At 54.2% G+C, this 142916-nt stretch overlaps 1 protein-coding gene across 6 annotated transcripts; it reads right to left on the minus strand.

The window, feature by feature from the left end:
* Window positions 1–6225: 6225 nt before the first annotated feature.
* On the minus strand, window positions 6226–92401 carry AGPAT3 (1-acylglycerol-3-phosphate O-acyltransferase 3). 6 transcript variants are annotated; one of them, XM_028126441.2, is made up of 9 exons: window positions 92312–92401; window positions 28390–28616; window positions 21862–22031; window positions 20133–20294; window positions 19032–19185; window positions 17826–17928; window positions 15106–15181; window positions 10937–11135; window positions 6226–10326 (listed from the first exon to the last, which is right to left on the minus strand). In XM_028126441.2, exons 2-9 carry the CDS (start codon window positions 28565–28567, stop codon window positions 10238–10240), a joined length of 1131 nt encoding a protein of 376 aa, XP_027982242.1. In that variant the 5' UTR covers window positions 28568–28616; window positions 92312–92401; the 3' UTR covers window positions 6226–10237. The 6 variants fall into 6 exon arrangements, with proteins under 6 accessions (XP_027982242.1, XP_087879847.1, XP_087879849.1 ...); XM_088023721.1 differs by lacking the exon at window positions 92312–92401 and adding an exon at window positions 75722–75808; XM_088023723.1 differs by lacking the exon at window positions 92312–92401 and adding an exon at window positions 72669–72769.
* Between the last annotated feature and the right edge of the window lie 50515 nt (window positions 92402–142916).

A 142916-nucleotide genomic window follows, 5' to 3' on the forward strand; every position in this document is an offset into this window, starting at 1 on the left:
CAACTTACATAGAGGCAAATGTTAATTGGACTTACCGCGATGATCATTTCACAGTATATACAAATATCGAATCATTATGCCGTACACCTGGGACTAATACAATGTTATATGTCAATTATACCTCAAAAAAAATAAAATTTAAAAATTAAGAAAAGCGAATGCTTATGAATTACTAAGAAAAAGGCCACTACTACAGTGGGAAATAGAGGGAAGCCCCAACAGCCCGCACGCACCTGTCACCCGCCTGGCCCCCAGAGCGGTCAGGGAGGCGCGGGCTGAGGCCGCACCTGCACTCAGCTCGGGCATGGGAACAGCGCGCCCGTTTGGGGAAACGAAGGTAGATCTGGGAGGCCAGGGCCTCACTTCCTCCATGCGGTCGGCCCACCCCCACACGGAGCCCAGAGCACTTTGGACGTAACATTCACGGCCGCATGGCACAGGGCAGCAGGCTTCCAGCAGGAACATGGATGGACTCTGCCTCAGTCACACAAAGAGACTTGTACAGCAGCAAAGATCATCTGCAGCTCCCTGCGTGAGTCCCACACCGACCCCGGCTCAGCCACAGGCGGTGGGACAACCCGTCCGTGTGACTCCGTGTGTCCCGGGACCCGCACCTGGGGGACGCACAGAGGCTGCGCGGCGCCAGGCCGACCGGGGAAACTGTGGCGTCGGGGTTTCCTCCTGGGTTGCGGTGACACCGAGTCCATGCCCGGAGGTGCCCAGGACAGCGCGGGGCCAGCGGCGTCACCACGAGAGCATTCGCTGTCACTGCTGTTCAGGGATAAACAGACCCGCGGGAGGGAGGGTTGGGCATGACACACGGCGGGGCAGGACGCATGAGCCCGCAGTGGCTTTGGGGACGGGCACCTGGTGTTCGTCTCACTATTCTTGACGTCTTTGTGACTGTTCCAAATACCGGAGTATGTGGTTGCTTAGTTGGTGGTGCTTCGTTTTCACTTTTTTCTTCTGAAGGTGCCTCTTGGGGCTTCTTTCCAAATCCACCCCCTGTTGCCCCCACCCCAGCCCAGGCCACTGGTCTTTAGAGCAACAGAACTGTCCCCCGTGGGGGGACAGCCCAGGTTGAGGGTTCTACCCGGGGACTTGGGTTTCACTGTGACATATTCCCCGCCCTCCACCGTGCCGTGACCTTCCTAAGTCCGTTCCAGCAGCTTCTGTGCAGGTCACCTTCCCTCGGGGCTCGGGTCCCCCGGAGGCTGCGTCCCCAGCTCTGTGCCTTGCTTGTGGACCACAGCATGGGGCACTCAGCAGGACCCCGGAGGTGGAGAGGCCTGGGCCTCGTCCCCCAGCCCCTCGCTGCCGGCCGGTGAGAACTTTCGGAAGGCTCTCGGGCATCAGGGCCAGACCCTGCGCTGACACGCGGCCAGACACGAGCTCAAGGCTTTTGTGTCCGGGATGAGCCCAGCTCCTCCTAAAATGCTCAGGGCTGCACGGAGTATGTACCGTTTGTGCCAGCCAAACCTGGGACAGGCCGGGGGGCCCACGAGCCCCTCTCAGAACAGCTCCCGAGAAAGCTGTGTGATGAGGAAAACAATTGTCTTTCCGACTTGCTGCCTGGGCATTTCACAGATGATAAGCCGCTCACACCCCGAGCCTGGACATTCAGATAAGGACTGGAGCTTAGGAGCCTCCCCGCACTTCCTGCTTTGCTTTGCCCAGGCGCGTCTTAAAGTGACCACTCAGGGGCGCCTGGGTGGCTCGGGTGAGCGTCTGCGTCTGTTTCAGCTCAGGTCACGATCTCAGGGTCGTTGGGCTCCGTGCTCAGCGGGGAGCCTGCTTGAGATTCTCTCTCTCCCTCTGCACCTCCCCCTGCTCTCTCTCTTCTCTCCCTCTCTCTCTAAAATGAATAAATGAATCTTTAACAATAAAATAAAATGACCACTCAGAGTTGAGTCCGTGGAAAGTTAGTGACCTCCACCCCAACCACCTGGTAAGAGGTACCCGTACCATCTGTCTACCTCCTGCCCGCTCGTGACCCGGGACCAAGGACAGCCCTTCCTTGGCTCACCAAGTGTCTTCGACGGGGATCTGTAAGGAAGAAACCTGTGACTCTACTTCTGTCCTGGGGCCGGACTGAAACCGCTGGTCAAACCGGCAGCCCGTGGGTCTCCTGTCCCCGAAGGCTGCTGAGGTCCGGGTCTGTGCCCCTCCTTCAGCTGGTCATAATTCAAAATACCAGCTCCAGCTGCACAACACACCTTGCGATTCTAAATCCTTCTCTGCACTTTGAGACACCCATCGTCCGCCGCCCAGAACCGGCCCCTCGAGGACCCGGGAGCGGCCGTGCCACACACACTCGGGGCTCCGCTCTCCCTCCCAGCCCCCAGCCCCGCTGGGAGGTCAGGGCCGGACCCCGCGGGCGCCTTGCTCCGAGTGCACCACGGCCTCTGTCCTAGGGGCCCGGGAGTTTCTTTCCCCTCCAGGGAGGCGCCAGGTGGCCAACCCAGGTGACCTGGCCGCACGGGCCCCCCACCCCGGCACACACACCGCCCTCTGAGCCTCTCCTCTGCACACCCGGCCCCGGAGAGTCTCCCGCGTCTGTCCCAAGGAAGCGGGGCTCGGGTCACGCTGGGGCCCCTCCCTCCTTGCAACAGCTCTCCAGAACCAGCTCAGTCTTTGCCGCCTCAGCCCCTGGCCAGCTCTGTTGCCCCCCGACAGTGGCCAGGGCTGGCTGCTCCCTGCCCCCGCCCATCTGCAGAGGCCCCCGCCTGCCCTGTCCCGTGGGGAGTCCCTGGGGAGACTCTTTCCTGCTGGGAGGGAGCTGGAAACGCAGCCTGGCTGGGGTGCCTGTCACACGGCCAACTCCCCCTGCTCGTCTGCGTGCTTGGGGTGCACGGGACGATGACCGGCTAGGCCGTGTGGCCTTGGCAGATGCTGGGCACGCAGGACCGGGACCTGTGTGGACCTCAGGACCTTGATGGATGACACCCGCGGTCCATCTCCCACCCTTCGATTCCCACAACCCGAGACAGGAACATCCCGGGAGAGAGACAGCCCCCCGGCAGCTCTGATGTGCTCTGAGGAAGGGGCGGCTGTCCACCCTCAGACTGTTTGCACTCAGGGTGGGTGCAGGGGGGCGGCCGGTTCCGCTCTCCTGTCTTCCCTCCGTGAGAGAGGCCCTTTGGAATTCTCCCAGGCTGAGACCAAGCCGCGATCTGTTTATGCGGTTGTAACAGAGGAAGGCCCTGGAAAAGGTGTTTCCACAAGTCTGAGCAGAGGGTGCCTGGGTGGCTCAGGTCATGATCTCGGGGTCCCCGAGGATGGAGCCCCACATCGGGCCTCAGCAGGGAGTCTGCTTGTCTCTCCCTCATGGTGGGAGTCCTTTACCAGGACGTTGTGTGCATGTGAGAACAGTCTGTGGGGCCATTAGGTGCCAGGAGGCTCTCCGGTCCTGCACAGTGGTTGAGAGCCTGGTGTGGGCGAGGCGCACTCGAGCTCTGCGGCTCCCGGGAGTCCTAACAAGTCTCTGGGCCCTGACACGCGGGCTCCTGTCCCTCCAGGAGGGAAGGAGAATCCCACCCTCAGGATGCCTCCCGAGGGGACCTTAGATCTTGCAGTGGCTTTGCAAACAGGCTGGAGCCAGCTGTCCTCTCCCCCGACCCCAGTCTTGGTTTAAGATCACGTAGCATTTGCTTGTGTCCAAGGACACCCCCCAGGCCCCTGCACACACCTGTTGGCTCGGAGCGCTCTGGGACCTCAGTGAGCCCCTCCTGTGCTCTCCTAGCGCCTCCCCTCCCGTACTCAGCACGTGGGAAAGGGGGTCAGGGCTGGGACAGCACTGAGCTTGCTGCTCCGGGATGTGGAGCAGTCATCCCTGGGCACAGACTTACACACCCTGTTCTACAAGACACACCCCTCGGGAAGGCAGTTTGCAGGCCTTACTGGACCCCACTGGTGTGATCTTAGGGGGTCGGGCCCCGCTCCGGGCAGTGGGGGGGAAATCCCTTCAACCACCTGCCAGATTCTCCCTGGGGCAGAGCTGAAAACGCCATGCCCCTAACCCCCATACGTCACACCTTCCAGGGAGTGGGCGGAGCTGGAGCCTGCAGCTGGTGACATCACCCGCTGCCTCTGAGACACCACAGGACAACTCGGAGTTCTGCACTGAGTTTTTAGCCCCTGGGGAGCGCTTTTGTCAAGAGGAGCTTTTCTTTCCGGAAATTCCACGGCTGTGGGGGTCGCCTGGACAATTCAGCGGTCTCGGGCATTACATGAAACATGAGGAAACATGAAAATAAGGATGATTTCCAGAGCATAAAGTTGTGATTTCCTACCACTTCCTAATGGGATTCTCTTATACGAGCACCCCCTGCTTTCCCCTTACAGTTTGGGGGGTGTGTATTTGTGTGCGTACATGTGTGTACACTGTGTTCACGTGCACGTGGCGGTGCCCACACGCATACGCACATGTGCATGCGCTGACACACGTGTGCGCACGTGCACGCCCCCACACACCTCTTACATCAGGTGGCCAGGGGCTGGTGCCGACATTCGGGGTCTGCCCCGCAGAGCCAAAGCAGAGGTGGGGCGCGGCCAGCATGGCAGGTGGGCCTCATGATGAAGGATGGCCCGCCTCCCGGGTACCCCAGATGTGCACAAAACTCCAGGTGAGGAGTCCGGGGCGCCTTCCACAGCCGCCTGTCTTTGCCAGTGGATAGTCATGCTCCAACAGGACCCAGCACACGAGCAGAGCAGAGCTGCGTGCCTAGGGGACGAGGGTCTGGCCCAACCCTGCCATCTCCAAACACCAAGTGGTATGCGGCCCTTCGGTGTTGTCTCCTGGGAAAAGAGCACCCCGTTTCCCCGACCCCACATCTGTGTGTGCGTCTGTGTGCTGGCACATGTGTGTTCTGAGGACTGATGTTTCTTATTGTTTAGAGGCTTATTTATTATTTTAGAGAGAGAGAGAGAGAGAGAGAGCGCGCGCGCGTGTGTGAGCGTGGGAGGCGGGAGGGGCGCCGAGAGAGAGAATCTCCAGCAGACACCGCACCCAGCGCGGAGCCCGACGTGGGGCTCGATCCCACGACCCTGAGATCGTGACCTCGGCCGAAAGCAAGTCGGATGCTTAACCGACGGAGCCACCCAGGTGCCCCTCAGAGACTAATAGTTTGTAAAATGAGTCTAGATGTGGGGCTTTCGGGAGAGCCCATCTGAACCTGGTCTCAGGTGGCCTGAGCGGAGCGTGGACGTGGCCCCGTCCCCACCGCCACAGCCACGTCGGGGCAGGGCAGGAAAGCACATCACCAGGGGCTGCTGCCCGAGCACAGGTCACACCACGACTCTTTCAGCTCGATTTATTTTCACAAGACAGACAAATGAGAACCTGGAATAGCTCTTGGTTCTAACAAGAGTTCTTTTCTTTATAAAGAAGAAAAATTGTTCCTCGATTTTCTCCACAGAATGAATTTGTTGTTACAAAAAAATAGTTTTTGATATATACATGCCTACTTTGGAAAACCTTTTTGTCCTTGATGGCTTTTAAGACCCATGTTTAGGCAGAGGGTCACTGAGCACTTTGTGCCCCAGCTGATTCTCTCCTTTGCCCTCGCCAGATGGTCACTCTCCTTTCCGATTTCCCCTTTTCCTAAAGCATCTTACATGAAATGGAGAAGCGTGGGAAGCACACCCAGCAGGACGGCCCCAGCTAGAGCGGCCCCCCGCGGGGGCGGTCAGTGCGGGTGGGTGGCCCGGGCGTCCGCCGCCTCCCCAGGGGGACCCGCGCACACCGGAGACAACGTTTATGGATGTCTCCTCCCTCTCTGTGACAGCAGCAATGTTGAGAGGCACACGTGGCGCCTGCAGCATTTTATCTAGAAAGTACCACCACTCGGGCAGGCTCACACACGCCCACGTACAGTGAGGTCCACAGAGCGTGGCAAACGCGGCCGGTTGTTTGGGACGCAGGCTGGTAAAATCTCAGGTAGCTTGCCCATCCCCACCCCACCCCCACAGGCTCCCATTGGCCAAAAATACCGCTATCCTCGACTACATAAAGCTCGTGAGTAGCAAAACTTGTAAAAATGAAGTGTACAAAAGGAAACATCCATATAATACATTTGCACCCTGTATAGAATTCATCACTTTGAAACTGGCCAACAGTCAGATAGGACCAATCATCAGTAATAGAAAAGAACCCCGACGTCTGTCGCACGCACCGAGTCGGGGGTTTGCGTGGTTTTCCAGAGAGAGAGAGATGCTCATTTACAGTTACAGTACTTGTGGGCGGTCTTTATGGTTAAGAAGCCAGTGGAATTTCCCGGCATTTAGGCGAGTCACATTTGATTGTCACAACGTACAAATCTTACAGGTCTGAGACAATAAATACAAGCAGATCAGATGCATTTCTTCATGGCATCAAGTAGCTCAGGTTTAATTTAACACGGCTTAGTGCATTTCAGGGCCTCATTCACAGTTCGACGTCTGTCCCATCACTTTTGCAACAGAAAGTTAAGAAACGGAAAAGTTTATGAGAAAAGAAAACTCCAGGTGGACGTGTCATTACAGAGCATAAAAATGTTAAGCAATTCAATTGTCTTTGAAAAGAATATCCAGCTGCTGACAGGGCTGACTGGTGCCCGCTCCTCTGGCCAACTCCTGGGTCCCCTAAAAGTGGTCTTGTCCTTTACGTACCCGAGCAGCTTATGGGAATGCCACCAATTTCATGGAATTGGACCGCGGCAAATGCTCGTGGTAAAACTGAGTTCACATGTGTCCACCCCTCAGCCAAGCAGAACGCGGTGTGACATCTTCTGCCCCCGGCCCGTCCCTGCGCCGGGGTGTCCCGGCCCTGACAGACGAGGATGCGGACCCCGAACGTCCGGTGCGCCCCGGCTGCCCCACGGCCCAGGCGCTCACCGAGGCTCTCGCTCTCCTGCAGGAGCTCACTCGCTAGAGAAAGGGGCAGGCACCTGGGCCGCGGACGTACTGTGTCCAGAGAGGAAGCGGGTGGGCACGCCAGGCCCACCGTTGTCACCTTAAGCCTGGTTACACTGCGGAAGGGTTAGAAGCCACATGACACCATGGGACTCGGAGCGCCACGTGCTAGGGAGAGCATGCAGGTATCGGTGAGAACTTGGAAGCGTCAGCTTATGCACAAGGCTGAACAGTTCGGCCGAAAATCAGCGGGCTGGAAAGACTGTGCGGCTTGTCCTGTAAGCGTCTCAGCAGAGACAAAGCAACATGCAGAGAGGGACTTATCCTTCACCCCAAGTCTGACCCCAGCAGTGGCCGCGTGGGCAAGGACAGCCTGGAGACTGCTCTCGAACTGCATATTCCACTCTGCTCAGCTCAGCTGTGATGCTCGGTAACTAAACGAGTGGAAGAAAAGGTTCTTACGCCTTGGGGCACAGAGGGGGGGCAGAGGGACAGACAGGGGGAGATTCAAGATGGACCAGCGACCGTACCTGCGTTGTCGACGACCAAGTGTTGCTTACATGGTTGTTTTATGTTGCTATTTAGTGGTTTGTATATTCAGAACTCATCTCTTCGACTAGACTCTCTGCCTCTTGGGGACAGGGACTGTAGGGACACCTCAGGGAGGGCCATGCTGCCACCAAGCCCTGGGTGGCCAGGGCCACTTCCTCCTTTGGATTAATCGCAAACGAGGACACGCTTTCTTTCTGACTAGCTAGGCCCTTCCCCAGCGCCTCCTGGCCCCCATGCAGCGGGGATGGTCACTTACACTCTGCTATCAGGGTCCCCAGGTGCCGGTAGCTGCCACGGGCACCTTAGAAGCCCCTGGAACTCCCCAGAGCGGGGGTGAACAAGCTGGGGTCCTCTCCGCAGCTGGACACATGGGTAGTGACCACGACCCGAACTGCACTCGCTGGGCAGGGCCGAGGCGCGTGCGTGGAAGGTGCCCGAGAGCCGGGCGTGGGTCTGAGCCGGGGGAGGAGCCACCAGCGGCCCCCAGGCTCCGAGCTCAGCCTGTGGGGTGCCCGCGGGGGACGCCCAGGGCCCGGGGCCTGAGTGCACCCCAACCGCGGCCAGCCCGCACAGTCCAAGCATTCGGCCTTAACTTGGACATGACGTCAGCAACAGAGGAAGCTCAGTTGTAGGGTATAAAGAGAAAAGCGCTATTCTGATTTATTTTCCAAAATTAAAGGAGTTCCCCTCTTCCTTTTCCTTCTGAAGTGGATGAAAAGCAACTCCATTCCCCTCCAAAAACAAACAAAAACCCCCAAACATTCATGGTGTAGATTTTATTGCTCTCAAGGTCTTGGCATCAAGTGCACAAGCTCATCTGTTAGATCGGAAGGGAATCACTGAGATTTAAAACCTGCGCTGGCCTGGGTCTCCGTGCGAACGGGAGTCCGCGCGGCTCGCTCAGCAACTCCAGGCGGACTCCCCTGGCGCACAGGGGTCCCCAGGCTCCGGGCAACGAGAGCTAGGAGTTAACAGGTGGAAGATCTAAACTGTGTCTTGTTTAGTTAGTAGGTGAGGCGTCTGCGCGGCGGTGCCCCGCGGCTGCTCCACAACATCCCAGGTGCTAGTGAGTTAGTGACACACAGAGACGGGGACAGGGAAGCAGCGCGCCAGGTGAAGGGAAAGAACCTAAGGCAGCGCCTCCCTGCAGCGCGGGGTCTGAGCTGCGAGGGGGGGGGGGGGCGGTCCTGCCTCAGCCCTGCAGCCTCGCGGGGCTGTGCTCCGCCACGCCCTGCCCCACGGCGACCGCACAGAATCCAGCAGTGTCCTCCTAAAGAGCGTGTGCGGTCTCGAGAAATCCTCCCAGCACACAGACCGAGGGCTGATGCATAGTTATTTGTCCAGTTTAGTTTCTATTGTTCCCATCCCTCTTGCCTCCACCTCCTCTCCTAGAAAATTCAGCCTGCCTCTCTTCGGAATGCTGATTACAGGGTACCAGAGCTAACACCTGCTAGTTTTCCTTCCCTGGCTAAACAGGGCGAGGGGAGTGTGACTTGCAAACAACACGCCTGAGGTTTAGGAAGGAAGTACAATGCAGGCGGGGCGTGCAGCGGGATGCTTGAGCTGAGGCCCAGGAGCTGGCTGCTGGGGGGCCCCCCATGCCCCTCCCTCCACCAGCCCAGCAACCCCAGCCCCACACCTCCATCTGCGGAACACGCAGCTCCCCTGGGCTGTGGGCCCAAGTCAGGTCACGGGGAGACACCCCATGGTGGGGGGAGCAGGGGGGAGCAGGGGGGAGCAGTGCCCCCATGCCCCCGGGGTGACACCTGTCACACAGGGGCAGGCCACCCCCGGGGCCCCGGCACCTGCTTGGGAAAGGGAGGCTGGCGGAGTCGGGGGAGGCTCACCACCTCTACTTTGCATCAGGGAGCAGAAGCCATCAATAGACCAACTGTAAAAATGAAACCTCTAGAAGCCAACGACCTCCAAGTGAACAGTCTCCAACCACCTCCAGAAGCAAGGTTTGGTGGTGACATACTTTTAAACGAGCATCCAAGAGTCCTGTGGGCTGCACGGCAGCCCTCTCCTGGCACCGGGGGCAGGGGTGCAGCCCCGTGGAGGCCGCAGGGAGAAAGAGGGACAGGGGGCTTCAGGTACCGGGTGAAGGGGCCCCTTCACTATAAAAACAGATGTAAGGTACTTACACACGGGGTTAGGGGGGAAACGGGCAAGCCGTGGTCTGACAGTGAAACGGGGCTACCCATCCATCCGACACTCGGCGTGTGCTTGTCCCCCCAAGGACGCCCTGTGCGCCCACCCCACCGGCCGGAGCGAAGGGGCGGTGCTGGGCAGGACAGGTGGGCACTTTGGGGGCCTGGGACCTGCAAGTCCTCCATCCCAGAAGAGCAGGGGAAGGTTTGCTGGGGGGAGGGGAGGAGGCGAAGGGCCAGGGTGCGTTCCCAAAATAACCGATAAAAACAAAAATGGGATCTAAGTTTAAGAAGAGAAAGCATCACAGGCTCCCTCGGGCAGGCAGAGTTCTCTCAAGATGACATCGGGGCGGGACCCGTGACCCCAGGAGTGGCCACCCCCCGCCCCCGCACACACGTGCCCCCCGCGCCCAGCTCCGTGGTGGACTCTCACCCCCCCGTGCAGGGGTGCAGCCGGAGTCTTCGTCTGTGGGCCTCCGACGGCTTCACTCTTGGCTCAAGGTTTACTGGTCAATATTAGTCACCAGTTAGTACGAAAAATAGTTTCTAAGGGTCTTTTGTTCCGATCTCTGTGTGTTGTTCTGTTTTTAATGAGTTAATTGGATACCACCGTCAGGTTATGTATGTGCAATCACAGCCAGTGATTATTCCTTTTTCTTAAATTCTTGGTTTCCGTAGCTAGAGCCTTTTTCTATTTCAGTTACTCCTATTAGTCGGCGGACTCCAAAGGAAGCTTTAAAATAGGAAAAAGGCAAGGTTAGACTGGTCGCTTAGCCATCCAGTTGGAAAAACTGATATTGGGGGGGGGTCCCGACCTTTTGCCTCTGACCCCCCCCCCATGGGGACGGCAGGCCAGCCCTCTCCCCGCTCCCCCCGCCCCACAGGGGCCAGCCTGTCTGGGGGGCTCCGGGGGTGGGAGCAGGAGGTGGCCATGGGCCTGGTGGGGCTGCCGCGCCCTGCGAGGTGTCTGGGGCAGGCTGGGCGTCCGTCCGTCTGCGAAGGTTCCGGGGGAGTCCCGAGAGCCCAGGACTGTGTGCGGGGGCTGTCGAGTAATGCCCATGTCCTCAGAGGCCCTCAGACCGCCACCATGTAGACACGGGCCCGCCCAGCTGCAGCACACAATGCTGATGCCCTGAGAGCCGGCGGCCGGTCAGTTTGTAGGGAGACGGCCCCGGGACGTGGCTGCGGCCCACACGACCCTACGGCTTAGTGGACAGAGGCCGGAAAGACTCCAGGGGGAGCCTGCTCCCTACAGGCCGGCCACCTCGACGGCCCCCGGGCCGGGCGCCGTGGCTGGAGCACGGAAGGCCCCCAGCTCGAGCTGTGTTATTCGCATGCGTTACCTGCCCCGACGAACCCCAGGAACGTCAGGATCAGGAGAGGCGAGCCACTTGCAAAGACACCCAAGACGCAACTGAAGAGAGGAGACAGGAGGACCGTGGCCCAGCAGACGAAGTTCAGGAGCGTCCACGGCCGTCGGCGGGGTTTGAACTGCTGCCCCGGAAACACGCCCTTCTGGTTGTACATCTCCTGCAAGGCGTCCTGAAAGAGGGAGAACAAGCGGCTTTAGATGCTCTTCTCCCGCGAGGGCCGAGCGCTGACGATGGAAACGACTCCACCCGTCCACGTTCCCATCAGTGAAGCAACTACCCTGTGTGCGATGGGCTGGGGACGGCAGGAGCCTCGTGGAAGCTCAAAGAAAGCCGGGCTCAGGCAGGCACGGCCGCCCCCAGGCCTGGCGTGTTGGCGGGGGCCCCCGCGGCCTCCAGCTACCTCCTGAGGGTGGGCTGGTGGGGCAGCGGCCCGGGCGCCAGTCTTGCCGCCGTCTGCACCTGCTACATTGCCCATGGAAAGCGACCTCGGCTCCCCTTCCTCTGTCTCCGGAGGCTAAGGAGCAGGTGAGGGCAGGGAGACGAGCTGCCAGAGCATTTCGCCGGTGGAAAAGGTGCACACGCACGCACACCTCATGAGAGCCGTGCCTGGGGCCGGGCCGCCTCCTGTCACCGCATCCCTTCCTGTGGGCACCACTTGCTTCCCGGGGGCCTCTCCGGGAGCCCCTCACCCCAGCCCACTGCCTCGACATGCCGCTGGCTCGGCCCCACGTCTACACCCGGGAGTGGTGGCAGGATCCTGCTCGCAGGTGTTGGGGAGGGTCAGGGAGGTGAGCTCAGCTCGCCCATGGTCCTGAGGACCCGCCACAGTGCGTTCGGGGGCCGTGGCTTCTTCCAGATGGCAGCTCCATGCCTTTCTGAACTGGGACCCAGGCCAGGAAGCGTAGCTGGTATGCACACACGCGTGTAGCGTGTGTGTACCTCGCGTGTCGGGGAAGCAGCGCTCACCCGAGGCACACGGGGGCACTCGGACTCGTTCACGGACAGGAGATGCTTGGCCTGGGCCGGCTGAGGCCATCCCATGGGGCTGGCTCTCAGAGCTCACGTTCTCTCCTTCTCCCGACTCCTCGCCTGACCCACCTCCTCCTTCCCCTTGCCAGCCTCTGCTGGGAACCGCAGAGAGGGTCTCACCACCACCGCCTGCAGACCCCCCAACCGCATCCACCGTGTCCCCTCCCTGAAGCCTGGCAGGCACTCGGCCACCGTGGCCCAGACACGAACGGCCAGGAAGGAAGAGCGCTGGATTCAGGACCCTGTCCCATGTCCCGCACCGCCCCACTGCCCGCCGTTCAGACCATGCAGCGAGTGTGCAGCAGGAGTGAGGGCAAGAGGCCAGGAGGCCCGGGACGCCACCCCCCCGCCCCCCAGCACCTGCCAGTCAGCTCCCACATCTGCGGAACGGGAAAACCGCAAGGCACAAGCTCTGTGGTCTGGTTCCAGGTTACGACTGGAGTTAACTGGTAAATAACCAAAGGCGGGAGCTGTCAATGCCTCTCGGAAGCTGTCTGTTGCATCAGGATCAAAGCGCCGAGGCTGGTCACTGCAGGGTCTGCATCTGGCCTGGCAGGGGCCATCCGGACCCTCTACTCACGAGGGGCATCTCACGCTCAGCTGCGGGATGCAAACTTGGCGGTCTCTTTGAGACACAACTCAGAACAATTCCGCGAAGTGAACAAGTCCGTGCACGGCCTGCATGCCACGCCGCCTTCTGCACGGAGCCTGATGCGTGTTTGCACATTATGTCCCCACGATCTGGTTCTGCTGATGATATGCAGTTTGTTCATTGTGACTGAATCATCGCAAGTGAACACACACAATGTCCTATTTCCCAATAACGCGCTGTTACATTACTTTTCCTCTTGTGTTGAACAATACTGTTGCTCACAAATGTCTATTGTGTAAGAGTTTTAAACTCTCACGTGTTGCCCTGGATTCCGAGACGGATTCTCCTTTGCAACCTAGTGTGTTCAAGATCCATCTGCCTTTCTATCTACTTGACCACATACGCTGCATTTCTTCTTCACGTAGGCTTTATTTTTCTTCCAGAGAGAGTTATATTCTTGGAAATCATACATTTTACCGAAGTTTTCAAATGTATGAGCATAGAGTTAGTGATGCTATACTCATATTACTCTCCTCTGCTCTTGGTTGGCTTACCTTCTCATTACCATCAACGCTATCACTCTTCTAACGGGTCACTCTTGCCGGCTTTCTATTTTATTAGTACTTTTTTTAAAGCATTTGGTACAGCTGATTCACTCTTTTGTAGCTTTGCTTTCTGTTAAAATGATTTATGCTATTTTTATTATTTTATTTGTTCTGTTCTCTCTGGGTTTACTCTATTTTTAGTATGTGTATGCACGTACAATGTATGCGTATGTCGGTGCGCGTGTGTGCGAGATAGGGGGATAAAATGTGTGTTAAGACATTTAGAAGAGATCCTGACACATAGTAAGATGTGTCTAATGCCAACTTCACGATCATTCCCTCGAAGGAAGTATGTCTTTTCTCTCCGGTTATTCTAAGATCTTCTCGTTGTCTTTTGTGTTCTGCAATTTCATTGATAAGTTGTGGGGGGGGGGGTTGGATGTCTCTTTATTTACCCTGCCCCAGACTTGTGTTTCTTGAACCTGATGAATTCCAGAAGCTCTACAGTTGTCATCTGTGACACCTGCTCTTCACCACTCTTGTCTCTTTCTGGACCTGCCAGTAGTTACATATTGGACCTCTGGGTCTAGCCTCTATGTCTTCTAAAAACTTATAAAAATTTCCTTTTATGTTTGCACTTCCTCTGTGCTACCTCTGAGTAATTTCTTCTCAATCTTCCAGTTTACTCTCTCTTCAGCTGTATCAAATCTGCTATTTAATCTATTAATTACAATTTTACTGTCAATACCTAGATTTTTGCTGCCTATAAATTCTACTTGGTTTTTCTCAAATCTGTGTTTTTTCTGTCAGTATTGCTCTTTTGTTTTCAGTTCCTTCTTTGTGCTCAACCACTTCAAACATACTGATTTTAGTCTCTGTTGATCCACTGGCTAAAGTGTTTGGAGAATTTGCCTCTTCTATTCTGTGTCTGTCTGTGAGCCCTGCGCTCGCGGTCTGGTTACGCGCTCATCTCCAGTAGGATTTTACCTGTGTTCCCCCGGCCCTGCACATGCTTCTCTCAGGAACTCTGGAATGGTTTGCCTGGAACCACTTGTTGTGTTGATATTTTGGCTTTGTTCTCCCTGAACAATATTGTTAGGATAAATTCAAACCCCAAGTCCCTCTGAGGGCCGACCTGTGATTATGAGTTATCAGGGAGACCTTGTTGAGACCAAGAGGAGAAAGGTGAGTGTCAAAGTCATTTCCCTGTGCTGGCAGGTATGTTTCTTTCAGTTCATCGTGCGAGGTGAGTTCCTACCTGGAATGAGGTCAAAACCCTCTCTTCTGTTTCCAGGTAGATATTAAAACTCAAGACTCCAGGGTAAGGGGACCAGCAAATGCCACTTGGAGAAGTGTGGCATTCCCGGTTCATAGGCTCATGACCTGCTTTTCAGCTCCAATTTCTTCTCTGACCCTTATTTTCTTAAAAGCTCACCAGTGCCTTTAAAAGGATATTTGTTGTATGTGGAAAGGATCTTGTCATTCTCTAAGCCCCCCGCAATGCTGAAGATGAAGATATTGTGTCCTGTATGTTTGCATATCTACAACAAGCTGGTGGCACATTTGGACGGTGTGCTGTGGGGGAATGGAGAAGGAATGGTGTGCTTGGCCTACGGATCTCTTCCTGTCACCTAGACTGTGTCTCTTCTATAAATCACACACACACACACACACGATACGTGTAGGCTGTGGATCTATCAGTTTTTACACGAAAAGATGAACCAAATGTGGTAAAATGTGATCAGCCACGGTTGTATAAGCACCATGCCATCCTTTATACTTTTCTCTAGTGTGTTGATTTCTCACAAGTTAAGAAAAATTGAAGACACTGGAAGGAAGGCAGAAAGTGTTTGAGAGCCGCATGGGAATCCCGTCTCCAGAAATCCACACGCATGCCCCGCCTGCCCCGTGTGCCGCCCCTCAGAATCCTCTTCCCGAGACCCCCAGGGGAGGGGAGAGCCGTGTGCCTTTACCTTCTCCTGGTAAAGTTTATGAAGCCACTGAGCCGCTTCCTTCTCATCCAGTGGGATCTCTTCCAGAGGAAATCTCCTGTTTGGGTAAGGAGATTGAAAGCACAGTGGCTTACCCGTGGGATGACATCTAACAGGGGAGTAGTCGCTGCGCGGTGGTGGGGGGGACTCGCCGGCCCCACCTTCTCTGGTCGGGCCTCACTCTCAAGTTCTAAAACCACACATACATCCAAGGCATTCAGCAGGAGCACAGAGGAGCCAGCACCTGGGGCCCCGTGGGACGGCGGGGGCCACGGAGGGAGGGCAGGGAGGTGTGTTCTTCTCCAAGGCACAGCCAACACTTTTCACGGGTGTGGGGGGGGGCAGGCTCATGGGCAGTTTAATGGAACAGACCATGCCCCCGTCTCCACTGAGAAGGGTGTGCATTTGTGAGCTCCAGCAGGAGTCTTGGTCTTTCCTAATAGTCCATTCTTCAGAAATAATCAAAACTGAGAGTGTCTTCCATTAGGCAAAGAGGATTATGTATTTCACAAAGGAAATCTATTTGGTCCAAATATGAAAAGCAATAGAGATTCAGAACTTTAATCTTAACTCACAAATAGCTGACTTCGGTGACACTTGCTTATGACCTTAATCACCAGCGGGATCACCCGCCCAGGAGCGCAGGAGTCTTGAGCGCAGGGCAAGAGGGCGCCCCACGGCAGCCGCAGTACCCGGGGCCGCCAGCAGGGGGCGCCGGGGACACGCCGGAGCAGGAATGACCCGGCGGGGGTCTCCGCGTTTGGCTGCCCGCCGGGCGGGCCAGAGTGAAAGGAGCCTGCCAAAATCTCCGTGTTTGAACTTATCCTAGCCGTACTGTCTCCAAAAGTGGAGAGCTGTGCTTTATGTGGGTTATAACCTGTCGATCTTCACCGTATTTGAAATGAAAACGGACACGGGAGCGCGGCTGGTTCATGCAGCCTCTGGGAACTGCTCTGTACTCACAGGGAGCGAAGGAGACGGGGAACCCCTCGTAAACAAAAATGCTCTAACTCTGTGGACCCCAAGAGGTCTTGGGAACCGGGGTGCCACCGGTAAGGAGACAAAGTTCAGAAGGGGTGTGCCCTGAGGGACGACGGCCTCCTCCCCTGGTTTTGGGTCTATATCCTGTAGTAGATCACCACACCCAGGTTCTAGTGTAGGTCTGCTATATGCAGTATGAAAAGTATAAAATGAGAATTTAAAAGGACGATAAAAAACAAATAAAAATATGAGCATCTATCTCCCGGAGTGGACTGAAGCCCCTTTAAGGATGCTGGCCCCAAGTGCCGGATGAACGCAGGGAGCCTCAGGCCACCCCCACTGGGTGCCCCTGGCCTTGCCCCCAGCGCAACCGCACCAGGAGGGAACAGGAAAGGAACTCAAAAGAGGAAAGCTCCATCGGCCCACGAGACCTTTGTCTTGTTTGATTATAAGCATGTTTTGGACTCTCTGGAATATTGCTTTCCTTCAAAATACCCAAAAGGTAAGTATCACAAAATAGCACACTGAAGCTTTTAGACGTTCTAAGAACTTGTCTGTTAAAATAAGATTAGGTAAAGTATAATTCCAGGCTTTCTGCAACAAAGGGGACAATGAACAGAGTAAGGCACAGGTCTTCTCCTGCAAGGGGTGACTGTCCGCGAGGAGGGGCAGTGCAACCCGGTGGGGTAGCCATGAGCACTGGCCTGGAGCTGGACCAGGAGGACTCGCCCGGCTCTGCCACCTCCCGGCTGGGACCTGGGGCGGCTGAGACCAAGCCCGGGGCCACCCCGACCGCCCAGGGGCCAGCAAGGGTGAGGACGGGCCCCGAGCCCACCGCTGCTGTCACTGCCCTGGATCGCAGCACGTGTTCTGGTCAGAGCCATAGCCAGGGCTGGAGGCCACCAGGACCACCAGGGCCCCAGATAAGCCACCCGGTCCCCACTGGTTCCTGAGATCTAAGGGCAAAGACCCGGGGCTCTCTCCCCATCCCAGGAGGGAATAAGAGAATCTACACCTCCTCTGAGCCAATCCACTGCAAACTTCGGGAGGAGAAAGCCCCCTGGCTTATTCTTTACATTCACAAAATTATTCGTGGGGGGAGGGGGGGAACCGGGCGGGTGTGGTTGCTGTTTTAGATGTGCTCAGGATTGACATGGAGAGGCCCTCCGAGCGCCCTGGGGGCCAGTCTGACCGGGGTGGACACTCAGTGCTGGCTGGTGAGACAGGCAGCGGCGCTAACAGGGCCCGTGATTTGTGCACACACCAGGGAAGGTCCTGCCTTCCTGCACATTCGAAGGAACCAGGAGGGGCGGGGCTGCCAAGTTCAACTGGGATGATCCAGGCAAGAGGAGGGCCTGGAGGGCCTGCCTACAGTTAGGCTTGGAGCTGGGGTCAAAGTCAAAACCCCCTTTTATTAAGAACGCCAGATGCCCTGGGCTGGGACAGCTCACCCTTCTGCCTATGGGAATCCTGGTCACTGTCCAAGCCGAAGCTCAGCCCCTTTTAAAAAGCCTCTGTGTCCCTCCAGCAGGAGAGGTTGCTCCTGTCTTCAGAGCATCCAGAAGGGTCTGCCTTCACCCCACACCCACTCCTTCACCTTGTAGGACAGCGAGTGCTTCTCAGGTCTGGCCCCACATCTGCAGTTCCGGGGAGCAGGCTGCCTCCACTGGGCACCCAGGGGCCCAGTGCCAGGGGCTGGGGTCGTGGGGAGGGGTGCTCACCTCACACACATGTCTGCCTCGTACTTCTTCCCATAGAGGATTCCCAGCAAAGACGGGTTCTTGTTGCCACGGAAATTCAGCGTGACGTCATAGACGGCTGCGACTGCAGGGAGCAGTGGGGGTGAGACCTGGGCAGGCACCTGCGTCGGCACCCACGCTCGCACCCGCACCCGGCTCGGCCCTGCACCCACATCTGACCCAGCCCTGCACCTGCATCCAACTCAGCCCCACACCCCACTCAGCCCCACACCGGCACCCGGCTCATCCCTGCCCCCGGCTCAGCCCCGCACCCGGCTCAGCCCCACACCGGCATCCCGCTCAGCCCTGCACCCGGCTCGGCCCCACACCGGCACCCGGCTCGGCCCCGCATCCAGCTCAGCCCCACACCGGCACCCGGCTCGGCCCCGCACCCGGCTCGGCCCTGCACCCGGCTCGGCCCCGCACCCGGCTCGGCCCCACACCGGCACCTGGCTCATCCCTGCACCCAGCTCAGCCTCACACTGGCATCCCACTCAGCCCTGCACCCGGCTCGGCCCCACACCGGCACCCAGCTCGGCCCCGCACCCAGCTCGGCCCCACACCGGCACCCGGCTCAGCCCTGCACCCAGCTCAGCCCCACACCGGCACCCGGCTCGGCCCCGCACCCGGCTCGGCCCCACACCGGCACCTGGCTCATCCCTGCACCCGGCTCAGCCCTGCACCCAGCTCAGCCTCACACTGGCATCCCGCTCAGCCCTGCACCCAGCTCAGCCCCACACTGGCATCCTGCTCAGCCCTGCACCCGGCTCGGCCCCACACCGGCACCCGGCTCGGCCCCGCACCTGGCCTGGCCCTGCAGGCTCCTCGCACGTGGGTGATGCACGTTACTGACCATTTGCGTTCAGATTTATGGTCTGGTTGTTTTCTGTCTGTACTCCCTGTTCTTTGTCCCTGTCTTTGACCTTGCCTCCTTTGGGACTCATTAGATATATGTATTTTTTCCTTCATAAGGTTTTCAGTTACATAACCTTTTCATTATTTATTCATCATTTATTCATCATTATCTGAAACGCTATAGGAGCGGCTCAGACACGGTGCGTCCGCCTACTGGCTCTCCCTTTCTGTCCTGCTGGCCCGCATTTTACATGCCATTCACTTATGTAGTTCTGGACAAATCACTTTCGTGTCTTGCTGCATGCAGAGCCCCGAGAGAGAGCGGCCCCTTACCTGTCCCTCGGAGGCACTGGACCGCCGTGGTGAAGCCCTTGGTACGGGGCAGCAGGTGGTACTTGAGGACGGGCAGCCCCTTGGAGATGGCCACCTCCATGCTGACGCGGTGCTTCTTCTCTGTGAAGCGCGTGCCCTCACAGTACAGGAGGAACTAGGGCACAAGGGGGGCCAGGGGTTACCCCAGGCAACGGGCTCCAACGTTCCCCCGCACAGAGCGTGTGCTGCTGATTTGGAGCCATGACAGAACACTCTAGTGACAAGTGAGGTGGCCTGTACAATGTGATTGGATTTAGGGCTGCAATCCACAGTCCAGCCACACAGAGCCCCTCAGAGACCAGCAAACAGCACGGCACTGATTCGCAAAGAATGCCAAAGACAACCTCCCAGAAAGAACTGGAACAGGAAGGTGTCCCCAGGCAGCAGCCTTCCGACCAGTGAGTGGAAAATCGGAAGTCTATTATCCATTTGCCTCAACATGAGGATTAGAAATGCAACTAAGTAGCCAGTTCTCAAAGAAACACTTCCAGAGACCAGATTAGAAACAGAAACGATGTTCAAACTGACCGATGGCCACTACTTCCGATGGCTGGCCCATCAGACTCATGGAAGGGGCTGGAAAAATAGGAGGAAGCCCCCCGCCCCGCCCCAGGGGCCTGAGGGGTAGATGTTCTTAAGAACAGGCTAAATCTTCTCTGAAGTACAAATTGATCCCCAGAACCACAGGGTTCCTGGGGTCTGCTGTGCAGTCTGGCTCCCCGGAAGCTACTCCCTGCAGAGGAGGCCCCCCGAGGGGCTGGGCAGGTGCTCTCAGGGTGTCTCCATCGCACAGCTGAGCCAGGGATGCAGGAAGGGGGCTCATTTCCTCTCCAGGCCCCCGCAGCAGGGCTCTGGGTCTGCACTGGGGCAGGTAGAAGCAGGTGGCCTGGGAGGGGCCCCCCAGCCTGCAAGCTCAGGGGGTGAGGGCCCTGGCTCTGCTGTGAAGTTGCCCCCTGGTGCGGGTTCTCGGCGGCCACAGCTAATCATGTAGTCGGGGCGGGGTGGGGGTGGGCGCGGTCAGGAGACCTAAAGGCACGCGGACTGAAGCCACAGGGCACTCACCCACATGTACTCGGGGTAGTCGGACAGGCGCTCCAGCCCCCCGATGACGGTGTCACGGTCCTCCTCCCACTTCCGCTTGCAGAACACGATCTCCAGGAAGTACCACGTCCAGCCGATGAGGGGCACATAAAGCAGCTCCCGCTTTGCGAGGACTTTGGAACTCTGGAGGGAGGGGGCAGGTGGTGAGGGTCAACACCCCCACAGGCGCCCCTGGGACTGGCTTGGTGCTTGGTGACTTTGCCACCAATGAGGAGGCCCTGCTCTGAGCGTGGCCGCTGGTTTCCACACGACCCCAAGGGGGCAGGCGTGCTGTCCTACAGACAAGGAAACTGAGGCACAGGCTGGTGGAGGGAGGGGTGCCCGCTCTAGACACCAGGCCCTGGGCTGCCTGAGGGTGACCTGGGATGGCCAAGTATGGCTACTTTCACTGTAGACTCTGCTCGGCCTGCCTCAGGGGGCCCTTGACGTTTCCCTGAGGCAGCTCAGCTGGCCAAGGGAGCTCTGTGGGGACTCTGGATAAGTACGGGTTCATGGGAGGCAATGCAATAAACCTGAGCTCAAGACAAGCCCTGGAGAGCTGAGGGCGGACCTGACCTCAGACTCTGGGCTCAGAGGGTCCAGGGGCTACCCTGGAAGAGAAGGAAAACCCAGACCCCATGCCACTCACTCCCAGCACCTCCCCGGTGACCCTGCACTGCTCACATCCAGCACCTCCCTGGGACCCCACACTGCTCACCCCCAGCACCTCCCTGGGGCCCTGAATTGCTCACCCTCAACACCTCCCCAGGACCCTGCACTGCTCACCCCCAGCACCTCCCCGGGACCCCCCTGTTACTCACCCCCAGCATCTCCCCCGGACCCCCATGTGGCTCACCCCAGCACCTCCCTGGGACCCTGCATTGCTCACCCTCAACACCTCCCCGGGACCCCACACTGCTCATCCCCAGCACCCCCTGGGATCCTACATTGCTCACCTCCAGCACCTTCCCAGAACCTCCATGTGGCTCACCCCCAGCACCTCCCTGGGACCCTGCACTGCTCACCCTCAACACCTCCCCGGGACCCCACACTGCTCACATCCAGCACCTCCCTGGGACCCTGCACTGCTCACATCCAGCACCTCCCCGGGGCCCCGTGTGGCTCACCCCCAGCACCTCCCCGGGGACCCTGCACTGCTCACCCCCAGCACCTCCCTGGGACCCCACACTGCTCACCCCCAGCACCTCCCCGGGACCCTGCACTGCTCACCCCCAGCACCTCCCTGGGACCCTGCACTGCTCACCCCCAGCACCTCCCCGGGACCCCGCACTGCTCACATCCAGCACCTCCCTGGGGCCCTGACTTGCTCACCCTCAACACCTCCCCGGGACCCCCCTGTTACTCACCCCCAGCATCTCCCCCGGACCCCCATGTGGCTCACCCCCAGCACCTTCTTGGGACCCCACACTGCTCATCCCCAGCACCCCCTGGGATCCTACATTGCTCACCTCCAGCACTTTCCCAGAACCCCCATGTGGCTCACCCCCAACACCTCCCCAGAACCCTACATTACTCACCCCCAGTACCTCCCTGGGACCCCCGTGTGGCTCACCCCCAGCACCTTCCCAGAACCCCTGTGTGGCTCACCTCCAACACCTCCCTGGAACTCTGCTTTGCTCACCCCCAGCACCTCCCCAGGACCCTGTGTTGCTCAGCCCCAGCACCTCCCTGGGACCCCCATGTGGCTTACCCCCAGCACACCAAACCGCTCACACATGGTCCACCCACAGAGGAAATCAATTTCAAAGTTGTGGTTGAGGATGATGACCACGTGCTCCTTGCCGAAACGGTCCACCGTAGCCTGGTCAGTGAACAGCGTGCACTCCGTACAGGACCACCACTCCAGCAGCATGACCAACTCTGCAGACACGGGGGAGCGGCATCAGCAGGTGCAGGAGGCTGGGCTTGGATACGGGACCCCTGCTGCAGGAGGTGCCGGCCAAGCCCGTGCTCAGGGGACTTCTACAGAATGTTCATCCAGGTGGGACTTCCAGCTAGAAATGAGTTTCGATGGTTTAGGTTTCATAAGTTTAATTTTCCAAAATTGCAATGACCTTTCCTAAGCAAAAGTCAGGGAAAAGACAAATGGAAAGCAGAAGTGGAAGAAAACCGTAATCTTAGGGTGGACGTCTTTATGTCCTTTACGATTCCCACAGGTGCTGTAATTTGAGGGACGATCACATTTTAGCCACAGAATGGGGGCACAGGGGGTGGGTGCATGCACACAGCCAGCCCCAGGGCCACCGTGGTTGGCAGTGTGGCTATGCCCACCAAGGCCAGGCGTCCTAAGAAAGGTGACCCCACAGACCAAGAAGTACGACTTTCGGGCTCAGGATCACCACAGGACAGCCCCATTGTTTTTGTGCTCAACACCAGCCCCTCCATCTTCTGATGGGACTGGCCGTTGGGGATAGAGGCCAGGGCTTGGAGAGCAGGCTCCACGCCTGACTGCCTGGGCCTCAGTTTCCCCATTTACAGAGAGGAGAAAATAGTGGCTTCCTTACAAGGCCCCTGGAGGACTCCACAGGCCACAACTCATGACATTAACACCCAAGAACCAGACGACTGGGGCTGGTCCCTCCTTCCTGATGGGCACCCCCACCAGCCCGGGCCAAGGTGGGGGCTGCATAAGCTCTGCCCCCCATGTGCTGCTGATCACGCAGCCTCTGGGGTCCCACCTTCCTTCTCTGTAAGGTGGGAGCTGGACAGAAGGTCTGCCCCTCAGATGATACCTGGACACTCACCAGCCACAGTCCCTGCCACCCGGGGGACAACCCGAGGCAGTGTCAGCAGAAAAGGCCACCTGTCAGAGGCAAACTCGGCAGCAATGACCCTGCTAGCTCTGGCCACTTCTAGCCCTCATTCACAAGCCTGGAGAAAGGCGCAGGCATGGAAGACAAATGATCTGAACAGACTTTTCTCCGGTATTTACAGGTGGCCCACAAGCACACGAGATAATGCTCAGTATCACCAGCCATCAGGATGCACCCAAACCGCAGTGAGACACCCCTTCCCGCTCCTCGGGATGGCTGTCACCAGACACTGACGGGAGAGACAGGAGCCCCGCCCAGTGCCGTGCACATGCTGGGCAATTTCTCGGTAACTGGTGTCCACACGGAGCTAGGGGACAACCACGCGATTCCATCCCAGGGATCTGCCCAAGAGCCACAAAAACAGGTGTCCATGCAAACATCTGTGCACGGATGCTCACAGCAGCCGAACAGCAGAAACCAGCCAAATGCCCACCGAACCATGGCCCACTACATAACCACTGTCCCGCCACACCGTGTCACGTGACCCAGCTGCAACCTGGGCGAGCCTGGAAAACAGTGAGTCCGTCTTGAAGGACCGACCTGTAGGGGTTGTATGCGATGTCCAGAACGGGCAAACCCACAGACAGGAAGCAGCTGACTGACTGCAGGGATGGGGGATGGGCAGCGACTGTGAGTGCCTATGGGGTTTCTTTCTGGGGTAAATACACCGGGACCACTGGGCTGTATGGACCGTATAAAGGGTGGATTTTGTTTCGGTAAAGCTGTTGAAAAGAAAAGGAAGGAAAGCAGAGGCCAGGAGGCCGGCCGCTTGCACATCTGGAAGTGTCCCCTGCTGATGGGGGGGGGCCAGCCGCCCCCCCACCCCGGGGAGACACAGCCCAGAGCTGCCCGCTCCCTGCCTCTCTCTGGCTCTTGTTTATCGGATGGCAGCAGCCCTGGCAGGGCCTGTGCAAAGTCCCAGGGGTGAGCTGGTTCACGAGGGACTATGGTGGAGACTGTTGCTTCTAAAGCGATTTGCTGGGGAATGGGGGGGTGTTTTTTCCATTATCCTAGTAAGAACACTTGAGACGCGCCCTCCTAACACACCTCCAGTGCACAATCCAGCACCGTTACCATGGGGCACAGGGCTGGATGGCGCACCGCATCACCAACCCTATGCCCCTCCAGGGTGCGGCCGATTTCAGGTCCCTCTTGGAAGCGGAATGGGGCAGTACATGTCCTCCTGGGACCGGCTCACCTCACTTCGCATGATGTCCTACAGTTTCATCCGTGTTGCCCCCTGTGGCAGGAGTCCCCGTGCAAAGGCTGAATAATTTCCCACTGCATGTAGGACCGCATTTTCTCTATCCGTTCATCCATCGCTGGACACGTGTTCAGACTGTGGGCTTGTGGGACCGACGCTGCCGCAGACATGGGCAAGTTCTGCTTTCTTATCCTTTGTTCGAGAGGAGCCAATACGGCCTCAGCTCCTGACTCAGAGCTGCCAAGGGCGGGAGTGCAGCGTGCTGCTGAGCCACATGCTGGCTCGGGGGGGGGGCCCCTCCCCAGCTGTGTGGCCTCACCTGCGAGAGAGACGGCACAGCCCCCTCCCCGCAGGTGCTCCGGAGTGGGGCCGCTTTGCGGTCAACGTCCATGAACGCTGGCCCTCCCAGCCATCCCTGTGTTCCAGAGGCGCCCAGAGACCACAGACGGAGGGCCGGATGGACAGGCACCCCAAACCCCCTACAGACGTTCTGTGAGGACGAGCCACGGCCCGTCCCGGAGAGCGGCTCTGTCGGAGCGTCACCAGGCTGCTCTTCCCTGCCCGCCAGTCGGCAGCCGAGGGAACAGCGGGCCGGGGGTGCCTGCCCGTCTCATCTGGAGACCAGCAGCCTCTCTGTCCATGGAGCGTGGAGCCGCCATGCAGCTGCCAGCCCGCTGTCCGTGCCTGCGACCCCCGCCCCGCGGGGGCGCACTCTGGAGGAGTCTGGCTGGTGGGCTCCTGGGCCCAGCACTCATTTTTCGGTGTGATTTCCTTCATTCAGAATGAGCAAGCTCTCTCTTTCAGCCACTCGCTGCGCATTGCTGTTCTCAAACTCCCTGCACTGACTCGATGGGGATAGAGTGGCTGCTGGGAGGGAGGCGATTTTCTCTTTTCCAGCTGGGAAGGCTGGGCGTGGCCAGGTCAGCGGGAGCCGGGGGCCAGACGAGGATCACGCTGGGAATGCACTCAGGGCGGCTAGCGGGAGGGCACCAGGCATCACAGGGTGAGAGCAGGGTTCGCGTCCAGCCAGACGTTGGACAGTGGCTCAGGGTCATTAAAACAGTGATGTGACTGCAGCCCTCCCCGCGTGCCCCTGCAATCTGGGGGAGCCTTCCACTCAGTCCTCATCGGAGGGGGATGCCTGTGGAACACCCCTGCTTCAGCGGGTCCCTCGGGGGCTCCCACAGCCTCGCACTCAGCCACAGAAGGCCGGCGCCCCTCACAGGCGTCTGGGCTGCGCCCCGCACGAGGGGCTCACTCCCAGTCTGCTTCCGGCCGGCCGGGAGACAGGTTCTGTTCTCAGGCTTTCCTCCTCTTTGTCGTCTTTGTTACAAAAACGCATTTGTCTTTGCTTTTTTAACCCATCTTCTGCTAAGAGTTCTCAAGTTAGTCTGATGTCTGTTTCCCACCCCACCTTTTGTTAGCAAAGTCTGACGTCAGAGGCCGCTGTCCTCCTGGCAAATACCAGAAGAAGTAGCCCAGTGGGACTGGAACTCTCCCCCAACGTCCCCTCCCTCCCCCTCCCACACCCCCCACGCACACAGCCCTCCCGACCCCCACCCCTGCTTCTGCCCTGCCTGGTTCTGGTTCAGCCTCACACACCGGGCATGGTCATGACTTAACAGGATTGCTCAGATGTACCTACTCACCAATTTCTCTGACTGCCCTCTTTCCAGCACCTCAGACCCTGCTTTATGATAGCTTTTGTTCTTCCTAAAGAACTTCTCCGACGGGAATGTCAGGTGCGTATCGTGGGCCGTGCGTGCCGCCACTCTTGGCTGGCATCAGACTGTTCTAGCTCACCCTCGTTTGAAAGACTGCCATCGGTCCGTCTGTCCATTCCTGCCAGCACTTGGGCTTTCCCTTCTGGGTATTTCTGCACCTGCTCTCTGTCTCCGCTGTGTGTGACCTCCTGGGGCATGTCTGAGCGTGCCTGTTGGTTTATTTTCCCTGCTGGGAACACGCTGTCCTCGTGGAGTCACAGCACCACGTCTTTGTCCACCAGGAGGATTCTGTCCCAGCACCGCCTCTGCCGCGTCCCCTCCACAGATCCGGCTTCTCGCCCCGTCCTCCTTCCAGCCCGTGTCACCCTCCCCTCCCGGGTCTCTGCCGCACACTTGCATCCGCTGAGTCTGGTCTCCCGTGAGCTGGGTCCAACGTGACATCACATTCACCAGCTAACAGTTCACTCTAACAATACTCGACAATTACAATTTTCATTTATGGACGTTCTATCTGATTCTTTTTGTCACTGTTTGGTAGTGTTTTGTCTAAATCTGCCGGATGTTTCTTGTCCTCCGACTACGAGTTCATATTTGCTTTGTCTTGACCTGTGAGATTCTTCGAGCCTAAAGGCTCGAAGGAGGTATTTCCCCCAGATCTGCTGATCCCAAAGGGCGTTGCTAACCAGCTCCAACCCAGCCACGGCTCCGGGTCCAGTTAAATCCGGTCCCCCCACCCTGCAGCTGGTCCAGCTGGGGCCCCTGGAAGGCAAACTGGAGGCTCGGTGCCAGCACCCCGCTCTCTGCTGAGGGGATGGGGCAGTGGTGAGAGGTCCCCTTTACGTACTGTGCCCCCAGCCACGTACTAATAAGCCGGCCTTATCCAGGACCGAGCCGTTCGGGAGTGTTTTAACCTTATAATCCTGCTGCGGGTGGAGTCACAATTTAGTTTTTATTAATTAGTATTTGCCCTTTTGGTGTGTATTCCTCTCACCCAATTATACTCATGAGCAGCTCATTGGATGTTTCACACGATAGGATTTTTAACTCTCCCTCCCCCCACCCCCACAAAAATCTTTTATCTAAAAGAGAAACCAGACCCTGGGAACCGAAGCTGTTAAGCGTGTAAGGCAAGCTAAATCTACGGGCCAGCTCGCCGGTCTCGGCCAAGGCTGCGGAAGTCGCGGGCCTCCGGGCCTGCTTGGCTGTCATCCCACCCCTGCTCCCGAGCTGGGAGGCTAATGGAGACTCACCGTTTCCCAAAGGATATAAAATGGGTATTGTTTTCTCTTTACTATAAAAGAAACATGATCTTAAGCTAAAAAACGTAAACAGCACAAAGTCAGACATATACATAAATAAATGCAAATAGTGAAAAGGAAAAAAATAAAAACCAAACAAGCACTAAATAAGTAAAAGTAAAACACAAAGTAAAAAGTAGAAGCCCCTCGTTCCTCCAGTCCCTGGGTATTCGGTTTCCTGGGGCCCCGGGGGACCCTCCAGGCACGACCAGCGCGCACACGCGCACACACGGCACACGCCGTCCTCAAAGAGACAGCAGGGCGCCCTGTACTTTGTTGTGCACCTTCCTCTTTCATTTAGAAATGTATTTTGCAGATGGCTCTGCGTCAGTAGGGAGCCGCCCTCACTGGTCAGGGCTGCGGGCGTCTGCGGCGCACTCACCGTACTCGTGCCCCACTGAGGGGGCACTACGGTGGCTGCCGGCCTGTGCTGATGTCAAAGTGGTAAAAGGAGAAGGTCTGTACCGACGGCGCTCCTGCAGGGAGCTCTCAGGCATGTTCGTATCTTGTGGGGTAACGGCCGGCAAGGACGGCTGTTGCAGGCGTCCCGCGATGCGCCCGGCGCCCCACACGCCGCATCACGGGCGTCCAGCCCTGGCAACCGTGGGCTTTGCTGTGGGGCTCCGCGTCTCTGTCCACCCAGCAGGTGGGGACTGATTTTACACGCCCACGCAGGTGCATGTCGGCCACAGACACACACGTCTACACATGTACGTCAGATCAAAAGCGGGAAAGGGTCCTTGTCCTTGACAGATGGGTGCTCGCACGCCCCAGAGAACGGATGGGCCTCGCGGCGCCCCGCTGCCCGGCTGGCGAACCGAATTCACATCTGTCCTCAGATAGCCAAGACCATGCTAACCATACAAAACTACGTCCTCGGTGGGTCCAAGCTGTCGGCTGTCGGGATGTCATTCGGCTCAACCCCGTGGAGAGGCTGAGCATCTTCCGGCGCATCTGCCGGCCACCCCTGAGCAGCCCCTCCGTTCCCACGTGGGTACCGCCAGCCGGGCCCCGCCTGCCGCTCACGTCATTGGGAGCATTCCCCACCCCGGGGCCCCCGCCCGGCAGGGAATGCAGGCAGGTCTGTTCGGGGTTTGGGTTCGTCTGGCACAAAGGACGTCCTGCCCCCCTGCTGCCCGGCCCCCACCTCCCCACGTGCGCGGCGCGGGCAACACTCACGGCTCCACAGTGAGTAGGCGAGGCGGCAGTTGAGCCGGCGATAAAGCTGCTTGTTCACCGGCCAGAGGACTAGCGTGCAGAGCTGGACGAAGTTGATGACCAGCCCACTCACCACGAAGACGAACCCGATGAGGAGGTGCACCATGAACTGGGTCTTCAGGTAGGCGAGCAGGCCCATGGTCGCTACTCAGTAGCGAGTGCAAGGTCCTTCACTGAGAAGAGCCGTCCTGGAAAGGACAGGGACAGCAGTGAGGACGGGCCCCCAGGGCCCCGGCGGTGGCACGCGGAGGACGACCCACGGGGCTCGCGGAAGAGCCCGCCAGCCAGCGGCTCACTCACGCCACTCTCCGCGGCCTTTCCTTCTGGGAGGGACACACACTCTCGCACACACCACGCGCACACCATACACACCCCCTCCCCATGCATACAAGAAAGGAAGGAAGAAACCTAAACGAATGCCCCCAAATATTACTAGTGATTGATTACTTCTAGGAGAAAGCATTACAGATAGTTTTTATTTTAGACTTTTTTTAGCATCATTTAAAAAGATCAAACTGCACGTGAAATCTCTATAAAACAGATCTACACTATGTCAACTATTTAATTCCCAAACTGTGGTGCACTTGGAAGCTAACAGCCTCTGTTTGGGCTCTAGCACAGCACGGTGACTCACCCACGGACCTAACCAGTTTTTCTCCCTTTTTCACATGCATTTCTTACTTCCAACAGTGAAGCCCAAACCTCACATTTCTTGGTTGCACTTGTCCCGTGAGCTGCCCTGTAACCCCGCCTCGTGGCAGAGAACCAAGCAGGAAGCAGTGATCCAAACTCAGGGCTGCCCGTGGTCTGCGGGAGAGGGGCCCACACACTCTCTGGGGAGGGGGCACGGAGCTGGCTCTGAGACAGGCTCCCCAACTCTCTGGGGCAGGTCCTGCTTCACTTTACAAGCTGAGCACACCTGGGGGCACCAGGGGGCCAGTTGCCCCCCGAGACCAAACCGACTGTGCTGGAAACAGGCCGCTGTGATTTCCGAGGCTGAGTCACAAAAGTACAACTTTTGCCCAGCCCCTGGTCCTCACGTGGTCGGCTCAGGGGGAGCCGGTTGCCGTGTCAGGAGGACATTGGCAGTGAAAGCTGGCCGTCCAGGCCCAGTCAGGCCTTTGGATGGCACAGCCCCTCTGCAGCCCCGAGCCACCAGCCCACTGTGGCTGAAGAGACAGGGAGGGTGACGAAGGGCAGGGTCTCTCTCAGACCAGTGCTGGGACGGTTTGTTACTAACTGGTTACTCGCAGTTACTGTAACTGATCCTCTGAACGTAAAGGACAGAAAGCAGGGGGACAGCAAGACACTTCTTACTACATTGTTGGGGACGCTGCAAACCCTCCCCTCCAAGCAAACAGCAGCACGGACAGTGGACTTGTTCGGGGCCCCACCGTGAGAAGCAGTAGGACCAGATTCCAATGTAGGCAGCGAGATTGCGTCCGCACACTTCCCACAGGCAGGGGACACTTCTGGAAGGCAGAGTCCCAAACATGCCAGCCAGGCCAGGCCTGACGACGTACTCCTTCCGTGTACTAGAGCTAATGGCTTTGTCCAGACCCGGCATCGATGCCCATCCTCTAGCACCGAATTGGCAGGCTCTCTGCACCTCACTGCCCCCGGACACCAGGCTCTACCTGCACTCCCCCCACCTGCCCCACAGGCCAGAATAACCAGGGTCCCCAGAAGCCAGCGCAAAGATTGCCGTATCAGCTGTGATGCTTTTAAAAGCAGATTCCCAGGTTCCATGGCCGACCTGCTGATTCCATCACCGGGGCACGAGGTACAGGTCCATCAAGGTGCAGCTCAGCACAGCTCAGATGTGCTCACTGGTGCGCAGGGTGATGGCACCTGGAAAGCCACGGCCACGGTCAAGGCCATGCTCACATCAGGGTGTTTCCCATCGCCCCTGCCCAGGCAGTGCCCAGGCCCTGGCAATGCCACCAGCCTCTGGCACTGTGGATCCAGCTTCCTTTTCTCTAGGCTCACATGAGTAGAAACACACGGCACCTGCCTCGTGGCTCAGCACAATGTGTGCACCACCGTTCAGCCTGAAGGCAGCTCGACCTTCCATGGCACGGGGGTCCTGATCTACCGATCCACCTGCCCATGGCGTTTGGTGACCATGCATGCTCGAGCACAAGTCTGTGTGAACGCAGGCTCTCACGCTGGAATCCATTTCAACCCCGAGGTTATAAAGTAGCCAGTCTCTGGGCTGCCTGAGTCTCTGATGTAAAAGTCCATCCCCAGGAATCCCTGCGGAGCTGCACCCACCCTTAGACACGCGTCTCTCATGGCCTTACCACCAACACCGCACACTCCTGTCTGGAATGCTGGCGTCCGGGGTCCAGCTGGCCTCCCTGCCCCAGACCCCGGGGCTCAGCAGGGGCCCTGACGGGGGCTGATGGATGTGGCCTGGAGCTTCATTCCGACAGCTAGCCTTCTTGGTGACTCACGTTCACGACCTGCCCTTGTCCTTCCAAGGTCACCCTAGGTCAGTCCCACATGCTGTCTGCTGGGCTCCCGGGACCCGAGGGTGAGCGTGGCCCTGGGCTCTCCTGGGCTGTCAGTCTCTGGCTCGGGCGCCCCAGAAGTGGGGTCCAAATGCACGACTCCATCGCTCCCTGTGGGCCAGACTCCATTCTCAGGAACATCAGCCACGGTGGCTCAGGGGTCCTCCACATGCCCACCCCACGAAAGCACCCAGTGCTGACCGTCTGCTTGGATGCTGCCCCACTCGGCCCGCACGCCCCCAGCCTCTCCCCGGCCTCGATGGGCACAGCAGGAGTGCGGTGGGGGAGGCGCAACTCAGGCCGCCGAGAGCACTTAAAAACGGCTTAACTCCGGCCAGACAAGATTAAGTCAGGCTCTGCACGTTTGTACACAGTCCGGCACTCTGTCGAGTTTTACTTTTTAAACAGAACTCCATTCTTGCAAAGGCAGCCCACGGGGTCTGATGCTCGCGGTGCCCGCCGGCCGCCACCACCACCACCACCGTCCGTGTTCAAAACACACGGCGCCGAGCTCTTCCGTAAAGTCAGGAAACGCACTTCATTGCACTTCCCCTTGAGGTCCTCTGCAGGACCTTATTGTAATGTAGCAGACGATGCTTCAGGGTCTAAGAATCTCTAACAGAAATCCATACAAACACCCAAGCTTGCGTTTCTGCTGCAGGGCCGCAAGCTAAGCGGCTCCCCCTGCAAGCGAAGTACTTGGTGATGCTCCGTCCTGATCATCTCTGTCTGCGTGTTGTCTCTGCTTACGACCGACCGTGCTCGGGGCGTCGGGAGCTCTGGGTGATGCCCCAGGATTAGGATCCGCAGCGCTGGGGCGTGATCATCTGAGCTCCTACAGACGACGCTACACTGTGCCCACGCGGGTTTCACTCGTACCCGTTTCCCGACAGCATACCTCACTTTCCGTAGGTCAGAGCCCCCTGAGCCCAACCCAGGGTGTCACAGTATCACACGGCGATCTTCATGTGCAGGTTCCTGATGACTGTGAAGTGATAATAAATCCCATAAGGTGGGTTCTTGGAGTCTAGACCTCCATGTTACAGATGAAGAAACTGAGGCCCAGTGGCTTCAAGAACTGCCGCTCGGGACAGGGAAGCCAGAGCCCAGCGCTCGGCCACAAAGCTGCTCCCTGACGTGAGCACTAGACACACGGAGAGAAGGCCCAGCACGCAGCCCTTCACCCTGCCTAAAGGACACCGGGATGACCCCCAGCGCCCGGGCCTCCGGAGACACCAAATGCTTATGAGGAGCCTGGAGGCAGGACAGCCAGCCTGTCCCTCTCCCGCGGCACCTTCTCACTAATGCTCAGATGCCGTCGCCGAGGCAGCGAGGAAGCCTGGCCTGTCTCTAAGTCCTTTCATTAGATAATAGGTCTAGGTTGTTCCAGAAGCCTGCATCTGCACAACTTGATCCTGACGGTGAGGTGGCTGCCTCCTGAGTCTGTGCCCCTGGGCGAGCTGCAGGGGGCAGGGGACGAGCTGCATGCTCAGCCTCCTCAAAGTGGGGGTACAGTGTGGAGCCAGCCCCCCGGGCTAGAAGGCCCAGAACTGACTACTGGCCAATCGACAGGGGCAGTGAGACAGGTGGCTTGGCGAGGCTGAGCTGAAGTTGTTCACAGAGCAGCAAGGCGGCCTCACGTGGGAGCTTCGGTGCTGCTGGCCACGGCAGGGACGCTGGCCCCGGGCCTCCAGCCCCCCAAGAAGCGGGACCTTCCGTGGTTCTGACGCCCTGTCCCTCCCGGGCCTTCTGCTGCTGATTCCGAGCCCGCGGTTCCCGCTGCCGAGCTGTGGCTCAGGGCCACGAGGGGAAGCGAAGAAGCACCGGGGAGCAGCTCAGCACCGTCATGAGAGGGACCTGACCACACTCAGACCCCACGGGGGCACCTCTCGTTATGGCTGAACGGAGTCCCCCAAAAGCTGTTGGGGTCCTAACCACCAGCACCTGAGAATGCGGCTGTATGTGGAGGCCGGGTCCTTAAGGAGGTGATGGCATTAGATGAAGTCATCGGGGTGGGCCGTAACGCAATCCGCCCGGGTCCCCAGGAGGGAGGCTAGGGCACAGCCTCCGTCAGAGGGAGGCCATGTGAAGACACAGGCAGACACCTCATCTGCAAACAGGTTCTTCCCCCACAGCCCTCTGAAGGAGCCAACCCTGCCAAGCCCTTGATCTCCCACGCCAGCCTCCAGGCTGTGGGAACAAACGTCTGTTGCTGAAGCCGCCTGGCCTGTGGCCCTTTGACCCGGCTGCCCCAGTGCAGGGACCCACCTCTTACAAACATGCAGGCCTCGTTCCCAGTCCTGTAATTCGAGAAGCGTGCAGGCCCACTCCCACGTCCTGCTGTAAGCTTGGCGCTGCCGCCCAGGGCCGGCCCCAGGGCCTGCCGGTGAACCGCGGCCCAGCCTGCCCGAGCCCAGGGGCAGACCCGTCACCCGATGCCCGCGGACCCTCTCTCCCCAGCACTGGTCCCATTGTCCCTCTTCATCATGCACGAGCCGGTCCGGCGGTCTGACCTTCAGATATCCTCCCAGGCACCCCCCACCCCCCGTCTTGGCGGAAACCCCCATATTTCCAACAAAGCCTTTGCACGGGAACAGAAACCAAGGTCCACCATCCTCTACACCCTCAGTGGGGGCTGGTGACCGTGGGCGGACCGGCTGCCATTTCATTGATGTGCGGACTCAGCGCCTTTTGAGCCTCTGCCCCCCTCCCCCACAGGGTGTCCACGTCATGGCGGGGAAGCAGCACGGGACCCTGCGATGGCATCAAGTGGCCCCGCAGCCGTGCCTCCAGCCTGGCGCTGCGCTCGTCTCTGCAGGGGACCCGCAGCCCCGGCCCCCGAGAGCCCGGGAGGAGGCGCCGCCGCGGCCGGCCACTCCGCCTGCCGCCCCACCCAGCCGGGCTCAGAGCCCGGCGGCCTCAGCTGGCCTGTCTGAGGGCGGGTGTAACCTCGGGCAGACGGGGGCTGGTGATGGCAGAAGACATTAAATACGCCAGAAATGCATCGCTTTTGATGTTCGATGCGTGGTCTGAATGACGGGCTAAGAACCGCTGCGTTCCAGGTGGATTTCGGTCACCCGCACTCAGAGCCCATCGTGAAGCACAACTAAGAGGTGGCCGCCAGCTTCCTCCCTCCCGCCTTGCCCGTCCGCTCTCCCACCCCACAGGTGAGCGCCGCCCCGTGCGGCGCGCAGAGCGGCCCCGGCCTGCTCCCAGGCACAACAGGAAGGCCGGGCTGGCTACACAGGGGCTTTACCAGGCGTGAGCCCCGGTGTTCCGTCTGCATGTGGAGAGTTCTCCGAGTCAGGCAGCCCTGGAGGACACGCTCTATCAACAGGACGGACTGCTGAAAACAAAGAGGAGAGGGGGGAGAGAGAGAGAGCATGGCCTCTCTCAAATAGTCCTCAACTACCTAACATAATGCAGGTGGCAACGTGATGCAGAACCAGGACCAAGCCTCATGCTGCCTGAGCAGCCAGCCCGGGCACTCCAGAAGCAAACACACCTCACTCACGGTAGGACTCTCTAGCTGCTTGACCGGCTCCTCCTGGCTCTTGCTGTAGACACGGCCTGGACGAGCGTGTCTGGGTGGTTCCCCAGCCCACGGCCGATCTGATGTGAGCTGGGACCCCCGGGGCGCTGGCGGCACACATCCTGCTGACAGCGACATGGCGGGGCAGAGCCAGCCCACGGCCTGGGAGGCACCGCCTCAGAGGGTGGCCGGCGCCAGGAGCGGGGTGCACACCCTGTGGCACCTCGATGACATCACGAGTGAGGACACGATGCCGCCACTGCTGTCCATGCCGAGCTCGCCACGATGCCGAGAGAAAGGGCTATATCCCTTCAGCAGGTTACTTAACGAGGCCAGGAAGCAGCAAAGGTATTTTCACGAGTCCAGCTAAAATTTCAGATTAGACAAACACAATCTTCTTTTTGAGGCTTTAAGGGGCTACCTTTAGTCCCTGGGTAAATTCATTTACAGGGACCACCTCATCCTTCTATCGGCCAAAAAACAGGACATATCACTTTGCTAATAATCATTTGTTGCCAGTCCAACCTCATCAGTATTTGGAACCACCAAGAACTCTAAAAATCTACGAGGAGGAGTAAAATCATCACTATTTGCAGATGACAGGTCTGTATCCTGTAGACCCAAGAGAAGCCGCTGTAACCGAAGCACTACCATGACCAGGAACAGGTGCAGAGTGGTGGAGAGAGGAAACACAATGGACAGAGATCCACATTCTCAGAACATCCGATCATGAGGTCTGACTGAAGTCACTGAAGGCACGACAACAGAGAGGTGTAGTTATTTCTGACTTAGTGGTTCCAGGACCCTGGCCCCACGGGGTCATCTGAGACCCTGGAGCAACCCAGGCTGGCTTCAGGGCTCCCCCCACAGAGGCTTCCCCACTAAGTGAGGGTGGAAGGTGGAAGGTGGGCCCCACGGCTATGGATTTATAGGCCCAGGTGCAGACCAGCCAACTGCAGCCACACGAATGACCCAGGTGGAGACCAGCAGCGGGGACCTCCCCGCGGGGCCCAGCCCAGATTGCTGAGCCACAGAATCGTGAGCCAGTAAGGTATTGGTTGCTATGAGCACTACATCTAGGGGGGTTTGTCAGATAATGATACACGAACGACACACGAACCAGTCTTTCTAAGATCCTTTATAAATGCAACTGAATCCTAATTAAAATACCAACAGGTCCCCACCCTCACCTGGAACCAGACACTCAGATCCTACAGCTCATATGAAAAAGCAAACAGGAAAGAGAAGCCGAGAAACCGTGAGAAAGAGCCAGGGAGTAGCCTACATGATATCCCAGCTACTACAGAGCCTCGGTGACGCAGGGTGAGGCCCTGGCCTCCGAGCCGACAAGCAGACCCGCGAAGGAGAGCAGGGCTGGCGCCTGCACACCCCACACCCACCACCTGGACCCGCTTGGTGGACAACCCGCCTCACATGTGCACCGACTTCCTGTTGTGTTTGTACTTGGGCACATTTGTCTTCCTATTGCATTTAATGCTGTTACAATGAACAGAACACAAAACTGACTTAACGCCATTACCGGGCTCATGAGAATCTTAGCATCCTATATTTTCTCAACCAATGGGAAAAAAGATCCAATTAAATGACATACAAAAACCTCCCCTCAGGCCCCACGAGTAACATGCAGCCTCTGTGGGCTCCCCCACCACACGACGCCAGGTGGGAATCGAACCCTAAGAGGGCACCCCACCCCCAGATCTAAGCCCTAAAGGAACCCCACCCCCTCTTGGAACGGCTGGTCTGGGGATGTGCGTGGGACCCCATTCCAGGCAGCGGGACACAGGGAAGAAGTCCGCAGGGACTTCCAGGAAGTCGTCTGCTTCCCTAAGAGACAGATCCCTCTGGCAACGCCCTTTGCCCTTGGCCCTCTTCGAGCGAGGAAGGGTGTCCCAGCCTTCTTGGGAGCCAGAAGACCCACGGTGTGGACAGGAGAAGCCGCTGGTCCTCCGAGGCCTGAGACCACGCAGGCAGCTCCCCTCTGCAAGAGGCAGAGAGGACAGAGTGGCAGGATTTAACTCCTGGCTCCCCACCGCCATTTCTGTTACTATTACTTGCGCAGGTCTGCATAGACTACGTCAGTGCTCCGTCCCGGTTTGCTACACGGTTGACGCGTGCCACCTGTACGTACATTTGTGACCAGCAGCACGGCTTCTTCATCTTGAACCTCTCACACCCCATCATGCCACGTCTATGAAAAGGTTCCTGGAAGAACAATGGGGCCAGAGGCTCTGGAGCGCGTCCACCCAACAGTCTCCTCTGAGAGCCTCAATCTCCAGCCCGATGCGGGCAGGCCGCGGTCTCTGGGGAGCAGGTGCACAAAGCTCGCAGGAGAAGTGGCTTGGGGCTCCGAGAAAAGGGAGGCGCCAATGTCTCTGGACTCATTGGAGACCCTCCAGGCAAGAGGCTTCCAGAAGAGCCACATGGATCAAAGGGTCCCCGGCCCCAGGCCAACCCCCAGTGAGGTGACACTCGTCCCAGCAGGTGCCATCTGAGAAGAGAATGGGAACCGCGGACCAAGGACAAGGACGGTAGGGCTGTCACCCCCCCGGTGGTGGCTGCCGGGTCTGTTCCCACCGTCAACGTCTGTGGAAGGCTAGCAGGTGGGGGAGGCCAGAGCTGAGCGTGCACAGCGGGGGTGGGGGGGGCAGCTGCCGGAGGACGTCCGGGCCCCCACTGCACCCCATCTACCCCAGCTCTGCAAGCTCCAGCGTCGTTTGTCCCTCTGAGGTGGTTCAGATGGTTTTACTGGCTGCAGCAGTGATGTTTGTGGTGGGAGGGACGTGAGAAGCTCCCACAGCCTGGTGACTACACACTAGATCTGTGACAAGTCCCTGGGCCTGCAGGACGCTGTAGGCGCTCCTCACACCAAGGCAGCTGGTGGTGCCAGAGCAGAAGAATGCTCTCCAGCAGGGGCAGATTGTGGCAACCGAGTTCCCAAACATGCGTGCATGCACACACAGGCTCTCATACGTGCATGTGCACACATGTACACACTCTCATACACACAGGCACACACGTGCACAGGTGTGCACAATGCTCTCATACATGCATGCGCACACGCTCTCATGCTCTCGTGCACAATGCTCGTACACAAAGGCACACACGTGCACACACATGCTCTCATACATGCACATAACCACGTGTGCCACTCTCATGCATGCAGGCACGCGTGCACATGTGATGTACATGTGCTCTCACACACGTGTGCGTGCACTCATGCACACACACATGCATGTGCACACGTGCTCTCATACGCATGCGCGCACAATGCACACTCTCATAATGCATGCACACACATGCTCATACACACATGCACTGTGCTCTCATGTGCGCACATGTACACATATGCACATGTATGCACACACACATGCATGAACACGTGCTCACACACACAGTCACAGCTAAGTTGACTTGTAATTTTGTGACAATGAACTACCCATTATAATAATGGCATTCTACTTTTAGAGAAACAGACAAGGGTTTGCTCTAGAATTATTCAGTAAATTGGTTGTTAATGCACTTTCCTACAAGTACAATATATTTCACAATTTAAAAAATTATATGGGAGCTCTGGTTTTCCCTGGGATGCAGAGAGCTCATCACTCCCACCCTGACGACAAGAAGAAAGCTGACAAACTGCACGTTCATAGCTTTTCTTGGCCCACCAGAGATCTGAGCACAACTAGTAAATCAAGGAACAGAGCATATGCCAACTATTCAGGCCCATAAGCAGGAACAGCAGTGTGAGTAGAAGACAGGTGGGAGCTCGCTTTCCTTGAAACCAGGGCATATTATATTTCAGAGAAATAAAAATGTAAAAACATTTTAACATCTGGGTTAATTTTGATTATGAGATACCATCTTTAAAGACGGAAACAGTCCCTTTGTCACTTAGTCAAGTGAGAATGATCTGGAGAAAGTCAAGTCAGCCAACAGGCCAGTCCCCACACCCACCATGTGGTTCTCCACTGAAAAGGAGGGGTGGGTGCTGGAAGGAAGCGTACTGGGCCCAGGGCTCAGGAAACCATTCTTGTCCCAGGTCCTTGGCCTCCGCATGCGACGTGATCATTTTGAATTTCAGTTTCTCATTTGAAACTGAGGATAAGATAACCTTTACTACCAGTACCACAGGGTGGTTCTGTTTCAGTGTTCTCAAAAAAATCTTCAACTTCTCAAGAAGAAAAGTTACAGGGTCCCTCCCTACCTCATAAACACACTGACGTCTAAAAGGTCCTTGCTAAACCAACTTTTAATGGGCATTCAGGTTCCCAAGCCAGCAAACAAGGGTGCCATTTTCTGCACAATAGATACTTGAATCATTTTGAGCATCTGTAAAACCCCACAATTCAGACACTAATCCTAAGAAATGACTTGCTACAAGAGGGTCTCACAGTCACATCAGTTTGGGAAATCCCGCATGCTCCCTTCCATGCTGAAGACACCTGATTCATGCTCAAGAGCTCCACCGAGAAGAAACGGTCTGACCCATCACTTTCTCAAATTGTGTGTTCACGGGAGCTTTTAGTATCTCTAACTCGTAAGCTTCATGAATTCAGACCCCTACTTTCCCTCGGGCAGTCAACATCAGTGAGATTTTAATTCTTTACACACACACACACACACACACACACACACACACACACATCTAGTTAGAAGTCACTAACTTTTAAAAACAGCTATGGCTATAATTTCAAATAAGGGCTTTGGTGCTAGTTTGTCTTTCCAAAAAGAACCCAGAGGGATAACCATACTTCAGCTATATGATAATGGGGGACCTTATCAACAAACCAGCCGTGGGGGGGGGCAGGCAGGTGCTCATGGGGAGGGGACCCGCGGGGGCGCCGACAGCGCGCTAGAAGTGAGAGCACCCTAGGCCTCTGCCAGACGTCTTCATACGTTGCAGACAAGCTGCTAAAATGTTTCTCCTCCGAGGGTAGTTTTTAGCGGCAGGGATCTTTACTCTTTAAAAATGAGGAAAATGCCTAAGCCACCATATCAAATGGGATTTAGTCCAGTGACCTCGTTAAATATTCGAGATACGAGAGGAGGGCAACACAGATCTTCCTGATTTCTCCCTGGAGGCCATGAGGCCAGCCACGCCCGGCTCCCAGACCACCTCCCGGTTCTCAGCCTCCTGTACACGACGCCACTCCTCGGCAGTGGGAAGGCGCAAAGTGGATTTTACTGGGCTCCCAGGTCGTGCCCCGTGATCGGGGGTTGGCAGGCTCCTTTACCCCGATTTCATTCAACAACTTAAAAAAGCACAAACAAGGGCGCCTGCGTGGCTCAGTCTAGGTTAAGCGTCTGCCTTCGGCTCAGGTCATGATCCCAGGGTCCTGGGATCGAGCCCCGCATCGGGCTCCCTGCTCCGCGGGAAGCCTGCTTCTCCCTCTCCCACTCCCCTGCTCGTGTTTCCTCTCTCGCTGTGTCTCTCTCTGTCAAATAAATACAAAAAAAGTTTTAAAAAAAAAAGCAGCACAAACAAGTCCAGTGTGCATTTCACCATGAGACTCAGGAAGGTGTGAAGTCTGAAAGCAGGTGCACGCCAGCGATGTGGCTGCACAGAATGGTGGCTGGCAAGAGACGGCAGGTGTGAGCGTGGGAGCGGGAACCCACGTCCCCTACACCTCACACGTGGCTCCTGGGGGTCCTGCACCCAAATGTGAAGTGAGGCTTTCTGAGAAAAGTATGGCTGCCCCCCCCCGCCCTGCCACGGCCGCTGTGCCCCAACGTGCCGCTCTGCAGACAGACCTGCTGGGCTCCCATGCACCTCACTAGCCGGCCAGGGGCTCCGCGCAGCGTCTTCTGTGACCCCGCAGCTCCGCCACACTGCCTTCACAAAGAGGTGCTCCAGCAGGGGGCGGCGAGATCTCCCCCCCCACCCCCCCACCCCCGCCCCCGGCCACACCCTGGCCGCGACCAGCCCTCTTGCTGGTGACGGGCTCACCCCTGGGCGCGCGGAGAAGCCCGCTCTGGACAAAGTCCTCGCCTCCAAGAAGGCAGCGGACGAGAAGGCCTGTCTCCTGAAAACTGTGACGTCGAGGGGAGGCGGCGGCTGCAGCCGTCTGCGGGGGCCGGGCCGTGCAGCAGAGCCCTCGACAAAACGCAGGTCTCTGATGGCATCTTGGAGCAAGACTTACAGTATCTGCAGCTGAAAACTCCCCACCGGAGGCCATGAGCCTTCTCCTTGACGTGCTTACAAATGCACGAAGCTGCAGGCTTCTTGAACAGAACGAAATGCTCCTCTCACGGCCCCTCCCATGGACCGTCGGGGCTGGCCACGGCGGGGAGGCCTCCTGCCACGCCCGCTGAGTGCTCGCCAGCCTGCAACGGGACCCAGAGAAGGAAAACCCCAACGTTTTCTCCCAGTTCTGAGCGTGAGGGACAAGGACAGGGACAAGGGCTGCCTGACTCCTCCAGACAGGTCACAACAAGCCGCAAAAACATTCTCCAATCTGGATTTCTGTCCACGTGTGGATGGAGCGCGGAGTGGCTGGGACATGTGTGGGGACCTGGCGAGGTGGGCAGTCTGTGGGGCGGGTCAAGCCTGATGCCGGCGCCACCACTCCCCACCGTGGCCTGCAGGCGGCCAGTCCTCAGAGTCACGCAAGCTGCCTCGCCCCTCCTGGCCTCCTGCCGCCATCCATTACGGGGACGTGGGGGAGGGCATCTTCGCTGCCACCACAGCTGGGCTGGTGGTCCCCCCACTCTCCAGAGTGTCCTGAAGTTTATGATAAAAGTCAGTGATGGCTCCTCCCAGGGGGGCTCCATGGGGACGGGGGAAACACCTCACACTCACCAAGGCCCAGAACTCCTTTAATAAGGGAGGAAAGTCCTTCTTTCCCTCACCTGGGCTAATTCTTCCCCTAAATGACTCATGTGTTTATCTCTGTGTAATTCTCTTTGCAAGTTCTACGCTGCTTACATAAGATCTAAACTGCAAATATCTAAAACAATACAGAGTTTGGGAGGAAAGGGCTCCCAGCTCCTGGTGGGCAGGAAAGGGCCACTGGGTCCCGAAGGACACGCCCTACCCCCTCTGATGGCCATGTTCCCGCCTCCTCCTCAGAAACAGAGGAGGAGTTAATCGGATCAACAGGAGAGAAAGCTTCCAGAGAGGAGAATTCCCAACCAGACTGCGTGTGTACTGAAGAAAACAAAACTAATGCGGGACAGAACCTTCAGAAGAGCTGATGTCTCTCCACTAGAAATCACCCCACCCTTGGCTCTAAAACATAAAGCTACCCCAGACCTGGGTTTCTGGGTTTCCCCAGAGCCACCCTGTGGGAGGAACGCCAGCCCCATGAGGCTCGCTGCCATCACCTGGTGCCCTGGGTGAAGACTGTCTCGTGCAGACAGGGCAGACACGGTACCCATTTTACAGCTGGGAACGGATGACCCAGAGCACACACACCCATCCGCCATCACATCGTCATGTGGGTCGGGCTGGAGAACCCCAGGCTCGTGTGGCCCGCACCAGCTCCTGGACTCCCCACTTCCCAGCAAGAACTGTGTGCGCGCGGGTCCTGCTGCTGATTCGCCATAAACCAGCTCAGCATTTACGGGTACAGCAGGGTGGCGTCCTCCAATGGGTACTACCACCTTCTACTTCATTCACGGACCACCCTGTAGACCCCCAGCCCCCGCGGCGGGCGGGCAGGGGGGTCAGAGGTGAGGGAACACGGTGGGGAGCGGGCAGGTGCGAACTCCACTCCCCATCAGGCGTTGCTCCTTCCCCGAAGCCACCGGGCACCTGCTGGTGACAGGTGTGCGGCCCCTGAATCTTCTCCAGGCATGTCCCGAACAGAGAAGCATTCACTGATACCCTACCTGGCGTGGTGGGGGTCACCTGGGCCGAGCTCTGGACACAACTTCCCTGCCGACCACGAGGTCCCCATCCCAAGCACGCGGGACACGGGCAACGGGAGGGGGCAGTGCTGCAGCCGCGGGGCTGGGACGGCCCAGAGCCCGTCAGGCCCAACTCACCAGTAGAAGTAATAGGCCAGGGCCACGGCCACCAGGGCAGCGCACACCCCCGAGAAAAGGCAGGCTGAGTAGCTGGACAGCATCTTCGGACCCGTGAAAGTGCGTGCGAAGGAGACCAGCGGCCTGAGCGGCTGTCAGCCTCTGGCCGACGGATAAGAATGAGGGATTCCGCCCAGAGCTACGCTGCCTGCGTCCGATGGGCCGGGGCTGCCAAGACGGTCTGCTCAGCGAAAAGGGGAGCACACGCTTCCGGGGTGCCACCTTCCGACCCAGCAGCACCCTGCGAGTCTCAGAGACCAACTCGGACAAAACCAGGCCTCCCTGCAACGGCGCCCACCGGACCAGCCTCTCCTTCTCCCGCTGCGGGGCCGGCCGGGGGCCCACTAATCCAATAAGCAGCTTTGCCGGGAGCTGAAAGCGGGGCGTCACGGGGCTCGGCCAGGATGCAGCTCAGCGGGCCCCGCCCGGGCACTGACCCCGGAACCGCAGACCCCAGAGTGCGCACACCATCTCTCCCCGACCTTTCAGAGGCTGGCAACGGCACGACAACCCCAACACAGCGTGGCTGGGGGCAGGGCTGTGCGGCCAGCTAGTGGGGTGGGGCCTCCAAGGGATGGACAGACACCCTGTCTTTGGGGCCAGGTCCCAGGCTCATGGGCCCCAGCTGTGACACACAAGGGCTCCGGGACCACATGTACAACACCCAGGTCCCAACTCCAGCCCTCGCTCTCAGGTAAAGGACCGTGGGCCAGAGTCGCACGTCTCACTCTCCGGAGAACAGCACTGCAGAAATGGAGATAATGAGTGAAGGTGGGAGGGTGTGCCCTTCTCCCCCGTCTCCTGCCTGAGGCTGCTGAGGTGACATCAGGTGACCCGGGACAGAGGTCTTCCCAGTGAAGGAGGCCTCGGCGGACACAGGAGGAAGGAGGAGGGGAGATTTGACGGTGGGAGCATGCGGAGGATTCTCCTGGCCGGTGTACCTTCCTTTGGGGCAATCACGCTGTCCTGGGACAAAATGAAGTCACTGCTTCGGGCCGCCTCCATGGCACCTGACACGGAAGGTGGCCTCAGTGCCCCCATCTGCCCAGCGTGGCCACTCCAGCCCCTGGTGCCCTACACCCTGCGCAGCCGGCAACGTCTGAGCCGCCCTCAGGGCACGGCAGGGAGTCTGCAGCGTGGGCACATCCCAGGGGACCCCGAGGTGGTGGTCCTGGGGCCTCTGGACAGCTCCTTCTAGAGGCTTCTGTCATCTGGCTTCTGGCCCGAGAAGCGGTCATTACCCTCCGCGGGAAGGGGCTCCGGAGGATTGCCCTGAGCATCATGTTGCTGGCTAAGGCTTTCCAAGTCCTTAATCCCCAAAGAGGCTGGAGGAGCTGCTGGCCTTGGAGGACCGGCTCTAAAATAGCCCATCGTCCTAGGAGACAGCGGTGCTCCCGGAGGTGCCGAGAGCCCAAGCAACAATCCTGCTCCCTGCCAGGCGTCCAGATGGCTGCCTTTCTGATAAACCATGAAAAGAAGACCCTCCTCTTGCTGCTCAGTGGGTGCAGAAACACCCCTCGGGGGACCCTGTGTCTGTGACATGTGGGGACGCCGGCCTGCGAGCTCGTGAAGCCCCATGGCTGAGCCAAGGTCTCCACGAAGGGCGGCAGGTGCCCCTGATGTGTCCTGTGAGGGGGCACCTGGAACTGACCTTTGCCCGGGGGCCGTGTCCCGTATGCAGACACCGCTGCAGGCTTTCCGAGGCCAGGCTGGTTCTCTCCTTGGGAACGGCTTTCCGGTGGCCGGTGACTCCTGTGCTCCTGCTCTCTCCCCCGCCCACCACCCACGGCACGGCCAGAATGATGTGTCTAAGGTAGACGCTGGGTCACAGCCCACCCCCAGCTGCCTCGGCCAGCCCCCCAACACACCTGCCAAATTCCAGGCCCCTGAGACATGCCCCATGTCCTGTCTTTGTCCCCAGGCTCCTCTGTGTTCACAGGGTGGGTCGTGGGTGCCTGCACACCCCCACACAGCTACAGGCCCCCCTGACCGGCTCGGCCACAAGACTGGAACCCCAGGGGCTCCTCTGGGACACGTCCAGGCCTGTGGTCAGAGCCTTCCTCCAGAGGCTGTGGCACCCTGTTCACAACGGTCCACTTCGCTCCTGTTTTCCACCGGACTCTGGGCCCCCGGAGGACAGTGACGCACTCACCCTGTGTCCGAGTGCTTCGACACGTGGGGGAGAGAACAGGAACGGTCGGGCTGAAGCAGAGCCGCTCCCGTGCCTCTGGGGTCCCGTTTCCACGCTGGGCGCGACGTGGGCCACAGGCATGTGGTGCTCTGGCTGAGGGACTGTGGCCCTCGGGGGCTCCGGTGCGTGGTGGCAAGAGCCCCTTCCCTCCCAGCGGCATGGCAGGAGGCCTGCTGTGGTGGCCCTGGCAAGATGGTGCACAGCACAGCCTGGATTCTGACCCCAGCTGAGCCTCAGTTTCCCCTACTGTGAGGTATGAACGACTGTTACTCTGGGGGTGGGGTGGGGATGACATTTAAGAGGTGAGCACAGGGAAAGCACTGGGTCCTTCCCAGCCCCCTTCCTGGGGGGACAATGGCCACAGAGATGAAAAGAAATACCCAAGATTTCTCTCTGGGCTCAGAGCCAAACCAGAGCAAAGCCTCAAACCTGTTCCTGGTTACGCCAACTGTATGGGGCGTTGAAATAGGTATAAATCTTATTACGCTCTTTATACTTTTTGTGTAAAATGGAGAACGTTTAGATCCTGGCTGCATTTGTTTTGAAATAAAGATGCTCCCGCGGCTGCGCTTCTGCCGGACGGAGGCCCCACCGGGCAGGCTCCTGACCCGGGCCGCGCCGTCCTGGGCTGAGGGCGGCCCCCACTCCCACCGGGCGGGCGGCCCCCGCTCTCCACGCCGACTTGTCAAAGGCAAGGGGAACAAAGCTAACTTGAGCACATTGCACAAGAAAATGTCCCAGGAATCTAATCTCTAGATTATTTCTCTGGGCCTGAAAATTAGTGATTTATAACCAAATAGTACAAGAGCAGAGCGAAGACTATGTTGACGGAAATTCTGTGTGGGGTCCTCAGAGAAGCAACAAAAAAGGTATCTTTCAAAACTAGGTAGCACCTTTTCTTCAGACTGACTAGTCTCTCCGAGGGAACCTCACATTCCCTCTCTCGCACACCTGACAGGGAAGCTGGGGGCGGGGGGAGACTGATTCTCAATTGGTGGGCTTCATTACAGCCAGCAGACGCGGGGCAACGTGCCATGACGGATGTGTTGGGACCGTTATGCAGAGCGCCAAAGACTAGTTCTCCGTTTTCCCTGCTGACCCCTTCGTCCAGCGGAATGGCCTGTGATGATGATGAGGGGCAGACGCTCTCCTGATCCAGGAAACGGGGTACCAACAAACACCCAGAAATAAAGTAGCACCTCAGAGAGTCAGACGTCAGAAAGTTCATAAAGCGCAAGTGCCGGGAGGGAGGGGGGCAGCAGAGCCTGAGGCCGGGGGCGCAGAGAAAGGCCCCATGGGCCACGCGCTCGGCCTGCGGCGGCCGCCGATCCCCCACGAGCTGCACAGCGAGTGGCGCCTCTCTCCAGCCTCCAGGACAGACGCCTCCGGGGGAGGGGCAGGTGGGGCAGCACAGCCAGCCCTGGGCTCCCTGTTCCTTCGGTCCGTCTCCCTGCTATGAGCCCCCCGGCCCCACCCTGCTCTCCCTGCTCACCTCCCGTCCTGGGCCATGCTCCATAGAACTCTGACTGTCCCCAGCTAGCTTGGCCCCACACAGGAACGGATGCCCTGATACCAGCCTCACCTGCTGTCCTGGCCCCATGGGGTGGACACCCCTCCCCCCAGACCGTCCCGGAGTCGGGTGCTGATGACCCGAGTTAATGGGGAGGGCTTGTTAACACTGCGGTGTGAGAGAGGGCAGAGTCAACATGGGAGCGAAGAGAGACCACGGGGGCCAGGTCCAGACACACTGGTGGGGGCTCCGGGGGGCCTTGCCCACATGCACGAGGCCCCACCGAGACACACTGATGAGAGGACACGGACATCACACCCACACACATGGGTGAGGGGTCAGGCGGGCCACGCCAAGGCCAAGCCAAGTGACAGGTGCAACATGCAAATTACGCATTTAACGATCACAGTGGCTCTGCTCTCCGGGAAGTGCCGCCAACTCCAAGTCTCTGGGCCCCAAATCACCAAATAGCTGGCAGACCCAGCATCTGAAACCAGATGTGGCTGACGTGGCCTCTGAGTGCATTGCTGTCACCAGTGTGGCCAGTTCCACGTCAGGGCCCCCGGGAGCAAAGCCAGCCACTCCCCAGGGTGGACAGGGCGTCCTGGAGCTCGTCCGGACGTCTCCACGCCCCAGACACGTCACAGCTAATCACTATCCCCCACGGTTCCCGACAAACACTGTTGGTTCCTGACGGCCGGGGCCTCAGGAAAACCCTGCTGCCCTAGGGCTGCAGAGTGAAGCGCAGAGTTTCCAGAAGGGAAGACGTGCTCGGCGCTCCGCTGCAAGCCTCTGGCTGCCGGACTCATAGACACACGTGTCCTAGCAGTGGGACGCTCTCCCTACAAAGTCTCACTGCATTTATTAGGTTAATGAGACGCTGCCAACCCACTGGGAACGCGCCATTTCACCAGCCTGTTTATCCAGATTTAGCGCGGCATTAGAACTGGGGAAGAACCTCCGGGTGCCAGCAACACACTGCAGGATGAGCAACAGGGAGGAAAGGGGCCAAAGCACTCATAGGCCTCCCTGGAAGGCGTCCTTGGGCCCCTCCTACAGACAGTGGCATGACCCACACCTCATCCCTGTGCCCGGGGTGTCCCCCACTGACCGCTCAGACATGGAGCTCCTGGCACTTGCCGGCAGCCCTTCTTTGGAAAGGTTATGAGCTTCCTGAGCGTCTCTGCTGGTCCCGGGAAGGAGCAGGGAGAGGCCCAAGCTCAGGGAAGTGTCCTCCAGTCCTGGGCACGTCCAGGCTGTTCTGGAGGACACAGCCAAGGGTGCGCTCTGCTCCACTCCACGCACCTGTGGGAGGCGGGCGGGGTAGTACTCAACCCACTCCGCAGCTTTGAATGCGCGACCAAGTCAGGAAGGAACAGAAACCAAACTGCGTTCCTGGGAAGGCTCACTGCTTGGACTCACTCTGGGGTAAACGACACGGGGGTGGAGGTTGCAGGGGTGACGCCGGCACTCTCGCGGATGGCTGACACGATGCCCTTCCAATCCACACCGGCACACGTGGAGAACATGGGTTACTATGCAAACCAAACACAGGTAAACAGCCGAGGTGTGAGCTCAGGAAAACGGCGGCCAAATCTCAAGTGCTTTGAAGCATCTTCGGAAACTCTCAGCGCCAGCCGCTGTTTGTGCGGCTTGTAATTACCATGTGGCGCTGACGCAGGCCGGTCTGGACGACCGCGCACAGGGGGGTGTCACGGCAGCAGGTGTCCAGGGAGAATGCTACCACTCCTGGGGAGGTGGGCCTGGAGATGACCAGCCACTCTCAGACACAAGGGTCCACATCCCACGCCTCCCACAGATGTCACCCAGCTCTCCAGCCCTCGGCCGCCTCGGGAAACCGTGCACTAGGGTAACAAGGACGCCCACTTATTTTTCCAAGTCTCTGCACTTGAGACTGGTTGGCAGGCTGCGTGTCCCCCCTGCAGCTGCCGTCCAGGGGTGGGTGATGGGGAGGAGGATGTGTGCCCGGCACTGAAGCCCCGGGGAGAAACCTGAGGCGGCTGCTAGAGCGGCAGCCTCCACCCAGGCTGGTACAAAGGAGCGCTGTGGACAAATGTCAGCGTGCTATCCAAGTAGGGCAGCCGGGCGTCGTGTCCGGAGCCGACACTCCTGAGCACGCACCCCTCCCAGGAAGCCTGACGCTGTGGCCAGGACCCAGCGCCACCTGTTTGTCACTGATCCCCAAATACACTCCTACCCGGAAAGCAATTTGTAAATGAAATACAGTTTCAGACCTGAAATGCTTGACAACGATCATGAATCTCAAAATTCATTTGTATCAGCTTGCTTGGTTCCTCATCACTTCAACTAAAAATCACTATTTAAAGTTCTACCGAGCCTTTAGGCCAAGTGACTGGCGCACAGAAAGCCCAGCTGGGGGGTTCCCTGCTCCCAGGCAGGGGGGTATGTAACTGCCGGGAAGCCACCACCCTGCTCTTCCGAATGTCCCCATGAAAGCAGCGCACAGCCGGAAGGCAGCCCCCAGAGCACAGAACCCGGTGAAGCGCCCGCGCCGGGGAGAGCCTGGGGGGTGCTCTGTCCGTGCCCCAACTCTCTGGTTTGGTCTGACATGCTGACAGCACGTGGCACCTGGGAGCCAGCATACAAAGCCCTGCTGTACTCTGTGATGCCGGTGCTAAGAACACAGTTGCATGGAGGACTCCTGCCGTTCCTCGTGGCACAGTGCCTGGTGAGGCAGGCGGACTGGAGGAGAAGCTGGGCTGGACGCCGGCCTCCCGCTGCTGCAGGATGGCCAGGGGCTGGACAGGTGTGGAGCAAGCCGAGGGCCCAGGAACCCTGGGGGCCTCCCTCCCCTGCTTGCTGTGGGCCACCAGCTGCAGGTGACAGGAGGGGCTGCCGTGCAGGGACGTGCGCCAGGCTGCTGTGCCCGGTGACCGGTGGCAGGACCACTAGTCTCCTGAGCGAGCTCCTGGGTGTCCTTCCCACTTCCACACACGTATTCTCAGACAAGTGCGCTTCGCTGTTGCCCATGTCCCTCTCAGGAGCACGGAGTCCCCACGGGAATGCTGCGGAGGCCCTGGGGGGGGGGGGGTCAGGCGACCACGGGGTCTGAGCCCCGTGAGCCGTCCCCTCTCCTGCAGAGGGCCTTACTCTCCCCTCGAGGAGGCTGCCTAGTAGCTGGATGGCTGCCGTGTGCACCTGCTGCCCACCTGCCCCAACTGCCCAGAGGGGAGCCTGAGTTCCAGAACAGCGGTCAAGATGCTCTCACACACCTGGAGTTCGCAGAACTATGCGGGGTGACAACTGTTCAAACCGCCTCTGCATGCACACTGTCACTGGGCATCCTGACGGCCCCGTGCGCGTCCGCTTGTTCAACCCAGTCACACAGCAGGAAAAGAGCAGAATCAGGATTCTGACCCGGGCCATCTACCTGCAAAACCACCGCTTCCATAAGCAGGGACTGCGCCCTAAGCAACCAGGAGGCCCAACCAAGCAGAAATCCCATCCTCTCCTCCCACCGAAAGGCAGGTCCCCCCGACGGCTGACCACCTGGGCCTCCAGCCAATGAAGAGAGCAGTGGAGGCATGCCCACAGGGACACTGCTTAAAGGCGCGTTCTCTGGCTAGCTTCCAAAATCAGGTCTGCGCGGATTGGGACAAACTCCGAAGACACACCCTTCAATCTGGGACACTGGGATGTCACACCCACCCATGGGCTGTTGTAACCCATCGGCCCAGCTCTTCAGCTCAAATAAACATTTAAAGGAAAAACACCCCAGGGACGCGTGGGTGGCTCAGTGGGTTAAGCGTCTACCTTCGGCTCAGGTCATAGTCCCGGGGTCCTGGGATCGAGCCCCATATCGGGCTCCCTGCTCCTCAGGAAGCCTGCTTCTCCCTCTGCCTCTGCCTGCAGTGCCCCCTGCTTGTGCTTGCTCTCTCTCTCCTCTCTCTCTGACAAATAAAGTCTTAAAAAAAAGAAATTTAAAGTAAAAACACCCCAGCTCTCGAGCCCTAATGAGATTTTGTAAAGTAGTTGGGAGTATGACATTCTTGCTCTAAAAACGTGAGACCGTGCAGAAGCAGGGCAGGGAACAGGAGGTCAGGCATCGTCCCCCCGATGCCCGGGGCTGACCGCTGTTCTGTCTGTAGTTGCCAAATGCTGGCGCACACTGGACACCAAGTGGTTTTCTCACTCAGAGCCATCTGCCAGGGACTGAAGGTTTGTGCCCGCCAAGTTCACGGGCTGGAACCTGATCCCCAAGTGACGGCATTAGGAGGCAGGGCCTTTGGAGGTGGTCGGGTCATGAGAGGGGAGCCCCCATGCGGGGATCAGTGCCCTTAGGAAAGAGACCCCAAGAGCGGCCTCGCCCTTCCCCCACGTGAGGACCCAGTGAGAAGCCACCAGCTGTGAAGCAGGAAGGGGCCTCCCCGACACCAAATCTGCCAGCACCTTGATCTTGGACTCCCGGCCTCCAGAAGTGTGAGAACTGCATGTGCATTGTTGATGAGCGGCCGGCCCGTGGGACTCTGCCAGGGGCACCTCCAGCAGTGGATGTCACCGTCTGGTTCGTGCCCAGAGTCTGCCAGAGTCTGGCGGGTCACAGCACAGATAACAGAGTGACAGTTGACAGAGGACAGGGACTCAGCGTTGCCCAGGTGCTCAGCTGCAGGTGCTCTGCTCTCAGTGACCCCGCTGGGCACTGCGTCACCCACCCACACCCACGGCAAGCGCCGCTCTGGCCCCTCCCTGCTTCAGCAGCCCGGGCTCGGGACGCTGCGATGCAGCAGGGAACTGGGGAAAGAAATCTAACATCCTTTATTTTTGAAAATGAGTAGTGTTATTTTTATAATCTTTACAAGAGATTATCACAGCCCTGCCTGGTCTTCCAAGCCCAGCAGCACCCACCACTTCGCCCTTATCCAGGCCACACACCTGGATCGACATAAAATGTGCCCACAGATCCCGTTTGACTCAAGCAGACCAGCTGTGAACACAGGGACTTGAGACCCAGCACAACGACCCTGGTGGTCTTGCCCGACGCCACCATGCTCCCTCACGGCTACTTCCTTCTGCACTGTGCTTGGGCTCTGTGGGGAGCACCCCGATGCAGCCGGCTCACCTCATCTACCTTGCCAGGACACGAGATGACCAGAAACCTTCTCAGGCACCAGGCACGTTCCTGTTGACCTGTGCTTCGAAGACATCCTCACTGACAGGCGCACCATAAACAGCCCACATACAGCTAACTCGTCCCCAGCTCTGGGGCTAAAATGCGAGCCCTCCAGCTCCCTCCCAAATTGTGGGTGCCCTCAGTCCACCCTGGTGTTTGCGGGTCAGATAGACCAGTCGTGGCACCTGTGCGGATGGACGTGCGTGTTCTGGTGCCCGGGAGACGGCATCTGGCCCTCCGGTCCCCTCCCGGGGCTGCCGGTCTGCACCGTCCACAGAGCACTCAGTGGTCCTGTGTCCACCCCGCCTTCCTGGGACTGGCCTGTGGGGCGCCCATGCACTACACGCAACTCCACCGGACAGGGTAACGAGGTGCCATCCATCAGCCCCTCCCCCCGGCCAGGGTTGTGTCACGGCTGAGGTGACGCCAGGCTCGTGCACCCGAAACAGCCACACTTTTACGGAGTCTTTCCAAACTGCTTCAGGAAACAAGCTTCATCTGGAGAGAAGTCCAGCTCTGGTTGCAGACTGTGTCCTGCCAGCTTTCAGACCGCTCTCGGGACCCTGACCCTGACTAGGGGGTCCGTGCTGCTCTGCGGAGCCTGCTCTCCACTCCCCATGTGGCGGCCCCATGGCCGTCGGAAGGTTCGGTCTAGACCAGGGACAGGAAGCCGCTTGGGGCACTTGCTGTGTTGCGATGTTGGGGATACACACTTGGAGGGAGGGCCAGCCAACGCCTGGCTTGTTCTGAGAGGTCCAGAGGTGGTGTCCTTCCTGCCCACTTGGCTCCCCTCAGCAGCAGGACACCCCGCACCAGCCCCGGTTCCCAGCAGGGGCTGGCTGTCATGTCCCCGTCTAGCCCTCGCTGCCAGCAGGACCCCCCGGCAGCACATCCACGGCCCCGGCCTCGGCCCTCCCCGGGGGCTTCAGTCCATTCCTGGGCCGTGGGGACATCTGCCATAGTTTGAGCTCATTCTGTTGCTTTGGTTTCCTCGGGAGGCGTTTGACTGGCCCCAGACACTTTCTGCGCACAGCAGAAACCCCTCCCGTGGCCGCCGGCGGGCTGCCCTCCAGCAGCAGCGAGTTCGGGGAGAACAGGCTGTTTGTGCTCAGGCTCAGTTTGGGTAGCTGCGGGTGTTGCTGCGCAGCTTCACTCAACAACAGAGCTGAGGAAATACCCCTGCAAAACAGGGAGGTCCAAGTGGCCATTCCTGCTGGCATCAGGCTGAATCCTCTGGACTCATTTGCAAATACAAGGAGCTAGCGATCAAATCACGGGAGAGAAAGGACAAGTGTCAGGAGGGAAAGAACAGACGGGTATTGCGGACTCTGCTCCTAGTCCCCGGGAGCTGGGAGTTCTCACTCCGCGTAAAGAAGCCGGAGCTGGGGGCCAGGGGCGCTGTGTTGCTGGGCGGTGTGTGGGGTGAGTGACACAGACAATGGCCAACAACTCCTCCATCGAGGGGGTCCCAGGGTAGGCACGTGCTGCACCCCTGGGTCCCTGCTCTCCTACCTCCCCCTCTGGCCTCCCAACGACCTGAGCGGGCAGCCCACACCCTGCACTGCTCTGCACCCCCTTCCCACTCCCCCTCTGGGTCCCGGTGGCAACAGTCACCAAACGTCCGATGGTGAAATGGACAAATCAATGGAAGGGAGCAGGCAACTAAATTCATGAGCAAATGTTTTTATCTCCTGTCTCCTGTGCCTGGAGTGGGGCCTGTGCCAAAGCCTCTGCACCCTGGGGCCGGGCTGTCCGTCCGCCTGCCGCCGCCTCCCATGGGACTGCTGGTGAGCCCGGAGCTGGCTCCGAACACACCCACCTGTGTTCCCAGTTGATTGCAGCTCACAGAAGCTCACCTCCAGGAAGACTGCAGACAACTCTTCTCTCATAAACATCCAGGCGCTTCCCTTGCAGCAACCCCCCAACCTAAGAACTTACTGGTCCACGTCGGTCCCCGTGCACATGCCCGTTCCCTGACAGACAACAGCGGAGCCCAGCCTCAGGCATCCCCAGTAAAACTGTGCCTCTGCCCCATCCCAGAGCTGCGGGCTCCTGTCCTGCGTGTGTTAACCTGTCAGTTAAAGAAACAGTTTGCCACCCAAGGAAAGCAGAACTGACAGCTAATCAGCCCCCTCTCTGTCAGGAGCACGTAAGAATTCTCCAGCTTTCACAAGCACTGAAGAAGGGAGCCAAGAGGGAACGCGTGTCGCAAGCTAGCGCTGCATGGCGGGTCGGCCAAGGGAAAGAGCGAGCCGCGCAGGTAATGTACACCTTCTTGTAGCTGCATTAAATAGCGAAAGCAAAAGGGGAAGTTAATTTAATGATGTATTTGATTTAACCCAATGTAGCCAAAATACCATTCTTTCAACATACGATATTAAAGAGGCGAGGAGCGGGGCGCCTGAGTGGCTCAGTGGTTAAGCGTCTGCCTTCGTCTCAGGTCCTGACGCCAGGGTCCTGGGATCAAGTCCCGCGTTGGGCTCCCTGCTCAGCGCGGAGACTGCTTCTCCCTCTCTCTCTGCTTCTGTGCTTCCCGCCCCCTCTCCCTCTCAAATAAATAATAATAATAATAATAAAGGCTTGGAGGAGCCACTCATGCTGTGTTTCCTGCAGGTCCGTGAAGCCTGGGCGCTAACCCCCACTGCCTCCCGACTCAGCCGCTCCCTTCCAAGGGCTCAACAGCCGTGTGTGGCTGTGACGCCGGACATTGGACTGTCTGGCTCTGCCAAAGGTTACTCAAGTGACATTTGTGGCAGACAACAGCCTCTGGCTCCCTGAGCAGGGAGAACATACAGACCCAGAGAGCACTCTGTGGCCTGACAGATTCCTGTGTGGGGTCCCAAGCCCTGGAGACGGCCCAAAGACAGGTCCAAACAACATCTTATTTACCCAGAGGCTTCACCTTTGCTTTGGAGCTCAGGGTTAGGATGGACGAGCCACGAGGACTCTCCTACAGGCTGAGCAAAGGTGGGGGCTCCCTGGGTAAGTAACCTGGTGCCCAGCCCTGCTGTCCCGGGAACACACGGAGGGTGTGGACTCGCAGACAGGGGGGCCCCTTCACGCCCAGGCTTGCCCAGCAGCTGCACGGGGCACGGGGCCCCCTGCTCAGTGGGGAAGGCCGACGGTTCTGCGGGAGGGGGAGTGACACAGCCTGTGCTTACCTGGGGTCCCCTGGGCCAGGCGAGCCAGGCGGTCACTCGAAAGCAACGGAGTGCACGGAAGGCGCTGACTTTTAACCAGCCCTCAGCCCCTCCCCGTCGGAGCCGCAGGGGGCGGGCTCTCCAGGGTGATCTTTTCACCAGTGACCTACACTCTGGGTAACGAGGAGGCAGAAACAGACAGCAGTGTGGCCTCGGGCAGCCTGGTGAGAGACGGGGGAAGAGCCCTGCTGGAGACAGAGGCTGTGGCCTCTCTCCTTCTTATCTCCACAGAGACCGAAAGCCAGGGCCTGACTAGCCCCCCACGCTGAAAAACAGAAAGGCAAGTCTACCCGGGTAGAACCACTGATGTGTGTGGGGCACAGTGAGGAGGAGACCCAAGGACGTGGGACAAGACACTCCTTCCATCAAACTCAGGCCAAAGGTTCTGGAATATGGACTACTCTGCTGCATGGTCAGAAGGAGTGGGCGGTCCACCCAGAGTCCACTGTCCTTCACTTCTGTACCAACAGGACAGATGTCCTGTCAGGCAGGCCACCGCCGGCCAAGCAGGGAGGGTCCCAGTCCCGTGACCGGGGCCGCAGTGTCTGGCCTGGGAGACACAAGCCACTAGGAAATGGCCCAGACATGCCCTTCTCCTTCCTGCCTGGAATGCAGATGAAAGGGCCTGGGGGAAGCAGCCCTCCTGAGACCAGCCAGCTGTGGTCAGGGGGCCAGAAGCTGCAGGCAGAGGAGAAGGTCAGAGGGAGGCTGGTCTCTGGGGCCCGGGTAGCTGCTGCCGGGGCTGCCCCGGGCTTGCTGGCAACGGGAGAGAGACTGGCCTGTGCTGATCTGTCACCGCACTGGGACGCAGACCAAACCTGCCCCTCACGGACGTAGAACCCTGCAGCACAGGCGTCCTGCGTCAGTGAAAACTATCTTGAGCTGCGTAGCCCCCAGCCCAGTTCACGAACACGGAGATGCACCCAATCCCAGGTCTCGTCCTCGTGGTAGAGGGACGGGGTCCACACTGGAACAGGTCCCGGAGGGGAGCTTCTGTCCACAGACAGTCCGGAGGCTGCGCCCAGCACGGCTCCCAGGGACGGTGCGCCCCATCCCTCCTCGAAGCACCCCTGCTCTCCTGGCTCCTTTGCTCCTCATGCCAGCCCGATGCTGCTGGGCAGGGGCAGCCGGCTCTCTCGGGAACACACTCTCCTGCACATGGTGAGGGCGAGCAGGGGCTCCCTCCCCAAGCAGGGCCCAACTCAGAGTACCTGACAAGGGACAGGCTCCTCCACGCTCAGCCCCCCAAGGGCCGCTCTCCCCCCCGCCCCGCACCCTCTGCTGGTCGCACGAGAAGCCACTTCACCCAAGGTTTGCCGGCAGCAGAGCCTCCAGCAGCCCCTTCCACCACACAGAGGGCTCTGCCCCCGGGACAGAGCCCTCAGTGATGTCTTACACCGCCCCTCGTGGCACGGGTGCCTATTTTTAATTTGGAAAGTCAAACACAAAAACCAACATCTCACGCACCCGTGCACCTACCATGGAGATGACACATTCGCCAAATTGTTTCAGATCTTTGTTTCTAAAGAAAGCTTTGTGTGTGGTGTGTGTGTGCGTGTTGTGTGTAGTGTGTATGTGTGATGTGTATGGGAGTGTGCGTGTGCTGTGCTGTGCGGGTGTGCTGTGCATGTGCGTGCCACATGTGCTTTGTGAGTGTGCTATGCGTGTGTGTGCCACGTGTGCTGTGCGTCTGCTGTGATTACATGTTCATGTGCTGTGTGTGTGCTGTGGGTGTGCTGTGCTGTCCATGTGCGTGTGCTGTGTGTGTGCTGTGCTTGTGAGTGTGCTGTGCATATGCTGTGTGTGTGCCGTGCGTGTGCTGTGTGTGTGCTGTGTTTGCCTTGCATGTGCTGTGCATGTGTGTGTGCTGTGTGTGTGCTGTGTTTGCTTTGTGTGTGCTGTGCATGTGCGTGTGCTGTGCGTGTGCTTTGTGTGTTTTGTGTGTGTGTGTGTGCTGTGCATGTGCCGTGCGTGTGCCGTGGGTGTGCCGTGCGTGTGCTGTGCTGTGCGTGTGTGGTGCATATGCTGTGGGTGTGTGTGTGCGTGTGCTGTGCATGTGCGTGTGCTGTGCTGTGGGTGTGCATGTGCGTGTGCGTGCACTGTGCGTGCGGTGCGTATGCTGTGGGTATGCGTGTGCCGTGCGTGTGTGTGGCACACATGCCGTGCATACATCTAGGACCCACAATAGTGGGCGTGGCAGCTCACTTCCTCGGGACAGCCCTGGAGCTCAGGACACCTGTGAGGTCCTGCGGGCACCTCTGAAGCCGGGGCCACAGTGTCCATCTGTCCACAGAGCCCCAGCACCTTCTCCTGACCTCCATGCCTGTCCCCTGCAATCCACCAGGCTCTCTCTGCCCTGGGAAGATCATGGAAATTTTGTTCACGACCATCGCCTCCCTACTACCCCCTGGAATGCAGCCCTCACGTGTGTCTGGGTCACATCCCCCACAGCCCGTGCCCTCCACAGAGGGGCGCCTGGCAAGTGGCAGGCCCTCCGCCAAAGTCAGTAGATTGTTAAATGAGATCCACGCTACCTGATGGCAGGGTAGGGCAGCCTGCCCTCTCCCCGGCCACCTGGAGACTTGACCTCCTAGGGACACTTCCTGGGGGCCTTCGCAAGTCCACGGCAGTGGTGATCCAGGTCCCCACCCTTCGCCGACAAACCACTGGAACTGGACACCACAGCTCCAAACCCAGGGATCAACGGAAACTTTCCAGCAAAGTCTGTCTTCACTTCAAAGTTGTTTGGGTTTTCACAGCCTTAACAGGAGCAGTTCTTTATATGCAATTTGACTTCTGAAAAAGCCAGTACACGTTGCCAGCTGTGCTGTGTCCCTAGCACGTGCAGCATTGAGTCACACAGCAAAGAAAACACCCCAGTGCTTACTGGACGTCTTACTGGAACCAAGAGCCAAAGCCTCCCTCCTCACCTGAGGGGCCCTCTCCTTCTGCTGACATCACGGGTTAAGGAGTTTAATCTACAAAAGGGAAACTCTTCATTCGACAGAATTTAGCCCAAATAAAGAAGCCTATGTCCTCTTGTAAACCTTTACAAAACAGCATCAAGGTCCAGAGAAATCAGCAAGAAGATATCGTGGCACTGCACGTTCTGCTGGTCAGCCACAATCTCCCTGTCCCTGCAGCGCGTCCTCTGCCACGCTCGTCCCAAGTCCAGGCCTGGCCCACCCCAACACTCTCGTGACACAGCAATGAACACCATCCTGGGAAAACTTAGCCCTGAGAATCAGCGGCAGGGAGCTAATTACTGATCATCAAAAGGACAGCCTTTTGATGTGTTTTGTTAGTGTTTTGTTACCACTGAGAACAACTTGTCAAAGGCACTGAATAACTGAAGCATTCTAAATTTGTTCATTGCCATGCTAAAGTCCAATGCCTCGTCAAGTTCTTAGTATCCCTGCGGGGACCGGACCAGCAGCTCAGCCCAGAGTCCCACGCTCATGCGGGAAGATGCACACACATGAGCACCGAGCCATCCACGGCGCACCTGCCCGCTGGGGGAAGGGTCCCCGTGCTCGGGGTTGCTGGTGGGGGAACGTGGCAAGAAGCTATCGGCGTGGACTTAACACGCACCCATCAGGCCGTCTGTGGTCAGAGCCATGTAACAGAATAAACACGTGTGGCCTGCATCCTGGGAGAGGTGGGGCTAGCAAGTGCCATGCACACAAAGCAACAAGCCAGCCTGCAATTTGCTCCAAGGCCACTTCTCCAGGCTCCAGGACCCTAGTTTGCCGGTGGCTCCCAAAGCCCATGTCCAGAACCGTGTGAGGACCCAGGGAGAGCACACAGGTGCACACACCGCGGTGCTGCGTGCCCAGGAAATGAGGGTTTGAAAACACTGCAGAATCAAAGTCCTGGTTCTAAGGTCTTTACGGTATTTAGGAAGAAAGTAGGGATACCGATGAGCCTGAGTGAGGCCAACCACGCGTGCCGATGCTGTGAGGACACCACAAGGGCACAGCGGGTAGACGAGCTAATGGACGTCAGCTCAAGAGAAGGCAGTAAAACGAGGGGTGAGGATGAAGGTGATGGCCATGGTGATGCTGGGAGTCCACGCGTCTCAGCGATCACAAGGACAAACAGCCGGTGAGCCCAGCGTCTGCGAGATGTGCCAGAGACAGACAAGCCCAAACACTGAGTCACAGAAAGACAGAAACTCGGGGCCACAGACATGATGCTCAAACACCCGCACAAGAAGGCCACAGTAATGAAGCAAGATGGTAAAATGGGCTTGAGGCAGGCGGCCCTGGAGAGACAGGTGGGGGCCGTGCCCGAGCCACCAGGAAGGATGAGCGCGCACAGGGACACGCGATAGGCTGGGATCAGGTGAAGTGCACCTTCCCAGCTCTCAGGTCACCACCACCAAAGACAAAAACACAACCAAACAAAAGAACAACTCACAGCACTCTAATAATGGGAGACGCGGATCCGTCTCTTCCAACCCGAGGAAGAACGGTGGTCAAGAAGGTCGGTGAGCAGGGAGGCTCAGGAGGTGGGTCTAAGGCTCTGGCGCTAATCCTGTCACTGGTGAGGGAAGCCACACCTCCTTTCACCTGCCCAGGGGGACATTCATGTATTAAGCAACAAAGAAATAATCAACAAGTTCCAAATCGTATTTGCAGCGCAGACAATGTTTGCTAGCAACTAATAACAAGATCCAAAAACAGGGCCTTTCCCCTGAGAGGTGACCAAGCTCCTCTTAGTTCTCCCCAGGGGATATAGAAACCAAAAGTATACAGTCTCTAAAAAGCACAATGAAACTGAAGCCATGCTTAGAAGAAAAGTTATCACATTAGGTATTTAAGTCTTTAGGAATGAAAGCATGAAAATAATAGACTCAAGCTTCCAACTCGAAAAGCTAAAAGAGAATTACGAAGTCAGGAAGGAATTAATAAAAGTAAAAACAAACAGTGTGTTTAAAAAAATTCTAATTAATAGCGAAACTTGAGAAAAAAATAAAACAGTTAAGTCACCCATAGCAATAAAAAATAATGAAGAAAAAGTAGAACAAAAATACACAAAATAAGAAAATAGGGAATAACCATCAAAAGAAAACATTTTTTTTTAAATCATGGAAATAACTGCACATGTCTGTGCAAACAAATTTGAAAGCCTAAATGAAATGGATATTTTCTAGAAGGAAAAAATTTACAAAGAAAGGGACCACAAAAAAGAAACTTTAAGTAGACCTAATTTTTTTTTGAGGATTTCATTTATTTATTTGACAGAGAGAGACACAGCGAGAGTAGGAACACAAGCAGGGGGAGTGGGAGAGGGAGAAGCAGGCTTCCTGATAAGCAGGGAGCCCGATACGGGGCTTGATCCCAGGACCCTGGGACCATGAACCGAGCCAAAGGCAGACGCTTAACCGAATGAGCCACCCAGGCACCCCAACCAGAACTATTTTTTTTAAAGATCTATGTATTTATTTGAGAGAGAGAGAGAGCACGCAAGCAGGAGGGGTAGAGAGAGATGGAGAATCCCAAGCAGACTCCCCGCTAAGCACAGAGCCCGAAGTGCACTCGATCACACGACTCTGAGATCACGACCTGAGCCGAAACCAAGAGTTGGACACTTAACCCACTGAGCCACCCAAGCGCCCCAAAGCAGACCTTATTTTATAGAATGAAAAGGTATCTGTCAGTTACTTCTAATGAAAGATGCCAAACTCAGATGATTTCGCAAGTTAATTCTACCAATCCTCTAAGAACAGATTATCTTCATACAATTTAACCTTTTCCAGAACATAGAGGAAGACAGAAAAAGTCCAGATGCCTTTTATGAAGATGGCATGGCACTAAATGCACACGGGAGAAGGAACGCAGAAGAAGGAAGCCTGTCTACATTGATGGCTCCCATGTGTGATGCAAGGAGCCTGGGGTCCCCGAGCCCCCAGCAGGGGACACAGAAGTCCCCTGTTTTCCCAGTATGTCTTGATGAGGCGGGACTGTCTTTATGTACTTCAACCAAACAACACAGACTGAATTCAGAAGCAGCTGATTCTGGCTGCTTCCTCTGTTGCCAGACATGAAAGAGACTCGTAAAAATATAAAACTGTGCCACTCTCCTCACTCCCTGGGTTCAGCTGTGGAAAATGTAGTTTTTCTTTATAAAAAAGATTATTTATGTTAACACGTAATCAGTTTATTGCTTCTATTTTAAATGGATGAATAAATAAATATTTTTAAATGTTCTCAAGATTAATTTCTAAGATAGTCTACATGGACAGTAGGATTTCTCGACCAGGAAACTGCTGAGATTTCGGACCAGAAGCTGTCCTGTGCATGGCAGGCTCTCCACCAGCGTCCCTGCCCGCGCACTGCTTGCCAGGAACGACACCCTGCACCACCAGCTGTGTTAACCAAAAACATCTCCTGAAGTTGCCAAATGTCCCCTTGGTGGTGACAGGCGCAATCACCCCCAGCTGAGACCTACAAGACAGAGGACTCACACAGACACACAAAAAGCTCTCTGCGGTCCTCAATAATTTTAAGAGAGTAAAGAGAACAAAAGTTCAAGAACCACTGCTCTTTGCTTATGAATATGAATACAAAAATTGGTAAAAAAAATTATTAGCAAACTAAGTCTAACAGCACGTTAAAAAGACAATACATCATGACCAAGTGGGGTCTGGTCCATGAATGCAAGGATGGTTTGATATTGGGAAATCAATAAAATTCTTTATATCTCTTTAACAAGAATGCTGGGCTGGTAATTTAACAAAATTCAACCTCACTTCCTGACAAAAACACTCAATAAAGTAAGAGTCCGTTTGAAATATCCTACATACTCATTCCGTCTTTCCTGCAAGGTGATAATCTCTCAGCTCCAAAGCCACTTACACACAGCCGCATGTGGACAGAAAGGGAGAGCTTGGGCCAAAGCTGCAGGAGGTAAAGTCCACGCTCAAGGAGCCTGGCGGGGCTTCGATGCTGCAGAGCCCTGAGGCCCATCATCACCCTCCATGGACGCTGCCTCCACTGTGCTCACCTGAACCCCGGCCCGCCGCTCAGTACAGGAAAGAGTGTAGCGCAAGCCCTTGAGGGCCATGCACACACACTGCCAGTCTGGAGAGCGTACTCTGGTTCTAATCAACCGATAACTGGTAACTGTGCTCTGAAACAGTAATGCAGACATTTCCTACAGTGTGTGGGTGTGTGTGCATGCACGTTTACACACGCATGCTCCAGAACATGCATGCAGAAGGAAGTCTTCGAAATGAAGCAGAGCTGCACGTCGTAAAAAACTTCCAGGCCAAGTCACAATCATTGGCGCAGATATACATTATAAACACATATAAATGTGTTTTCGAAAACTCTGTGCATGTATGTATGTTTTTATGCGTATTTTTACAAGTTCTGGAAGGATCAACCACAGCCAGGAAAGACTGGGACTTGCAGGGGAATAAAGAATGAAATCTTGATTATGTATTACATTTGGTTCTGTGTTCAATTTTCATAAGCATGCATTACTTTTATAATTAAAATTTAAATGTTAAGAAAAAAAATTACCTTGCTTCCTTGTTAAGTTCTAACCTTTTGTCTCTACGGTGGTAACAACAGTCTATCCAATTACCCTGAGCACTGATAAGATTTGTTTTTTCAGGAAAAAAGCTCACCTTGTAGGATATCTGCCTTCTCTAGACACAACTTGGCCGGTCAAAGTCTGAACCCTTTGCTTGGCCCCCTCATATAGCACCTGCAGGGTCGAGAATTCCTCCTCACACAGCAGTGGGAACTACACCGAGAGCCCCAGGCACCTGGAGCCGGAGGTGCCCTGGCCTTCTACTTCCCCTGCCTTCTTGGAGAGCAATCCCTCCCCCTGCCCTCTGCGATCTTAGCTAGGAAGGCGCCTCCCTGCGTTACGGCCTGGGTTGAGGTCCACAGGACACGTGGGCCACAGCGGGTTTGAGTGATCGGTGAGGCCCTTTGCCCTCTTTGGGGCACACGTCACATTCCACGATGGACCAGCGCCCCATGGCTGCACACCCTCGTCAACCCTGGCTCTGTACAGACACCACATTGGTGGGTTTTAATTCTCAGTTCTCTGATGACTAATCCAGTTGCACACCTGTTTTCATGTGTTTATTAGGTATTTCAACATCTTCTGAGAGGTGCCAGTCAGGTCATAAACGAATGATTCGCTTTATTTCCACGTTGCGGATTATCAGCTTTGTGGGGGGTGGTCACTGTCGCCCATCCTCTCTATTATGTTTGGTTTTGCTATACCTTTCCTGTATGTGGAACTTAAGAAACAAACAGAAGAACGGGGGGCACGGAAGGGAAAATAAAATAAGATGAAATCAGAGAGGGAGGCAAACCCTAAGAGACTCTAACTCTAGGGAACAAACTGAGGGGTGCTGGAGGGCGTTGGGGGGATGGGGTAACTGGGGGACGGGCAGGAAGGAGGGCACGTGATGGAATGAGCGCTGGGTGTTGTACGCAACTGATGAATCACTGACCTCTGCCTCTGAAACTTCAAAAAAATGGTACACTGTGTATATACACACACACACACCTAAAAGTCGTTTGGTTTGTGAATGTTGACTTGATCTTACCGGATGCTTGGTTATAAATCAGATCTGGGAAAGGGTCGCATAGCTATTCCCAGGCCTGGAAAGCACAATGCTCCCAACCTGCCATTCTTCCTCCTCTTCTTTCTGCCACAGCCTCAAGTGTTACTTCGCAGTCCCCGACCCCAGAAATGAGAGAGAAATGAGGGAGATCAAACTGATTTCCATCTCCGCCCTCCCCAAATTCCATCTTGCTGGGAGAGGTCTGGCTGATGGCCAGTGACCCGTGGCCACTCTCCCCCAGAAAAGCCATCGTGAGGGACACATGCCTGCCATGCACGATGCAACATGCTTCACGGATCCAAAGGCTCTTGGCGGCACGCGGGGGGGCCAGCACCCCTGGCCGGAGCCCTGAGAAGGGAGAGAACCTCTCAGGCTTGAGCGTTGTGCCATGGTGGCCAGACCATAATCAAAGGAAAGGCATACACCAAGAGTTCAACTGGAGGCTACAGTATGGCTTGATTTCCTTCTGCAGACAACAGTAGCTTGCAACAATTTCACAGTCGAGACCCCAAGCAGTGTTATGAACTCAACAACAGTGAAAAAGCAAATGACCTTTTGTTGATTCAGAACGCTGGAGATGAGCTGCTCAGAGTAGCGGGTAGGTTAGCGTGGGGGTCACATTTACAGCCCCGCTTAGCAAACAAGGGCTCATCATGAAATATTTGACTCTAAGGAGACCGTAAACAAAGTAACTTTAGTTTGAAAACTAAAGTGGTGCCTATGTTTTACACAAGCCATGAATGACTCCAAGTGTAGAAAGTCTGAGGCTCCATCAACGCCACTCAAACCCTAAGAGTTGTTTGTTCTACCAAATGGTAGCTATCAGCACACTGTTTGCTGCAATTACCACTCAGGAGGTTAAACTTCCTGCCCACAATGTCCGGCCTCGACTCTGCAGAAAGTTCTTGCAAAGACAGCCGACTCCCAGGCCCAAATAAGACCAGGCCGGCAGAGGCCCTGTGCTCACGGCTTGACTGATAGAAAAGGAACCTGTCACTCGTCACCCAGCGGTGGCAGACCCCAGGAATGAGGACGGGCACAGGAGGGAACCTGAGTGCTGGGAGTTGGGACACGGAAGGATGGGAGAGAGTCCCGGGTCCCTGGAGGCCACACTGAGGCACAGGCTCTACCCTCAGGCCCAGAAGAACCAGCACCCACCGGATTGGGTGCTGTCCCCCAACACCGCTGGTTATCCCTGGGCTTCGCGGGGGTGGGGGGGAGGCCCACAGCAGCAGACCGCCCCATGCAAACATGGGCTCTCCTCACAGCAGACACACACACTGGCCTCCAGGTCACCTGTCCACCCCTGGACGCCGAAGCTGGACGGCTACCGCTCCGTCTCCTGACGGACAGATTCCTGGCCTTCCAGGTCTGCTAACAAAGTCCAGGTGCGGCTCTGAGGGCGTTAGCTGCTACTGTGCCCCCACAGAAGGCCCTGGACCGTGCGCGGCTTTCAGCGTGGCCCTGTTTCTAACTCAGTTCATCACGCCCGGGAAAGAACAGAAGGGGAAAGCAACTTGACCAGATTACCAAAATCACTGGATTTTGGACAAACAGGGACTGGTTATAATAAATACCCTTTTGGTCACAGGAAACCTTTAAAGTATCTACCTCCTCAAGAAAATCAGTCAACGATGCAGTAAGGCCTGGCTGGGCCTCCCGTGATTCCCTCAGTGCCATCGAGGCTGGACAGGCGGGGGTGTGCTCGTGGCTGGGCGCCCACGCCTGCCAGCAAGAGCCGGCGCCAGATCCCGGCGCGGACCCAGTCCAGCGCCATCACAGGGAACAGAATCACCACGCGCGTGCACGCACACACACACATGTGCACGCACGTCCCCGCACCTCCGTCTCCTGACTCACCGAGGCACGGGGCAGCAGGGCTGGTGGGACAATCGTCCTTACGGGCTCCAACATGAAGTCTGAAAGTGAGAGGCACAAACACAACTACTTATGCAGGACTGGAAAACCCCACACTGGCCAGAGCACGTGCCATTAGCTCCAAATCAAACGGAGCACACCCCAGGGAAGCTGAGAGCTATGCACGAAGATGCCACCAACTCAGGCAAAACCAGGGATACGGCCTATTTGGGGCCCTTTCAAGTGCCGTTCCTCCCTCCCCACTGCCTGATAAGGGGGCCCAACAGATGGCTCAGAAATGAACAAACCCAGAGAGACCCGGAGGCCACACGTTTCCCCGTCCCCTGCAGGCGCAGGGACAGCTGAAGGTGGCCGCCTCCGAGATGTGAAGCAGAGCGGCCTCTGGCCTCCGACCCCTCTGGAGGCAGAAGCCCCCCATCGCCCCTACACCCGGAGCCCTACCCACACCACCCCTGCGACCCCGTGGGCGCAGCCCCCTCTCCAGCACCGCGCCAGCCTGGGGTCCACAAAGCAGAAGCCCAGGCTCACTGGCTAATTGTGGCTCTTGTTTCAGTTTGTTTTAAACTGTGGCAAAACATACAGAAATTTCCCATCTTAACCATTTCTAAGTGTCCAGGTCAGTGGTGTTCAGTACGTCCACACTGTTGTGCCACCAACCCCAGTGTCCACGTCCAGGAACTCTGTCCCCAGGAAACACTACCCGTCTGCCCCCAGCACCGCTCCCACCACTCCTGGGACCTGTGGCTCTGGCTGTCCCCGGGCCCGCGTCTAAGTGGACTCACATGGGCTTTGTCCTCCTGTGTCTGGTTCCCGTCCCTGAGCACAACGTCGTCAAGGTTCATCCGGGCCGTAACGTGGGTCCGAACGTCATCTCTAAGGCCGAATAACAGCCCCTCTGTGTGTGTGCACCCCGTTTCTTCTCCTGTTGACCTTACAGCTTCAGCTTTCACATTCCGGTCTGTGATCCGTTTTGAGTTAATTTTTCCATAGGGGATGAAGGAGGGCGAAGGTTCGTTGCTTTTGAACAACGAACACACATATATACATGTGTGTATATACATATATACAGGGGTCTAAGAGTCCTGGCTCCTTTCCCCATTGAATCCCACTGGCACTTTCGTTGGAAATCAATGGACCATAAATGTGTGGGTTTGCTTCTGAAATTCATTCTGTCCCGTCGATCTACATGTGTACCTTTTGGCCAGTTCCATAATGTCTACATTGCTATAGCAGTGGAGAATTCTCCAAAATCAGGTGGTCTTTTGTCTCTTCAAAATCATCCTGGCGGTTCTAGGTCATTGGATTTCTGTGTAAATTTTAGAATAAGCTTGTAAATTTCTACAAAAACCCTTGCCAGGATTTTGGTTGTGATTGCACTGAATCTATAGATCAATTTTGGGAGAATTAACATTTCACTACCATTGGGCCTTCTGGCCAATAACAGACTATAGGTCTTCCCATTTAGTCTTTAATTTCTCAGCATACTTTTTGCTTACGGTTATCCATAAGAATTTCATATTTTTAAAGCTCTTATAAATGGTGTTTTATTATAGCTTTTACTTGTTCAATCCTAGTATACAGAAATAAAATTAATTTTGTTAGATAGACCCTGTACCCTGTCAATTCACTAAATCCACCTCTTCTAGGAGCTTTTTAATAGATTTTTAAGGATTTTCCATATAAACCATCAGGCCACCTATGAATAAAGACAATTTTACTTCTTTTCCATTCCGTACATCCTTTATTTTTCTTGCCACTCTTCTAGCATAATGTTGAGAAGTGGTGAGACATCCTTGCCTTGCTCCCAATATGAGAAGGAAAGCCCTTGGTTTCCCACCATTAAGTATGGTGCTAGCTGTAGGTTTGCACGGGTGCCCTTTATCAGACTCAGATGCCCACTACTAGACTGCTAAGCGCTTGTGGGTTTTTTAGCATAAATGAGTATTAAAGTTTGTCAAAGGCTTTTTTTTTTTTTTTTTTTTGCATTAGGATTGTTATATGGTTTTCTTTTTTGTCTGTTAATATAGTGAATTACAGTGATTGATTTTAAATGTTAAACCAATCTTGCATTCCTGGGGTAAATCCCCCTTGGTTATGATGCAGTGTCCATTTTACATGTTGTTGGATTTGACTTGTTAAAATGTTCTAATTCATGAAGGATTTTGCTCATGAGGGATACTGGTCTACAGTCTTTGCCTGGTTTTGTATCAGGGCAATGCTGACCTCGTGAAGTGGGTTGAGAAGTAGTCATCCATCCGCTTCCAATGACTGGAGGACCTTGTACAGAATTAGTATTATTTCTTCCTTATATATCTGATAGAATTCATCAATGAAGTCATCTGGACCAACCATTTTCTCTGTTGAAAGACTTACATATAAATTCAATTTTTCAATAGATACAAAGTTATTCGGGTTACCTATTTTGACTTAAGTTTTAGTGATTTGTATCTTTTCAGGAATTTGTCCATTTCATCCATGTCCTAAAATTTCCCCAAAGTTTTTCAGAATATTCTTTTGCCATCATTTAACACCTATGGGATATGTAGTAATTTCTCATCTCTCGTTTCTGATTTTGGTGGTTCTCTTCTCTTTCTTTTCTGATCAGTCTAACTAGGGGTTTATCGATTTTAATGATCCTTTCAAAGAACCAACTTTTGGGTTTTTTTCCCCTATTGTTTGTTTTCTATTTCATTGATTTCTGCTTTGTTATCGCTTTCTTTAGTTTGCTTTTTCTTAAGATTGAAGCTGAAATCATTGATTTGAGAAGTTTTATGTTCTAGTATGACCATTTAATGCTATAAATCTCTCTAAGCACTGTTTTACCTGCATTCCACAAATTGTGACACATTATGTGTTGACTTTCACTAAGTTCAAAATGGTTTCCTCTTGGAACCAGTGGCTATTGAGAAGTGTGCTTATTTTGTTTCTAAGTATTTGGGGATTTTTCCAGATATCTTTCAATCACTGATTTCTAGTTAATTCTCTGTTGGTCAGAGACCATACTTTGCATGGTTGTGTCCTTTTCCATGTTCTGAGACTTGTTTTATTGTCTAGAACGTGGTCTGTCTCGGTGAACGTTCTGCACGCACGCGAGTCCTGCCGCCGCCGCCAGGTAGGGTGCTAGTCTATAAACACAAGCAGGCCGAGTCGGGTGATAGCACGGTCTGAGTCTTCTACATCTTTACTGATGTTATGTCTACTTGTCCTATCAGTTATTGAGACAGGAGCGCTGAAGTCTCCAACTATGACTGGATCTGCAGGTCTCCTTTCAAGTATATCGTTTTGTGCTACTTGTATTTTGAGGCTCTGTTATTAAGGGCATACCTATTCAATATGTTACGTTTTCTTGATGAGCTGACTGCCTTTACCAGGATAACATATCATTCTTACTCCTGGAAATACCTCTGATCCTGAAATCTAACTTATTTGACTCAACCATCTTTGGATTTGCATTTGTGCAGCACAGCTCTTTCCAACCTTTTCCTTTAAACTGGGTCTTTTGGGGCTCCCAGGGGGCTCAGTCAGTTACGTGTCCAACTCTTGACTTCGGCTCAGGTCATGATCTCAGGGTCATGGGATCGAGTCCTGCGTTGGGCTCCCTGCTCAGCGGGGTCTCCATCTCCCTCTGCCTCTGCCCCTCCCCCACCCCCCCTGTGCTTGTGCGTGTGCTCTCAAATACATAAGTAAAATCTTTTTAAAAAATGAAAAAAATAAACTGGTCTTTATATTTAATGTGGATAGCACTTTAATCTTTTTGATCTGACAACCTCTGACAAGATGTCTCTTATTTGGAATTTTCAGGGCATCCGCATCTGATGGGATGGTTGGGTTTATGGTTGGGTTTAAATCCATCATCTTTCTATTTGTCCCATCTGAATTTCTCTGCTTCATTTTTTCTTTTTTCTGTCTTCTTCTGGACTCATGATTTTTTTTAATGATTCTATTTTATTTCTACTACAGCTTGTTACTAGACCTCCCTGCTGTTTCTTAGTGGCTGTCCTAGGGTTTACAACACACCTTCACTACATCACTGTCTACTTTCCAGTATTTTAACACTTGCTGTTCATTTTAAGAACTTTACAACAGTTTCCATTTTGTTTCTCCTAGACTTTGTGCTACATTGTTGCAGACCTTTTATTTCCACTTACATTGCAAACTACAAGATGTCATTATTATCTTTAAACAGTAAATCATCTGTTTTTTTTGTTTTGTTTTGTTTTTTTAAACACAAGGGGACAAAGGTCTTTTCTACTTGCCTGCACTTCTGCTGCTCTCCATTCCTTCAGGTCCAAATTTCTGGCTCCTCCCTGAAGGAGCCCCTTCACAGTCCCTAAAGAGAGTCCACCAGAGATACATTCTTTCAGCTTTTGAACTCGGAAAAGTCTTTATTTTGCCTCCACTTTGGATAGATATTCTGTTGTCTTTAGAACCGCAGCTTGAAGATTTCCTCCTCTCAGTATTTGGAAGATGCTCCTCCATCATCGGGATTGCGTAGCTTCCGATGGGAAGTGCGCCCTGAATTCATCTTTGTTCCTCTGTGCATAGTAGGGTTTTGCTTCCGGGTGCTTCTAAGATTTTTCTGCTTTTAAAATTTCCAGAAAGTTGATTACGATGTGCACTGGTGTCGTTTTCTTCCTGTTTCTTCTGCTTGGATTTGTCGAGCTTCTTAGAAATGAGCTTTCATCAGATTCGGGAAAATTCTAACTATTTTCTTCAAATATTTCCCACCACACACACCTCTCTCTCTGAATTCAATTTCATATGCTATTCCACCTGATACGGTCCACCCACACTCTGTTCCTTTTTTTACCCCCACTGTTTTCCAGGTTTCACTGTAGGAAGCTTCTGGGGCTATCTCTTCACAAATACCGATCTTATCTCTACGAAGTCTGACCTAGTCCGAACCCCACTAGTGCATTTTCTAGAAGACTCACTGGGTCTTTTCCATACCTTCTGCTTTCTCCTTGTTCACACTTTCTTTGTGTCACTGAACACACAGAGCGTATTTATAATTGACATTTTAACACCCTCACCTGCTCATCTTACTGTCTGGACAGATGCGGTTCCACCCAGATCTGTTTCTCATTGTTGATTTCTCTCCTCTTCTGGGTTATGTTGTCCCACTTATTTGTAGGGCAAGTGATTTTTGACTGGCTCCAGACACTGTGAACTTGATGTTGTTGGAGGCTGATTTGCTGCAGCCCTTCTGGTGAGGCTTTACTTGGGGACGTAGTTAAATTACTTAGAATCAGTCTGATGCTTCAAGGCTTGCCATAAGCTTTGTCAGCTGAGTCCTGAGCAGGCCGCATCTAGGACTAAGGCAATGACCTTCTGAGGACTCTACCCCATGCCCTTTGAACTGTGAGGTCAGGTGAGAACACAAACTTCATTTCCAGCCCTGGGTGAATGACCAGAACCTACTCCTCTCCAGCACTTTCTCCTCTCATCTTGGTGATATCTGCACGCATATGCACAGATCAGCGCTCACCCAACGATGAGGAGGACCCCCTCCTGAGCTCTCTAGAGCCCTGTCTCTACACAATCTCCTCATCTCCACTGTCTCCCCGCAAATTCTAGCCTCGGTGGAACCGCTTGATGTCAGATTGTCTCCAGCTGGTCCTGAGCTCCTTCTCCCTGTGCTCAGCTGGACACTGTGGGCAACAGTTCGGGAGGCCAGGGGCTCCCCTCACAGGGACGACTGTCCCATGCCCTGCTGTGCAGCTTCTGAAACCTAGAGCCTTGCACACCTGTTTGCTTTCCTGCTACTTCAGGCAGGATGTGAAATCCAGTCCATGTCTCCCCATCATGGCTACAAGTCGGGGGTGAAACCTTGTAATTTTTTTTTTTTTGAAACCTTGTATTTTTAATTCAGTTTTCCACTAATCCCAAGTGCACGTCTCCAATGGACTTAAACGGTGTATCTGATCTGAGAAGCTCCGAGCTGTAAGTAAATCTAAGGCAGGCCCTACGTCACCAGAATGGGCCTGACTACCACGCAGCTAACTTAAAGCCAGCTCTTGAAAAGAACAAAAGTACTTACCTTTCTCTTTCCAGTCTTGGATCAGTCACTGTCAATGGAAGCATCTCATTAGAAGCCCATTTGCTATTTTAGAAGAACGCTGGGATTGTGCGCTGCCCCCGTGAACCGAGAATGGCGAGCCTGCAGCTAATTAGCAAAAAGACAAGCCAGTGCCTGAAGACACGCCACGTGCTGAAAACACCTTGCAACACTCAAGGCCCTTCTTCTTCTCAATTAACGATCTCTTCCCGATTTATTTAGGGAGGTCAGGAGCATCACTGACGTCCTGTCCTGAGCAGCTCACCACCCGAAGCCCCCTTTCTCCTGACACTGAGCTGGGGCTGAGGCAGAAGCAGCTCTGGAGGCCAGGAGGTGCCTGAGAAGTCTCCAGACCAGCGGTTGATGCTCCAGCATGTGGGGCAGATACGGTGCTGCTCTGTATGGGGATGGGGGGAGGCGGGGGGCGTGGGGGCCGCAGCGCAGGGGAAGGCTGTCTCGGGGGCTTGCCGGAGCCCACGCTGCAGGGGCAGCAGGGCCCTCCTCCTCCTCAGCCCTTCCCAGCGTTCAACAAAGCCAAGAGCCCAGTCCCGGACTCGTGAGAGGGATGCAAGTCCCTTGTCAGGTATGTGATTTGAAAATATTTCCTCCTCTTCCATGGGTTTTATCTTTTTACTTTCTTGATGGTCTCCTTTGAAGCACAAAGGTTTTTAATTTTGATCTTAAGAGCAGCTACAGAAGAGATAGATTACCTTCACAGGAGAGAGAGCCTGGCAACGGTTTCTTAGCATACAAAGGACGGCAAAGGCCCGTGCGTAGATCTTCAACGTGCTAGAAGGGCCCCCCTGCCACCCGGTAAGTCTCCAACCAGCAATATGGCTCTGAAAAGCCAAACAGCCTTTCCGACAAACAGAAATGGGAAGGGTTTTCCAGCAGCAGAATCAAGCTGAAGGAATCTCTAACACACGCAGGCTTCGAGCAGGAAAAGTGCTCTCACATGGAAAACCAGGGATGCAAAACAGAATAAAATGCAAAGAGAGTGGCAAACACATCTACAAACTTGAAACAAGAAGTAATACCACAGAATGTCTGGTGAGGTTAAAAAACTTAAACACACAACCACGCATGTGTTGGGAAGGGGCATTTGGCATGTGCCGAGGCCCTGGATCGTCCCCAAGAGTAAAAAACTGGTTAATGTCAGATAATTGACAACTATGAATGTTGTAATTTCTGGGGAAACTATCAAAAGAAGAGTCTATAACTTCCAAACTGCTAGAGGGCATAAAAATGAAAGGATCAGTAATTACCTCAAAAAAAAAAAAAAAAAAAAGCGAGGAAGGCGAAGGAAGGGGGAAACACGGCACAGATAAAGCAGTCAGCAAAATACAAGGTGGCAGACCAAAACTCAATTCATCAGTAATTACATTTAAAGGAAACTGGATAAAGGCTCCAGTTTAAAAAAAAAATTTAATTGATTGTCAAACTTTAAAAAAACCATTGTCAAACTTCAATTTAAAAAAACTTCAATCGTGCTACTTCTGAGGCACATCTATGATATAAAGAGACAGAAAGGTTAAAAGCAAGAGGAGCTCTGCAGCCACGTGCTCACCCACAGCTGCTGGTTCCACATGTGAATTTCAAAGTAGAGGTAAAGCCTGAAGCATCTTCAGCGAAGCAGACACTGCAGCCACAGAAGGATACAACAGTTTAGAAACCGTATCACTAACACCACAGCCTCCAAATGCATAAAGCAAGTGGATGTCAGTGCAAAGATAAGACAAAGCCGCGGAGATAACTGGACCCCTTTCCTAACTGACAGAGCAGGGACATCTAAGAAAGACACCAATAAGGACGAGGAGGCACACACAGGTTCTGGGAAAGGGCCAGACAGGAAATACTGTAGTTTTTTTTAGGCCAAATGGTCTCTACCACAATTACTCAACTCTGTCCTCGCCAAACAGCCACGGACGACACGGAAATAAATGAGTGTCTCTGGGATCCCATAAAATTTTATTTATAAAACAGGTGGCAGGCGCCTGGGTGGCTCAGTCGTTAAGCATCTGCCTTCGGCTCAGGTCATGGTCCCGGGGTCCTGGGATCGAGTCCTGCATCGGGCTCCCTGCTCAACGGGGAGTCTGCTTCTCCCTCTCCCACTCCCCCTGCTTGTGTTCCCTCTCTCGTGGTGTCTCTGTCAAATAAATAAATAAAATCGTAAAAAAAAAAAAAAGACTATGGATGCTGAAATCTTTATGAACTACAATGTCTGGGATTTGCTTTAAATTACTCTGGCAAAAGTGTGTGGGCAGAGAGAATAAAACTGGCAGACGCAGCTAACTGGGGCTGCCTGACAGGATGATGGATGATGGGACCCGGAAGTTCTTTTACTCCCTATCACACAAATGTTGGAAAATTTCCATAATAAAAAGGGGAAAAAAAGACTGTGGAAAATGTGGATTACAAATATTAGATTATTAAACAGGTCATCAGGGGGGCGCCTGGGTGGCTCAGTCATTAAGCATCTGCCTTCGGCTCAGGTCATGATCCCAGGGTCCTGGGATCGAGTCCTGCATCGGGCTCCCTGCTCCGCGAGACTTGGCCCATGGGCTGTGGTTTGCCAACCTGATACAGACAGTTGGAATACCATGATTCATAAACCTTACAAACCTACACAAAACACTGTCCCCCCCAAGTGCAGAATATAATCTTTTCAAGGACACATAGGACATTTCCAAAACTGAAGCAGATGCTAGGCCATAAAGCAAGTCTCAACACATTTCCAAAGACAAGCATCAGTCAGAGCATATTCTTTGACCACAACACACTGAAGCTAAAAAGATAAAATAATAATTTTAAAAGGCAACAAAAAGATATTTGGTAAAATCACCATAGGTTTAGAAATCCAAAACAGTTATCAATGGTGAAAAAATTTACATATTTAAAAATCCACTGAATGGAATAGTAACAAAAGGATTTCCGATCACAACTTATAAAGGCTGAAACACTTCAGCGATCAAAGGTTACACCTAAGTGTACGGCAGAAAATTTTAAGAGGCTGAAAACAACTGACATAAAACATGACTCAAGAAGTTAGAGAAACAAAAAGTACATGAAAAAGGAAGTTAGTAACATAAAAAGCAGAAATGAATGAAATAAAAACTATACAGAAAGCCAGAAAGTTGACTCTTTGAAAGGATCGATAAAATTGACAGTTTTGATAAGAGACAAGATAGACGCATGAATAACGTCAGGAACAATAACCCAATCCTGCGGGCTTTTTAAGACCAAGCGGGGTTTACGAACAGCTTTACGGCAATACACTTCATATGTAGCTGAAAGGACAAAGTCCTGGGAAGAATAATTGACAAAATGCTTAAGGAGATACGGACACCCCAAACAGCCGCAGCAGGAGTCCCAGTGCCGCCGAGCCCCCGAGCCCCCGAGCCCCTGCCCCTGGGGACGGCCACCTCTGCACGCGGCGGGCGACCTGGGCAGCAGGGCTGTGGAACAGGGCGACATGGCTCCTTCCACATCAGTGACATCAGACAGCGGCCTGCGAGAGTGGAGAGAGCCTCGGGGCAGGACGTTATTCCGCAGGTGCCTGTCGGCTGGGGGCTGCTGCTCCGGAGGCCACCCGTCGGGGACACTGGCGCCCTGGTGCCAGGCTCTGGTGAACTGGATTGTGAAGGGGACAGGGAGAGGGCTGGCAGATGCGGGAACGAGAGAGATGGCAGGCACGGTCCGCGCCGTGGGGTGCCCCCACTCGGGGTCGGACTCTCAGCGGGGGCGGGGACCGCAAGGGCCACGCGGCCACACAGGCTCACGTAGACCAGGAAGCACAGGTGAGCCTCCCAGAAACTGCCGAAGGAGGAGCAGCGACAAGGAAGAGGCAGCCGGGGGGCCGGGGCACTCGCCACGGTGTGTTCTCCCGCTGAAAGCGTACTTACTGAGAAAGGCCCTACTAGATCGCTGCACTCAGACGTTCCCGTGACGGAGAAAGACGGGGAAGCACAGAGTGGGGGGAGGGGCGGGAGGGCCCCATGGCCACTTGGTGTTTGCTCCCGTGGCACAGGCATGCACGGTCCATACAACAAGGGAGAGCCGGTGTCCAGGGCCTGGGCCTGGGATGCAGCTTGGCGGCCAGCCTGCCGTCCCCAAGGCCAGAGGTGACAGGGGGACCTGGGTGGCAACTTCCCATAGCCCAGCCAGGGCACGGCACTGAGGCGGCCCGGACCACCGCGGACCTGTGGCCGAAGAAACCCACTGGCCCTCCAGGAATGCAGCCACCTACGAGATACGCCCAGGAAGATGCACCCTGCCTTGTCAACACAACGCAACCCCGGGGAGGTGGGGGGCTCCCACCCCCCTGCCTCTCTCAGCCGCGCCTGCCACAGGCAAGGGCGGTCCACTCTGTCTCCTAGCGTAGACATGCCCAAGCATCTCCACGGTGGAACACACAGCCTTTTAAAATTCTGGGTGTGGACTATCTACACAATCCCTGCCTATACTGTAAAGGAGCTACTACAGGATATTTTAGTAATAATAATAGCAAACTCACCGGGTGGTCGGTATTTGCCAGACCCTGTTGTAAGCATTTTCTGTGTATCAAGTGCATTTGCACAAAGGAGGCACGGGGTCCGGCGGGTAGACACACGTTAGACCCACCTCACTCGCTCTGGAGCTGTAGGTTTCGGAGATGAGGGGCTGCCCAGGGTCCCATGTCGTCTCCCTCCACACCCCATGAAGCTCCTGAGAATCATGATGAGCACCATCTAGTGGGAACACGATGTGGGCCACAGATGCAACGCACACCTTCAGTTTTATATTCCCTAGCAGGCATATTAAAACAACAAGAAACAGGCAAAAATCACGTAGTTATATTTTATTTAACCCAATTCACATCCAAAATATTATCATTCAACTTCTAATCAATATAAAAGAACATTAATGAGATATTTTACATTCTTTTTTTTTTCTACTAAATCTTTGAATGGATGCACCTTTCACAGTGAGAACACATCTGAATTCAGTGGGCACATCTCAAGTGTGGCCCCGTGAGACGCGGCCCCCGCGAGATGGGCCTCAGGTGCTCTCTCAGGCAGCACAAGCTCAGAAATGACATACTCTCGGGACTGTCTTCCTCCCACTTCCCTTTTCCATTTACATGGTTTTTAGAAGCTTTTAGTTTTACTAGTTCTTTCGCTTCAAATGTGTCTATAATGATGAATTAATTCCTCCACTGGTTAGTAGGTACAGGGGGTTCAATATTTTATGTGTTTTCTCTTCCTAAAGTATTCCCTGACTTAAAAAAAAAGCCAACTCAGTCTTGGAAATACAATATAATCACAATTTAGAGTAGAAATTAGATAAAATTATTAAATACTTCCAATTTTCTTTTTCTTCTACAAAATTCGAAAGGAGAAGAAGAAACCAGTCTCTTTCTGGAAATAAAGGCATAATAAATGACAAAGAATAAATGATGAGTAATTATCATCGTTCCCTTTTCAAGTTTCTTCTTTTCCCAAAACTGTTCTTGTTAAGGCCGGGCGGTCCGCTGCTGGCCACCGCCTGGACCCTGCGAGCCGGGCCGCTGCTGGGCCACCATTCCGCCACTTCCCAGGGACCGCGGCCCCAGGGATGCCAGCATTTGCCGTCAGGCACGAAGCTTCTTCGTGGCGACTTCAGTGAGGGGTGGGACAAGAGGAGGTGAACCGAGGCAGGATCCGGCGTGGACACCAGGCTCGGGCGTAGCCTGTCTGACCCCGGAGGGTCCACGGCCACCGCCAACACCACCCACCAGCATGGACGCCGCTGCTCAGGGAAAAGGAACCGCACTTTTCCGGATTATGGTCCCGCATGAGCTTGGAGGCTGGGGGCCACGCACAGACTGCCACCACCAGCGTGTGCCTGGCACAACAGGTCTCGGCTAGAATGCGCTTCACTGTACACGGCTGAACAGCTCCCTTCTAATCCCCCCAAATCCCGGCAGTAATCAGGGCTTTACAAGAGCTCCTGGCAAATAAAGACAGCTTACTGTTATGGCTGGAATCATGTCCTCCCTGGATTCACACACTGAGGCCCTGACCCCCAGGGCCTCAGAAGGAGGCCACATCTGGAAAGAGGGGCACAGCGGACATAGCTTGTGAAGACGAGGTCACCAGGGTGGGCCCTAATCTAGGGGCACGGAGACACACGCGGCAAGGGCACCACGTGGAGAGACGGGAAGGACAGTCGTCTGCAAAGGACAGACGCCTGGACACAGCCACCCTCCCGGCCCCCAGAGGAAACCAACCCTGCAGACTTCTTGGTTTCAGACTTCCAGCCTCCAAAACTGTAACCAAACACTTCTGTTACTTAAGCTGCTAGGTTACAGTAGCCCTTAACAAACTGATGAACTTACCATTTCGAACAATCTCACTTATAAGAAGCCTCCCTCTTGTTTGCATTCTCTCTCCCCCTGCCCGCCCCCCACCACCCCACCGTGTCCGGAGGGTGAACTCTGCTGTCAAACCCCCAGCCCTGGAAACAATCTTTCCAGCAGCGGACAGACAACACACTAAGTGTCATGCGTGTCACACCCGCAATGTGCGGGTGTCCACACACGGGGGAGGCCCGGCACCCCTCTCCCCCTTCCCTGGTGGAGGTATGAGCGGGAGTAAGAACACTCTTGTTAAATAAACCTGTCCTACCATCTGTGTGATTGCAAATTTGAGGTTCATTTTCAAAAGGCCACAGGTGTAGATGTGACCCATACACACCCCCACGGCAGTAAGCAAACTTGTGACACAGGAGAACCACGCACACAGCGAACAGGTCGCAGCTCTGGGAGCCCGCGGCGGCGCGCGGCCCCAGACGCTCAGGGCCCACGAGGGTGCACGCGGCCCCGTGGCTCCCACACGCGCCCCCGAGAGGCCGCGTCAGAACCACACAAGCACAGAGGGACAGGCGCCCTGCCTGTCCCCTCCAAGCAGCCATGCAGCTGTCCCAGGGGAGCTCATCAGCGAGCAGTCCCTGCTGCTGTCAGACCGGTGGCTTCCAGGGAGCAAAGATGCTACTCTGGGATGTGCTGAGCCATGAAATGATTCAGCAGCAAGGCAAAAGTTTGGCACCGACACGTCGCCCGGCTCTGGGATGACACACAGTCACCCCGTTTTGGTGCGGGCTGGCAGAACAGCATCTACTGTGTTCCAGAGACACGCCAGGACCCAGCGAGACACTCCTCTGTAACCCCCATGCTTCTGCGGCCACGGACAAACCCCCCCCTCCCCCAGCGCCACCCCACGGGGAAAAGCAGGAAGAAGCGGGCGTCAGAGGACGGGCGCGCCGGGGTGCTGGTCACCCGGGCCGGCCAGAACGAGCCTGTGCGGAGCTCAGCCCTGCTTCCTATTCTCGCTCTCCCTTCTCGATGAGGCACCCACCAGCCCGAGTCACCTTCTAAGGGCTCTGGTCCTGGGGGCAGCCCGGCCAAGACCGCTGCACACTGCCCGTGTGACATCTTCGCCAACACACACGTGGTGCCTGATGTATGCACAGCTCTTTCCGAAGCGCTTCCATAGTGTATGCTGGCTGCAAACCCAACACAGTCAGACCAACCCTCATGGTCTTTACCCAATGACAAGTGCAAACGGCAAAGGTCAGCAGCACAATGTGAGCTCAGGAGAGTGGGCCACAAAGACAGTGTGCGAGGCGTGACTGAGTGTTAAAAGCATGTGTGCGGGTGTCTCAGCTCACGGGGAAGGGGACGGCTTCCCTGGCCAAGTGACAGCCAAGTTGAAGGATACCTCAGATTTCACCAGGCAAAGAGGGAAAGAGCGGTCTAGACGCAGGTGTGTGAGGGTCGAGCCAGAACCTGGCTCAGCAGGGAAGCCAAAGAACGGGTGTAGCGGGAGAAGGGCGTGAGGGAGGGGAGGTGGACATCAGCGGAGAGTCCCCGCAGGGGATCAGAGCAGAGGGGAGCAGGGACAGCCTTTGGGCTATCAGAGTGAATTCACTGGAGTAACCCAGTGAGGCCTGCCTGGAGGCAGGGTGGTGGGGCTTGGAAGCCGGGGGTTCCACGAGTGGGTGGCCGGGGAAGGGAGAGGGACACGGAGGAAAGGGGGCCCCCGGCAGGGCCTGGGGAGACAGAGGAAGGGTTGTGGGTGCCGGCAGAATGGACAGGAAAGGACCCGCTGAGCTCCCAGTGCCCACCTGAGAGGTGATGCACGGTGTGCGGTGGGAGGTGCAGGGCTGGGACCAGAGCTGGGGGCGGCGGGTCACCACACAGCATGAAGACAGCCTCAGACGAGCCCTGAGGATAACGCTGTTCTAGACACCGAATAGCCTTTCCCTCACGTTTAGATGCTAGCTCCAAAATCCACACATGCAATCTATCGCACACGAAGACGTCAGCGTCATCTTTTATAAAACGCCTGGTATTACCGCGTGTACCACGTGCTGCATGTGAATGGCGGCTCTTCGGCCAGCCAACAAGCCTCACCTGAACGAAACTGTTCACACGGTGACTTTGCTGGTTGTCGAACAGCAGAGATCACCCCAGGTGGATGGATGGCAGAGGAGTCAACAGAAAGCTGAGGTCACCGAGGACAAATTCTGAGTCACATTTTGAAACTGTGTCTGAAACTTGTTACAGTGCTTGACAAGGACGAGCTGGGGAGGGAGGGTCTTCTCGGCTTAGACTCCCCAAGAGTACATGTGTCTTCCCGGGCGGCCTCAGTCATTAGGGACACCAAAGTCTGCGACGTTCTCTCCCCTTCCCCCATCAGCAGACCTTCTTATTAGCCAGTGACATCTTTAGAAGTCCCTGTTTGGGTCCAGAAAATTAACCTGGGGCGCCTGGGGGGGCTCCGTCGGTAAGAGTCTGACTCCTGGTTTCGGCTCAGGTCATGATCTCAGGGTCGTGAGATCCAGCCCCAGTCGGGCGCCGTGCTCGGAGGGGAGTCTGCTTGAGATTCTCTCCCTCTGCTGCCCCTACTCACTCTCTCTAAAATAAATAAATCTTTAAAAAAAAGATAGAAAGAAAAACGAACTAACACATTCCCAGATCAGTCCCACTCTGGACTCCTGGCAGCAGCAGAACCTCTCCGGGGAGACTTGCAGGAAGCTACGGACAGGGCCCACCCAGACGTCAGCCCACAACGCAAATTTAAACAAGAGACTGGCTTCCGGGCATGAGAGGCAGCAGGGTAAGTGGTGGGATTCAACCCTCAAGAAATGTCTCTCTGTCAAAAATAAATAAAATCTTTAAAAAAAAAAAAAAGAAATGCAGACTCTGGTATTATTGTGATTATCATCCTCATTATTTGATATTATTAGCTGCTGTATATGAAGAGTTTGGAGATAAAAAGGAAAGCGAAATCCATGCAAGGAACAGAATACCCAGCAAGAAGAGCAGCAGATTTGGAAGGAACTGCAGAGAATTTTGTTTTTTAAAGATTTACTTACTAGAGCGAGCGAGCGAGCGCGTGTGCGCATGTGCACATGAGTGGGCGGAGGGGGCAGGTAGGGAGGGACAGGGAGAGAGAATCTCAAGCAGACGCCCCACCAAGTGCAACGTGGGGCTCGATCCCACGACCCTGAGACCATGACCTGAGCTGAAATCGAGAGTCGGATGCCTAACCGATGGAACCACCCAGGCGCCCGAAAGAGAAGGAAAAGTTGCATGAGCTGGTTACACAGCAGGCAAGGGGGGGAGGCAGAGCTGGGGGCCTGAAGAAACCGCCCGGGATGCAGCACGAAATGACAGAGAAGCAGCATGAACAAGGGTGAAGACGCTGGAGGGTGGTGCGACACAGCGTAGCAGCGCTCAGCAAACTAACGGCCAGGGTTTCTCCAGAATCATGAACAGACACAACACTTGACCTCCAGGAAGCACACGGAATCCAGAGCAGGATGAGTGAGAAGAAAGCCCCCCCGCAGTGAGACGGAAGACCGCCAGAGGGAGGGAGCGCAGAGCGGCCGGAGAGAACCGGAGACGGCCACTGCATGGGCCAGCGCGCGTGACGTGACGCCATCCAAGTCTCAAAAACGGCCGGACGCTCAGCGCCACACACACCATGGCCTCTGCCCACAAGGTGCTGGAGCTGACGTCAGTAATAAAATTGCTGTGCATTTAGGAAGTAAAAGCGCCTTCTGTTTCACTCCTGGGTCACAAGAGAACAAGGGCATTTAAAAGTGCCAAGACTGAACAGGGAGAGCGCTGCACCCCAACACGCGGCATGCAGCAGAGCAGAGCGGGGACAGGGAGAGCCCGAAGGTCTGAGGACAGAAATCAGGTCTCAAAATTAAGAAGCTTTGCTTAGAAAAAGTAATACAGAAGTAAAAGAATAATAATGAGTCAACTCAGTAGCCTAGAAAGAGACACTGGAATAAACCCAAGGAACATGGCAAGAAATAAAGGCGAGGAAGGCAAAGGAACTGTGGCGGTGAGCCGCCAACCGAACGCAGGCTCTTCGTCAACAGCAATAAAGTAATAGAGAGAAACCTGTGCTAGGAGGAGTCAAGAAAACAGAAAAGCAAAAACAATTTTAGAAACGAAAGGGAACTTCATGTCAGAGAGAGATTTGAAAACTAAGAAAATAGTATGACCTTTGCACCAAGACACGGAGAAGGTGAATGCGACGGAGAAGGTGGTCGACAGCCCCAAGATGACCCCCGTGGTTCACAGCCCGGCACAACCCCCTCGCCACGGGCTTCTCCCAGAAGGGGCTCACGAGAGCCACGGAGGGCCACGTGGGATGAGGCCTCCCAGCACCGGGACTTGCGTCCTGCCGGCACACTCGGCCGCGCGAGCTGCCGTGTTGGGGGGCGCTCAGACCAAGTAGTGGCAGGGGCTGAATCCTGACGACAAAGCAGGAGTGAGCTTGGAAAGGGCCCTTCCGTCGAGCCTTCGGGTGAAGACCACAGCTGCGGCAGCACCTGGTTGGCAGCCCGAGCCTGAGGACCCGGCGACGCCCGGACCCCTGCCCCGCGGAAGCAGGGGATGACACGGTGACACAGCAACAGCGAGCACGTGCAGATTACTCTCTGGGAAAAGAAGCTACCAAACCGTATCCAGACCGGACTGGAAACCCTGACGGGTCTGCGGCTCTTAAAGAGACAGAACCAGGACCTAATCGTGGATCCACACCGAGGCCGGTCGCGAGCAAGAAAACACATAGAACAGGCGACCTCGGTCTTGCAGGAGCCCTGCCGCACAGCAGAGAGGCAGCACCACCCATCAGGAGCCTGGCCCACTCGGACCGGACCACGCAAGGGCAGGATGTGACAAAGGACAATTATAAGCCAAACTCACTTTGGACACAGGTGCAGACAATCCCCCACGAAGTATTACCCACCAGCCAACACAGTAACGTAGCAAAAAATAATACACCACGGCCAAGCTGGGGTATTTCCAGGAAGGCAAAGAAGGACCCATGTACTTCACCAAAGTAACAGATGAATGGAAAAATCGTACATGATCCGCTCGATACATGCAGAAGAAGTCTTTGTAAAACCTTTTCAGCAAAATATTCTTAGAAACAAGACAACTTTCTTAAGCTGAAAGGAAGCATATACAGAAAAATAAGCAATCTCTGTTTCTGTAACTTCACCATTTGGAACAGGCGACATCGTCCAAGAAGGTATGTTAATATCGGTGCCCCTGCCACACCGTCCTCCTGCCCCCCATGGGAAGGAACCGCTGAACTCTCGAGTCCCCTCCCGGCACGTCATCATCCAAAACGAGAGCTTGAAAAGGTGTTCTCACCCCTCTCCCCCACCCCATGTACGTGGCTCCAAACCCGAGGAGCTTCCCCTGAGGGACAGGAAGCCAGCCACCCCCAAAGACAGGCCCCTGGGCTGTGCCTGAGCCTAACCCTGGTCAGGTCACCTCACACCAGCAGAGGGTACCTGGAGCATGTGTCCTGGGAGCGTGGCTGACACCCTGGTCGGGTGTGACTGTGAGGAGCCTCCCGGGCGGGGTGTGTCCCATTCAGGGATGTGGGGCCTGCAGCCTGGGTCACTCCTGGCTGGGGCCAAAGGCACCTCGGAGTCTGGCTGCCTGCTAGCACGCTGCCTGCCATGGGCTGCAGCCCACTAGGCGGGGCCGCTCACTCTCAGGTCGGCCGCACTGGCTGGATGGCCCTTGTTACTGTCACAGCCATGTGCCTCCCCCCTGCCACCACTGCGGGCACACGCATGAGCTGACTGTCCTTGCAGCTGGCTGGCGCTTTCCCGGCGGGCTCTGGAAGCACCGTGTGTCCGGACAAGCCTGCGGCCCGTTTTCTCTCCTGAGACCCCACCCCCACCCCCAGCGGGCTGCTTGCTTTCCTCTCCCTGACAGGCACGGTCCCTGGGCCTCGGGAGTATCTGCAAGCCAGGTCTCTCCATTCCCCCCTGGGTCAGGGTCCGGGTGGTGCAGGCGCTCAGCACCAGCCTCTCTAGTGACAGAAGCTTCCAGAACATCGCTGGCGGCCACACCATGTGGGTTTCCTGGTCGGGCTATTTGGTTCACTGATGATACATCTGTTGGATTCCTTTACCTGCCTCTGTCTCTATAATTTTCTCATTTACTCTTTTTTTAAAACTTCTGATTGCAGTGTAATATACACACAGGGAAGTGCACACAGCACACATACCCATGTGACCGACACGCGGCTCGAGGAAGAAACTGCTGCAGCGCCCCTAGGAGCTGTGCACACTCCCCGCCCCGCCGGGAGCCGCTTCCCGAGCCCAGCCGTGAGGCACTGTGTCCACGGGAACGGAACCAGGCCGAACGCATCCTTGGCTCGGCACATGCCCGTGACGGCCACACACTGCCTTGTCCTCTTCCCCGCCGTGTGACTATTCCAGAAGCTGTTACCTCCTCGTGTTCTTTGGAGACGGGCATTTAGAGCGTTTCCAGGGTTTGTACATTAGGACCACAGCTGCCGGGACGTCCTGCACGGGGGTCCCGATACACGCGTACTTGTGCACGCCCAGGAGTGAACCGGCTCCAGGGCAGGCCCCACCCCGTGGCCTTCCCGCGCGGCGCCCACTTGCTGCACATCCTCCCGAGCACTGGGTTTCTGCAGCCTTTCCATGTCGCAGCCCCTGGTGCGTGGCCGACACCTCTCTGGGTTCCACTTCCACATCTTCCTGACGTGCAGGTGAGTCTTTATTCTTTATATTTTTCTTTGTCTCCCCACCTCTGCTCCCAGGCAGAGCAACGGGAGGATTCAGAGCTAAGACTGGGGGGGGCGGGGGGGGCAGCGCCTGGGGGGCTCAGCTGGTTAAGTCTCTGGCTCGTGGTTTCGGCTCAGGTCATGATCTCAGGGTCATGGGATCAAGCCCCACGTCAGGCTCTGCACTGGGCGGGAGTCTGCTTGGGACTCTCTCTCCCCCTCCCTCTGCTCCCCCTCTCTAAAAAGTAAAAAAAGAACTGCTTAGTTGTCGTGCCAACACCGGAAAGGGAAACGGCAGCGTTTCCCTAAAATCAGAAACAAAACCGGGACACCCTGTCGCACACTTCCACTCAACACTGTCCTGAAGGCCCCAAACTGTCTGTAAAACAAGAAGGTATAAGCAAGAGACAAAGCCACTACCACTCCCAGATGACAGGACGTCCACACAGAAAAACTCGGGAAGGGGGGGCACGTGGGGGGCTCAGTCAGTCAAGCGTCTGATTCTTGGTTTCAGTTCAGGTCACGGTCTCAGGGTCGCAAGATGGAGCCCCACAGCCATGCTCAGCGGGGAGTCTGCTTGAGATTCTCCCTCTCCCTCTGCCCCTGCCCCCCCCCAAATAAATAAGTAAATTAAAAAAAGAAAAAGAAAGTCCTAAATATCTAAAAATAAATGACAGGAAATGGAGATTGGTAAGGTGACTGGCTATCAAAGCAATACCCAAAATCAAAGGTATTTCTGCTCAACACCAACCAGGGGTTAGAAAAAATTTTTAATAAAGAATAAAATTTAAAAATGCCACTTAGAAAAGCAACAGAAGTCATCAGGGCCCCTGGGAGTAATCGTAAGTGCAAACGTAAGGCAGGCTGAGGAACGTGGGGGAGACTCACTGGAAGCCACAGACAATCTGCATTAATGGAGACGCAGGCCACGTTCCCAGCAGGAAGAATGGACCGTGACGGCGAAAAATTCCTCCCAGTTCATCTACACAGTCAGTGCCATATCAGTCAAAATCCTGACAGTTTTTCATGAGACTTCAGAAGCCGACTTTAACACGTAACACAGAGAAGCAAAGAGCAGGATTGGCCAGGTGCTCCCGAGACCCCGCAGGAAGGATGAGCAGACGCACCGACCAGAGGGACAGAGAACCAGACAGAGGGCGCCCACACACGTGGCCACGTGGCCGCAGTGCCACCAGGGGGGCGGGGACCACTGTGGACAAGCGGTGCTCCCGTGGGGACAAAAGAGCACTGGGCTCCCTGCTTCTCACACCACAGAGTCAGCTCCAGAGGGATGAGGGGCCTTCAGGTGGGAGCCAAACCTCAGAACTTCCACAAGGGAATGTGGGAGCGCGCATGAGTGCCCCAGCGCGGGGAAGGACTTCTCAGCAACAGGCAAAAGGCAGCACCCACAAAAGGAAAGGTGGGTGAATCCACAGGAAATCAGGCGGTCCTATTCATCAACAAAGAAGACAGGAGACAGCTGGGAGAAGGCCGGAGGCACACACACGAGACAATGGATGGTGCAGACCCACAGGTAAGGACAGCAGGTGAAGGAACTCAGGGCGGGAACACCGGCGGCCCATCGGTGCAGGGAGACGCTCAGCACCATCAAGCAGGAAATGCAAATCAAGGCCACAATTAGACAGGACATTTTGCATCCACTCCATTTGCGAGAACTCATGACAGGATCAAGTGCTCGAGAGCACGTGCGTCCCCCGTTGTGCAGCGTGGGACACACGGCGGAGAAAGAGCGGGGCCGCCGGGCACACTCACGGCCAGAGCCTCGCCACCCGGTGGCTGCAACCTGCAGCAGGCCAGTGGCCAAGGGGGTTCCGCAGACACGGGTCCGGACTAGGAGTGCTGTCCAGCGAGCATTCGGGCACATTCTGTAAACATTTTTCCCGGACTTGATCTTCGTGCTGACTTGAAGAGGGCCTCCTGCACACACGTTAGAGACGCACGGAGTTCCCGTTTCCCGGCAGACACGGACTCTGGGTGCCGTCTCCTCGTCCCCTCCCCACACCATCAGAGAACCCCCATCCTGTTTCCAGCAGCCCTGCTTGAGATGGATGAACAACATTTTGGTTTTCATCTGCACATGAAGCTTCGGGTTTCTGTTATCCATGTTTTTGCTTCTCATGCATTTAAGAAGTGCCCATTTGGTCCTCCTTTCATTAGCCCAGTTACTTTATTTCAAAAACTAAACAAATGTTTTAGACTAGATGTTGTAAAAATTGTGACCTATAGGCTGAACTCGGGCAGCAATATTTTTTTATTTGGTCTGCGGTTTGTTAAAAATAAATAATTGCATATAAAAACCCAGATTTCTCAGGGGCTCCTGGGTGGCTCAGTCGGTTAAGCATCTGCCTTCAGCTCAGGTCATGATCCCGGGGTCCTGGGATCGAGCCCCGCATCGGGCTCCCCGCTCAGCAGGGAGTCTGCTTCTCCCTCTCCTACTCCCCCTGCTTGTGTTCCCTCTCTCACTGTCAAATAAATAAATGAAATCTTAAAAAAAAAAAAAAAAAAAAAACCAGATTTCTGCCTTGTCCTAGCAGACCAAAGATCTACTTCCTCCCGTCCTGCATTCACCTGGCCATGTCAACTGGGGGTCATGCTGGCTGGGGGTCAGAGGCCAGGGGTGAGTGCCCAGTGCCGGGGGTCAGCGCTGGGGGTGAGTGCCCAGTGCCGGGGGTCAGCGCTGGGGGTGAGTGCCCAGTGCCGGGGGTCAGCGCTGGGGGTGAGTGCCCAGTGCTGGGGGTCAGTGCTGGGGGTCAGCGCTGGGGGTCAGTGCCCAGTGCTGGGGGTCAGCGCTGGGGGTCCGGCGAGCATGCCCAAGAGAAGAGGCCTCAGCCATCACCTTTGTCCACACAGCCGCCATCCTCTGTCTCACACCTACATTTCCCCTGGCTCCCCTTCCTGCCTGGCCTCTGTCAGAACTTGTGTTCACAACTTTTATGTAGTTTTATTCACCAAAAAAGAAATGTTTGTACCCAATAACTCCCTACACTATAAAGAAAAGAAGCGAAGGGCACAAAGCAGTTGGAGCTCCGGGAAAATGCCACATTAGCCTGGAACCAGACGTGAACTGCAGGCTGCCACTGCATTTTCTTTCTTTTTTAAAGATTTTTTAATTTATTTATTTGACAGAGAGAGACACAGCAAGAGAGGGAACACAAGCAGGGGGAGCAGGAGAGGGAGAAGCAGGCCTCCTGCCGAGCAGGGAGCCCCATGCAGGGCTCGATCCCAGGACCCCGGGACCATGACCTGAGCTGAAGGCAGACGCCTAACGACTGAGCCACCCAGGCGGCCCTGCACTGCATTTTCTAACATGTTTGCTAGGACCCAAGTTATAGTAGTACGCCCCTTGACTCACACAGCTGAAAATAACCACTAACATGTGCTAACGTGTGTGTGTTCTGCCCTCCACGACCATCTGGAAGCCCCCAATTCTTTCCTAGCACCGGATGCTTTGCTGTCGGGTACCAGCTCACCGCCAGGCCCAGCGAAGGAGATCTGCCGTAACCACAGGGTTTTTCTAAAACAAAACCAAAACACTACCTGTGCCATGCAATTATCAGCACTGGAAGATTATTTTTACCACATCCTTCCACTTTTGTGGAAGTCACTAAATGTTATCTGTGAGGCAGTCACGGGGCTGGGACACTCAGACCCCCCTCAAAGGAGAACCTGCCACACGGTGGCAATGCGCCCTCCATGCACAGCCGGGCCTGAGGGAGGCCGGGCTCCCAGGCTGGGGGCAGTCCCAGCCAGAGGCCCCCTGGCTGAGACCTTCTCCGAGCTGCATGAGAGGTCCTCCCTCCCCAGCTCTCCACCACCGCTAGCTCCTCTCACCTCATCAGACCAACACGGTGAGGGCCCCCAGCGCCCCGCCCCTGAGCCCCTTGGCCTCCTCCTGCCCCTCTCTTTTGGGCACCTGCTTCCTACGTCACCCAAACTGATGCACTCTCCATGTAAGGATTGACTTCTGGCCCATTTTGGCAAAAATCGCTGCTATTAAGCCTTACTTTGCAAGGTGTACCAGTTGACGGACTTCTCTCTGAACATGAGGGTGATGTGTATCTTCCTAATAAAAGGCACATTCATTCAATGGCTCCAGTTAGACTTGGACAGTGGTCTCCACTAGAAACCAGTGCTTGGAACGCTGGACCAACCACCGGTGCACTCCTTACACTTGTCCCCAGGACAGCCCTTCACCTTGCTCCCACCAAGGGCACAAGGCAGCCGAGCACACACGAATTTGCATAACCTGACTTTTTCCCCAATGCAACATCATATCTAGCACGTATCTGTTTCCACCATCTCAGATGGGGATTTCTGATCCCCAGTCCACCAGGTGTAGCCTTCTGGAAGTAAAAAGTTTTTAAATGACTACTTGCGCGAAGCCAACCACTTAGTTTCAAAAATGTAGATTTTTCATGACTAAGTTTTCTGAGTATCAAGGTGCTCTGGATTCGAGAAGACCTTTGAAGTCTAGATTCATCACTTGCTAGCTGAGCAACCCCCACCAAGCCCTCCCTGCTCGGTTTCTCCATCCGTGTAATGGCGCGAAGCCACTGTCCTCACAGGGCTTTTCCACGAATCAGACAACATAATCTGCACATGGAACACCTCACAGAGCCCTCACCGTTGTAGCTGTTGTCACAGGACAATATGTAAAGCCTCAGTGAGGAGGCAGGGGACACTTTTAACGTCGGCACATGCTTCTAAAGTCTCCAGGTCAGCCAACGACGTGATGAAGAGAGCCTAGCTCCCCCACCAGGTTCCCACCATAGGGGATACAATTCGCCGCTGAGTGACACATCTGGCTGAAGGTACTTCCTTGTAGCACACAGCTTTTTACTACTGCTCGTGGCAGAATTCATTACCGTTTTTCTTTATTACTGATTTCACTCCCCACCCACTTTCAGAAAGGAATCAAGAAGATCCACATTAATAATGCATGGCCTCCCCGAGTCGCCTGGGGACAGGCCTCCAGGCCACTGGCACGCTGCTCCTACCACGTGCCCAGCCTCGGTTCTGAGTCGTATGGAAGAATGTCGCCTGTCACATATCGATCTGCTAGCACCAGCACTGAAGGATGCACACCCTACCTGTGACCCTTCCAGCTATGCTCGGGAAGGGACAGCGATCAAACCACAGCGTCCGCATCTGGACGCGTCTGCATCTGCAGTGAGGGCGGGGGCCGGCCTCCCCCCAGCCCGCCCGCCGCCTCCCAAATCGTCGCACAGATGCCCTCCCAAGATCACCACCTCTCACACTTCGCTCCGCAAAGATAATCCAAACATGGCAAATTCTTCTAATAACTGAAAGGAACCCTGTCCAAGGACGTACCACTCATGTGTTTGCCTAAAATGCAGCATTTTGAAATTAGTAATTTGCGATGAATGTTAAGATTATTACGAAGTAGTTTTAGGAAGGGCAAGTAAGTCACAACACTTTCCCTTACAACTTGAAACAACTCATTTAAAGCCTCAAATATTCTTTGGTTAACCAAAAGTCAAATCTATGAAATTTCTGAGTAATTGCTTTATAAAATTCAGTCTGACCTTACTGAGTAACTAAAGATCTTACGTTATACAAATCACTTAAAAGGAAACAGACAAATGTAGCCACTCAGGTCCTTTGCTCTATAAATATCAATCAGCCACAACTTCTACCAGTAAACTCTTCGAGTTCTGACAAGGCCAGGGAGAGAAGAAAGGGCTGGAGATGGAAGCTACTGCTTTTGTCAGATGTGACAGGGGCCGCTGCTAACAGTGAGGGGCACCTGGTCCACACCGTAAGCCGTGCCCTCCCGTCTCCCATGTTAAGTCAGGCTGAAAGTCACCAGAAGGTGTGCATTTCAGGGGTAAAATGTGATTGGACAATTTAACCAGACCCTTCCCCTCCAAAAAAAAAACCCAGTGAATCTGGCTCTTCTCAACACAACTTCTGTTTTTTATTTTCCCTGTTTACAAGGATTTCAATATTTCCCTCCTACCTCTGATTTGACCCCAGATGAAAATCTATGGACTTTTAGCAGACTGCGGGGTCTCAGAAGATGGGAGTCCGTGCATCTTAGTTTAAACCTGGTCACGCTGATCTGTGACCTAACCTTCGGCAGGTAGCCAGACCTCTGTTCTCGCAGACCACTCTCTTCCAAGGTTGAAGTGTGATCAGAGAGAACACAGGCCACGGGCTACATATCGGGGTGAACTCAGCGGGAAGCAGGAGTAAAAATGGACAGCCCAGATCACCTTGGTGGATACACTTTTTCTACCTTTCAAAATAAAACATCTGCTTTGTTTGCTTCCCCAGTGCCGGCCCACAGACCTGTGCTCGGGCCAGGGAGCACTCATGCAGGCGCTGAGCCTGCCACGTGGGCCAGCCCAGGGCCGAGGGCACCCTCCCTGTAGGCAGTTGAAATATCCCTCCTGCATCTTCCCTGACCATCCTACAACCCTGCCTCTCACCCTGCTCTCACACACGCCTCAGTTTATTGTTAAGACACAGACCTCTTGGTAGAGATTCTCCAGGTGGGGCCCCACACGGGTGGCATGAAGAGCAAACTCCGGCCACGCATGGCCACTATGCATACACATGACATCTGGCCCGAGACATTAAGGCGGACTGTACCTTCCAGGGCCAAGCAGGGGGCTCTTCCCACCCTGTCAATCCCATGCAGTCTCTCTTTTAAACAATGTAATCATGGAGATCCCTAAGGGTGACCAAGAAATGGATACAGAAGTGAGCCGTAACAGGCTAATTCTAAAACTTTGAGGGGGATGGGGGGGTGCATAGTCATGATGATCTAGAATAGGAAGAGGGGGCAGCAAGGAAGTGATCAAATTAGGGAATGTTCAGAATCTGACTGAGACTCCCTATGAAGCTTTTCAACAGAGAAACGTGGACTAGCAACCCATAAGTGAGTATCATCAGCCTGCAGAGCTGTAACCTAGAGCACGGGGTGGGGGTGGGGGCTCTGGGTGTAGCCCCCCACACCGGGCCCCAGCAGCACCAGCACACCAGTGGTGCACCTGGGCTCCCTGGGATGACTGTCACTTCTCTGATGGGCGCTGCTTCCCGTCCCAGACTCCGAAGGCCAGCGGTCCTCATTTACCTTCTATTAAGATCATGTTTCCTACAAAAAGGAACCTACCTGTTCAAGTATTCCCTTAGACAAGACTGTTAACATTGTGCTAAAAAAAAAAAAAAAAGGCCCAGGAAGCCATTTATAAAAGCATTTTCCCTACTGCACCGAACTTCTCTCAAAGTTAAAAAAAAAAAAAAACCCACAACTGCACAATTTTTCAAGGTAGCTGTAACTGCTAAAAATCCTTTCCAGGGTCCTGGGGGTGGCCCTGGGGGTGAAGGTGGCTCCGGCCCCAGATAGCTCTTGGATCACTGACTGACCCCATCACTTGACTGGAACGGTGGAAATTCACAGTCGGCCTTGGTCCAAATGCCAAAGTCAAATCTGAAAACTCAGCACACGCCACCCCCTTTGCAGCCCCACCTGCAGCCCTCCCTCGGATTGAGCAAAAAGTGAAACTAAGCCTGGACCATGGCCTGCAGGGGTCAGGGGCGCCGCGCGGGGTCTCAGGTCCCCAGAGCCCCCGAGCCAGGCAGGGGGCCTTCGCATCCGCAGGGGGAGCAGAGCGGGCCCGAGCAGAGTCCGCGGGGAGAGAGGAAGGGGGGGTCACGTCCTCCCTCAGCCCCGGCCACCAGGCCCCTCCCGGGGCGACCCTCCCCAGGCGGCTCCCCCCTCCTCCCCCCACCCGCCCCCTCCCCTGGAGGCTGCAGCGGCCTGAGAGGGGCAGACAGGGAGGTGTCCTGGGCCTCCGCCGGACAAGGAACCGGGGAGGCCAGGGGTGCGGGGACGACCCGGGCCCATGAACCACCCCCGGCGCCCCCCCACCCCGTCCTCCCGCAGGCCCCACGCCGGGCGGAGCGCAGCCGGCCCACTGTGGCGCGGGGCCAGCGGGCCCGGGGCCGACTTCGGGCGGGGGCCGACCTCGGGCGGAGGAGCGACCTGGGGCGGCGGGGGGCGGGGGGAGGGGAGCGACCTCGGGCGGCGGGAGGAGGGCCCGACCTCGGTGGGGGCCGCGCCGCTCACCTGCAGCCGCCGCCACCTGCTCGTCGCGCGCGCGGCCTCGGCGTCGCCTCCACGGCCACTCCGGCCGCTGCGCTCCGGCCCTGGGCGCGCCCGGCCCTGCGTCGGGCCTCAGCGAGTGCGGCGCCCGCCGCCCCCGGCCCCCATCCCGCCCCGCCCGGCCCGCCGCCCTCCGCCCTCGGCCGCGCCGCCCCGCCACTTCCTGTGCGCGGCGATCCCACAGTTCCGCCGGCGCGCGAGGAGGGGGGGACACGCGGGGACACGCGGGGGGGGTGCGGGGGGGGCCGCGCGGGGGGGGACCGGGGGACACACGTGGGGGACGGGGGACACGTGGGGAGGGACGCGGGACAGCGGGGTTCCTCGCCGGGGGGGGGAGGGGGGACGGGGGGGCGGAATGCAGGCGGGGAAGGGGCCCTGGCAGAGGTCGGGAAAGGGACGCGCGTGAATCCGGGGCGGGGACCAGAGCCGGCGGGGCACGTGGGTTGGGGGACCAGCCAGGCCGGTCAGGAGGCGGGACTGACGCAGGGAGGGGACCGGGTGGGGGCGCAGTATGTGGGGGAGCGGGGAGACAGCACCGCGGGTCAGGCGACCCCGCGAACCCCCCCCATTTCCCTGGGGTCCCCTCACCCCCGCGGGCACCGGCTTGTTTCCGGGCGTGAGCTCCTCCCCTAGCCCAGGTCACGGCCAAGGGGGGTTACCGCCGCGGCGGGGGGGGGTGGATCCCGCGCGTCACCGTGGGGACGGTCTTGGGAGCCTCGGCTCCGCGGGAGGATAGATTTCAGACCCACGTGCAGCGCCCTTTGACTTATTTATAGTTGGCACCAGGCCGGCAACGTTGTATCAATTTGATCCTGGAGGAAGCTTCCCGGAACTGGGGCGGGGTGGGGGGGGTCGGTCGCCTGGAACGGGCCTCGCTAGTGTACCCCGCTGCTCCCAGGTCACTGACCGCTCTCCCCTCTTGCCTGAAGAGCGCCCGAGCTGGACAGGGTTGCCTGAGTTCCCCACGGAGCACCTGGGGGCGGCCAGCCTGGACAGCCCCAGGGAGTGCAGCCAGGAGGAGGGTCCTCTCCATTCTGCTTTCTCCACTGGGTACCTCGCCTGACTCGCCGCCTGTTCAGGTCCTCAGGTCAAGCTGGACCTCCTGAACTTGGACTGGTTTCACTGGAAAACTATTTAAAACACCAGGCGCTGTTGCAGTCTGCTGTGTCTTATTTTAAACCTCCTCCCATTATTTCAGAAAACACTTGGACTAAAATAAAATAAAATACACATACATGCACCTGTTCTACTCACAACTCCCTTATGCTTGAAAACGGAGTTATGGCTTGCAGTGTTGGTGGAAATGTATTACTCGTAAAACCCTGGAGCCTGCAGTCCCTCTTCTGTCTTGTCCTAGAGGTAAATTCCCACAGGCGCCTGCAGATGTGCATAGAAGGATGTTCTGACTTACAGCATATAATTCACAAAAATCTGGAAACAACCCATAGACACCTGGTTCCATAAACTCCAGCATATTCGTTGAATAATATTTTTAATTTAGAACATTAAAAAATTAATGTGGTTCTACATATGCTGATATTAAATAATCTCCAAGATCTGTTAAATTAAAAAAGACAGAGAGTGAAGATGCAGGGCAATGTGTATACAAGGATCTCTTTCCCATATTGAGAAGCAGTATACCCATCTATACACCCAGAAAACTTCTGGAAGGATCAATGTGAGACTGTTATTGGCTGGACAGGGGTAAGGCAACTTTATTGTTACTAGGTAGTAATGTTTAAATTTATTGTATGCACACATTTTATAAATACTTCTAAAAAACGAATTAAATGTACCTCATCGTTTAGACACTTGATGGCCACTTAATAGTTACTTCGAACTTTTAGATCAGCTCAAAATACTGTATTTGTCTCAACAGAGTAAAGCATCATCAATGTCATCTAATCTATATTCAGATAGAATCTATGATCATTCAGACCTAAGCTAGTAGGAATTTGCATCTGGAAAAGCTCAACTGAACGTATAAGCAGAGTAAACATTTAAACTTGGAAGTGAGCCAACCAGCCCTTAACTACTTACTGGGCCCTGGGCAGAGCACGAGCTCAGATGGACGGGAAACGTGGTCCTCACTCAGATTTACTGAGTTTATTATCTATGTGCATTATTTCACCTACTTATCAAGACCCAGCCCTGAGGTGCACGCTACTGGCAGCTGTTTTACCTTTGGAGAGACTGAGGCCCAGGGAGGCCAGGGTCTCAGCCGCCTGTGCACAGCAGAGCCGTAGCCTGGCTCCAGACCCTGACTCAGCCGCTGTGCGGGGCTCCAGGCGGCCCCAGCAATGATGGTTTCTGAGTTGGGAGAGGGACTTAGGTCCCCAGCTGCCTAACTTAAAATGAGGAAAGGACAAGTTTTACCCAGGGTGTTAGTTGGCACACATGTGCAGACAGAGGGGCTTTGTGCATGACTAAGAAGCAGGGCAGGGTTATTTGACCGCCCTCCACGAGGGGGATGAGGGGGATGTAGGTCCTGGGAGAGGACTCCCCATTCATTATTTGCTCTAAATCTCTGACCCAACTGGCTTGATCCCATTTCACAGGTAAGTAAACCAGAGCCCAGGAGGTGGTCCTAAGATCAAAGGGCAGACAGCTGCCTGCCTCCAAGCCTAGAAGCAGTCTTTCCCATTTAGAGAGTCTCTCTCATTGGAGAGCTTCCCCAGTCGAGCCCTGCCCAAGGCCACTCAAGGGCACGGGTGGCAGTGTGGGCTCCAGGTGGGTCCGGGCTGAGGAGGGCTTCCCGGAGCAGCTGAACACGGATGGATGTCACCTTGTCGTCACTCCGGGGAACTGAGAGACAAGGCTGGGAGCTTAGCCTGTGACCTTGGTCAGGGACATGACCCATTTGGGTCTTTGTTCCCTTTCCTATAAAGCAAGGAGGTTCCCACCCCAGACTTCCCTGATCCCCAAGAATTTGCCAAGAGAGCTATGGCTGTGGGGCTGACTCAGACATTTCTAGAAGTCTAAAGTGCATATTTACCCAAGATACCAAAACTAAAGATAGTAACTTTCCTAGAAATTGGTTAACTCCAGCACGTTAGCCCCTAGCCTCAAATGGATAGATGCTATATGTTTTTAATTCATACATAGCAGGAAAAGCAATGGTTACAAATGTAAGTTTTTCAGGAGACAAATTACTACTAGTAGGTGGTAGTAGTATTTTAAGTAGGCTTCATGCTGGGTGTGGAGCCCAACACGGGGCTTAAACTCACGACCCCGAGATCAAGACCTGAGTTGAAATCAGGAGTCAGAGGCTTAACCAACGGAGCCACCCAGGAGCCCCACAGGAGACAAATTATTTTAAAAATGGGCTTCTCTAGGGGCAAAAACCCTAAAAGGGATTTTTCATGGCAGAGAGACTGGGAACCCCCAGGACACACTACGACCCCGCCCCGAGGTGGCTGTTGAGAAATGAAGTTCAGCCTGAAGATCCCGAGTCACACGAGATGTCAGGTGTCAGTGGAGAATATTAAGTGGAGGCCCGCCCTGGGGGGAAGCCTGGGGGGAGCAGCCTGAAGGTCAAAGTTAAGGTCACAGGAGTGGGTGAAGCCAGTGCCCTGCGGAGGACAGACCTCGGGCAAATGTGCAGCGCGTGGGGAGGCCCTCAGCGCAGGGATAAAGCCCCGGGTTTGAATCTGGGCTCATTATAGCTATGAAAGTGGGTGCCCCACTCTGCCAGGCGGGGAGAGAGGTAACTTCCGGATGCAGCCACCGAGCTGTGGGGATTGAGGACCTGTGAGCTGAGCGCAGGGCCTGTTCTGACGAGAGCCGCACAGCTGATAGCCGTGGACTGTCCTCAGCATCCCTTAGTGAGTCCCCAGGTAGAGTCAGGGGTGCAGAGAGGGAGGGCAGCTGGGCCGGAGGGCGAGCAGAAGCCAGCTGTGAGGCCCCCCTCCCTGCACAGCCCAGCGCTTGGGAGCGAGTGGGGTACTGCAGTGCGTCAGCTCAGGGCCTGGCGCCCCCAACAGGCCATCTGGGCTCTGAGGCTTGGGCAGCTGCGTGGAGGTCTGAGGCTCTGTCCGCCCAGTCCTGCCCCCTTTTAGCTTTTGCAGGCAATACCACGCCCTCAAGCCCCTTGTGCCCTAAACCCCACTGCATGCACTCTGCCTGGAGGCCCTACCTGACACAGACGGCCCTGCGCAGCAGAAATGCTGCCCGACCACGGAGCTCCCCGGGGGCTGCCGCCAACTCTGCAGGCCAGGTGGGCATTTCGTGCGTGTGCAGATCCTGACCTGAAGGCCCCCAGGTCTCTAAATCGGTAACGTGACCCAGGCTCCTTGTAAAGGCAGTGGCCACTGCCCTGGGCTGGCTCTGTCCACAGGGCAGGCAGGCAGGGGACATGCAGCCGGCGTGATGGCGCCACCAGGCTCTCCCTCCTCCCACTCCCCCCCAGACACACAAAAACTGTCATTTTTTTCTTTGCACCAAATCAGCTTTCAGATTGTTCTCTGGCGTTCAAAAAAACCAAAAAATATGCTATTTCTACACGTTCACCTGTTGCGATGCAGCATTTCTGATGCACGCGGAGAGCCCGAACCCAGCTCACAGACCTACCGCGTGAGAAGTAGGAAAGGGAGCTAGTCAGCGCTGTTGTCGGGGGGCCCCAGAAATACTCCCAGAAGAAACAACCCAGTGTGTTGGTATGAAGGGGAGGAGAACCTCCAGAGTTCTGGGGATTATTACCTGCGCAGATGATAACATGTTGTGATGAGGAATAAAATACTCTAAAAACCCCAATACTCGGAATAATGGAAGAGGAGTTGTTTCTGGAAAAAGAGGCATGGAGAAGTGCCCCCGGACGGCACTTTGCTGGCCCCCGGGAAGGACCTGGCCCGCACACCAGTGGGGGCATTAAAAGCAAGCTCACCATCACTTCCTGGGAACATGCAGAGGAGGAGGGACAGGAGGGTCACGTCTAGACACGCAAAAGAAGCACATCTTTTCGCCGGGGGACGGGCTGTGGATGGGAACGGTGTAGTTTCGAAGTGAGTGTGCATGCTCCCGTTTCCTCAAGGCTGGTCAGGGCTTGGGGTGGAGGCCGGGCTGGCAGGTGCCCTCCGTCCCGTGAGATGGAATGACTTCTGTTGCACAAGCCGCCTCTGCGTCTGGACCCATAACTGGTGGGGACGGGAGAGGTCATCCCAGACGGAAGGACCCTTGGACTTGCTGTCGCAGGGCTGGTTCGGTGGGGGGACTGGGTTCTCGCCTGGCTGAGCGGATCATCTTGCTGTTCTGCGCCTCAGTTCCCCGTATGGTCCCAGGGGCGTAATGTGCCGCCCCACCTGCTCCGTGAGGGCTCTGGGAGGACCAGGCGAAGGCACGCGGGGAAAGCCATGCTGGAGGTTTCTCTGACATCCCTCCAGGGGCCCTTCCCACCCCGCCAACTCCCAGTCTCCCCAGCAGCACCCTTCAGTGTCCTCGTGGCTCTCGTCACTGCCTGATCTCGCCTGCTTGTTTCCACCCTGGAACCCCGCCCGGCCCCGCTGCCCCCCTAGCCCCTGGGCACTGTCCACGTTCACACTCGGAGGATCTGCCGCCGCCAAGGGCATCCCTGGAATCGCTGGAGGGCCCCCAGGGATGTACATGGTGTAGTAGTCTGTGGGGCCACACCAACACAACCCCACAGCGGGCACGACTCAAACAACGGTTCACCCTCTCAGTCTGGAGGCTAGAAGTCCAAGGTCACGCTGTCGGCAGCGTCGGCTCCCGCTGAGGCCTCCTTCCTCGATGGGGGGGGATGCCGTCCTCACGTGGTCATCCCCTGCCTGTGTGTCTGTCGTCACATCTCCTCTTCCTGTAAGGACACCAGTCCTGCTACATTAGGGCCACCTAGTGACCTCTTTAAAGACCCCCTCTCCAAACTACATTTAACACATGCCGAATACAAGACTTAACATGAATTTGGGGGTGACAGCCCCCCAAACACTCGGCCCATACACACGTGTTCTCTCTCATTATGTTTGTTTTTTTGCAAGAAGCGTGTATTACTCATGAAGCGCTAAGTCTTCTCAGGTCAAGGGTGCGGGCAGGAGAGCCATCACGGGCGCCCCGTTGGAGAAAGCGGAGCGGACTCGGCCAGCCGGTCGGCGAGCGGCTCTGCTCTGCCATTCCTTGTCTTTCTCCAAAGAAGACATCCAGATGGCCAACAGACACATGAAAAGATGCTAAGTAAGTATCATTCATCATCAGGGAAATACAAATCCAAACCATGGTGAGATACCACCTCACACCTGTCAGAATGGCTAAAATTAAAGACACACACACACACACACACACACACACACACACACACAAGAAACAAAAAGTGTTGGTGAGGATGTGGAGAAAAAGGAACCCTCGTGCAGTGCTGGTGGGAATGCAAACTGGTGCAGCCACTCTGGAAAACAGTGTGGAGGGTCCTCAAAAAGTTGAAAATAGAGCTACCCTATGATCCAGTAATTCCACTACTGGGTATTTACCCAAAGGAAATGAAAACACTAATTTGAAAAGATACGTGCACGCTGATGTTTGCAGCAGCATTGTCTACAACAGTTAAGATACGGAAGAAGCCCAAGTGTGCGTCCACTGATGAGCGTGTGTGCGTGTGTGTGTGTGTGTGTGTGTGTGTGTGTGTGTGGAATGGACTATTACTCAGGCACAATAAAGAATGAGATCTCACCATTTACCACAACATGGATGGAACTAGAGGGTATTATGCCAAGTGAAGTCAGTCAGTCAGAGAAGGACAATGATCATATGACCTCACTCACATGTGGAATCAAGAAACCAAACCAAACCAGAACCAGACTCATGAATACAGAGAACAGACTGGCAGCTGCCAGAGGGATGGGGGATGGGGAAGAGGAGCAGGGGGTGAAGAGGCCCAAACGTCCAGGGAGAAGTAAACGAGTCACGGGGTAAGCAGTACAGTGTGGGGAACACCGTCAACAGCCCTGCGCTAACGCTGTGTATCAAGGTGAGCAATGATTAGTGTAGAGAATTGTCACCTCACCGTGCTGCACACCTGAAACACAACAGCGCCGAGAGTGCGAATGAAGCGTCTGCTCCCAGGCAAGCTGCAGCGCCCTTCCACGCTCCAGGCCATCACTGGCACCAGGACCTTCGCCTGCTGGGCCTATTCACCAGCACACGGGTGCACGGTCCATGCCTCCAGCCACTGGCTGAAGCGCCTGTAGCCAAGTGCCTGCCACTCACCTGCCATCCGCCTGCCACTCGCCTGCCATCCGCCTGCCACTCATCTGCCCCCATCCGCCTGTCATCCGCCTGCCACTCGCCTGCCATCCGCCTGCCACTCGCCTGCCACTCGCCTGCCATCCGCCTGCCACTCACCTGCCCCCATCCGCCTGTCATCCGCCTGCCACTCGCCTGCCATCCGCCTGCCACTCACCTGCCCCCATCCGCCTGCCACTCACCTGCCCCCATCCGCCTGTCATCCGCCTGCTACTCACCTGCCACTCGCCTGCCATCTGCCTGCCACTCACCTGCCACTCGCCTGCCATCCGCCTGCCACTCACCTACCACTCGCCTGCCATCCGCTGCCATCCACCTGCCACCCACCTGCCACTCACCTGCCATCCACCTGCCACCCACCTGCCACTCACCTTCCATCCACCTGCCACTCACCTGCCATCTGCCTACCATCCGCCTGCCATCCACCTGCCACTCACCAGGGCCCCTGCTGCCCTGTGTCATCAGACATCTTTCTGTGCAAAAGGATACAGTGAAGACCACCTATGCCACACTTCCTTAAGGTGGCCTCCGCCCCCACAGCGGCCCAGTCCCATCCAGAGCACCTGCTCCATTGGTCCAGGTGTGCAGGGCACAAAGGAGCACAGAGTGCCACCACAGAAACGCGCGGGGAAGATGAAAACCAGCGCCCCCCACAGGACAGTCCCCTCTTGTTGAAAAGGCAGATGGCTGAGACGCACCAGGAGGCAGAGTGTCCAGAGGACGGAGGGTGCAGGACCAAGGACTCTGCTAGCGCCACCCCTGCTCCTGCCGCCTGGGCCCTGCACACGCACATGCACGCACACACACACACACATCTCACACACACCACACACACATCACACATATACACATATATCATACACACACACACGTCACACAAACACGCATCACATACATACACAGACCCCACATACACACATCTCACACATCACGCACAGACACACACACACTGCTCTTGCAGAAGGTGCAAGAAACATGCGGCAGCCCAAGTGGCAGGCACTGTCCGGTCCTGATAGAGGTGGGTCCTATCGCTCACGGACAATCACAGCCCCAGCCGTAGCTGCCGCGCACTGGGCGCGGGTGACGCCCCGGTCCCCTGCCAGCCCCCGGCCCTGCCCGCACCTCCCCCTTGCCCACCTCGCAGGGGGAACAACCAGACGGGCAGGGGCCGGCAAGCACGTTCCCGTCCTCGCAGCCAAGAGCCAGGCCGGAAGTCTTGTGGGAGGTGAGCGCCACCTGACGTAGAGGGTGGGAAATCCGACCAAGAGCTTTCCCTGCGAGTCAAAATCTTCTGGGCTAAGAGTCTGGGACGCCGCCGGCCGCCTTCACTGTGGGGCCCCAGAGCATACGGCAGGCCCACTGCGAGCCCACGGCTCCACGGTTTGTAACCCGTCCCCGGGGCACGCCCGCACAAGTGGCGGGTCGTCTCTCCCGCCCCCACGGGATCTTTTCCGCCCCTGGGCCAGCCGCCCTGCCGGCCCCCAACGCCACCCCCAGGCCACATCGAGTCTCCCTCCTGTCTCCGCACACGGCTCTCGGGGCACCCCGTGGCCTGCTGCGTGGAGGAGCCACCTGCCTTCCCTCCCTCTCTTGTTCTCGTGGGCCTGCGCTCAGTGGCCGCCGGGGCGGCGCAGGCCGAGCAGTGACCGTGGGAAGGCAGGGCACCAGTCCTCTGTGCCCCCACCGCCCGCCGAGCCGCTTGGGCTTCGTGAGCGCACCCCGAGCTCCGCGGCCCCTGTGGCCAAGACGAGTTCTCTGGGAGGCAGTGGTTTGCCAACTGTTGGGGTCTGTGTCCAGACCACGGGGAGCACTTCAGGGGCACGGGATGGAGGAGGCCAGCTCTCTCTCCTGAGCACATCCCCGTGGCTGACGTGGCTCCAAGGGACGCCCGACCACCGCAGGTCCCCTTCCCCCCTGCCTTTTTGGGCAAGGGGATAGCAGCTTGGAGCCCTGCCCCCTGCACGCAGTCAGACCTCAGGTGCGAATCCCCCTACCCCTGAGGAGGAGGCGTTTTGAACAATTTGATCTGCTGGGCCTTTATCTAAATATAAGCTCCCCTCAGCTGGTAACGCCCCTCGAGATGTGCCACGGGGGCCATCCCGGGCAGTGACTGCCACAGAGGAAGTGGGCAGAAAGGGTCCAGGACCCCGGGATGGCCCGGGCAGCCCAGCTCAAAACCCATCTGAGGTCAGCGCAGGCCCTTCCTTCTGTTTCAGACGCTAGATCACAGGCTACCTCCCCGCACGGCTTCTCCCCCCGCCCTCTGTGCCCTCCCGGCGGCCAGCGCTCCGACCTGGGTTCTGCGGTGGCCATGTGGGCCGCCCTGCGCCGTGCACTCCGACAGTCAGCGTCCACCCCGTGCGCCGCTGCCAGAAGGCGAGGGCCGGCTCTGTCTGCACACCCAAAGCAGTGGACCCCACTGCCTGCCGGAGGAAAGCCCCTCAGCCTGGTGACCGGAGCTTCTGCTGGTCTTGCCGGACGTCCCAGACGGGGAAGCTGAGGAAGGCTTGAGCACCGTGCTTTATCGGGAATTTCCATCCAGGGCAGCTGAGGGAGGGAAGAGACAGGCCAGGAGGGCTGGGGCGTGTGGGGTTGGGAGGGCAAGGAAAACAGGAAGGGGTAAGGGGACGGGGGGCAGGAGGGCAGGAAGAATGTGGGGCGCAGGCCATGCTGGCCGCTCCGTCTCAGCTCCTGGCCATCCGTGAGGCAGGAAGAAGAATTTGCCCCCTGGATTCCTCCCTGTCCCCCAAAGCCGCTGCTGTGCGGGGAGCTCCTCGGGGGCCCCCTCAGCCTCAGACATTGGGCCCCCCACTGAGGGCGAGTGCATGAGCCAGCCATCCTGAGGACATGGGGCAGAGGCGGTGACGTCCACACGTCCTGGCGTCCACATGTCCTGGCCTGGGTCTCGGACTTTAGCCCCCAGAGCAGGAGGGGAGCAATGTAACAGGGAACGACAGGTTGGAGCCCCCGTCTGCAGGATTTTGGTCGACAGCCCAGGCAGACGTCTGTGGTGGTGTTCTGCCCTCCCGCCCTCGCAGCTCCGCCGGGGTCCTGCGCCCCAGCTCTGCCCCCGGATGTGCAGCCGGCCCGCCTCCCCCCGCAGTGGTCCATGGCGATGGCCCCCACTGCCCATCCCCCATGTCTCCTCTGAGCTCCTGCTTGCTGAGCATCTCCTGGGAGCTGGACCCTCGCGGGCAAGGCTGTGGCCAGCAGCCCCTCGGGCCCCTCCCTCTGACCTACAGGTTATGGGGAGGCCCCCAAAGAGCTCTCCCACCTAGAATTCCCCCTTTCTGCTGCTCAACACTAGAGCCAGACACCTAGAGTCGGCGCTGGAAGATTCGGGGCTTCGCGGCCCCGCGGGCCGGTCCGGGCCTGGCTCGCTTTCACTCTGTGCCCTCTCGTCACTGTAGTGCTGCAACTCGCTGCAAATCAGTAAAGTACAACTGCAGAGGGAATATTGGAGAAACTCAAGGACTATTTTCAAGCAACTGAGAAACAATCTTCTCGCAGAAAGTGAATTGCTAATTACAAATCATTACGATCTATTTACTATGACAATCAACACTACTGTACGGCTCTGAGCCTCTGCTGGTGTCTGAAGTAAGAAACCCACGTTCCCCAGATGCCAGCAGAAGCCCGAGGGGGCCCCCGTCTCCCCACGGACCTGCCCATCTTACTGCGCTCTTCCCACGGCCTCAGGCCCGTCTCCTCGGCCCTCCCGGCTCCAGCTCCGGATGGAATGAACGTGCGCCCCTCTGAATCGTGCTCCAGACACATCCAGCAACCCGCCTCCATCCTCGCTGGGCCCGTCTCCTGGCTTCTAATCCTGCCTCTGCCGCTTACGGCTGTGTGACCTTAGGCAGGTTTTTTTAACCGCGCTGTGCCTCTGTTTCCCCACTTCAAGTGGGAGAGTGAAAGGACCTGCCTTCGGGAGTGTTGTGAGGATCGACAGGTATCAGGTCAATGGGGCCTCACGGGGCGCCTGGCGTGGGGTGCGGGATAAAATCAGCTGTGTGGCAGGGCCCCCGGGTGGGCGTGATGATCACCTCAGTCAGCTCTTCTTCCCTCTTCATTCGGGAAGGTCGGGGATTCTATTTTATGATTTGAATTATTTATGCATTTACCCGTTCAGCTCCATAAAGCAGTCATTCTTAGAAGGTGACCCCGGACCTGCCCCTGGCAAGACGGGAGCCTCAGGAAGCCAGTTTTCCGAGCTCACCCCAGACCTGCCGCATCAACAGCTCGGGGACAGGGCCCAGGGATCTGTGTTCTAACAAGCCCTCCGGGGACACTCCGACGCATGCTGAGTCTGAGAACGTTGCAAAAAAGGCTTTACCTTTGTCTTTAAAAAATCAATCAAAATAAATCCAGCAACCCAGGCTGCAGGGGTGCCCAAGGAATTGAAACCGAAACGTCCCTGCCCTCTCTGCCCACACCGAACACAGTCATGTACTTCTCCCTGAGGGCGCGCTCAACCCTGCTCTGCTGGAGCCCCAACCCAGCCTCGGGTGCCTGCCCTGGGGCCGCCACTGCCAAGGACAGACGGGGGACAGAGATGGCAAATGAGATCCTCCCACAGGCCTGGAGGCCAGGGGTCCAAGGTCGAGGTGCCATTGGCGGGTGTGGTTTCCTCTGGCGATGATTCGGCCCAGGCCCCTCTCCTAGCTCCTGGGGTTGCCGGCAATTCATGGGGTTCCTGGGCTGGTTGTTCAGACTCTCGGACCCCGTTGCTGAGCAGGAGGCTCACACTGCCCCACAGAAAAGGGCACCAGCTCCCGTACCCGGGGTCAGGCCCCGCGTGCCGCCCCCGGGGCCCCACCCAGGCACAGGGCCTGGAGCCAGCTGACCTCCACCCCCACTGGGCTGTCCCGGGAGCAGGTCACTGCACACGCCCTGCCTCGTGGGGCCGTCCCCTGCCTCAGGGCCCCCCTGCCACCAAGCTCCGGCTTCAGAGCCACACGCGGCCCGCAGCGAGTATGCCGTCCCTGTGGGAGTGCGCATCTCATTTCATTATGGAATCCGATATGAAAATGGGGTTGGTTTTCCAGAACTCCCAACCCAAACAATTTACAAACTGCCTTTAGCAAAATAAAATTACAGCAAAATAATATTTGCTCTCGCAAACATCATCATCTTTAAAGTGATGAATGCCACTTGTCATATCAGAGGAGGAATCCCGAACGGAAGAAACTCGTGCCCATCTCCCTATGGCTGCGCCCCATCCAGGCTCCGGTAAAACGTTTGGATAAAGAAAAGAAGAGGGCTCCACTCTCACCGGAGTGTGCGTCCCTGGCACCTGTGGGCTGAGTGGCGGGGAGGGAGCGCCTGTCTCGCGCCTGGTGGGTCCTGATGTCTGTTGGACGTGAGCTCTGCTCGGCTGTCCTGGGACCGTGTCAGGGTCGTGGCCCGTGGAGGGGGAGGGGCTTGAGCTGCGTGTTCTACCTGAGGGTCTGTTTCAGGAAGGAGGAGGCCCGGGTTCGCAGGCTCACAGGGAGGGGTGCTCCCTTAGCTACGGCAAGGCACCCCATCTCTGCTTCGGGTTGACTCTGCCCCCCCTTCCCCACGCCTGCAGACCACGTGCCCCGGCCTCCCTCCCAGGGCCACCCCGAGGGGCACGCGGCACTCGCACCTCAAGGCCCAGGCAAACATGACCCAGCTAGGCTAGGCCTCAGCTTTGTGCCAGTGGGGCCAAGACCCAGTCCAAGACAACCCAGGGCAGGGTCAGCAGCTTGGCTTCAGTGGGGCCCCCGGGGTACCAGGGGGAAAGATGGCAGGCAGCCCCTGGTGTAGACGAAGGTGAAGCCTCAGACAGGGAGAGAACTTTGAGGTGTCTTTCCACCGAACTCGGAGCTGCACACCAGGCTTCCAGGAGCTTCTCGAAGACGCGCAGAGCGGGGTCCGTGGGGTCCAGGCCCACTTCAGTGAGGTTCAAGAAGGTCAGCAAGCAGGAGGCCCCTCGGGAGCCCCGTAGCCAGAGCTGGGAGGAAGGCCTCCACGGGGCCCATTCTGCTGGAAATGTGTTTATGTCTACACTGCTGGCTTCCGACTTCCTTAGCTGTTTCCAGTGCCCTCTGCGTAGATCGTGGTGGCCTTGGGGTGAGGACAGGTTTATGGTGCCTCTCATCCGGTGCCTCTCCATTCCCAGGAATGTTTGGGGGATGGGGACGGGATCAGGATGTAGCCAGAAAAGTCATTTCCATAAGACAAGTCACCTGAGGTATGAGTTTCCTGGGGCTGCTGGACAAATGAATGCATTCAGGGCAGCTTGGAACAATGGGGGTCTGTCCTCCCACGTTCTGGAGGCCGGACGTCCCAGATCAAGGCTGCACAGGGCCCTGCCCTTTCTGAAGGCTCTGGGGGAGGATCCGTCTTGTCTCGTCCCGCTCCGGGGGCTCTAGGGCCCCCTGGCTTGTGCCACATCAGCCCGCGCTGTGTCTCCATCGTCACGTGGCTTCTCCCTGTGTCTTCGCTTGGCCTCCACGTAAGGACACAGCCCCTGGATTAGGGTCCACCCCGCTCCAGTCTGAAATCGTCTTAACTCATTACGTCTGCGATGACCCAGTCTCCAAACAAGGTCACGTTTGCAGGAACTGGGGATTAGGGCTCCAACAGATCTTTCTGGGGGCCACAACTCAACCCACAACACCCAGCAAATCGCAGACTCAGCCCAGGCCTGGGCTTGGTGATCCGGGTGCAGTCTCTGCTTGGGGGTGATGACAAGCACGGGGGACAGGAAAGCCCAAGCTTAGGGGCTTGTTCTAGGTCTGGGGGCCAAGCAGCTGGAACAGTTCTCAACCCAGGGGAGGGGCTGGATGGGAGATGGCCTATCGGAGCCCCCGCGCCTCACCCCGGAACCGCCTGGTGACAGCCTGCTCAGGCTGGCGCACTCAGGACACTCAGGACGCCCCATCTTACTGTGCCTCCCTGGAAAGGGGGGCTTCCACAGCCGGTTCTGCCCTCCTGCTTAGTGCGGTCCCCCTGCCCCTCCTGGTCCAGCCCCCTGGCCTGTGCGTGCCTCTCTTGAGGCCCTTGGCAGCCTGAGGCCTCTGCCTTGCCGAGTGCCAACCGTCTGGGCACCACAGTCTGCCCGCAGCGCCCGAGTGTGGACATCCTGAGTCATCATCAGATGCAGGTTCCGTAAGCGGAGACGGCCAGCGAGTGCCAGCCCGACGGCACACACCCCGGGGCCCAGGAGGGACACAGCAGTGGCCGGATGGCGCGGGCCGTCCGTGAGACCCTTCGACTGCAACCCTGAGTTTCGTGGTAAGTGCCGGCTTGCTCCCACGGCTTGCTGTGACCCATACTCCTCCCCGATCCGAGGAGAGCTCATGGATTTAGCCAGAATTCTGGTCTCCAGACCGCATGATCTTGTGGGAACACACACAGGGTGACAAGCAGAATGTCAACACTGGCTGGGTGACATTCCCCGCCCCGGGACCCCCCACCTGTGTTAACAGAGGCAGGGGCAGCGGGAGGGGCCAGTGACTCCGCAGTAAATCACTTCAAATATCATGATATTTGCTATTTGACATTTCGAAAGATCTCCAAGGCATGGGGTTGAACACAAAGACTAGTACACGGTGTGTGATATGATCCCACTTACTGGAAGAACTCAAGCTGCAGAGCATTCCACATACTCTGGGCACATTGTAAGGGACCCGGACAGGCAGACCGCATGCTCCCAAGGGCTGGAGGGAGTGGACCCTGGGATGGGGCAATGAAGGGACCTGAAAGGGGAGTTGGGTGCACGTGGACACAGTCACCAACCCAGAAGCTCCCTGATCTGTGATTTTTCTTTTCTTTTCTTTTTTAAGATGTTATTTATTTATTTGACAGAGAGAGAGACACAGGGAGAGAGGGCATTTCTGTACCACTTGGGTAATTTAAAAAATCGGTTTTGTTTTTAAAGCCACGGCATTTTCAAAAGCACAATAAACCAACAATCACAAAACCAAAAAGGAAGGGTGCAAGATAAGCCTATGAAGAGAGTTTCTGTGAAAGAAAAGCACAAGGAATCAGAGTTGAAAGGATCGGGCATGAATTTGGCTGTTTTCTGGCAGCGAAGGCTGCACGGGTCCAGTTCTAAGTACATAAGGGAAATACATTTATCTAAAAAGGAAAACCGCTTTTCTTCTGGATTAAACCAGCAAGCACTCATTGCGGGCACCCTGGATGCAGCAGGACCCTCCCCATGGGGACGGTGACCATGGCTGCTTCTTGCTCAGGCCTGCAGGCTGTGCCAGCGGGAGGCTCAGGACATCGCCGCAGGGGTGGGACAGCACCGCGTCTCCGAACGCACAGCGGGAGCACGCACCTCTCGCAGGAACTCTGGGAGTAGATGCTCTCAGACTGTTACTATCATATCCCGTTTTACATTTGAGGAAACCAAGGCTCAAAAAGTTCACATAACTTGCCTAAAATCTCAGGGGTGGGAGTGGAGAACCCAGGTTCACTTGAACCCAGGGCTCGGGGCACTTTCCCACGAATGCACCTGCACACCCCGTGTCTCTCCTCCCTGCCCCGGGGCGCTCGGGACCTTGCGTCCACAGGGTGCGAGTCCTCCGGGGAGACCCCCACTGCAGGGCACGCGGCCGCAGCGTACGCTCACCCCAAACACCGCAGATGCGGCTGGGCGACACCTGTCCTGGTCCTCAGCGCCGTGTCCACACCGGGGCCACCTGGAGATTCACATCCACAGCAGCCAAGGGCATCCTGCGGGCGAAGGAAGTCTCTCACACCCGAGACGGAGGACAAAGGCCGGGGGGATCCCAGGATGCCCCAACAGCACCCACAGGAGGAATCCTGAAGGAGCAAACCCACACCGACAGGGAGAGGGCCTCACGCGCAAACACTGCGTGCGGCCGCGGGGGCAGCTTCTCACGTCCCAGTGAGAGGGTCCGAGAGGGGGGTCTTCCCCCCGGGGAGGCACCGCCATGCCGTGTCCCCGTCTCCTCCACTCCCCGGCCTCACCGCCAGGAGTGAGGGACGCAGCAACTAAACGCTGTGCTCCGCGGAGGCGCGAGGGGGGTGGGCTACTCTGAGCCTGGTGCCGGCAAACCTTCACCCCAGTGTTTATGGTGTGAAATGCATGTCACATCTGCCACTTGGATCATTTCAAAGTGTGTGGGTCAGTGGCGCCCGAGCGCTCACAGGGCTATGCAAACATCCCCACCGTCCAGCTCCGGAACTCTCCTCCAGCCGTCACGTCCCACGCCCTTCTGCCCCCAGTCCTCGGCAGCCACCCCCCGCCCCCCCGCATGCCTGGGCCTGCCTGTCCCACACAATTCACGTGAGTGAAACCACGCGGAGCATAACGTCCCGGAGGTCCATCCACGTCCTTTCCAGGACTGAGTGCTATTCCCCGTGTGCACGGAGCCCAGCAGGTTATGGGACCCACGTGGGTGGCTTGCACCTTTGGGGCGCTGAGAACGGGGCCGCTGCGCCCGCACACGTGCAGGCTCATCTGGACACCTGCGTCCACTTCCCTGGGGCAGGTCGCGGGGGCGAGTGGCCGGTCACCTGGCAGCTCTGCGTCTGCCTTGTTGAGAACCACCCCCCAGGTCCACAGCAGCCACACCGCACCAGCTGCCAGCCCCACAGGAACGGAGCTTCCCTGCTCAAAGGCGAACACATGCCTCACCCTCTCACGTGGCCAGCACCACCCCCATGATGCCAGCTCACTGCCATACTCCAGCTAGGCCACTGGGCCCACCCTGCCCCATGGGGGTGGACCGTGTGGACCCCAGGGAGGAGCTGGGCACAGACTTGGAAGCGGGCCTTCCGGCCCCGCCTCAGGTCCTGCTGCCCCAAAGCAGGTCCCTCTCAGAGTTCGGTTCAGTGGTTGTAGTGGGTCAAGGCCACACGTCCACCGACGTGGAGTGGAATCTCAGGGACACTGTGCCAGGGGGTGACCGATGCCCAGGGTTGCCCAGGACTGCCTGCGTTAGGCTCCTGTCCTGGCATCATTGATAACAGTGCCCCCTTCCATTCTCAGAGCTGTCCCGCCTGGGACCATAACTTACAAGGTCACCCTGCCTGTGACCCCCAGGCCCTGACCTTGAGCCGGCTGGCATCCCCTGGTTCCCCATGTGTGTGCATGTGTGTCCTGAGGATGACCACGCTTCCAACCAAACCTGCTTTCAGGTTTGCTCGGGGTTGACATACCCCATCGTCTCCCCGCACCCCGAGCTGGCCTGAATATCCTCTTTGACAGCGAGTCGGGCCAGGGTGCCGGTGGAGGTGTGTGATAGAGTGTTCCAGAGAGAAAACCTCTGCAGACTCCACGGGCCGGGGGCTGGTTCTCCCCTGCACTACAGGCCACTATCCCCGGGGTCACGTTGTCGCCGGGAGCCATCTCCACCCATCTAGAAGTATGTTACAGAGTTCACAAAATAAAATCCACCCACGTGCTCTTGCTTATGTGTGTGCACGTGTGTTCCTGTGTGTGCATGTTTCCATGTGTGCGTCTTTCTGTGCATGTGCGCATGTTCCTGTGTGTGCGTGTGTTCCCGTGTGTGCATGCATATTTCTGTGTGTACATGTGTGTTTCCATGTGTTCCATGTGTGCATGAGTGTTTCCGTGTTTCTGTGTGTGCATGCGTGTTTCCATGTGTTCCGTGTGTGCATGTGTGTTTCCATGTGTTCCTTGTGTGCATGTGTGTTTCTCCGTGCGTGTGCGTGCATGTTTCCATGTGTGCATGCATGTCTCTGTGTGTGTACATGGGTGTGTGCATTCATGTGCATAATATGCATGTGAATCCCAGCACCCTTGATGGAAAGGCAAGTGAAATTAATCCAACAATGGTAGATGTATTTTCAGAATGACTGGGATCAGAATCCCATGGAAACACACAAATCGCTGGTCTTAGGAACCTGAGTGAACCGCCCAGGAGTGTTCTCCTCTGTAACTCCCTCTGGGGGTGTTGGGTCTCATCCTGGGGATGCTCTCCCTCGGGCCAGCCTGCCCCCATCCCTGCTGGTGCCCGTGTTTGGATCCTGGCACAAGCGGCTCTGTCCCTGGGGCCGACTCTGTCCCTGGGGCAGCATCCAGCACTTCGGGGGCAAAGGTTGCCCCCCACCACCGGTGTCTGCACACAGGATCCTCAGGACCTTCCTTTGCTGCCTGGGGGCTGGGCGGGGGGGTGCTGCGCTCATCTCTCTTCGAGCTGCACTGTGTGGCCAGAGGTCGGGGACAGGAGCTCCTAACAGTTCAAGCCACTTGGATGCATTCACCTGCTTTCCCAAGGACAGGAACTCCCTGCTATTCCTACAGCATTACGCACATTTTCCCACTGGACTCCACACACGGCTTGATTTTTGAACCCATGACGAGTAAAGCAGTAATTTTCACAATGGAAATATTTTGTTGTTAATGAGAGTAATACCAGATTATTAAAAAAAAAAAATTCCTGCCAAAGATACACGAAGGCTGACACTAGTGACTGGTTACAGAGACGGATTTTAATTGTAATTCCCAGGAACGATGCAGTTTCAGAAGAGCTGAGCTCACTGGCTTTGCCCAGAGGCCACAGCAGCAGTGTTCCCAAGGGAGAAGGAGGGAGGAGGGGGTTTGTCAGGCTGGGACTCCACTCCTTCTGCAGGGCTCCATGCAAGGGAACGGCTTCCAGGTCCTCAAGAAAGAGGGGCCTGGCTTGCAGGGCACTCGTACATGGACAACTCAACAGGACAGGGGCGCATTCACAAATGTGACCGCTCAATAATGCTCCAAGGAGGGAGGGAGGGGCTCTCCCAGGCAGGAACCCACAGGGGCTGGGTGGTCCTGGGACACGGCCCTGGGCTGCTGGGGGCTGGCCACATCCCTCGGTGTGGGGGATTGAGCGGAGCTGCCCAGAATTCCAATCCCAGGAATTCAGGCGTGCATGAAATAACACGTCTCCCCATAATCAACCCCAAAACATAACCACTGTTAATATGCTGATGTTGAGCCTTCAGACCTTTTAGATACGCTTTTATATATATTTGTGTTTTTAACATCAATAGGATTATACTGTACATGTCCCTTTGGTTTGACAACGCATTGTAGACCCTTCTCACGGCAACGTCTCTCACTGGTGAGAGATATTCCCGTGCATGAAATCGCACAATGCAGACCAGCTCCCAGGAATGGGGATCAGCCAGTTCGCAGTTTTGTCAGCCACTCTACACAATGACACTCTTGCCTGAGAGAACTGAATCTTACGAAGAGGAGTCAGCCTTTCTCTGGAAAACGTGGGATGCCAGGCATCCCTCCTCCTTCGCTGTCTGCAGAAGCCCGTGGGAAGGCTGGCTTAGGACAGGGGAGCGCCGGGCCCTGGGGCAGGCAGGAGGCCTGGGGAGGGCTGAGCAGGCAGGACCATCTGACGTGGGCCAGAGAGGCTCCCGGGCGGAAGGGGCCAGGGCCATACTCGTTCCCCTTTGAGATGAGCCGTTCCCTGCGCCGGCCCCATGCGGGCGTGGTCCTGGCCAGGCCAGGGGGCACGGCGCAAGCGGTGTCAGGACTGAGCTCTGGATGTTTGGGGAGAGCGGCTCTGACCCCAGGAGCACCTGAGAGGCGCCCTTCGCACGTGCCAAGGTGGGCGTGGTGCTGGGAACAGGACCGACCTCGAGGGCTGATGGAGCCCCCGGGATCTCAGACGTGTCGGGACAGAGGATCCCTAACCTCACAAAGGAGGTCCAGACTCCCTCTTGATACCGAGGGGGTGGGTGTGCCCCCAAGTGGGTGAAGCCACACACCTGTCCACACCTTTGAGCACTTGCGCATTGCTCCCCTTGGCTGTTTCTAGAAAGAGAACTTTCAAATCAAAGAATAAGGACATTTGAAGCCTGATACCTCCTTTGAGACTGCTCTCCAGACGCAGGAACCCATGCAAAGGCAGGCAGAGGCCCAGCTGCACGGCCTCAGTCTCCCACACCCCAACCTGGTACGGGGAGCAGTTCCAGGCCGTGCTGTCTGGTGAGGTGGCAGAACCCCTGCTCTTGGAGGGCCACCAGCCCTGGGGCACAAAGGTCCCCAGTAGTGCGGCCGTCACCTTCCCATTCAGCAGAAGCACCTTCCTTGGGGGGGGTGCGCCCCGGGGTGCAGGTCCGGGCCAAGGCAGCCCAAGCCCCTCCTGAAGGACCTGGTTTGCAATCCACGTTCATTGCTGTCCCCTTCACTTCTCAGGAGATCCTAGCACAAAGAGGCCCCCTGGCTCCAGAGAAAGAAAATGTCCCTACCTCTGCCCAAGGGCCGGAAGGACTATGCAGATGACAGCTGGCGTGGGACGCAAGAGCAAGAAGTGGGCTCCCCAAGGCCCCACCTGCCTCCCCCGCCTCTGCGGGCCCCCATCACCCGCCTCCCCCACTGCTCGCCAGTCACTGCCCAAAGATAAAATCCAACATTGGCCCTGGGGAGTCAGGATGCGGGGGCTCTGCCCCCATGAGCCCCCACAGTAGCCCCCCATTTGACTCTCACCCGGGCAGAGATGGGCCAAGGACTGGAGCCCCGAGGGTAAGAAGTTCCAAGACAACCCGCCCCACCTCAGGGACCGGGACCCACGTCCTAGCTGTGGAGACAGTATCTGCAAATACCCAGGTGGCCAGTCCTCATGAGAAGCCCACACAGGGGCATGCCAGGGCGCGGGGCCTACTTAGTGCTGTGGTCTAAATGTCTGTGTCCTTGAAAAGTACCTGTTAAACCCTACCCACCCCCCATGTGATGGTATTAGGGTGGGACCTCTGGAAACTGAGTAGGTTGGGAGGGTGGGCTTCCTGGAGGAGGTGCCCTTACGAAAGGGGCCCAGAGAGCTCTCTCACCCCTTCCACCACGGGAGGACACAGTCTGTGACCCGGAAGGAGGTCTCACCAGACCATGCCGGTGCCGCCCAGAAATGGGTGAAGGTCCTCACGAGCCTCTGGGGAGGAGGGGCCCAAGCTGGAGAGGGACAACCTCCAACAGTGCCCCTCACACACCAGGTTCACCAAGATGGCAGTACTCTCAGTGTCTGGATGACGAAAGATCACAGAGCACGCATGAAAGCGGAAGGATCCCCATGTCCCTCGGTGGATGCGGCACCACTGGGTCCCCACACGCAAGGAAGACAGACCTCCAGCAAGCCCGTCCTCGGCCCTGTCCCATCAAGGTCAGCAGGAAGGCCCTGCCTCCCCCATTTCCTGCCCGCATGCGTTCCTGTAAGGACACCCTCCCTTGCTCTGCCTCGGGCTCTGAAAGGGCAGGAGGCTGACTCCTCGAGGCTGGTGGGGGAGCTGAACCCTCCACTGGCGCTCCCCACGAGGTTTCTGGAGCCCCTAATCCCTGCCGGCGGCACCGAGTTAGCCGAAGCCTTCATCCAGAACTAAGGGTTCCACTCTGGGACCCGGATCGAGAGACAAACTGTCCCAGCCGGCCCAGGACTGCAGAGTCTCTGGGACGTGGGAATTTCAGGGCTAACGTTGGCGTGAGTTTGTCACCCCGTATGAGAGCACTGCCGGGGAGCTGAGTCCCCTTGTCCTACGGTGGGCACACAGTGGGCCCCACACACAGCTTGCTGCTGGGGACCCAGGCCTGAGTTCTGCGCGGCTCTGGGCGTGGCAGGCTGAACAGTGGCCCCAGAGACATATATGCACGTCTGAACCCAAACCTGTGAGTGTGGCCTTCTTTGGGAAAGGGTCTCTGCAGGGCCCTAAATCCAATGACAGCTGTCCCGCGGAGCAACACAAGAGAAGACGCAGACACAGAGGGAGGACAGCCGTGCGACCACAGCCAGCAGTTGGGAGCTGGACAAGGGGACCTCGGGTGACCTCCGACCCCTCGAGCTTCAGCATCTGGCCTCCAGAGCTGTGAGGACCCATTTCTGCTGTTTTTCTGCTGCTTTATGCCCCCAGCCCGTGGTGTCTTGTCACAGCCGCCCCAGGAGGCTCACCCATTGGGCAAGTGGCTTATCCTTCACCTGCAGGGGGACAGCAGCGGTCGCTCACAGGGCTGGACCGAAGCCGGCGTGAGCCCCGCTGCACCCCGCCACGCTGCAGACGCCCCCCACCCCCGCCCCTGCCAGCCGCGGGCCTGTGTCCACGGGAAGCAGGCGTCGGCTCCCTCCGCGTCCACGGGAAGCAGGCGTCGGCTCCCTCCGCGTCCACGGGAAGTAGACCCAGCCTCGGGAGAATCCCACCATTCTCAATCCCACGGCTATCTCGCCACTTTAGCAAGTATCCATTAAGCGCCCAATGTATACAGGGTGTGGGCGGCAGAATTCTGAGATGGACCCCAAGATTCCCATCCTGGGCTGCACCCCTTCTCCCCATGGTCCCCAGACTCTCAGGGTGGTGCAGCTGGAGGGTGCTGAGGATGTCGTTAAGACCCGAACCATTGACCTCATGTCGGGGAGATGATGAGAGTGGCCTGGCCCAGGCACAGGGCCCTTCCCATCTGGGTTCGGAGCCAGAGCAGAGGAAGCAGAGACCTAAAGAGGTAGGGATAACTCTGTGGCTGGCTTTGAAGAGGGAGGGACGGTGGGAGGGAAGCCGGAGGGGCCGCGCCAGCAGGATGCTGAATTCCGCCGACAACCAGACAGCTGGCGGGAGACCCCGCCTGCAGACAAGCACAGCACCAGCCGACAGCTCCATGTCAGCTTGTGGAGGCCCTGGGCAGGGGCCCGGCGGGGGCCCCAAGGCCTGACGTCATTGTGCTCCTGCCTGCAACGGACAGTCATGTGTGTCTGCCCGCTGCCGGCTTCCGTGCAGAGCTTCAAACCATGCAAGCCCCTGGCCCCGTGTTGGAGCCCTCTCCCCCTGACCCCCAACCCAGCCCCCCGGGGAGGCCGCAGCCAGCCCCTTCCTGCTCTCCAGCCTTGCACAGACCTGCCGAGGAGACCTCCACCCGCCTCCAAGAGCCTTGCCGTATGAGAAACAACCCGCCCATTCCTTCTTGGTGCAGTCTCCACATCAGAACCGAGCCCGGGTGGGGGTTCATCTGGCTTCTGAGGAGTGACTGCAACACCAGCATGCCCGGCAGGCATGCTGAGCTGCACCATCTGGAATATTCTCTGGCTGGGGCGGCACCAGGAGGCAGTCCCTGCCAGGCAGCAGGCCTTGGCGTTGGAAGCACCCTCAAGCTGCTGTCTCACGGCAGGAGGGAGAAGCCCCACGGGCCCTGGCACTGCCGGCCTCCTGTATCCCAGGCACTGAGCGCTCTAGCCATGCGGGGCTGTGCGGAGTGGTCTAAACCAGAGGACTTTGGGCTCAAACCTCTATCTGCTTCTTTTTCGCCTGGGGTGGCTTCTGGACACCGTAGGCACTAACTCTAGTCCATCAGTCGGAGACAATGTGGAGGATTGGTCAGAGCTGCCACTAACCCCCCATCCCAGGCCTGAGCCCGTGGCCCCGGCCAGTCTTCAGCCACAGCGGACGGCAGCGGGCTCTGCTGTGACCCGCCCCCCCCAGAGGCAAGTCAGCAGCAGCCTGTACTGTGTATCTCATCTGCCACCTCAACCCACAAGACAGGGCAGACACCACCGCTCTCCTGTCCCTCTGTGGAGCAGGAGGGGGGCGCGTCCAGCCCGAAGCAAGGGTCACTGCCCTGGGAGCAGGAAGTGGCTCCGTGAGGCCATGGGAGCAGACCCGGCTGGACACCAGCTGTGCATGCCTCAGGGACGGCCCAGAGGTTAAAGACCCACGCTCCAGGCACAGGTGGGCTGGGGTCCCCACACAGCACCATGGCCGCTCTAGGTCTCGGTCCCCTCGTCTGTAGAATGGGATAAAACAGCTGCCTCAGCAGATTGTTGTCAGGAGGAAACAAGTTGGCTCAAATGAAGAGCTCAGCAAGGGGCTTGCGCACACGCCTGGCACCGTCACTCCAACTCTCCGGCCCCATAGGGCTTTCTCAGATGGGCACTTGATTCAAGACCCAGGCAAAGCCCTCCAGCACTGCCAGGCCCTGGAGCCTGGTCATGTCCCAATCGCTCCTCCTGACCCACGGGGCCCCTGGCTTCTCACTTCTCCAAGTCTGGTGAGGGGTGTGGACACAGGGGCGCCAAGGTCCCATCCAACTCCAGTGAGCTCGGAGTCCGAGGTCCAGGTGTCCGTTGGTAAGAGGGAATGAGACACCCGGATGCACCTCCCTTCGGCTTCCCCATCCGCTCCAGATCCCGGAGCGCTGCCGGTTCCTCTGACCTTCCACACCCCCCTCTACAGGAGAATCTGTACTGGCAGGCTCTACCATCTGTCCCCAGAACCCCCACCCGGCCTGGCCAGAATGAACGCCCCCCCCTACCCTGTGGGCCTGGGCTTGGCCATGAGACCTGCCAATGGAACGTGGGGAGAAGTACCAGTGAGCTGGTTCTGAGCTGAGGCAGCCGAGTCTCCTCCCCCAATGGTGAGGAGGTGCCCCGGGGGTCACTGCTCCTCAGCCTGGGTCTGGAACAAACACAACATAGGGCAGCCGAATCCCGAGCCCAGAGAGCCCGGCCAATATCAGCTGTTTCTGCAAAACTTTTTTTTTTTTTTTTGGCAGAAGTATGCATCAAAGACTGACCAGTCAATACAAGACTGCAGCCGCTTTACCCGCCAGGGAAGCGGCGCACGTGGGGAAGGCAGAGCGGCCTCGCGACTTAAGACAGCCTTCACATGGGGGAGGCAGCATTCCCCAGTAAGACATTCACAAGAACCCTCATGCTAGCTTTTCCTATCACTACCTAGATGTGGGTAGGAGGAAAAGGTGACAACGTGGTCAAGACCAACTTTTCCAGGGCCAAACATGGCTGTCTAAAGACTCTGGGCTAACTGATCCACTCAACACAGCGCCCAGCCCCGGGGCTACCGCAGTGAGAAGAGCATAGAACCAGAGCCCCTGCCGGTGGAACCGAGCCTCTCCCAGGGAAGGAGAGTCGGCTGACGAACAGATACATAAGTAAAATACATAGAACGTCAGGTAGTGATAAGCTTTCCAAGGAGGAGTGTGCGCTGGGGAGGTGGGCGCGCCCCTGGTGAGCTTGGGGAGCAGCAAGGAGGCTAGCGTGGCTGGTCCAGGCAAGGTCACAGGCGTGCAGGGCCTCCTGGGTCAGGAAGAGCCTCTGGCCTTTACACGGAGTGAGCCAGGAGCTGCTGGAAGGTTCTGAGCAGCAGAGCGGTCTGGGTTAAAACTCTGAAGACGCGTACCCCAGGATGAGGCTCCCCTAAGTCAGTCCCTGTCATTAGTCATTCCCTTCCCATGTGAAAAGTTGTAGGGCAGCTGACCGCAGGAGGCCACACACTGCACCATTCCATCTATGTCAAATGTCCAGAATACGCACATTCATAGGAACAGAGAGAGGATCGGGGGTTTCCTGGAGTAGGGCTGGGGGAGGGGCAGGAAGACAAGAAGGTCCATAGCCGAAAGGTATGAGGTTTCTTTTTTTATACCTTGAAAAGTTTCCCCCTTTATTCCCCCTTGTTCGCTGTGTTAATTTGATCCTTTACCACCTCCAAATGTGATGGTATTTTTTTAGTAGTATGAAAAAATATAGGATCTTTACACATTTGAACCTCCTCAAACATTAGTCTGATGCTGAAAATGTCTCCTGGTTGTCCACGGAAGGGGTTTGTTTTGCGGGTGATGAAAATGTTCTAAAATTGAGTGTGGGGATGTTTAGACATAACTGTGAATATATGAAAATCCTTTGAATTGTACACATTAAACTGATGATCATATGGCATGTGAGTTGTATGCCAACAAAGCCATCTTTATTTTTTTGTTGTTGTTATTTTTTAAAGATTTTATTTATCTATTTGAGAGAGAGACAGCAAGCACGATCGGGGGGAGGGGCAGAGAGGCAGAGGGAGAAGCAGGCCCCCCGCGGAGCAGGGAGCCCGACAATCTGGGGCTCGATCACAGGACCCCGGGATCATGACCTGAGCTGAAGGCAGATGCTTAACCGGCTAAGTCAGCCAGGCTCCCAATAAAGCTATTAAAAAGTTGGGACATACTTTAATGGCTGAAGCTACAGAGTTAAAAACCACGCTCCTCAGACACACTGTGACATTCCGTCTCTCCCTGGACTATGGTCCTGGCCCCAGGTCAAAGTCCCAGCCTGGCCCCCTCCCAGGGGGCCCAAGACAGGACTAACCAAAAGGCCTTGCTCTCAGTTCTGGGAGACCCCACAGGAGAGGTTAATTCCTGGCGTGGGGCAAGGGGTCTGCAGACCGCCCGCCCCCTGAGGCTCAAGGCACAGCAGAAATGATTCTGTAGGACAAAATAGATTTTGTGGAGGCTTTACGCTGTATCTTCCCTTTTATTCTATCCTTTATAATTCGGCAGGCTTGGAAGATCAGGTGTCAGGAACACGGGGGTGCTTCTGAGCTGTTCCCCCAAATTACTGTGTAACTCAGAAAAGTTTAACTAGTTTAGTTAATTCCACGTGATGCTCTGCGCTCCTTGAAGGGAAGCTGGGAAGGTGCTATTTAAATCCAAGGTCTAATTTTTGTCCTTATCTGAAAGAAACAGCTGTGAACAGTACCTGCATCAGACAGCTGCTGTTAAATGTAATTGTTTCTTAGCTTGTGAGTTTTCCTGTAGGAGATTTGGTGCCAAAGCTTGTGATATATGTAAATATGTAACACCTACCAGGATGTCAGTAGGAGGGAAGAAGACAAGGCTCCCATCCTTTGACTGCTTCCTTGGGGCTGAACACATTCAAAATGCCTCCTCCTTCTGCTGCCTGGCCCCAGCGCCGTCCTGCCCGGGACGTTACAACACTCTGCTGCTCTCCATGGCCTTCCCCACTCGAGCCCCGTTCTTCAGCACCACGGCCAGCTCTGGATAGTCACATTTGGAAAAACAATCTTCCTGCCCAGCTCAGCCCAGACGTTTTTGTTCCATTCTCATGTCTTTTCTAACTCACACTCTTAGATCCTGCCCCAACCACATTCCTGTGGGCTCCCACATGGCCAGGTCCACTTGGCTGAGATGACATGGCCAGGAGGTGCTAGAAGAACCTATGGCTTCTAGACACACAGTCTGTCCATGGATTATTTTTTCGTGGGCCCCTAACCCCAAACCCACCAGAATGTCCACTGTTGGTCACAAAGGTCTGACGGTTTAGCCCCCTGCCAGGGCTTGACTAGTAACAGGGAGAGCCAGCCACACATCAAAATGAGAGAGAGAGAGAAAGAGAGAGAGAATATTTTAGACAGAATTTAATCCTGTATTTGATGTTTAAAAAGAAAAAGCTTTAGGGACAGCTACCTTTAGAATACAGGATAAGGACCTCCAAAAATTTGTTTCTCCATAAAAGCAATGAGAATATTGGCAAATTTATTAAAATTAATTTTCTAAACTTTAGAATTAAACCAAAGGCTTGCAACAAGAATCTCAAGAAATTCAAGAAAAACAGCTAAATCTGAGAAAGAACAATGAGCTTTGAGGGCATTTTAGCTTGCTCCATTCCCATCCACGTCTTCATCTCTGCAGTGGTCTTGAAAACCAACAGCGTCACAATCCCAGAAACCGTAAAAACCAGCAGCCTAGCATCCACTGGAGGGGCTAGAATGTTTTGGGGGCTTGCCAAAAGCCCCATCTCCTGATATAATTGTCATTATTTGGCCTGTCTGGTAGCTCCTTAGAAACCCAGAAATAAAGACAAGCAGGGCTTATCTTTATTTGACCTGACTCAAACCTTATTTCTTGTGAACAGCTTTTTCCCTAGGATGATTGCTGAAAACAATAAGTGGCAATTGTTTAACAGCACAGCTGCTAAAGCAGCATTACCTCAAGTGAGGTGAATAAGTTGACCAAAAACTTTTTTTCTCTTTTTTAAAAAGATTTTATTTATTTATTTATTTAATTGTATATTTAGCTCAAGTGATTTCTTTTATTTAATTATTTTTTTTCACCAGGCAAACCCATCCTCCCACCCCCCTCCCCTCTAGAACCCTCAGTTTGTTTTTCAGAGTCCAACGTCTATCATGGTTCGTCTCCCGCTCCAATTTACTCCCTTCATTCTTCCCCTCCTCCTATCTTCTTCTTTTTTTTTTCTTAACATATATTGCATTATTTGTTTCAGAGGTACAGATCTGTGATTCAACAGTCTTGCACAATTCACAGCGCTCACCATAGCACATACCCTCCCCACTGTCTATCACCCAGCCACCCCATCCCTCCCACCCCCCACCACTCCAGCAACCCTCAGTTTGTTTCCTGAGATTAAGAATTCCTCATATCAGTGAGGTCATATGATACATGTCTTTCTCTGATTGACTTATTTCACTCAGCATAATCCCATCCAGTTCCATCCACGTCGTTGCAACTGGCAAGATCTCATTCCTTTTGATGGCTGCATAATATTCCATTGTGTATATATACCACATCTTCTTTAACCATTCATCTGTCGATGTACATCTTGGCTCTTTCCACAGTTTGGCTACTGTGGACATTGCTGCTATAAACGTTGGGGTGCACGTACCCCTTCGGATCCCTACATTTCTATCTTTGCGGTAAATACCCAGTAGTGCAATTGCTGGATCGTATGGTAGCTCTATTTTCAACTTTTTGAGGAACCTCCATACTGTTTTCCAGAGTGGTTGCACCAGCTTGCATTCCCACCAAAGGTGTAGGAAAGTTCCCCTTTCTCCGCATCCCCGCCAACATCTGTCATTTCCTTACTTGTTAATTTTAGCCATTCTGACTAGTGTGAGGTGGTATCTCATGGAGGTTTTGATTTGGATTTCCCTGATGCCGAGCGATGTTGAACACTTTTTCATGTGTCTGTTGGCCATTTGGATGTCTTCCTTGGAAAAATGTCGATTCATGTCTTCTGCCCATTTCTTGATTGGATTATTTGTTCTTTAGGTGTTGAGTTTGATAAGTTCTTTATAGATTTGAGATACAAGCCCTTTATCTGATATGTCATTTGCAAATATTTTCTCCCATTCTGTCGGTTGTCTTTTGGTTTTGTTGACTGTTCCTTTTGCTGTGCAAAAGCTTTTTATCTTGATGAAGTCCCAATAGTTCCTTTTTGCCCTCGCTTCCCTTGCCTTTGGTGATGTTTCTAGGAAGAAGTTGCAGCAGCTGAGGTCGAAGAGGTTGCTGCCTGTGTTCTCCTTTAGGATTTTGATGAACTCCTGTCTCACATTTACGTCTTTCAACCATTTGGAGTCTATTTTTGTGTGTGGTGTAAGGAAATGGTCCAGTTTCATTCTTCTGCATGTGGCTGTCCAATTTTCCCAACACCATTAGTTGAAGAGACTGTCTTTTTTCCATTGGACATTCTTTCCTGCTTTGTCAAAGATTCGTTGACCATAGAGTTGAGGGTCCATTTCTGGGCTCTCTATTCTGTTCCATTGATCTATGTGTCTGTTTTTGTACCAGTACCATACTGTCTTGATGATGACAGCTTTGTAATAGAGCTGGAAGTCCGGAATTATGATGCCGCCAGCTTTGCTTTTCTTTTTCAACATTCCTCTGGCTATTCGGGGTCTCTTCTGGTTCCATACAAATTTGGGGATTATTTGTTCCATTTCTTTGAAAAAATGGATGGTATTTTGATGGGGATTGCATTGAATGTGTAGATTGCTCTAGGTAGCACTGACATCTTCACAATGTTTGTTCTTCCAATCCATGAGCATGGAACGTTTTTCCATTTCTTTGTGTCTTCCTCAATTTCTTTCATGAGTATTTTATAGTTTTCTGAGTGCAGATCCTTTGCCTCTTTGGTTAGATGTATTCCTAGGTATCTTATGGTTTTGGGTGCAGTTGTAAATGGGATTGACTCCTTAATTTCTCTCTCTTCTGTCCTGTTGTTGGTGTATAGGAATGCCACAGATTTCTGTGCATTGATTTTATATCCTGCTACTTTACTGAATTCCTGTATGAGTTCTAGCAGTTGTGGGGTGGAGTCTTTTGGGTTTTCCACATAAACTATCATATCATCTGAAAAGAGTGAGAGTTTGACTTCCTCTTTGCCGATTTGGATGCCTTTGATTTCTTTTTGTTGTCTGATTGCTGTGGCTAGGACTTCTAATACTCTGTTGAATAGTAATGGTGATAGTGGACATCCCTGCCGCGTTCCTGACCTTAGGGGGAAAGCTCTGTGTTTCCCCATTGAGAATGATATTCGCTGTAGGTTTTTCATAGATGGCTTTTATGATATTGAGGTAGGTACCCTCTATCCCTATACTCTGAAGAGTTTTGATCAAGAAAGGATGCTGTACTTTGTCAAATGCCTTTTCTGCATCTATTGAGAGGATCATATGATTCTTGTTCTTTCTTTCGTTAGTATATTGTATCACGTTGATTGTTTTGCGGATGTTGAACCAACCTTGCAGCCCAGGGATAAATCCCACTTGGTCATGGTGAATAATCCTTTTAATGTACTGTTGGATCCTATTGGCTAGTATTTTGGTGAGATTTTTTGCATCCATGTTCATCAAGGATATTGGTCTGTAATTCTCCTTTTTGATGGGGTCTTTGTCTGGTTTTGGGGTCAAGGTAATGGTGGCCTCATAAAATGAGTTTGGAAGTTTTCCTTCCATTTCTATTTTTTTGGAACAGTTTCAGGAGAATAGGTATTAATTCTTCTTCAAATGTCTGATAGAATTCCCCTGAGAAGCCATCTGGCCCTGGGCTTTTGTTTGTTGGGAGATTTTTGAGGACTGCTTCAATTTCCTTAGTGGTTATAGGTCTGTTCAGGTTTTCTATTTCTTCCTGGTTCAGTTTTGGTAGTTGATACATCTCTAGGAATGCATCCATTTCTTCCAGATTATCTAATTTGCTGGCATATAGTTGCTCATAATATGTTCTTATAATTGTTTGTATGTCTTTGGTGTTGGTTGTGATCTCTCCTCTTTCATTCATGATTTTGTGGATTTGGGTCATTTCTCTTTTCTTTTTGATAAGTCTGGCCAGGGGTTTATCAATCTTGTTAATTCTTTCAAAGAACCAGCTCCTAGTTTCATTGATCTGTTCTACTGTTCTTTTGGTTTCTAGTTCATTGATTTCTGCTCTGATCTTTATTATTTCTCTTCTCTGCTGGGTTTAGGCTTTACTTGCGGTTTTTTCTCTAGCTCCTTTACGTGGAGGGTTAGGTTGTGTATTTGAGACCTTTCTTGTTTCTTGAGAAAGGCTTGTATTGCTATATACTTTCCTCTTAGGACTGCCTTTGCTGCAACCCAAAGATTTTGAACAGTTGTGTTTTCATTGTCATTGGTTTCCATGAATTTTTTTAATTCTTCTTTAATTTCCTGGTTGACCCATTCATTCTTTAGTAGGATGCTCTTTAGCCTCCATGTATTTGAGTTCTTTCCAACTTTCCTCTTGTGATTGAGTTCTAGTTTCAAAGCACTGTGGTCTGAAAATATGCAGGGAATAATCCCAATCTTTTGGTACTGGTTGAGACCTGATTTGTGACCTAGGATGTGATCTATTCTGGAGAACGTTCCATGGGCACTAGAGAAGAATGTGTATTCCGTTGCTTTGGGATGGAATGTTCTGAATATGTCTGTGAAGTCCATTCGGTCCAGTGTGTCATTTAAAGTCTTTATTTCCTCATTGACCTTTTGCTTAGATGATCTGTCCATTTCAGTTGGGGGGGTGTTAAAGTCCCCCACTATTGTTGTATTGTTGTCAATGTGTTTCTTTGCTTTTGTTATTAATTGCCTTATATAATTGGCTGCTCCCATGTTAGGGGCATAGATATTTACAATTGTTAGATCTTCTTGTTGGATAGACCCTTTAAGTAGGATATAGTGTCCTTCCTCATCTCTTATTACAGTCTTTGTTTTAAAATCTAGTTTGTCTGATATAAGGATTGCCACCCCAGCTTTCTTTTGGTGTCCATTAGCATGGTAAATGGTTTTCCACCCCCTCACTTTCAATGGGGGGGGTGTCTTTGGGTCTAAAATGAGTCTCTTGCAGGCAGCATATCGATGGGTCTTATTTTTTAATCCAATCTGATAGCCTGTGTCTTTTGATTGGGGCATTTAGCCCATTTACATTCAGGGTAACTATTGAAAGATATGAATTTAGTGCCATTGTATTGCCTGTAACGTGACTGTTACTGTATATTGTCTGTGTTCCTTTCTGGTCTATGCTGCTTTGGGGCTCTCTCTTTGCTTCGAGGACCCCTTTCCAGATTTCTCGTAGGGCTGGTTTCATGTTTGCAAATTCCTTTAGTTTTTGTTTGTCCTGGAAGCTTTTTATCTCTCCTTCAATTTTCAATAACAGCCTAGCTAGATCTAGTATTCTTGGCTGCATATTTTTCTTGTTTAGTGCTCTGAATATATCATGCCAGTCCTTTCTGGCCTGCCAGGTCTCTTTGGATAGGTCTGTTGCCAATCTCATGTTTCTACCATTATAGGTTACACATCTCTTCTCCCGAGCTGCTTTCAAGATTTTCTCTTTGTCTCTGAGACTCGTAAGTTCTACCATTAGATGTCAGGGTGTTAACCTATTTTTATTGATTTTGAGAGGGGTTCTCTGTGCCTCCTGGATTTTGATGCCTGTTTCCTTCCCCACATTAGGGAAATTCTCTGCTATAATTTGCTCCAATATACCTCCTGCCCCTCTCTCTCTTTCTTCTTCTTCTGGGATCCCAATTATTCTAATGTTGTTTCATCTTATGGTATCACTTCTCTCTCGAATTCTGCCCTCGTGATCCAGTAGTTGTTTATCTCTCTTTTTCTCACCTTCTTTATTTTCCATCATTTGGTCTTCTATATCGCTGATTCTCTCTTCTGCCTCATTTATCCTAGCAGTTAGTGCCCCCATTTTTTATTGCACCTCATTAACAGCCTTTTTGCGACTTGGTTAGATTTTAGTTTTTATTTCTCCAGAAAGGGTTCCTCTAATAACTTCCATGCTTTTTTCAAGCCCAGCTAGTATCTTTAAAATCATGATTCTGAACTCTAGGTCCGACATCGTACTAATGTCTATATTGAGTAGGTACCTGGCAGATGGTACTACCTCTTGTTCTTTTTGTTGAGGTGATTTTTTTCATCTTGTCATTTTGACCAGAGGAGAATAGATGAATGAGAGAACAAAATGCTAACGGGTTAACAACGTCCCCAGAAAATATACTCTAAACAAATCAGAAAAGACCAGAAACCAGGGGAAAAAAAAGGGAAAGAAAGAAAAAAGAGGAAAAAAAAAAAAAGAAAACGATAAAAACAAACAAAAACAGAACAAAACAAAAAAACAGAATATGATCAAATATGATCAGGCTGGTGCATAGATCAGTGCCACACACTAGATTTTGGGTGTATTTTGGTCTGTTAGAAGAAAGTGCCTCCTAAAATTTTAAAGAAAGACTTATATATGTACAAAATAAGAATTGATATGATGAAGGGATGGAATATGACTGTAAAGATGAAAATTATAAAAAACTTTAAAAAAGGAATTGATAAGAAGGTGTTTGAAAAAAGAAAGAAGAGGATTAAATAAAAAAGAAAGAAAAAAAAGGGGAGAGAATGTGATCAGGCAGGGGACTAGAACAAAGCCATACACTAGAGATTTAGGGTATATTCTGATATGTTAGAAAAAACTGTATCTCAAAATTTTAAAGAGAGAACAACTTATATTTATATATGCCAAAAATAAGGGTAACTACTATGAAGCGATAGAATATGACTCTAAAAATGAAAAATAAAAATGCTTTTTTTTAAAAGGGGATTGATAAGATTTGGTTGAAAAAGGGAAAAAGAAAAATTCAAAAAAAAACCATTCAAAAAAATTAACTTTGATAGACTAATGAATCATGGTAAAAAAAAAGTCATGAATTCTATGTGCAGTATTCCCCTAGCGCTGGAGTTCTGCCGTTCTCACTGATCGGTAAACTTGGTCTTGGCTTGCTGGCTGTTCGTGCTGATCTTCAGCGGGAGGGGCCTGTTGCCGTGGTTCCCAAATGTCTTTGCTGGAGGCGGAATTGCCCCGCCCTTGTCGGTCCGGGCTAAGCAAGCTGCTTGGGTTTGCTCTCGGGAGCTTTTGTTCTCTGCAAGCTCTCGGTACAGCTTTGGAGGACCAGGGTGAAAATGGTGGCCTCCCAATCTCCGCCCCGGAGGAGCCAAGAACTCGGGGCCCCGCTCCTCAGTGCACCCCCAGAGAAAAGCAGTCAGTCACTCCCGTCTCCCCGGTCTCCGGCCACACTCCGGGCTCACCCGGCCTGTGATCGAGCGTTTCTATCTCTGGTACCCGACCCCGTGTGGAGTCTCCAAACCCAGCAGATCCCTGCCGTGCGCTCCTGCGCCGCTCCTCCCGGGGGAGGAAGGGGAGTCTCCCCGGATCTGCCGCTTGTTGGGTCCCCGCTGGAGGCGCAGTGGCCCAACTGTGTCGCCAATCACAGTTTATGGCAACCCTGAGCTGAGAGCCCGCGCCTTGGCTCCGTCTCTGCAGCCGGCTTCCCCGCTTCGATACCCGGGAGCTCTGCCGCACTCAGGCACCCCCGGTCTTTCTGTGACCCCGAGGGTCCTGAGACCACACTGTCCCGCGAGGGTTCCACCCCCTGCTTAGCCACTGGAGCGACGTCCCTCAGCGGAGCCAATTTCTACAAGTTCCGATTTTGTGCTCCGCGGCTCTAGCACTTGCCAGAAGCGGCCGACGGAGCCCCCCCTCCCCCGCCGTCTATCCTCCCGAATATCGCCTCGGATTCACTTCTCCGCACGTCCTACCTTCCAGAAAGTGGTCGCTTCTCTGTTCAGAGAGTTGTTGCTATTCTTTTCTTCGATCTCCTGTTGAGTTCGTAGGTGTTCAGAATGGTTTGATCCCTCTCCAGCTGAATTCCTGAGACCAGAGGAAATCCAGGTCTCCTACTCCTCCACCATCTTGCTCCGCCCCCAGTTGACCAAAAACTTAAAAGGAGAGGGGGGAAGGAAAGATGGCAGAGGAGTAGGGAACCCTATTTCAACTAGTCCCCGGAATTGAGCTGGATATCTACCAGACCACTATGAGCACCCACAAAATCAGCCTAAGATGTAAGAAGATCTGGATCTCTACAAACAGAATATCGCAGATGGTTGGTTCCAAGGAAGTGGGGAGCCATGATTCTGAGGGCAGATATCAGAGGATAAACGGCAGCGGGAGGGAGCCTGGCCGTGGGGATCCTACACCACCGGCGAGTGACAGCCTCGCGCGCTGGGTATGGGGCACAGACTCGCAGACCGGTAGCGGCGGGGAAAGGACTTTAGGGCAGCCCCCGGGGGTGGAAACGCAGAGTGGTGGGGTCCCACGTGCGAACTGGGAGCGGCTGGCAGTTTCTGAAGCACAAAGGGCAGAGACGGGCCCAGACCTGGAGGCAGGACTGGGAGCACTGGGGAGGGGTGCACAACCCAGGACGCTATAGTTTATAGCAGCACAGACAGAAACGGAGACAGTGTGGCCTGGAGAGCTCACTGAAGAACAGACTGCGATCTCTCTGCTCTGAGGCAGAGGGCTGGAAACGATCTCTTCTGCTCTGCCTCACAGAAGAGGCGTGGAAAACCGCCAAGGAAAGCCGCCAGAGAACAAAAGCCCCCAAAACTGATTCCCACTGAGCCCATCCCCCGCCACAGGGGGGCAGGGCAACTCCGCCCAAACAGGGTTGCCTGAGTAACAGCGCGGCAGGCCCCTCCCCCAGAAGACAGGCTGGGAGAACAAGAGGCCAGCAACCCTAAGGTCCCTAGAAAACAGGTGCATCTTGCTTGGGTTCTGGTCAGTAATTTGGACTCTATACATTCCCTCAACCACCCATCAACAAAATGACTAGGAGGAGGAACCCCCAAAATAGAAAAGACTCAGAGATTACGACTTATGCCGCAGATTTACAAATGGATGCAGATATAACCAAGATGTCGGAGATGGAATTCAGGCTAGCAATTGTGAAGACAATGGCTAGAATGGAGAAATCAATTAATGGCAACACAGAGTCTCTAAGGGCAGAAATGAAAGCGGAATTGGCAGAACTTAAAAAGCTATCAATGAGATCCAATCCAATCTAGATAATCTAACAGCTAGGGTAAGTGAGGCAGAAGAATGAGTAAGTGACCTGGAAGACAATATAATAGATAAAAAGGGAAAAGAGGAGGCCAGGGAAAAACAACTCAGAATCCATGAAAATAGAATCAGAGAAATAAGTGACACCATGAAGCGTTCCAATGTGAGAATAATTGGAATCCCAGAGGGAGTGGAGAGAGAGGACTAGAAGGTGTATTTGAGCAAATCGTAGCTGAGAACTTCCCTAATCTGGGGAATGAAACAAACATTCACGTCCTAGAGGCAGAGAGGACCCCTCCCAAGATCAAGGAAAACAGGCCAACACCCCGGCATGTAATAGTAAAACTCGCAAATCTTAGAACCAAGGAAACCATATTAAGGGCAGTTAGGAGGAAGAGATTCCTCACGTACAGAGGGAGGAACATCAGAATAACGTCAGACCTATCCACAGAGACCTGGCAAGCCAGAAAGCCTGGCAAGACATATTCAGGGTACTAAATGAGAAGAACATGCAGCCAAGAATACTTTATCCAGCAAGGCTGTCATTTAGAATGGATGGAGAGATGCAGAGCTTCCAGGACCTGCAGAAACTGAAAGACTATGTGACCACTAAGCCGGCCCTGCAAGAAATATTAAGGGGGGTTCTATAAAAGGAGAAAGACCCCAAGAGTGATATACAATAGAAATTTACAGGGACAATCTATAAAAACAACGTCTTCACAGGCAACATGATGACAATTAATTCATATCATTCAATAATCACTCTCAACGTGAATGGCCTAAATGCTCCCATAAAATGGCACAGGGTTGCAGATTGGATAAAAAGAAAGGAGTCATCCATATGCTGCCTACAAGAGACTCATTTTGAACCTAAAGATACATCCAGACTGAAAGTGAAGGGATGAAGATCCATCTTCCATGCCAGCGGACCTCAAAAGAAAGCTGGGGTAGCAATTCTTTTATCAGACAAATTCGATTTTAAACTAAAGTATGTAGTTAGAGACACAGAAGGACACTATATCATTCTTAAAGGGTCTCTCCAACAAGAAGATCTAACAATTGTAAATATCTACGCCCCCAACATGGGAGCAGCCATCTACATAAGCCAACTGTTAACCAAAATAAAGAGTCATATTGATAACAATACGTTAATTGTAGGAGACCTCAATACTCCACTCTCAGCAATGGACAGATCATCTAAGCAGAAAATCAACAAGGAAACAAGAGCTTTGAATGATACACTGGACCAAATGGACCTTACAGATATATACAGAACATTCCACCCTAAAACAACAAAATACTCACTCTTCTCAAGCACACATGGAACTTTCTCCAGAATAGACCACATACTGGGTCACAAATCAGGTCTCAACTGATACCAAAAGGCTGAGATTATTTCCTGCATATTCTCAGACCACAATGCTTTAAAACTGGAACTCAATCACAAGAAAAAAATTGGCAGAAATTCAAACACTTGGAAGCTAAAGACCACTCTGCTCAAGAATGCTTGGGTCAACCAGGAAATCAAAGAAGAACTTAAACGATTCATGGAAATCAATGAGAACGAAAACACATTGGTCCAAAACCTATGGGATACTGCAAAGGCGGTGCTAAGGGAGAAATACATAGCCATCCAAGCCTCATTCAAAAAAATAGAAAAATCCTGAATGCACCAACTAACTCTACACCTTAAAGAACTAAAGAAAAAGCAACAAATGATGCCTAAGCCATGCATTAGAAGAGGAATAATTAATATTAGAGCAAAGATCAATGAATTAGAAACCACAAACACAGTAGATCAGATCAATGAAACTAGAAGTTGGTTCTTTGAAAGAATTAATAAGATCAATAAATCGCTGGCCAGACTTATCCAAAAGAAAAGAGAAAGCACCTAAATTAATAAAATTATGAATGAAAGGGGAGAGATCACAACTAACACCAAGGAAATAGAAAGAGTTATTAGAAATTATTATCAACAACTATATGCCAATAAACTGAGCAATCTGGATGAAATGGAGGTCTTCCTGGAAACCTATAAGCAGCCAAGACTGAAACAGGAAGAAATTGACAAGCTGAATAGGCCAATAACCAGTAACGAGATTGAAGCAGTGATCAAAAACCTCCCAAAAAACAAGAGTCCAGGGCCTGATGGATTCCCTGGGGAATTCTACCAAACATTCAAAGAAGAAATAATACCTATTCTACTGAAGCTGTTTCAAAAAATAGAAACAGAAGGAAAACTTCCAAACTCATTCTATGAGGCCAGCATTACCTTAATCCCCAAACCAGGCAAAGACCCCATCGAAAAGGAGGATTTCAGACCGATATCCCTGATGAATATGGATTCCAAAATCCTCAACAAAATCCTAGCTAATAGGATCCAACAATACATTAAAAGGATCATCCACCATAACCAAATGGGACTTATCCCCAGGATGCAAGGGTGGTTCAACATTTGCAAATCAATCAGTGTCATAGAACACATTAATAAGAGGAGGGAGAAGAACCATGTGGTCCTCTCAACTGATGCAGAAAAAGCATTTGACAAAATACAACATCTTTTCCTGATTAAAACTCTTCAGAGTATAGGGATAGAGGGAACATTCCTCAAGTTCATAAAATCCATCTATGAAAAACCCACAGCGAATATCATCCTCAATGGGGAAAGCTGAGAGCCTTTCCCTGAAGATCAGGAACATGTCAAGGATGTCCACTCTCGCCACTATTGTTCAACATAGTACTAGAAGTCTTAGCAACAGCAATCAGACAACAAAAAGAAATAAAAGGTATTCAAGAAGAAGTCAAACTCTCTATTTTCGCAGATGACATGATACTTTATGTGGAAAACCGAAAAGACTCCACCCCCAAATTACTAGAACTCATACACCAATTCAGTAATGTGGCAGGATACAAAATCAATGCACAAAAATCAGTTGTTTTCTTATACACTAACAACACAACTGTAGAAAGAGAAATTAGAGAAACGATTCCATTTACAATAGCACCAAAAACCATAAGATACCTCGGAATAAACCTAACCAAAGAGGTAAAGGATCTATACTCTAGGAACTACAGAACACTCATGAAAGAAATTGAAGAAGACACTAAAAGATGGAAAAACATTCCATGCTCATGGATTGGAAGAATAAACATTGTTAAAATGTCTATGCTACCCAGAGTAATCTCTACCTTCAATGCCATCCCAATCAAAATTCCAATGACATTTTTCAAAGTGCTGGAACAAACAATCCTAAAATTTGTATGGAATCAGAAAAGACCCCGGATTGCCAAGGAAATGTTGAAAAAGAAAAACAAAGCTGGGGGCATCACGTTGCCCAATTTCAAGCTATATTACAAAGCTGTGATCACCAAGACAGCTTGGTACTGGCACAAAAACAGACATATAGACCAACGGAACAGAAGAGAGAACCCAGATATGGACCCTCAACTCTATGGTCAAATAATCTTTGATAAAGCAGGAAAAAAACATGCAATGGAAGAAAAGACAGTCTCTTCAATAAATGGTGCTGGGAAAATTGAACAGCCACATGCAAAAGAATGAAACCCGACCATTCTCTAACACCATACACAAAGATAAACTCAAAATGGATGAAAGACCTCAATGTGAGACAGGAATCCATCAAAATCCTAGAGGAGAACATAGGCAGTAACCTCTTTGACATTGCCCACAGCAACTTCTTTCAAGATATATCTCCAAAAGCTAGTGAGACAAAAGCAAAAATGAACTTTTGGGACTTCATCAAGATAAAGAGCTTCTGCAGAGCAAAGGAAACAGTCAAGAAAACTAAGAGGCAACCCACAGAATGGGAGAAGATACTTGCAAATGACACTACAGATAAAGGGCTGGTATCCAAGATCTATAAAGAACTTCTCAAACTCAACACCCAAAAAACAAATAATCAAGTCAAAAAATGGGCAGAAGATATGAAAAGACACTTCTCTGAAGAAGACATACAAATGGCTAACAGACACGTGAAAAAAATGTTCATCATCATTAGCCATCAGGGAAATTCAAATTAAAACCACATTGAGATACCACCTTACACCAGTTAAAATGGCAAAAATGGACAGGGCAAGAAACAACAAACATTGGAGAGGTTGTGGAGAAAGGGGAACCCTCTTACACTGTTGGTGGGAATGCAAGTTGGTACAGCCACTTTGGAGAACAGTGTGGATGTTCCTCAAGAAGTTAAAACTAGAGCTACCCTATGACCCAGCAATTGCACTCCTGGGTATTTACCCCAAAGACACAGATGTAGTGAAAAGAGGGGCCATATGCACCCCAATGTTCATAGCAGCAATGTCCGCAATAGCCAAACTGTGGAAAGAGCCGAGATGTCCTTCAACAGATGAATGGATAAAGAAGATGAGGTCCATATATACAATGGAATATTACTCAGCCATCAGAAAGGATGAATACCCAACTTTACATCCACATGGATGGGACTGGAGGAGATTATGCTAAGCGAAGTAAGTCAAGCAGAGAAAGTCAATTATCATATGGTTTCACTTATTTGTGGAACATAAGGAATAGCTTGGAGGACATCAGGAGAAGGAAGGGAAAAATGAAGGGGTGGGAGATCGGAGGGAGAGATGAACCATGAGAGACTATGGACTCTGAGAAACAAATTGAGGGTTCTAGAGGGGAGGGGGGAGGGGGGATTGGTTAGCCCGGTGATGGGTATTAAGGAGGGTACTGCATGGAGCACTGGGTATTATACGAAAACAATGGACCGTGTATCACCACATCAAAAACTAATTATGTATTGTATGGTGACTAACATAATATAATAAAATTTAAAAAAAAAAACTTAAAAGGAAAAGCTGAGTAATGAGAGGTCCACAGGGGGCCTTGAAACACCCTCATGTTCTGAGAATCCAGAAATTAGAAATCATTAATAGAAAGAAATTTGGGCAACTCACAAATATGTGAAAATTAAACAACCGATTCCTAAATCGCCAATGGGTCAAAGAAGAAATACAAGATAAATTAGAAGATACTTTAGGATAAGTGAAAATGAAAATGCAACATGCCAAAATGTACGAGAAGCAGTGAAGTAGTGCTTATAGGGGAATTTATGTCTGTAAATACCGACCTTAAGAAGAAAGATCTCAAATCAGTAACCTAAACCTCCACCTTAAGAAGCAAGAAATAGAAAAGCAAAGTAAACCCAAAGCAAGCAAAAGGAGGAAATAATAAATATTAGAGGAGAAATAAATGAAATAGAGAATAGTAAAGTCATATAGAAAATCAGTGAAACCAAAAGTTAGCCCCTTAAGAAGATCAACAAGATAGATAAACTTTTAGTTAGACTAAAACAAAACAAAACAAAAAAAGAAGACTCAAATTACTAGAATAAGAAAGAGGAGACATTCCTACTGACCTTATAGAAATAAAAAGAATTATAAGGAAACTATGAACAACTGTATACCAAAATGTTAAATAACCTAGATGAAATGAACAAATTCTTAAAAAGACAAACTACCAAAACTGCCTCAAGAAGAAAGAAAATTTCAATGGACCTATAGCAAGTGAAGATATTGAATTGGTAACTTTTTTAAAAAGTACCCACACAGAAAAAAAATAGCCAGGCGAAGATTACTACACTGGTAAATTCTATCAAACATTTAAGGAAAAATGAACACCAATCCTTTACAAACCCTTCCAAAAAATAGAAGAGAGGTAAACATTTCCCAGCTCATTCTATGAAGCTAGTTTACACTAATGCCAAACCAGGCAAAGACATCCCAATCAAAGAAAAATACAGACTAATATCCCTTATGAATATACACACAGAAATCCTCAACAAAATACTAGTGCACCAAATCCAGCAATATATAAAAAGAATTATATACCATGACCAAGTGGGGTTTATTCCAGGAATTCACGCTCGGTTCAAACTATGAATATCAATCAGTGTAAGACACATATTCATAGAAAATGTGATCTTCTCAGTAGAGAAGACTAAATTTAATTCTCTTTTATAATAAAAACTCTAAGGAACCAGGAATAGAACTTCCTCAATAAGACAATGGACATCTGCAAAAACTCACAGCCAAAATCATATTTAATGATGAGAGACTGACTGCTTTCTTCCTAAGATCAGGAATAAGACAAGAATGTCCACACTCACCAATTCTATTCAGCACTATACTAGAGATTCTAGCCAGGGAAATTGGGTAAGAAAAAAAATAAGCACTTATTTGGGAGCACCTGGGTGGCTCCATCAGTTTAGTGTCTGACTCTTGATTTCAGCTCAGGTCATGATCTCAGGGTCGTGAGATTGAGCCCTGCCTTGTGCTCCGTGCTACATGTGGAGCCTGCTTAAGATTCTCTTCCTCCCTCTCTCTCTGCCCCTCCACTACCCCCTCTAAAAAAAAAGCACTTATTTGCAGATGATATGATCTTGTATATTGAAAATCCTAAGGAAATCCACAAAAAAACTACTATAACTAATAAACAAGTTCAGCAGAGTTGCAAGATACAAGATCAATACACAAAAATCAATTGTATGTGTATGCACTAGCAATGAAGAATCAGAAAACAAAATTAAGGGTACAATTCTATTTATAATAGGATCAAAAGGAATAAAATAGGAATAAATTTAACAAAAGACATGTAAGACCTATACACTGAAAACTACAAAATATTAGTGAAAGGAATTAAATAAGTGGAAAGATATCCATGTTCATGGATCAAAAGACTTAATATCATTAAGATGGCAATACTCCCCAAATTAATCTACAGATTCAATTCAATCCCTATCTTTTGCATAAATTAACAAGCTGATCCTAAAATTATATGGAAATACAAAAGACCCAGAAGAGCCAAACAATCTTGAAAAAGAAAAACAAAGTTGGGGGACTCATACCTCTTGATTTCAAAACTTCCTCCAAGCTATAATAAACAAAATGGTATATTTGGGCATAAGGATAGACAGATGAATCAGTAGAATAGAACTGAAAGTCCAGAAATAAACTCTTACATTTATGGTCAATTGATTTTCAAAAAGCATTCCAAGGGGCGCCTGGGTGGCTCAGTTGGTTAAGCGACTGCCTTGGGCTCAGGTCATGATCCCAGGGTCCTGGGATCGGGCCCCGCATCAGGCTCCCTGCTCGGCAGGGGGCCTGTTTCTCCCTCTCCCTCTGCCACTCCCCTGCTCTCTCTCTGCCAAATAAATAAATAAAATCTTTAAAAAAAAAAAAAAAGAGTTCCAAGTCCATTCAATTAGAATAATCTTTTCAGCAAATGGTGCTGAAACAACATAATACCCACATGCAAAACGATAAAGTTAGATCCCTACCTCACACCATATACAAAATTTTACTCAATAGGGACCAAAGACCTACGTGTAAGAGCTAAAACCATAAAATTTTAAGAAGGAAACACAGGTGCAAATCTTCATAACTTTGGACTATGTAATGTTTTTTTTAGATATGACACCAAGAGCACAAGCAATCAAAGAAAAAAATTAACTGGACTTTATTGAAACCTTTTGTCCTTCAAAGGACACCATTAAAGACGTAAAAAAACAACCCAGAGAATGAGAGAAAATATTTGCAAGTCATACATCTGATAAGGGACTTGTATCCAGAATATACAAATCAACAATAAAATGACAACCCCATAAAAAATGGGCTAAGGATAGAAATACACATTTCTCCAAAGAAGACATACAAATGACCAAGAATCACATGAAAATATGTTCAACAACACTAGTCAGAAGGGAAATGCAAATCAAAACCATGATGAGATATCATTTCACACCCACTCAGATGGTGATAAAGACAGACATCCTTACCAACACAGACACAAGTGTTGGTAAGGATGGAGAAAAATTGGAACTCTCATTCATTGCTGCTGGGTGGGACTGTAAAATGGTACAACCACTTTGGAAAACAGATTGGCAATTTCTCAAAAGATTCAGCGCCGTGTTACCATATGACCCAATTCCACTCCTGGGTATACACCCAAAGGAAATGAACACACGTTCACAAAATACTTGTGCATGAATGTTCTTAGCAGCATTATTCATAATAGCCAAGAAGTAGAAACAAGTCAAATGCCTACCATCTGATGAACAGATAACAAAATCTGGCATATGTACAACGGACCACGACTCCACCATGAAAGGAATGACGTCCTGACACATGCCACCACATGTAGCAAAGTGATGGAAGGGAGAGCCCAGAATGGACATGCCATGTTGCTGGACAAGGCCAGCTGGATCTGTGAACAGAAGGCCGTGGATGGGGAAAGGTCTTTCTACAGAACACAACCTACTTTCCTGGGAGGTGATCGGAGGTGAGGTTACCTACGTCCCATTCCCACTAGAGAGGCGGTCATGGTCCCCAGGTCTCAGCCAGAGCATGGTGGGCTCTGTGAGGACACCTCGTCACTGCACTGCCACGTGCAGAGGCTCAGGAGAGAAATATGAGGCTCAGGAGAGTTGTCCCCTGAGCAAGGAGCCTCCCACATGCAGATTGGTCCCTGGACCTCTTGGTGGCTGCTTTTGGGGTGACCACTGTTTGTCTGCAGCATGGAGGCAGAAGGTCCATGTGGAGGAGGCAGGCACACTATGTCCTGGAGCAGGGGAGACACTCAGTGAGGCCAGTGTTGGGGGGCGGGGTGTGCATGCCCATGGAGACACCAAAGGAGATGTGTGGGCCAGCTAAGCTTGAAGGATGTGCCCTCCAGGCCTGCTCTTCCAAAGTGGTAGCATGGCCTGGAGTGGCCTCGGGGGGCCTGGCTACCCCAGGGACTGCCTGTGGCCCTGCTCTGCCCCAGGGGCATGCACCGTGGTCCACCTCTGGAGGCCCACAGGACCACTGGCTGAGCTACAGGGAAGGCTGGCCCAGCATCCCAAGAGACGGTCCAACATCCCAGGGCTGGCCGCTCATCCACATCTCCGAAGGAAGGACACACACACTTGCACACACACGCGTGCACACATACACATAGACACATTTAAAAAATAATTTATTGACATGCAATTCACATGACACAAAAGGAACCATTTTAAAGTGAACAGTCAGTTGCACGTGGCACCTGCGCCATGTTGTACAACTGCCGGCACTACTGAGTTTCACATCTCTGTCCCCCCAGGTTGCACCCTGACTGGGTAGCAGTTTCTCCCCGCCCCTCCCCAGCCCCTGACGACCACCAACCTGACTTCTGTTTCTGTGGATTTACCCGTTCTGGATGGTTCCTGTAAATGGACTCGTACAACACGTGTCCTTCCATGTCTGGCTTCTTTTGCTGGGTATGATGAGCTACACAGCATGTGCGTCAGTCCTTTCCACAGCGGAGTAATATTCCACTCACTGTATGCATGTCCACATTGTGGTTTATCCCCTGACCCAGAGGTGAACACTTGGGTTGTTTCCTCTTCTGGCCACTGTGAATAGGGCTGCTGGGAACACCCGTGAACAGGCATTTATTGGAGTCCCTGCTTTTGGTTCTTCGGGCACATATGCTCTCTTTGAAGGAAGACTGAGCTACGCCTCCTCCCCGAGTCCCTGGGAAGCCCCTGGAAAGCTGCAGAGTGAGCTGAGCTGACCTGTGTCTCACAGGACCCCTCCAACCTTGTGTGGCGGTGGGCTGTCTGGTTGTATGGGTCAGACCTGGTCAAGGGAAGGGAAGCCATTCATGTGCCTCAGGGAGAAGGACCCCAGGGGAAGCCAGGGAGCGGGGATGGCCCTTGAGCACCCACTCTGCAACCTCGGGCCGTCCTGCCATGGGGACTCCCTGGAAACCATCACCAGCTTCACACTGTGTGCCTTCCCCTGCCCACAGAGCCACTGGGAGCCAGGCCATGGGCTCCCACATCACCAGCGGCTGCCTTGCCGGTGGATCAGACCCAGGGAAACATGGCCCCAGCTCCTCCTTTGCAAAGTCACAGAGCTGTTCAGGGGCCATCTACACAAGGAACAAGGGAGGGACAGGGGTCCTTGCAGGCCTGGGCCAGGGAGGGCACGGCCATGTGTGGAAATGTCTTCCTCCGAGCTTGGGGCCGGTACAGCCTGCTGATGACATGTGGGAGCAGAGGCCAAGGGAAAGAGAAGAATCTGGTGTTTTAGCACGAATGCCAAAAGCAAAATCTAGAGCAGTTCCAAAAGTCTGAAAGATCACACTACACTGGAAACCTATGGCTCCATTTCAGGTGCTCCAGAAGCCGTGTCATATGGCACAGTTGGAAAAAACCCTTAAAAACAAAAGAATGTGACTGGGAGAGCCCAGAAGCTTCCGTGCCTGGAAGGGCTGGTGAGAGGGAGGCAGAGTGGCAGCACAGAGTACAGTGTGGGACGCCAGCAGGAAGGGCAGCACCATCCTATGCCCGGCCCCCCACGAGGGCACGAGGGGCGCAGCGGAGCTAGAGAGGGGCTCCTGTCCAGGCAGCAGAGAGGGGGCTGGTCCCAGGGCAGGGGCAGGCAGAGTCCGGGCGGGCCTAGCAGAGTCCGTGGGGTGGCATGCGGGCTCCCTCTGGCCAAGCCTGGGTCATAAAAAGGAGCAGTGGGTGATGTAGACCGCACAATACTAAGTGACAGCCCACAAGTCCACAGTGACATCAATGAGAGAGGGAAGGAGAGGAGGCAAGTGTCACTTGTCACCAGGAGGTGACATGCAGATGTCTCACCCTGCAGACTGGCATTCAAAGGGCAATGACCACCCTTCCTCTTGCCCTTTCCGTGGTGACGAAGAACAGCACAGGAATCAACCTGACAGCCAAACCGTGGACCTTCTGCACGGGCCTGTGACTTCAGACTCCACGCAAAGAGAGGGTGGAGAGGATGCAGGGTGTTCCTCCACACAGGGACCAGAGGTTCTGGGCTGCTGCGGGGGCCACAGGCCCTGACCGGACACCCCCACGTGACCTGTGAGCACAAGGGGGGACCCTGGAGTAGGGAATGGATCTTGCATTATTATAACTAATGGACAATTGCTGTGAATTTCCTTAAAGAAACACACAAAGCCAACATGGCAACTGTTAAGTGTTGCCACAAGTACTGCAAAAGGCTCTCACGACACTCTTCTTCCCAACCACGCATCTGTGTGAGGCAGACTCTCCTCATGCACGGCAGCCACAAATACGACAACAGGCAGGATGCCAAGGCAGGTCGAGGCCCCACTGTCTTCAGTGGGGCCAGATATTAAAGAGATCTGCAAAACTGTAACACGATGCCACGCTTCTCATTCAAGTTTTTGTCTTTAGGAACATACAGAGTTTGGTTTAGTTTGGTTTTTCCATGAAAATGTGTTATTTATGTCAAGATGAAGTGAGTTATCAGAAGAGGTGGGAGAGCTACTCGCTCCCTGTCCACCAGGTGAGAGCACTGGGAGAAGCCGGCAGTCGGCAACCGGGAAGAGGCCCTCATGGCCCCCAGCCAAGGCTCAGCCTCCCAGCCTCCGGAACAGAGGGGAATGAACGGTGCTCTGACCCAGCAGCCTGAGCCGGGACAAGCAGCTACGGGGATGCTTGTCAAAGTCTTTTGGTGAACGTATCTTTTCATTCCTCTCAGTAAAGCCCAAAGGGAGCCGTTGCTGGGTTACAGAGCCTCGCGCGTGTACTTTCAGATAGTTCACCAAAGGGCTGTGGCATTTTACCCCCCCCCCCGCCCCCCGCCAACAGTGCTAGGAGTTCCTGTTGCTCCACGCCGGGGCTAACCACACCATCTGTGTAATCTTAGCCATTCTGATGAGTGCCGTGCTGGGAGCTCACGGAGGGTGGTGTTCATTAAAGTGGACATGCCATGTGCCTGTTGGGCACAGCGGGTCTTCTTTGTTGAGGTGTCCGTCCAAATCATTTGCCTGTTTCTTAATTGAGCTGTCTTCCTATTGTTGAGCCCGGGCAGTTCTTTGCTATACAGGACTCCAGTCCTTTGATATAATTTGCATATATTTCCTCCCAATCTGTGGCTTGCCTGTTTATTTCTTAATGATGTCTTTTGATGAGCGGAACTTCCTAATTTTGATGAAGTCCAATACATCAGATTTTCTCTTATGGTTATGGCTCTCTGTGTGCTTTCTAAGTAGTCTTCGCCTACCCTCAAGTCAAAAACACATTCCCCTATGCTTGCTTCTAGAAGGTTTCTAGTTGTAGCTTTCACATTCAGGTCTGGGATCCATCTCCATTTAACTTCTGAGTACGGTGTGAGGTAGGGATCACGGTTCATTCTTTTCCACGTGGGTTTCTAGTTTCAGAATTACTTATTGAAAAGACCTTCTCACCCCCATTAGATTGCTTTAGTGCCTTTGCTGAAAATCAAATGATAGCACAAGTGAGGGTCTATTTCTGGGCTCTCTATCCTGCCCATCCATCGATGTATTTGACTTTCTTTGCCAATCCTACACTGCCTCCATCACTGTGGTTTTATAGGGATACCTGAAATCTGGTAATGTGTTCTCCAATTGTTCTTTTCCAAGATAGCTTTAGCTATTCTAGGTCCTTTGCATTCCCATACAAATGTTAAAAGCCAGTTTTGTCAATGTCTCCAACAGAAGTCTGCTGGGACTAGCGTTGCGATTTTTCATTAAATCACTAGATTGATTTGGGAAGAATTGATTTTTTACAATATTAAGTCTTACAAAACACTGAATAGGGTAGATGTCTCTGATTATTTGGGTATTCTTCAGTTTCTGTTACCACATCATTTTTTATGTGTGTGTGGCTGATTCATTACTAAAATCATAAAATTTTATTGCAAAAAGCTGGGAAATGCAGCAAAGTAGATACAATAAACCGAAAAGAAAGAAGAACTCCACAGTCTTCCCTACCGCTCAGGGAGCGTCCCTGCTAACATCTCAGTGTCCTTTCTTCCAGTCCCTTTCCCACACACAGTCCGTGTGTTTCAGGTAGCTGGGCTGGCCATGTGTATAAAATCGTGCACCCTGCATGGAGGACTGAGCATGTTGTAGCAAACCCTGTTGGTGCCTGGCCCACGTGTCCTCAGGCTTCTCCAAAGAGTTCCAACACCTGTTTCTTGCATCTCTGCCCAAGGGTGGCTCCAGCCACAGGGCCTGTGTGGGGCAGTCCACGGAGCTGGGGAGGCCCTGGGGGCTTGGTGTCACAAAAGCAACCACGGCTGCTTTGGCTCCTTTGTGGGAGCATCTTGAGGGTGTTCTCCGGGTTCCCACCTGGCTTCCGGCTAACCAGAGAAAGCAGTCCGTTCCCCTCCCTTTCTCCCTTCCCATCTCACACCCCAAAGGGATCCATCACCTCTACACCTTGAGTTGGATTTGGCGGGAACCCTCACTAAGACACATCCCCCCCACTCCCCAGTTATCGTAATTCTTCAGAAAATTATGATTCATGGCATAATATCCCACCCAATATGTTCACGATTGCTTTCTCAAGCCTTCCCTCTTTCTGGTGAGCTTTCTACTCTCAGAGAAGTGCCATAAAGACCCAGAGTCATGCATGATGTGTTTTTGGTATCTGGAGTAAATTTCCGCAGGATCAGTTCCCAGGAGTTTTTTTTAAGGCTCTGAATTTGTGCTGCCAAAACGCTCTTCTGAAAGAATTAAACCAATTTAGAGTCCTTCCAGCAGGATATATTTTATCATATGCTAAATGGCCCATATTTTCTAAGAGGAATTAGCATGTACTCTTAGTTTCTGTAGTGGGGAAAATAAAATCTGAGTGATTTTTTTTTTACATTTCAGGAAAAAAAAAAATCTTCCCCTTTGGGAAGAAAACAGGCACTCCACCTATTCTCATGGGGTCCTTCCATGTTTCTCTTGTGTGGTGAGTAGCCGTTATTTCTATCAAAAAAGGCTAATCAGAACGCCCACTGAAGAAGCAGCAGCACCCACCAAGATAAGTTTCTGGGCCATGAGTTGGGTCTGTCCTATATTTGGAGCAACTCAAGAACACTTCACTGAGGGCCAGGATTTGAGAACAAATTGCTTTTTCGCTTTCAAGTGTTTTTTCATTTGGCTGAAGAAATGTAATAAGGTGAGCAGGCGTGTGTAGGTCAGAAATATGGTTAATGAAGAATAGGTTCTTAAAAACTAGCTTTTTACCTTGGTATCCAAATAATTCCACCAGTTAGAGTCTCTCGGCATCCACCTCCCCCTGGAAGAGCAAGACCCGAGGGCGTCGCTTTGCCTCTCGTTGGTTGCCGTGGTAAAGAGAGTAAGGACCACCCGGAGAGCCCCACCTGCTAGTCCCCGGAAGCTGTGAATCCATCATTCTACGGCACAAAGGGCGCTTTGGCGACGGGATGAGGTTAAAGGTGGGGAGAGGTCCTGGGCAGGCCGTGTGGACTCGGTGTAATCACAGGTCCTCGCGAGCGGGAGGCAGAGGGTCAGACTCAGAGGAGGTGTGCTGGCAGAAGCTGAGGGCAGGGGGATGGTGCCCGTGCGACTGGCCGTGAGGATGGAGGAGGGCCATGAGC

This window comes from Eumetopias jubatus, unplaced genomic scaffold (genome assembly GCF_037043125.1).
Source record: "Eumetopias jubatus isolate StellerSeaLion01/CBP00866 unplaced genomic scaffold, mEumJub1_p1.0 scaffold_1, whole genome shotgun sequence".
NCBI lineage: Eukaryota > Metazoa > Chordata > Mammalia > Carnivora > Otariidae > Eumetopias > Eumetopias jubatus.

Bases quoted from the DNA above. Each gene is read 5' to 3' on its own strand.
- AGPAT3 (XM_028126441.2), bottom strand. From the start codon at position 28,567: ATGGGCCTGCTCGCCTACCTGAAGACCCAGTTCATGGTGCACCTCCTC. The intron at 15,182-17,825 runs GTGAGCACCCCT...TTACCCAAACAG, and splicing joins GAGGCAGACATGTGTGTGAG to GAGATTTCCTCTGGAAGAGA. The intron at 10,327-10,936 runs GTAACGCATGCG...CCTATTTTAAAG, and splicing joins CCTGGGGTTCGTCGGGGCAG to CTTCCTTTGGAGTCCGCCGA.